The following is a 144,179-nucleotide window of genomic DNA, read 5'->3' as shown; positions in this document are numbered from 1 at the left end:
ACAAATTCGATTTTCGGATACTATTAATCGAATATCAGGGTTAAATTTCCAAAACATTCGCCAAGGATGACACTATATATTCATTAAAAATGTTGATTTCACGTCAAAAGTTAATATTTTGTAACTATTGTATGCAAGGCGCTCTCTGGGATGACATCTTTATTAGAAAGTATGCGAGAAAGTTTTAAGGAGAGCGGTCCCACTGGTTTTGTTTGATCACCATTTGTTTCTACTTGATTTTAATGACTAGCTCGAAGATACGACTGATCTTCTTTCAGCATCATATTTATTTAGCATTTGACATTGCATTCCCGCAGAAACACTGATTTCAGAATTTTCGGAATTGAATTTTATCATTCTTGTGATCGATTCACTTTCTTTTATCTAATAATTCTACGATATTTTTGATATCTCAAGCATTTTTTTGCATAAATTTATTTATTTTATTGTTCATTTAATCCTATTTTAATTCTCAGTGTTTACGTAAACAAAAATTGGTATGAAGTTCAGCTTTTTATTTATTGCACACTTATAATGTCATATCTAATTACTCTCTATTAATGGATCACTATGTAGTGAATAGCTTATAAGCCAGTTAACAGCTACACTGCCCGAGCAATTGGTTTTGTATCGTGGTAATGTTACTGGGCTGCGAATCACAAGGTCCTAGGTTCTATCCTCGCTCATCACAATCTTCCACAACTATTTTTTGCTAACTAATTTTATTAATCAGATTTGCTTTGCGTGTTTGGAAACATGTTGGACAGAGAAGATCTCATTATAAGGAAACAAAACTTTTAATGCTACAATACGTTTACATCTAAACTGCAGTACTGCAGTAAAATAATAACTGTTTTTTTTTTTTTGTTTTTTTTCTTAAGCCCTCGGCGAATGTGCATGGAATTTTCTACTTCAATTTCCGTTGTTTAATCTGTGACAATCATAGATGTGATATTTTTTAATATAATCATAGATGTGATTTATTTAATCATAGGTGTGATTTTAGCATAACAGTTCGTTTACACAGACACATCTTTTAATTAATACAAAGAAGAATATGTGTCTCTCTCCGTGTGCAGAGCTATCAAATTCGGCACAAATAAACTTTGAATGATAGGAATGTGCACCTCGGAGTGATTTTTTTAAAATATTTAAATGGAAGTTGTATAAATTGGAAATCAAGCGAGATTAAGAAAAAGAATTTAAGAAACGAGGTGTTTTCCACCAAAACTTTTGAAAATATTATTACACAAAAATTATATTTTATTGATGTCATTTAAATATCACTCACTCTTTTTTTCATGAATTTTCACAATTTTTTAAAATTATTTTCTGTGTATATTTTCAACTATTTATTTCATTTTTGCAATAAAATTCCCCACTCTTTCATTGATTCAACAAATATTTAATCAAATGATTTCCCCCTTCCCCCACTGTTTAAGCGAAGAAGAAAGAGTTTATTTATTGTCTGCAGTTTAAGATTCAGAACATGGAGTCCTGATAGTCCATTGAAAAAGGAATGCCCATGGAAAAAGGAATTACTAGAAAGTTGCATTTTTTACCGAATTAGACTTCACCAGAAAGGTTTATGCACACTTCAAATAGAGCAAGAGTAAGACTATTAAAATGATGTGGCTTTAATGTCTACGACGATTTGATTTGTACTTAATCAAAAAAGCATTAAAATATTTCTTACTTTCGAAAGAGATTTAAACATATTAGATGTTAATTGCAATGCTTGTTTTAAATTTTTATTACATTTATTGCACATTTGTATTTGAAGTGTTGTGTACTGCCCGTTTACAACAACTGCTTATTTATTTATTTAAATTATTAGGTTAGAAATTATTAATTTTTAAAAAAACATTATTTACTAGTTCTTCATTTATTAGAATTATTACCGATTATTTATTTAGTGTATACTATTCGCATTTGGTAATCAGCTATTTCAAGTGATATTGTATATATTTAAAGTTAATTAAATCATTTAGGTACAACTTTAAAATATGATTCTGCCGAATTGTTCAGCATTAAAGTGTAATTTTAATTGTCTTGCTTAAAAGGTATGTCACTAAATTCGGGATGAATTTTTTGAAAAAGTTATATTTTTGAATATTTGTATTAAAAAGATTGAAAAAAATATCTATAAAAATCAAAATATATCAGTTAATCGACAATTTTTTTTATTTTTTTTTATTGAGAAAAAGAACTTTATTTAGGCTAGAAAGAGGTATACAGCAAAAATCTTCTAGTGTAGAGATTTTTCAAATGATTTGCTTAAAATTATCTAGACAGCTTAAGAAATATATATTATATGTTTCGTGAACAAAAAATAAGTTGTATTTCTATTCTTTATAAAAATATTAAGTTTCAACTGATAAATTACATTTTTTTTTTTTTTTTTTTTGCACATCATGAAGCACTAAAACAATTATAAAATATTTCAAAATGAAGAGATTGCTTATTCTCTTGTTCAGGAACTGCAGAATATATCAAGAAATTATTATACCAAATCTAAAACATATTTAAAAAAAATATTATTAGATTTTAATTTATGAGGTTTTTAGTAAAAAAATAAATCTATCAAAGATTAGAATTTGAGAAAATAGTATCTAAAAATTTAAAACAGCATTAAAACCTATGTAAATGCTATATAAAAATCTCCCCCCCCCCAAAAAAAAAAACAACAACTAGAATTAGAATCAAATTTCTAACGGTTTTATAAAGAAAAGATTGTTCAAGCATTAAGAATATTAAATTTCATAATTTCGCAAAATACCGACTTTTCAATTAGTCACCTACCTTTTACCATTTGTTTGTTGTATAAATGAATCTTTCTAATGTCGATCAGTCCTATATCATCATATTTCTATTAAAAATGTAAATATCTGATTCTTCTATCTTCTGAATTTCGAGATACTATAACATCATTTTTTTTTCACCTGGCATGTAAATTACGCAGATATAAAACAAAATCCTTCTTTAGCCTTCAACAATGAAGGAAAATCATGAATTAAATAATGGATGAAACAATGAAAATTATTTGAATTTCAAAACAATAATGCAATCGATTGTAGAAAATTAGGCAAAAAAAAAAAAAAAAAAAAAAAAAAAACTGCTAAAAGTCTGCAATTTCCATTATTTTGCAAGACGATTTTTTTTAAATTTCGAAAAATAATGCGGACTTTATTTTTGAGCTGTAATATTTTTGACATCGAGAAAAAAGATAAAATTCGGCTTCGTTTTTAATAAATTAAAGTTCTGTGGGAAGCGCTGACAGATCCCGTATCCTGTATGGCGCCATGCTGGCGATTCACGTAATGCTTTCCCGCCATTATTGGCTGACGAGAGTTGGGCAGTGAGACTGCAAGACGTGCAGCTCACGCTCATGTATCTTTTATGTTCTATGTAGTAATGTTTTGTCCTTAGTACTTTAATCTTAATAAATATATTTCACATATTAATGCTGGTCGTTGCCTTTTCCCACATTTTTGGGGGCTCGGCCTTTCTCGTGAATACCCCTAGCAAATCCCGCCAAATTGTTGAAAAAGCTGTGGACGTTAGTACAATTTAAGACGTTAAATTGATGCTAAAATTTTTGATAAGAGTGGATTTTTGCCGTGGATATTTTAATGGACGTTAGTGCACGTTTTGGATGGATATGATTCAAGTGAAAACGTTAAAGGTTCAATTACTTCGTGTTCTTGTGCAACTGTGCTGACATATACTGGCTGCTTTAAAAAAAAAGGAACTTTTAAGAGTGAATAATTCGACTGCTCCCAACCAGGTAGGCGCAATTTTTTCCCAGGTTTGTAATTTATAGTACGTTACTTTATTCCATTCTCCCTTTAAATTTTAATCCCGAGTGAATGTGCATTAGTTCTGTTTTAATTCATTACAATGTCTTTAAAACTAGGCGATATTCAATTAATCGCTAACTCCCTTAAATATGCAAAAACTAATTCAGTAAAATTGCTTAACTCTGTGTTAGGTTACAGTAATTTTGACCATTCTTCTCGAAAAAGAATGAGAAATTTTGAAAGATTTGAAAATTTAGATGTAGAAAAACATAAACAAGAATTGCTGAAAATTTTTTCTTTATCTGACTTTATCTCCGTTTCTAATTTATTACACTTAGAAGTAACTGAGACCGACAAAGATGCTTTGTGTGAAAATATTTTTAAAGCCCTAACAAATTTAAATGAATTTCAGAACTCGCTAGATATTAGTTTTTTATCGGAAACAGAAGAAAAACCTTTGTCTCCTCAAAAGGTTTCTCAAACCGAAACTTCATCTAGTAATAACAGCTCTATGAGTAATACGGGTAATAATTCTTCCTTCCCCATCCCCGTAACTTCAGACGAAACATTAATAAATAACAGTCAGGCATTAATTACTGGCGTCAAAAGGGAATCACTCGAAAATGATCCCTCGAATAACCAAACGATGAATGAAATAAACCTTCAGTTTTGTTTTTTACTACGCGATCTCTGTGGTAGTTGTAGAAACTTCACAGGAAATGATTCCTATTCGATTAAAAGTTTTTTTTTTTGCGATGTTGAAGAGAATTTTTCGCTTTTTCCTTCTTTAAGCGAACAACAAAAATTAATCTTTGCAAAGAGGTTAGTTTCCGGTACTGCTAAATTTTTTTTATTCTCCCAAAGAAATCTAAATTCCTATCATGCTTTTAAAAGTGCATTAATTAATGAATTTTCCGATAAAGTAACTTCTATTGAAATACATAAACAACTAGAAAGACGTAAAATGCGCTCGAATGAAACTTTTAGGCAATATTTTATTGCCATGCTTGAAATTGCGAATCAGTCTGAAACCCTTATTGATGAATGTTCTGTTATTCAATACGCAATAAATGGGATACAGGGTTCCCCTTCTGATAAAATTATTCTTTATGGTGCAAAATGTTATTCTGAGTTTAAAGAAAAATTACGAATTTTCGAAACTATCGTAAGTGCAATGAACGCAAATAATTCAAAGATGTCGTATTCTAGATATGCTAATGACGGCCAAAAACGTGATACAATACATAAAATCCCTGTCCAACAAAGAGAATCAAAATCGAATTTTAGTAATCCGACTAACAGTAACATGCGTTGTTTTAATTGTAACGATTTTGGACATATCTCAAAGTCTTGCCCTAATCGTAATCGTGGTCCTAAATGTCTTTCTTGTAATCTTTTCGGACATAAATCTTCCGATTGTCACCGTACTACTCGGAATGACTGTTCTACCCCACGTGATAATGTCAACACTTTACATTTATTGCATTCTCCGTCGAATATGCATAAAGAGGTTGTTATTCTTAATAATACACTTTCCGGATTAGTCGATACTGGTAGTTTTTCGACACTTCTCAAACATTCTGCATGGATTAAACTAGGATCGCCGCCGTTGACGAATAACAAGATAACACTAACTGGATTCGGTTTTTGTTGTTACACCAGTTTCGTCACAAATACAGGTCAATTTCAATTCCGTTATATGCCATTCGGTTTAAGTTCATGTCCTCCTGTCTTTATGCGATACATAAAGGCCGTTTTTCGTGATCTTATTGCAAAAGGCATTGTCCTCCCGTATATGGATGACATCGTCATTCCCGCAAATAATGAATCTGAGGCTCTCGAACGCCTTAATACTGTTTTAAAAGTAGCTCGCGATTATGGACTAGATATAAACTTTAAAAAATGTCAATTTTTGTATAGTCAGATTGAATTTTTGGGTCACGTAGTAGAACACGGCAAATTGCTCCCTTCACCCTCCGTTCTTAATTATCCTGAGTTAAAAAATGCAAAAGATGTACAACGTTTTCTAGGTCTTACGGGATACTTTAGAAAATTTATTCCCTCATACTCTACTATAGCAAAACCACTTAGTGATCTTCTTCGTATGGACAGCCCCTTTCTATTTCAAGCTCAGCAAAAAACTGAGTTTTTACGCTTAAAACAGTTACTTTCTGATAAACCCGTTTTAACTATTTTTAATCAAGGCAGTCCCATTGAAATTCATACAGACGCGTCAATTGATGGCTTGGGGGCAGTCCTACTACAAAAATCCAAAGATGATAACAAATTCCATCCAGTGTATTATATGTCCAAGAAAACGTCTGACAGCGAAAGAAAATACACCAGCTATGAACTGGAGGTACTCGCCATTGTAGAAGCTCTTAAAAAATTCCGAATTTACATCCTCGGATCACACTTTAAAATTATCACTGACTGTAATGCATTCGTCAAAACGTTAAATAAAAAAGAAATGAATTCCCGTATTTCGCGATGGGCATTATACCTTCAGGATTTTGACTACGAAATAGAGCATCGAACCGGTTCAAAGATGACTCATGTCGACGCTCTTAGCCGAAGCCCATGCTGTATGATCATTCAAGACTGTGTCAATCTTCAAATTTTCAAAGCTCAACAGACAGATGAGCATATTACAGCTATAAAAGCATTACTTCAAAATGCATCTTACGAGAACTACATAGTCAAGAACCACATTTTATATAAGAACTTAGACGGAATCGATTTATTTGTCGTACCTGATGATATGCAGGCCAACATTATTAAATCCTGTCATGAACGAGGCCATTTTGCAGTAAAACGCACGCAGGAAATGATAAACAAAGAATTCTTTATTCCGAACTTGAAAGAGAAAATTGAACGATGCATACGCAACTGTGTAACATGCATTCTAAATAACAGAAAACGTGGCAAATTAGATGGCACTTTGCATCCACTTGACAAAGACGATACTCTCTTTCATACATACCATATTGATCATTTGGGTCCTCTTCCCAGCACTTCTAAGAAATATAAGCATATTCTGGCAATCATCGATTCCTTTACGAAGTTTGTGTGGCTTTACCCGACCAAGTCCACCGACACCGCTGAAGTTCTCAATAAGCTCGAATGCCAAAGATCAGTTTTCGGTAATCCTTCAAGGATTATTACGGACAGAGGTACCTCTTTCACATCTACGTCATTCAAAGAATATTGTGAACATCAGCATATCACCCATATTGCTATTACAGCTGGACTTCCTAGATCAAACGGTCAGGTAGAAAGACTTAATTCTACTATCATATCTGTACTCACCAAGCTATCCATAGAAAACCCTGAGAAATGGTATAGCCATGTTGCTTCCGTTCAGCAAATTATTAATTCTACATTTCAACGAAGTATCAATTCTACTCCATTCGAAATTCTGTTTGGAACTAAAATAAAATCTGAGCATGATATAAAAATCCTCGAAATCGTCAACGAAGAGATCCAGTCTGCATTTCTCCAACAGCGTGATGAATTCCGTAAAGATGCAAAACAACAAATCCTCAAAATCCAAGAAGATAATCGCCGTACCTACAATCTGCGTAGGAAACATGCTCAAAAATTTCAATTGAATGATCTCGTCGCAATCAAGCGCACTCAATTTGGCCCTGGTCTGAAATTGAAACAAAAATTTCTCGGACCGTATAAAGTGATCAAAATTAAAGCAAACGACACATACGATGTTGAAAAGTGTGATTTCTTCGATGGACCATCAAAAACTTCAACTTGTGCAGAATATATGAAACCATGGTCCAGCAATATAGAACATATCACTTGAATTGTGTTTCAAAAGAAAACACTGAACATTACTTAAAGAAAAAGAGAACTATTTGCCTTCTTTTTGTGTGTGTATATTTGGACGATATAGACTTTGATTTTTTTTTCTCTGTTTATTTTGTGTTATTATATTTTTATATGTTCAACACTAATATTATTTTTATTTTTAGTTAGTTATTCGATATTTCCAGTGCACGCTATTGTATTGCTATATACTTATGCTGTCACGGATGGTATGACTATTTTATTTGTTTTATCTTGTGAATATTTCAATTTTACATATTATTATTTTCCTGTATTTGCTGTTTGTTTTATATATTTACTTCATTGTACTGTATACCATAAGGCGAGGTCGCCTATCCTGTCATGATGGCCGATGTGGGAAGCGCTGACAGATCCCGTATCCTGTATGGCGCCATGCTGGCCATGTTGCGTCACGTCATTAATCACGTAATGCTTTCCCGCCATTATTGGCAGACGAGAGTTGGGCAGTGAGACTGCAAGACGTGCAGCTCACGCTCATGTATCTTTTATGTTCTATGTAGTAATGTTTTGTCCTTAGTACTTTAATCTTAATAAATATATTTCACATATTAATGCTAGTCGTTGCCTTTTCCCACAGTTCTGATTAAATTTTTTTTAAAAATCGCTCCGAGGTGCACTTTCTCACTCTCAAAAGAATACATGCACCAGATTTTATAGCTATAGTTCAAACGTTCTGGCCTGTAAAGCCCCTATATACACATACATACATTCGTCTTCATTATCAGTAGAAGTTATTTATAAAAAACGGTTAAATATTAAAAATAAATTTTCACTGCCATTTTAGATCAAAAATTTCTTTTAGTTTTCTTATTTTTAAATTTCTTTCTCTTATTGTTCTCATCTTTTGTCCTTTCTGAAATTGAGTTTTTATTGTGATTCTCTCTCTGAGTTTTTATTGTGAATTTCCGATGTATATTCCGTATTCCTTTTCAATCAATTTCTATTCGAAATATGTTTATTATTCATCAAAAAATTTCTTTAAATACGGAACTATCAATGCATCAAATGTCGTTGATTTCAATCCCCATTCATAGTTTATTAATATTCCATTGAAACATTAGAAAATCAAAGCATTAAAGCAGATCCATGTTAAGAATGTCTTTAACCCCTTAATAATACAGTTAGTTGAAACATGGTTTGTGCAAAGGATTATCGTCATTTCAAACTCATAATCTAAAATTGAATCATTCAAAGATGTTATAATTCGATACAAAAATGACATCATTTATAAATATTTCAAGTGTCCCAAGGACACGTTCAACCAAAATGACCAAACATTTCCAGAATAAAGAGTCTTACGTAATTAAACAGTAGAGAAAATAATACAGGTAAGGGGTTCATTTTGGTCTCCATTCATGGTTTATTAATGGTTTCGAGGAATTTGATTCAAACATGGGGCAATTAAAGTATTAAGTGTATAAAAGTTGCCCTTAATTTTGGTCTCCATTCGTGGTTTATTTGTAATTTAGAAGAATTTCAATGAAATATAAGAATATCAAAATTTTAAAGCTAATTTTTGTCACTATTCGTGGTTTATGAGTAGTTTAGAAGACTTAATAAAAGACTATCAAAATAAAGGGTGTCCCAAAATTAACGCAAGATTTGAATTTGTCACCATTCTTGCAGTAAAGTATTGGCAACCCTATTAAAAAAACCGTTTGAAAGCTGATAGTTTAGGGTTAGTAAAAATGGAGCTTTACACGATAGAACAACGTGTTAACGCAAGATTTGAATTACATAAAAAACACATTTTTTTTTCTAATCTAAATTGTTATATTTTTATTGAAACGTAAAATATACATGGTTACACAGGGCCACCACATCTTTGCTGTTGGATACGCACTCTTTTGTCGAAATTTTCCATGACCATTTTGCATAAATATGGCTGATTTTCCTCCTTCAATTCACACATGCTTGTGAGCGTGTTGGCATAGACCTTTGACTTCAAGCAACCCCCTAAAAAGAAATCTAATGGTGTTAAATCCCACGATCTAGGGGGTCATTTCTCAAATTGTCGAACTGTGGCCGCCAAACTTTAACTATTTTTGAAATATTGTTCAACAATGGAAACACACTGTTCTGTCGCGTAACGCTTCATTTTTACTAACACTAAACTATCAGCTTCTAATGGTTTCCACCACTTTACTGCACAAATGGTGACAAATTCAAATTTTGCATTAATGTTAGGACATACTTTATTATAGCCTAAAAAATACCTTTTATTTCAGTCTCCACTCATTGTTTATTAATAGTGAAGAAGAATTCCATTGAAAAATAAAACTTACAATATTAAAGGTCCCAAAATGTCCTTAATGTTGGCCTCCATTCATTGTTTATTAATAGTGTAAAAGAATTTCATTGAAACAGGGAAGTTTTAAAATATTAAAGGTCCAAAAATATCTTTGATTTTTGTTCCCATTTATGGTTTATGAAAAGTTTAGAAGACTTCCACTAAAATATAAGACAATCAAAATATTATGGCCTAAAAATATTCTTTATCTCGGTCTCCACTTATGGTTTACTATCAGTGTAAAAATATAGGACTATTAAAGTATTAAAAGTTCAGAAATATCCTTTTTGTTGGTCCCTATTCATGATTTATTAACAGTTCAGAAGAATTTCTGTAACACAAGAGACTATCAAAACATTAAAAGGGATTTTAAATTTCTTTAATTTTTGTCACTATTCGTGGTTTATGAATAGTTTAGAAGAGTTTCACTGAAATATAAGACAATCAAAATATTATGGCCTAAAAATATTCTTTATCTCGGTCTCCACTTATGGTTTACTATCAGTGTAAAAATATAGGACTATTAAAGTATTAAAAGTTCAGAAATATCCTTTTTGTTGGTCCCTATTCATGATTTATTAACAGTTCAGAAGAATTTCTGTAACACAAGAGACTATCAAAACATTAAAAGGGATTTTAAATTTCTTTAATTTTTGTCACTATTCGTGGTTTATGAATAGTTTAGAAGAGTTTCACTGAAATATAAGACAATCAAAATATTATGGCCTAAAAATATTCTTTATCTCGGTCTCCACTTATGGTTTACTATCAGTGTAAAAATATAGGACTATTAAAGTATTAAAAGTTCAGAAATATCCTTTTTGTTGGTCCCTATTCATGATTTATTAACAGTTCAGAAGAATTTCTGTAACACAAGAGACTATCAAAACATTAAAAGGGATTTTAAATTTCTTTAATTTTTGTCACTATTCGTGGTTTATGAATAGTTTAGAAGAGTTTCACTGAAATATAAGACAATCAAAATATTATGGCCTAAAAATATTCTTTATCTCGGTCTCCACTTATGGTTTACTATCAGTGTAAAAATATAGGACTATTAAAGTATTAAAAGTTCAGAAATATCCTTTTTGTTGGTCCCTATTCATGATTTATTAACAGTTCAGAAGAATTTCTGTAACACAAGAGACTATCAAAACATTAAAAGGGATTTTAAATTTCTTTAATTTTTGTCACTATTCGTGGTTTATGAATAGTTTAGAAGAGTTTCACTGAAATATAAGACAATCAAAATATTATGGCCTAAAAATATTCTTTATCTCGGTCTCCACTTATGGTTTACTATCAGTGTAAAAATATAGGACTATTAAAGTATTAAAAGTTCAGAAATATCCTTTTTGTTGGTCCCTATTCATGATTTATTAACAGTTCAGAAGAATTTCTGTAACACAAGAGACTATCAAAACATTAAAAGGGATTTTAAATTTCTTTAATTTTTGTCACTATTCGTGGTTTATGAATAGTTTAGAAGAGTTTCACTGAAATATAAGACAATCAAAATATTATGGCCTAAAAATATTCTTTATCTCGGTCTCCACTTATGGTTTACTATCAGTGTAAAAATATAGGACTATTAAAGTATTAAAAGTTCAGAAATATCCTTTTTGTTGGTCCCTATTCATGATTTATTAACAGTTCAGAAGAATTTCTGTAACACAAGAGACTATCAAAACATTAAAAGGGATTTTAAATTTCTTTAATTTTTGTCACTATTCGTGGTTTATGAATAGTTTAGAAGAGTTTCACTGAAATATAAGACAATCAAAATATTATGGCCTAAAAATATTCTTTATCTCGGTCTCCACTTATGGTTTACTATCAGTGTAAAAATATAGGACTATTAAAGTATTAAAAGTTCAGAAATATCCTTTTTGTTGGTCCCTATTCATGATTTATTAACAGTTCAGAAGAATTTCTGTAACACAAGAGACTATCAAAACATTAAAAGGGATTTTAAATTTCTTTAATTTTTGTCACTATTCGTGGTTTATGAATAGTTTAGAAGAGTTTCACTGAAATATAAGACAATCAAAATATTATGGCCTAAAAATATTCTTTATCTCGGTCTCCACTTATGGTTTACTATCAGTGTAAAAATATAGGACTATTAAAGTATTAAAAGTTCAGAAATATCCTTTTTGTTGGTCCCTATTCATGATTTATTAACAGTTCAGAAGAATTTCTGTAACACAAGAGACTATCAAAACATTAAAAGGGATTTTAAATTTCTTTAATTTTTGTCACTATTCGTGGTTTATGAATAGTTTAGAAGAGTTTCACTGAAATATAAGACAATCAAAATATTATGGCCTAAAAATATTCTTTATCTCGGTCTCCACTTATGGTTTACTATCAGTGTAAAAATATAGGACTATTAAAGTATTAAAAGTTCAGAAATATCCTTTTTGTTGGTCCCTATTCATGATTTATTAACAGTTCAGAAGAATTTCTGTAACACAAGAGACTATCAAAACATTAAAAGGGATTTTAAATTTCTTTAATTTTTGTCACTATTCGTGGTTTATGAATAGTTTAGAAGAGTTTCACTGAAATATAAGACAATCAAAATATTATGGCCTAAAAATATTCTTTATCTCGGTCTCCACTTATGGTTTACTATCAGTGTAAAAATATAGGACTATTAAAGTATTAAAAGTTCAGAAATATCCTTTTTGTTGGTCCCTATTCATGATTTATTAACAGTTCAGAAGAATTTCTGTAACACAAGAGACTATCAAAACATTAAAAGGGATTTTAAATTTCTTTAATTTTTGTCACTATTCGTGGTTTATGAATAGTTTAGAAGAGTTTCACTGAAATATAAGACTATCAAAATATTATGGCTTAAAAATATTCTTTATCTCGGTCTCCACTTATGGTTTACTATCAGTGTAAAAATATAGGACTATTAAAGTATTAAAAGTTCAGAAATATCCTTTTTGTTGGTCCCTATTCATGATTTATTAACAGTTCAGAAGAATTTCTGTAACACAAGAGACTATCAAAACATTAAAAGGGATTTTAAATTTCTTTAATTTTTGTCACTATTCGTGGTTTATGAATAGTTTAGAAGAGTTTCACTGAAATATAAGACTATCAAAATATTATGGCTTAAAAATATTCTTTATCTCGGTCTCCACTTATGGTTTACTATCAGTGTAAAAATATAGGACTATTAAAGTATTAAAAGTTCAGAAATATCCTTTTTGTTGGTCCCTATTCATGATTTATTAACAGTTCAGAAGAATTTCTGTAACACAAGAGACTATCAAAACATTAAAAGGGATTTTAAATTTCTTTAATTTTTGTCACTATTCGTGGTTTATGAATAGTTTAGAAGAGTTTCACTGAAATATAAGACTATCAAAATATTATGGCTTAAAAATATTCTTTATCTCGGTCTCCACTTATGGTTTACTATCAGTGTAAAAATATAGGACTATTAAAGTATTAAAAGTTCAGAAATATCCTTTTTGTTGGTCCCTATTCATGATTTATTAACAGTTCAGAAGAATTTCTGTAACACAAGAGACTATCAAAACATTAAAAGGGATTTTAAATTTCTTTAATTTTTGTCACTATTCGTGGTTTATGAATAGTTTAGAAGAGTTTCACTGAAATATAAGACTATCAAAATATTATGGCTTAAAAATATTCTTTATCTCGGTCTCCACTTATGGTTTACTATCAGTGTAAAAATATAGGACTATTAAAGTATTAAAAGTTCAGAAATATCCTTTTTGTTGGTCCCTATTCATGATTTATTAACAGTTCAGAAGAATTTCTGTAACACAAGAGACTATCAAAACATTAAAAGGGATTTTAAATTTCTTTAATTTTTGTCACTATTCGTGGTTTATGAATAGTTTAGAAGAGTTTCACTGAAATATAAGACTATCAAAATATTATGGCTTAAAAATATTCTTTATCTCGGTCTCCACTTATGGTTTACTATCAGTGTAAAAATATAGGACTATTAAAGTATTAAAAGTTCAGAAATATCCTTTTTGTTGGTCCCTATTCATGATTTATTAACAGTTCAGAAGAATTTCTGTAACACAAGAGACTATCAAAACATTAAAAGGGATTTTAAATTTCTTTAATTTTTGTCACTATTCGTGGTTTATGAATAGTTTAGAAGAGTTTCACTGAAATATAAGACAATCAAAATATTATGGCTTAAAAATATTCTTTATCTCGGTCTCCACTTATGGTTTACTATCAGTGTAAAAATATAGGACTATTAAAGTATTAAAAGTTCAGAAATATCCTTTTTGTTGGTCCCTATTCATGATTTATTAACAGTTCAGAAGAATTTCTGTAACACAAGAGACTATCAAAACATTAAAAGGGATTTTAAATTTCTTTAATTTTTGTCACTATTCGTGGTTTATGAATAGTTTAGAAGAGTTTCACTGAAATATAAGACTATCATAATATTCTAGCCTAAAAATATCCTTTATTTCGGTCTCCATTCAAGATTTATTAATAATGTACAAGAATTTCATTGAAACATAATGCTTTTAGAGTATTAAAGGTCCAAAAATGTCTCTCATTTCGACCTCCATTCATGGTTTGAAAAGCCCTGTTTTGGATCGAAAAACTGCCGACAGAAAAAAAATTAGAATAAACAAATAACTTTTTTGGTATAAAGTAGATGAAGGGGGGGATGAACCAAGAAAAAAACGAATGACAAGCGGTCACTTAAAACGCGGTTGAAGTGATCTCGCCGGCCTGCAATGATTGCCGGTTGTTTGTAAAAACAAAACGAGACGTCCGTGTAAGTGCTTTCTAACTAACACAGAGCCATCTGGTCTGTTTAACAAAGAGATTTATTTAGGACTGGAGTTGTGTCTAGCACTGATTCCGCTTGCTCTACAGCGTGAGTGGTGGTAGCAGCGGAATAGTGAAAACTCTCTTGTCTTGTTTTCATAGAAAGATAAAGAACTCCGAGGCCTGTTGCGGGAAATTTCGAGACCAAAAGGAGTGCCGCGCAGTTCGACTCGGAGGATTTGAATAATTCATTTGAATATCTTATCATCCGATGTGTTTGAATGGTGTTGTCTAATTTGTGTCATTTTTTTTTTTTATAAATGACGACGCGGTTATTATTTCAAGCAGTTGAAGTATCAGGCCATGCGTGTTGTGTAGTGTTTAATTTTTCTTTTCATATACTATGTAAATAAAGTGAAAAAATTATCGTCAAAGCATTCGACCTCGACATTTTGATGTATCTTCTCCACTTTTCGGATATCATTGAGATTGAAAAAAACTTTTTATGAAATTATATCCGTCCTCCTATGTGTTTGTTTATCTGTGAATGAGATACTAAAAAACAGAACACTAGAGAAAGATAATATGTGGTCTTTCTTATAGGTTTTTGATATGTTAAACCAAAAGTTGGGATTTTTTCGAAATTTTCCCCTTACTCTCTAATAAAGGTGTCATCTTTCTCTCATCCAATGGCATTGTGGACTCGAGATAAAGCCGTGAACGCCATAAGGGCTCATATTTTTATTTGAAGAGTCGTGTGCATGAGATTTTACACATTGAAGCACAGTAAGTGTGTATTAACCGCATGCCACTGGCGAAAAATAGTCGCAGGAAAATTTATTAGGGCGCTCTTTGACGATTAATCGCTAGCATATGTTTAATATGCAAGTAAAAAAAACCGAATATGTAATTTAGTCTCTTTTTTTTTAGTCATTTGAAACCAAAATGTGGCATAGAAATATAACTATAGTCACAAGATCATCATTCATTTAAGTCATTGCGTTTACATGCTTTCAAAAGTACATACCGACAGAAAGTGAACCTCTGAACGGATTTGGTTCTAAGTTTAATGGGTACAAATTCTACATTTTAAATATTTAATCTGAGTACGAAAACGTACGTTATCCACCTAGCTTTCTTCGTTTTGCAGCTATTATGTTAACTTATATCCGGGCAGCCCGACTTCCTTTGAATGAATTTCATTCAAAATCTGATAGAAATCAACAAATTTGGTGAAAGAATTGTTTATCGAATTCCCTTGGCCTGTTTGGGTTGTCTAATGTTTGGATAACTTTTTTTTTTTTAATTATCTTTGTTATAAGCTAACATTATTACAAAAATGTGTTTTTCAGATTCAGGGAGATCTAAAATATGCAGATTCATCAAAATCATCAAAATTTTTGATGATTACAATACTTCGCGTATAAAAAAGTAAAAAATGGAATAAACACTCTAAAAATTTTGTTATTGCAACGCTCTCCAAAATTGACACTAGATACATTCATATCTTTTTTGTCCTCCATCGATGCATCACCATACATACATGCACCTTAGTCAGGGAAACCTTGCCCTTGAGACTGTGCAACAGTGACAAGGAACTACAGGCAGGACTTGGCAGGGGCGGTTGGCACCGAGAGAACAAAACATTAGTGTGTTTATAGCAATTTTTAAAGGAACATACCATGAAAGGGCAAAAAATAATGCCATGACTCGGGCGTCACATACTTTCTCTACGCCACTGAAATATTACCTGAGCATAGCATATATTTTTGCGACAGCTCTCCCTTATTTGATTTGAATCTACTGAGTATATAAAATAAACTCAAAAAATTGATTTCAAATATAGTGGCCCTAGACATCTATATATCTCTATCCACCCTAGAATGACCCCAAGACATCTAAATACCACTAACTTATACATCGATACACTACAACCAATAACTGAAGTTATAAAAATGATACTCAATTCTTGATTCTTAAAAGGTAATGTTGATTCTTAAGTCATGAAAAGGAAGTCACAGCTAATTCACAATCCTCCTGATGAGCAAACCTCAATTACCACAGTAAGAAATAACCAGTTTCCCGAAACTCTATTCTCTAATATTTGTATATTATTACCCATATGTCATAGGAACAATAGTTAGAAAGAATCTAGTGGAATGCAATCTTTGGCAATTAATCGCTATGTGCAGTGAACCTAGTGTATATTTTGAGCACGCTTTTCCCTACCAATTAAAAACAAAATTTGACGCGGAGCTACTATTGTAATCACAGAGAAAATTTCTTAAATTTAAGCTATTGCATTTATGAATGATCACGTTTAACTGCTTGTGAAAATACAGATCGAAAGGCGATCAACCTTTAAGCAGAAATGGTTTCAAATTTGATATTTATTTAGATTTTAGATGTAGATAAATATCAAATTTTAGCCATCTAACTTACTTTTTACAATAATCGGTAGTTCATATTAAACCGACAGACTACCTTTGAATGGATTTCCTTCAAAATTTGATGGAAATCTACAGATTTGGAGCAGAGACCACATGCAAATTTTCATCTGTCTAGCTCAAAGTAATTTTTTTAGTTTTTCTGTTCACAAACGGATATAATTCTAAAAAATTATTTTGAGGACTCAGTAAGATCTAAAATGTGGAGAATTGTCAAAGTCTCGATTTCGAATTTCTTTATAATTCCAATATTTTTTCTTTACGTACTTCATAACAAATGAGTAATAAAAGAATCACTACCAAAGCCCATCACTCTAGGATGACTCTGAGACATCTATACCTCTTGCCGATTCCTCGCTACGCTACTGCTAGTAACTGAATTTACGGAAGTGGCATCAAGTTTTCTATTTTTAAAGGACAAAGATGGCTTAAAAACAAAGTCGGAGTGAACTCCAATCCTCTTTATAATAGAACTCAATTGTTATCACTAGAAATAACAAGCGAATCGCTACTAAATCATTATCAGATTTAAATCCGCCCTTTAACAGCTTTTTCTGGGAAAGTAAATCACAGAAAATAGATATTGTTCTTAAATTGTGTTGCCCTTGGACCAGAAGGAGCTTTTCTTAGAAACAGACGACAACTAATAATTCCTCGTTTTACTTGAGTCGATCTTTATTGGTGCAAATTGGCCATCGCTCGATGGGGGTGAGGATCCAAAAGTGGTTGGAGACGATGGCCTTCGCGCAATTTTCATCAAAGAGAACAACGCAAGCCGCAAGCTTGGAAGTTGTCAAGACGCATTTTCTTGAGATGTTCCAATTGGCAACATCCGCAAATCAGACCCCTGGGATGGACGACCTCGCCTCAGCTCAACGGCTTGGAGCGCTTCTTCTGCCAGATTGATGATGGAATTAAATGGGAGGGGGGAAATGTAGGGCTTCATTCGAATACTCGTGGACAACAAATTTGTTTCTCGGTACGCAGAAATCTCTTACTTCCGTTCTGGCGAAAGGAGTGTTCATAACAGGGAATCAATTCTTAAAGCGGCTTATTAAACTTGATGACTGATCTCACACTGCTTGAAGATTTATAAGCTGGAACGGTTCAGCTTTTCAGTTAAAGTAGATTTGGACTTTTAAGTTTTTACACCCCTGATCTCTTTTAGGATGAAGAAATGATTCACATTTTCGCATAAAGACAAGTAAATGAAAATATTTATCGGCCTAAAGAGTAAATTTATTTTTGAACGTAATATTGTCTATGAGAAATTTTTTTAAAAAATTATTTACAAAATCGATACAAAAAATTTAAAAGAGATTTGAACTTCTTGTTTGAAATATCACAGCATCAGGATCAAGTTAGGCCTTCTAAAGTCTCTTATGCGATGTATTTTTGCCTTCCCCCGTCTTAATTTTTAAGTTCCTATACTTGATACTTTCTTATTGATCTTAATTATTTGTGAAGGCAGTTGTACACTGCAAAACTTTTAATTACAGGGGTTTTTTTTGAGATAACTTGTTTAAATATTTCTATTTAAAAAAAATCAAGATTTAAATTTAAAAACATTTTTAACAAAATTAAAAAAAAAAAATCTTTTGAGCTCAGTTTGAAAATTGTTTAGTTAAAAATCAATCACTCATTTTTTTTATAAATTTAAAAGAAAATATATTTAAAAAAGTTTTAAACAGCATAACATAAAGCCTATAAAATATAATTAGTTAAAGTTATTAGAATGAAGTTGTATCATTTAACCCATACTGAATTTCAATTTGAATTAGTTCAAATAAATGGTCCTTGTAAATTAAATATAAACATAAAATTAATAGAATTAAAAAAATTCGCGATAAATATAGCGAATTTAGGCTCCCCCCCCTCTCCTGAGGCAATCGTCTATGTTCCCTATTTGATAATCCGACTCTTCGTAAGATGATAATGTTTTAGACTTGATTCGTCCATCTTTATTTTTTTAATTATTTAAAATTATATAGTAATGATAATATGCACGCATACACAAATGTTTATATGCTTAATATCGTGCTAACATACAAGAGTATAATTCAGTAACCAAGCAATGAAAATCGTTGCAGTCAAATATACTTAAAATATGTTTAAAACTTTATAGAAATTAGAGGGAAAAAATGACAGAAATAAAATTAGTACCAGTAAAAAGAGATTTTTGTTGTGAAAAATGGCTTTTGTGAATTAATATATTCCAAATTTACTGAGTAAAAGAATAAAAAATTTCTATTCTGTTTTCATTAACAACCGAATTAAAATCTTAAAAAAGCCTGTCTCAGATAACATCAGTTGCTGCTCAAATAATACCTGGTTTCCAGATTTGGTAACTCTTAAGATCTAAGTTAAATAGTTTGAACAATTTCTTTTTTCTATCATGTAGGTCACATTACATATAGTATGAGAATCTATAAACTATATTTAAAAACGTATGTTTTAACATTCAAACATGAAAATAATAGTAAGTAACGCCCATTTAAACTAAAACGCTCGATTATATTTAACCACTTTTAAATTCCTCGAGGTTTCTAAACGGAAAATTTTACACAATGTTGCCAATAAGTTTTAAGTAGCTTTAAAATATCGGTTTCGTGCTTGGTATTCTTTGGATAATATAATTGGGCCGAAAGACGTCTCCTCTAGCATCTCACACATATTTTATAAGATTTAAGTCAGGGGAGCATGCTGGTCCAGCCATTATAGATATATCCTTAATTTCTGAAGCGCCATTCTCATGAACCGTGTGTGACTCGTGTCCGACGCATTTTGCCCTCTTTCCCCTCATTTGTGGTTATCCGGGGCTCTTTGATGTCTGTTCCTTTTACCAACAGATTGCTGGAAGATACTGACTGACGTCCACAGGCGTAATAACAGGCGAGAGTGGTTCTACAATGGATAAAATGACAGATGTAAGACCATATCTGTGTGGCAATGGCAAAATCCCCAATAGGTCTATCGGGGGTTGTGGCAATGGACCATGAGAATGAGGCTTAAGCGGTACTAAACAGCACGTGTATACATGGCCTCACGGTTTTGACCATACATAAATTTGAGATCTCCGATAACAGTACCTCCATTAAAAATTTTAACCTCAGGCAGACCTTTTATCATAATACTTTCTCAAATGCTCAAGAACTATTATATTGTTGCAGAGGGGTGAGACTCTTTATAATTTTATTATGAGGTAGATGAAAATAATTGGTGAGATTCAGGAACAATTAATTAATTATTTTCTAAGTTCCGCATTTCACAAGACAAAAACAAACTCTATCACGAAAATACATGACACTCCCTTGAATACCATCTCATAATGATCCCCAAGAAGAATCATGGGAAATATATCTTGATGTTAATAAGGTGAGACCATCTGTTGTATCAAAAGAGAAGGTAGTAGAGTTATGTAACTGCTACATCCTGGGGATCATTATTAGATGTTATTCTAATAAGTGTCCTGTATTTCTGTGTTCGTGTTTGTCTTGTCTTGTGAAATGTGGAATTTAGAAAATAATTAAATAACTGTTCCTGAAAATCGTCTATTATTCTCATCCACCTTGTAGTGAATAGCATATAAGCCAGTTAACAACTACGCTACACGAGCATATGCTTTTGTATACTGGTTATGTGACTGGACTGCGAACCACAAGGTCCCAGGTTCTATCCTCGCGCATATCAAACCGTTGCATTGGTGACCTCGGACGATGAACCTTCAATCTTCATACAGCTGTTGTGGCGCCATCTACCTGCAACCAAAGCTGTCAGACTCAATTGACGCAGCAACCCAAAATCGTCACACCGTTGCCGTCAAGAGATAGCATATAAGCCGTTAACAATTACACTACACTACGCGAGCTTATGCCTTTGTATAATAGTTATGATACTGGACGGCGAACCACAAGGTCGCAGGTTCTATCCCCGCGCATCTGAATACCCTAAAACCTCATAATGAAGTTATAAAGAGTTTCGTCCCTCTACGCTGTTCATTTTGGTGTTCTAAAACTCTCCGCGCTTTGGCACATGCGCCAAGATGTGTTTATTTAGTCAAAATAAGGGTGAGAGGGAAAATGAAAGGAGGAGATGTTTACATGTAGCAATTAGATGAACTCGAATTATATGCAGCTATATTTTTTTTTCTTGATGTTAATGAGATAAAATCATGTTTTTATATCTTTTACTGTCAATCAAAATTGAGAATTCCTTTGAGACAATAGAACGATTTGCATTTGTAAAGAGAACGTAGCAAGCGATGAAATATCTAGCTTATGGTGTTTATTACATCAGTCTAAACGGCACCACCTTTGGGAGGCGAATATTTAAAGCACTGCAATGGACAAAAATGTCATCAGGATAAAAGCGTTTAGTCATTGTAAACTGCTATATCTTTCGTACTGTTATCGCACTTATTACTGCTGAGCAATGTCGCCCGCTAACTAATTTCCATCTCTTTTTACCTGTAGTACGATATAATGATTCATCGGCTACATTTTTGGTGGGTTTGGATGGCCACCATTAAACTTTCTTAGAGTTGTAGGAAGGATTTTCAAACTCATAAATCGACACTTTTGTTGACTTCAGATTGTTGAGCTTGTGGTGAAAGCTTATAAGCCAGTTAACAGTTACGCTGCACGAGCAATTGCTTCTGTATCGTGGTCATGTTCCTGGGCTGCGAACCACAAGGTCCCAGGTTCTATCCTTGCGTATATCAATCCGTCACAAGCTACATCATCACTCTAATCTCCTCAGGTCTCATTCAAGATGATCATTTTACTACTCGCAAGGATGATTACGTCCTCATGAGAATTAAGAGTTATCTCTGCCATTTCTTAGCTTCCCTAAGTCAAATATTTTTTATCAGTTTTAATTCTTTATATAAACAGTTTTATGTAGCAAATATTGATAAGCTGACATTTAATTACAGGACCCTTTCCAGAGAACTGGCGTTAGTTTTTTTTTCTTTATTGTAGAAAAACTGAAATTCAAGAACATTTTATGCATAATATTTAGTTTTAAAAAGTTTTTAGCTCAATTTAAATATTATTTAACCATAGAAGCGGATTTTTTTAATTATAAAACTTTTCAATGGTTCACTTGTACTCTAATAGTCAGATAGACAGGCTTAAAGTAAATGGATTTCGTTCCAAATTTGGTAAATATCTATATTTAAAACCTTAAGCCAAATTCTATGTATCTAGTTCTTTTCATTTTGTAATTATTGAGTTTACTTTTACTCAAATAGTCAGACAGACAGGCTTCCAGTAAATGGATTTTATTCAAAATTCTATAGATTTGTCTATGATTCTGTAGATTTAGAGATCTATACTCCTCTATAGATTTGGACATAATTCATTGTACCAAATTTCATCCGTCTAGCTCAAAGCGTTTTTGAGTTATTTTTTTTCACATGCAGACATAATACCAAAAATGTGTTTTCCAGACCCAGGCAGGTCCCAAATGTCAAGATTCCTCAAAATCATGAGCACGAATTTTTTTACGATTACATTATAATTCGATATTTCGTATAAATGTAAGTGAAAAATTCATTGCCTTACTAAAATCTTTTCTAGGCATTTGAAATGACCCCAAAATTATCAAAGAAAAATTATAAATGAGAGGGAAAAAGTAAGAAGCACTCGTCTAAATGATTTCAATAATAATTTATTTATCGCATCTAAATAAACTTGCACTGAAAAAAAAAAGGTTAAAGTAACCTTGATCTATATTTCCTGACCAATGCCAAGCTAAAATTTATTTTATATGCTTTATACTCCCCCCCCCCTCTCCCCCCTCATTTTCATGTAGACTGGTAAACAAGATTTTTGCACAGACATCCATCAAAACTTTTGGCACCGATCCTACCCTCGTGCGTGCACGAATTGCGTTGCCAGCGAGATTTCTCGAAAAGATGATGGATGGTGCTTCAGGCACCACTCCCTCATCGACTCGCAGTTTAAATTCGAGAGTAAATTTATTTCCAAATCAGAATTTTTAATCGGAGCATTGCAAAACAGAAAATGGTTTGTCCGTATCGAATGGATAAAAATGAATAATTTACTGGCATGTTAAACTATAAATTTCAATTTTGGACCACCAAAGGCGATAAGCTGTCTAAGAATATCCTACATCAAGGTTTCTTAAACTACGGTACATGACATTAATTTTAAGGATTTTGAATTCTCAAATACGAAGTGTATAAATAGAAAATTTTTGTAATCGTCAAAAAATTTGAACTCAAGAAAAATTGGAACTCAAGACGAATCTCCACGCTTTAGACCACCCAGAGTCCGAAAAACACGTCTCTGGAATTATGTCTGCCTATCTTAGACCAGGATAATTAAAAAATGCTTTGAAATAAGAAAATAAATTTGGTTATTTTTAATACCAAATTTGCAGATTTCTTTCAAATTTGGATGAAATTAAGAAAACGGAAGTCTGTCTGACTGCCCGTATACAATGTGAACACGATACTCAAAAGCAGAATTTCTACATGGATGAAAACTGGCAAGTTGGTTTATCAGATGAATTATAGATAGGCATTAAATTTTATTTCTAACTGTCAAGGGGTATTTGTTGCTATTTTATTTTCGCTTGAATGTAAATATGAGACTTAAAAACGCAACGACTCAGTTAGATGTAGCTTTGTAGCCAAAATCGTAGGTTTGTATCAAATTTCGGATCTACTCGTCGTAAAAAAAAAAAAAAAACGTCCAAAATGCGTACTCGGTTTTTTTTTTTTTTTTTTTTTTTTTTTTTTAATTTTTAATACAAAGTACAAAACACGTCAAAACTTGGTCTTGGTGAAATCGGGGAGAGGGAAGGGCAAGACAAGGTACCCGCACTTGCAAACAGTTCAGACCTTCGAGTTTTGCTACCTCCATTTCTATATCATTCAAAACCCAGTTATATATTTATGGCATGCAAAAAAAAAAAAAAGAAGAAAAAAAAAAAAGAAGAAGGAAAAGAAAAAGTAAGATTGGGTGATATTGTATCATTTGACACTTTGTATCAGGTTCATAAACTGATACAGACTAAGAATATCAGATACGTAGAATCAGTTTTGAGATTCAGTTGGGATTTAACGTCAATGTTTCAACAACTGATTATAGTGTTCCGAGGAAATTCAAATTGTTTTCATTGTTTCGTCAAATCTCTACCAATAATAAAACCGAAAATGTGTGTATGTGCATAGGTCTGTGTATGTTGACGCTCTACTGATAAAATCGTTTTGCTTAATTACCTAAGAGTTATCAAATATATAATTTGGCACATGTATAATTTGGAAGGTGGAAATGTGCAGGTCGAAGCGATTTTTTAAAAAAAATAAATTAGGAAGTAAGCAAACTTTTAATGTTTTTCTGCGATAACTTTTGCAAATATTACATCACAAAAATGATTTTTTTTGAAAATATGATAATTTTTTATTATTTCTTTTACTAATAAAGACGAAGTGTGTGTGTGTGCGTATGTGTCAGTGCTCTGTAGACCAGACTGTTTGATATATATTTACCAAACTTGCACACACTTGCTTTGGAGGGTGCACCTCGGAACAATTTTTCTTTTGTTTTTGAAACTTTAATTACAATTTACATTAATTAAAAATAAAGCAAAATTTTCATTCTCTTAGTAATAATTTTTAGTCATTTTTGCAGCATCTTAAAATTAAAAAAAAAAAAAATTCAATGAAACCAATTTGTTTCTATGTAAAATAATATTTTAAGAGTATTTTACAATAAAGTTTTTCATTGCTGAAATGAAAATTTAAAAAATTTAGTTGTTGTTAATGTTATTTCATTCTAGTTTTTCTTTTCATTGCTGATGATTAAGATATGAAGATTCAGTTTATTTATTTGCCTCGAGTAGGTTTTAATCTATACTTTTTCACACTTTTCATAAAATATTTGAAATTTTGTTGTACTTCCAATTAATCAAGCAAAGGAGAAATTTTTTCAAAGTACCTCCGATTTTAAACATTGCTGCTTTTTCCTGCGATGTAAATGGATTTATAAAATTTTCCTCATAAAATCTCACAATGGAAATGTAAAACTTAAAGAAAGAGTGCAAGGGTTTTAAAATAACATAAGTTATATGTCTATCGAAGAAAAAAAATTTGTTGAGGAAGCCATTAAGACACAGTTACATAAAAGATATAATTGAAATTTTTAGCAACTATTAATCATAGCCAATCTGGTCGAATTTGCGAACTAGCAGTTCATGAGTGATTTGTGAACCGTTCAGCACATTATGTGTCTTTTTGCGTGTAAGATGCAAACTTTCTGTTAATCCATTACATACGAGTTCTCTTGCTCGTGCTGCCATCTGGGAAATAAATATTAATTTACAATTTCTATTTCATCATCGAAGAAACACCTACTCAGCTGCGAGTAAACAATACTTTTACGTTTTCCGAATATTTGGATAATCGCATTTTAGACTTTATTTTGCTTTTTTTTTAATTATGCATTATATATATTATTATTTTTCGATAAAATATAATAAAATGGATATAATATTTTTTATAAATAACTTAATATTTATTTTTAATGTGAAAAAAAAATCCTAACTTCAAAAAAAATTTCGCAAAATATATTTTTGGATGTGAAGCTGATGAATTACTACATTACTGATATATTATTTTTATCATGTGAGAGCATGATGTTGTTTTGATTAGGGGATTTGAAGCTCAAAATTGCGTAGGCAATAAATAAGTATAAATGGCAATTTTCATCATCATCTTTTAATCGTATATTTTTTTACCTACTTTTACCAGTATTGCATTATTATTAAGTATGCTTCTTTGAAAGCAGATGCGTTTTCAAAAGGTTGACCTGCTTTTACCAGTATTGCTTTATTATTATGTATGCTTCTTTATGACAGCAGATGCGTTTTTAAAAGGTTGACGTAGACCTATGACATCATAGCTGTTTATTTCATCTCAAAATCGGTCCAGCTCCAAAACTTTGTTTGCCAGCTAGAAAAGCCATTTCTTTCTAAAAACCCCCAAAATTAGCATCAGTTGAACAAAGCAATTTTTTGTATACCAAACCCCACCTTCAAATTAAAAAAAAAAGGAATAGAACTGTTGTTGATTTAGGAAGGACATAAAAAAATTCTTTTATATTTAAATGAGCAATAAAGCATTTTGAATTTCTAAAACCTCAGATTCCAAGAAATCAAAGCTTAGTTCAATTATATTAAATCCCATTTCGAAACAATATGAAGATTATTTTAAAGCAGACCCCACAATTTTGAGCCTAGTCAGATGACAAGGACAGCACTTAAGTTGGCAGGTTCACTTTCCAAACTTCAACATCATATCAATAGAAGGACGTTTGAGCCACGGCATCAGACTTAATGTGCACTTGGCCCTCACACACGACTTATCTTCAGTGCAATCAGATTTTGAACTTTGAATTGTCAGCCTGGTGGTAAGGTCTCAGTTTCGAGACCTATCTTTAGGAATCAAAGGATAAATGGTACGGTTATGAATTCAAAATTACAGATTTTAAAAAAGACTCTGAATCCTCTCTTCCTACGAATCCTTGCTATTTAACATTTCCCTTGTATCTGTGGCAAACTGTATGCATGTAGAGAAGAATCAAGGTCAGAGGGATACATGATGCTCAACAATCAAATAGCAAGCTTTTTAAATTATTATGGTAGAAACAATTGCTAACAATTTTTCATTAATGTTTCAGAAGTGTTTTCATGTTCAAATTAGAGTTCCATTTTATGCATCTTTGAAGATATGTGATTAAATAAATGTTTATTTTTGTCCAATTTAGATACAAATATTTTACACACATCTTTGTGGTAATTTAAAGAAATAGTCTCGATTTTCACATCATACTAAACTCTCTCCTAACCCCGCCCCCTCGTTTTGATATTTTCAAAGTAGATTCAGACACCCGCACCATATCGCAAAATTCAAACAACGTAAACTAGAAATATATTGCTTGAAATTATTAAATAAACAATGAAATTTTTGTATAAAAATATTTATTTAAATTACAAACCAGAATAAAACTAACATTTCAAAAATATTTCTTTCATAGACAAATTCCACACAAACATTACTAAACTCTCTCCTAACCACTTTAGATATTTTAAAAGTAGATTTAGACATTGGCATCACATAGCAAAATTCAAACACAACATAAAAAAGAAATATATTGCTTGAGGTTATTAAATAAACAGTGAAATTTTTGTATAAAAATATTTATTTAAATTACAAACCAGAATAAAACTAACATTTCAAAAATATTACTTTCATAGACAAATTCCACACAAACATTAAACCATGTAAAGTAATTAAATAATTACTTGGCATTTAATAACAAATTTATAATAAATTATTAATCCACTAACTATACAACCAATCAGGAGAGAAAATCAGCAAAACACAAAATCAAATCTCATGGATTTCATTAAATATTAGATGAATCCATTCAAAATATCCTTAAAAAAAAAGTTTCATCTAGTCTGACAATGAAAAAAATTACGCAGTTAAAGGGTTAAAAAATAATAATAAATAGAGCTCATAGCGAGGAAAAACAGAGTAAAAAGTGGAGCAGTATGCTACAACAACAAAATGAAAGCAGAGCAAATTTAAGTCGTTATGTTTAAATTCATGTTCTGGAGTACAGTTTAATGGAATTAAAAATTTTATGTATGCAGCACAAACATAAATAATCAATATTGATGATGAACTGCTTTTTCCCTTCTTAAATGAAAAAAAAAAAGCAAATGGAAATAAGTATCGATTAAAAAAAATCAACCAATTTTCATTATTAAAAAAAAAAAAAAAAAAGGAAGAATGCATGTGGAGTGAAATATTGCAGCTAAGATTACATTTAAAAAATGCTTTTATTTTTAGTATCAGTGGAATTGCTCAAATAAAAACTAAAAGTTCATAACACATAGTTTTATATATATATATATATATATATATATATATATATATATATATATATATATATATATATATATATATATATATTTCAGAAAAAGTTCATAAAATCTGAACCTGTCAGACAGAATGGTAAATAAAATTTAAATATTTTCATACTAATGCCTTGATGACAGACTATAAGTTATATTGCACATTTTCTGGTCATAATAGATTTTTTTAGCTGACAAATTAGTAATGCATTTATATAAACATACATATAAAACAAACATATAATTCATTTCAAATCAGAATTTTTTTTTTTTAAAGTTTGCTTACAAAAATTTACTTTTCTTTATTTTGAGGACAGTTTTTGTCAAAATATAATAATTACAAAGTTTTCACATTCATTTTCAAAAAATGTTTATGACAGTAACATTAATATAATGATACTTCAGAATGGACAGACTAAATGTGAAAAGTTAATAATAGAAGATTTACAAGAAAAAAAATTTCCTTTATAATTAAATTAGATAAAAATTGTAGTAAAAGGTAATCACAAAGTAATGTGAAATTCAAAGAGTTGACAAAGGCTTGATGTAGTTTATGGGTAAAGTATATATTTAAAGGAAACAGAACCTGAGTTTTATTGCACTTCAATTTCAAAAACTTAAAAAAAAAAAAAAAAATGACAAAAAATATCAAATTTCTTTAAGCATGATAGTTCATTTGATAAAAATTTTGATGTTTGATGGAGTTTATTTGACGGTTGTGAATCTCCTTATTTCAGATGATCTTATTAGTTCTTAAAAGATTTTAATTAAATGGGATTTTTTTTTTAAACATACAAACATCTAAAAAAAATCTATTCATTAACCCTAACACATAAAATTTTCAAATCACTTTCATTTCTCAAAATGGCTTGAATCAAATATTCTTTGAAATTCAAATCAAAACAATACTTAAAAAGAAGGATCCAAACTAATGTGAAAATAATTGTATACATTTTTTATTATTATTTTGCTTTAAACTCATGAAAGTTAGTACATTTGGGAGAAAAAAAAAGAATAACAAAACAAAATTAATTGTGACAGTAATAACAATGAAAGCTTGTATAAAAGTACAGTATTGATCATAATTAAAATCCAAAAAATACAGAAAAAGAATTTGATTAATCATTTAGAATTCAAGTAAATGTACAAGATAAATAATTTTAATATAAAGATTCCTTTTTACTAAGGTTTAAATGAAAGAAATCTTTTAAAAATAAAAAAAAATATTATAGTTTTTATCTTTTACAATTTTTATAATATCAACAATGGCATGAATGAATATATTAAATTGATCAACAGTATTTGTTGCCAATAGCTTTACTTTCCTATTTATCTTAAAAATTATCACAGACCTTATGATTTAATTCAAAATAATTCTTTCAGTGACTGATGTAGTTATTTAAAACAAAATCTATATTTATCATCAAAAATAAACCTAATGTACCAAACCTTTTCATAATATCCTATCAGTTTTATATTATATCCAGTGATATAAAATAAATTTTTCAAATAATACAATACTGGAAAGACAGATGTTATATAATTGAGACGATATCAGACAAAAATTATCAAATCATAGCTGTTAAATAGAACAGATATATTAACATGAATTTTGCTTCTATTATTGCATTCAGGGCTTTAAATATTTGTACAACATGTAAGGCCCCACTCCAATTACACCAACAGTAATCAACACAGAACCTAAAAATATGAAACGGTATTTCCAATGAGTTTTCAAATTCTTCAACTGCTTCACTAAAGTTTCAACTTGCTCTCTTGTATTTTCTCTATCCCCTGTATTTGAAATGACAAAATCTGCTCTTTTCGCTTTCTCAGCCAATGACATTTGAGCATTGATGCGAGCCAGCGCATCAGTTTCTGATAGATTGTCTCTAGCCATGAGTCTTTCTAATTGCTGAGCAGGTTCACTACAAACAATAAAATAATATTAATAAATAAATTAATTAACTATACAAAAAAAGTTAATCAATAGTTTGCATGCTTTTAAATTTTTTTGCAAATTTTACTTACAAATATTATGAAGTATAAAGATATTGTGGCAATCAATTAAATAGTTGATTACAAACCATTTTTCCAGATCAGATAAGGTTGTATACTTTAGATGCTAAATTTCTGTGTCAAATTTTTGCAGCTCTTTCACTTTTGTAGTTATTCAATTTCACTTGTACTCAGACAGAAAGACTTTTCCAGAATGGATTTTGTTCAAAATTTGACAGAAATCAACAAATTTGGTTTTGTCCATATGACAAATTTCACTTGTCTAGTTCTAAGCATTTGTGAATTATCATGTTTAAAAGCAGACAGACATAATGTGAAAATGCTTTTCGAACTTGAGAGAAGATTCGTCAAAATCTCAAGTTCGAACTTTTCAGTGATTAAAATACTTTCAGTTTCATGTATGAATATGTCTTTGTATGTGAAATAGTAAAAACTGTTAAGTAAAAATAGATTTACAAACATACTTTTATTCAGGTATAAAAAGTAGAATATTTTAAAATTCATCTTCCTTCTATTCTTTAGAGTTTATAATTTGTTGTTATATATTTAGTGGATGATTGAACATTTATTTTTTCAACTTTGTTATCAGGTTGTACCATTCATATGTAATCATAATTTAACTAAATCAATGCGATAATTAAATTATAATAACATGAATATAGTTTACAATCATCAAATACTTATCAATTTTAAGAAAATTATAGCAATTGAATAATGGAAAGACAATGAAAAATTGGTTATAAAATTTAAAATTTGCAAACATGATAAAAAGGAAAAACACTGGAATTCACAATAACTAATAATTTGTTAAATAATGAATAGTTTTATTTTCTTTAGCACCAACTAAATAAATTAAAATTTTTGAACAAAAATGTACATCAAGGAAATTTTGAAAGAAAATGAAAATTCAAATGTGAGATAAACTAGAGAATTAAAAAGAAAGAAAACTTACCATGTCACTACAACAGTTTTATGAACATATTTATATAAGTTTCCACTTTCATATAAAAGAGGGACATCAAGAACAGCAAACTGATGACCTATCAATTCAAAAATTATATTAATACTGGCAATTTATAGAAAGAATAAGGAAAGCATAACTCACTAGCAGATTGTAGACCAATATAGTTTAAAAAGTCCAGAAAATAGAATTCCAATAAAGTAATCAAATCAAATTATATTTTAAGAAGGATTGTATGGAATATGAATACATGGAAGCTGTTTACAAACCAAAAGGTAGTTCAGAATTATTCTAAACAAAGAAAAGAAATTAGTGCAAAATATCTATACAATCTATGTGTAAAATGTATGATTTTAATATAATGATGGCAAAATTTCATATTTCATAAAATAATAATAATAATAATAAAAAAAAAAAGGAAATCAGTCAAAAAGTCAGATTAGAAAGATGTACATTATGTTATGATAATAACACAAGAAAAAGTTTTAGGAAGTTGCCAGTAAACTTGAAGGAAATACTAGCAATTATTATGAAATTTGCGTGAATTGAATAAGAGTTCATCCTAAAATTGAAAAATTCATCTCAATGTATATATTCTTAAAAAATTTACTCTCATGAAATTGCTTTACTCAAAAAACATGATAATACAGAACACATTTTTCAATTTCCGGATAAAGCTTTTTTTTTCAAATAATGGAAAATTTATAATTTTAATTCCAAACATCTCTGCCAATTTTACAGCTAACTTCCTGAAACTTTTTCCTACATTTTCATTGTGATATAAAGTATATCTTTCTAACAGGATTTTGTTGGACGATCTCCTTTGATTTTTTTAGTTATTTTTCGTAGCTTTCTTATTTTCCTGCTAGGGCTGTTGTTAATTTGTCTCAATAAATTTAGCATAGGTACTTTACGTTCGTGGCTATATGTTATGTGGTGTAATGAGAAAGTAAAGTAATGAGATCACCAAGATGGTTGCAGGAAGTTGTATATGATGATCTTGATATAATCTGCAAGTTGTCAAGTAAACCGTAATTAAGTACCTTTAAGTAAAGAAGCATTCTCAGAATGAATTTTGGAATTTCAATAACTGTATTCTACAGTTCCCAAGGCACTGAAACGAATCCTTAGTGTATAATTATGCATACATAATTTTCCCAAATGCGACAAATGAATTTGAATCAATTCAAAATAAAAAATAAAAAAAATCAGTTATAAGAAAATTAAAAGTATTTTCGAAAATAAAATATCTTCAATGTTTCAATTTTATATTTTTATAAAATTCATTAATATCAAAATTATATCGTTTTAAAATGAAGTTGAAAAATGATAATAATAATCAGAGATGATAAATAATACATCATATAAAAATTAGAAAAATTTACTGTACCACAGAAAAATAACTTGGCAGCTTTAAAGAACATAGATTTGAAAACTTCAGGATGTGTAATAGAGTTGAGAACTTTGCGCTTTTCTGGCTGTGAAAAGACAACTTGTCCTAAAGCTGGACGGTTCAGTGTTCCATCACTGTGAAATACACCTTCGCCAAATTCTTCACGAATTCTTCGCCAAGCTCTTTTACCAGGTTCAACAACTGGAATATAGTTTAAGAAATTATCATATTGAAGGATTTTTAAAAAAATTGTCATGAAAATATAAGTTTTCATAATTTTTATTATTATTATTATTTTTGAAATGAAAAATCTGGGATTTTTTGCTGTAAAGGTAGTCATCCCCTCAGGCCAGAGAGTCAGAGTTAATAAATATATATATATAAAAAAAAAACTTCAGTGGACGAAGAAAAATTGAAGAAAGAGCAGTTCAATTCGGTTGTAACGGCTGGCTACTAAAAAGCATCAGGAAAAAAATTTAGCCTTATTATTTATTATGAAAAACTTTGAGCATGCGAATCACTTGCTATATAATTTGACGATTGAAATCTCAAATTGGCGAACTTTTTTTCAAGGCGCTTTTTGGTAGCCGTTACAACCGACAAGTATCGAAAGCGTTTATGAAAAATAGTTTCTTGGATCAGAATTTTAAGAGATGAAATTTCTTGGTGGTTGAAAGTGAGCTTATTCCAAATGTTTGGTCTATGAATTGAATACTTCAAACAGTACACCAGAATACGTTTACTGCCAATCTCTAAGTTACAGAAGAAACAGCCAAGGCTTCAAATTTATTATTACAAAGCTTCAAATTTATTCAGTAAACACGGGACGATGATAATCCAGGTAATTAGACGTGCTGTTATTACATCTTCTATTTTCTGGTAAGTGAAATAATGAATAGAATATTTCCTACAGCTTTTTGGTATTCGCTATTTTGATAAACTTGGTGCATATTCTGAAGTTAGGATTATTGAAAATAAGAGATTAAATCTTCAGTATTATTCATTTTTGTTATATTATTTTGATAGTTTTGTTGAAAGGACGAGATTTGGGTCTGATGCTTATCCAGCCTTTTAATATTTGCATGTTTTAATTACTTTTAATTATTGTGTATATTTGCTAATGAATTTGAAATGATTTTATTTAATTTTTACCCTCCATTAATGATCAATGTAGTTTACAAAGTATCAAATCCTTTTTCATCCTATATACTCATTTCAAGACTTATTCGAGGGGAACAGGATCATTGTGGACCATAAAAAAATTAAATCATTAATGCAACCTGGATATTAATTTTTTTCATCATTAAAAGAATTTGGTGAGTTTTTTTTATGGGGGTGGGGAAGAATCATTGCTAGATGTTATGAAATTTTTTTTTTCGATATAGAACATTTCCTTTCTGTTAGCACCTATAAATGTATAAACAAATGTGCCCAAATATAGCATATTACCCCATAACGTTAGAGAGAAATTGCAAATTATGCACAAAAATGTACCAATAACTTTTAGATATTTGTCGCGCACTAGTTTAATTTAAACAAATTTTGCATAAAAGATATGCAAGAATTACAGATTCTTGTAAAAACGCAAACGATAATTTAAGGAATTTCTTCCCGAACTCTTTTCTTATAAATATTAGTTTTATTAAAATTCGTTTCTTACAACTGTGAGCGTTATTTTGCCATGCAAGCAAATTTGCCTAGCTCCATATCAATTTTACGGATTAAAAGAATCTGATATTACAGCATTTTGGCAATTAGAGAAGTTTTATTTATAATATTTTGTTGATACTAAATGCTGATGCAACAATATTTAAGTCATGATTAATGAATACGATTTAAGAAAAAAATTAATTAGAACAGAAAGTTTAATCTTTAGAATATAGCATTGGAAATTAGACTAAAGGCCAACTGCTACTGCCACCAAATTTCAGTGAGTAAAAATAATAAGTTTTCAAAATGTGGAATTGGATTTAACACTGTTAAAACTTGATTATTGGTGGCTATCTTAATTGAGATTGGGGAAATAAGTATTATACATTGACGAAAAAATATCTCGATTTTGGTGAAGAGAGAATAATATTTTCTTACGTTTACCCAAAATGGATTCACGCGAAAAGCAAAATTATTCAAATAAATAATATTTCAGTTCCAATTTCACATTAATATTTCTATGAAGTTTGTAGCACATTTAAGAGAGATGTGCCACCCAATTCTATTCATTAGTTTTCTTTAGCTCGGCAGAGTTGCAATATAATAAAGGTTGATTTAAGCTTTTAATTGTAAAATGAAGCTCAACATGTTGTTAAGAGTTAGATTTTATCATGCATTATCATTTGTTCATGCAAGTAAACTTGATTTAATAATTTGTATACAGAATAAATAGGTTTGGACTCATAATGAATGAATCCCAGACTTCGATACCAAACACGTCTTACGAACTACAAATCAATAGAAAAAAAGATGAAGGTTTGACTTCGTCATCCCTTTAGAAAAGCAACACAGGCGGAATTAAAGCCGTGGACATTCAATTTCGCGGGTTTTGCTCTGTAAAGTACAAAGCAATTTTTGAACTCAGCATGTCGATTCGATTATTCAATCTGTATCTACTATCCGAAGCAACCTCTATCATCTGATAAGTAATTCCAAACCTTGATTCAAATCTAAAAACGGGAAAACTTCTAAGCTGAGAAAAATTTAGCGATAGCCGACAAAGTGAAATTTTGGGAATCATGCGTCGGCATTCGAAATCCAATAAGGTGCAAGATAAAAATGGTAGAATTATTAGAGGAGCAGCAGCTCCGAGTGTAAGCAAATTTCCGACACAATCAAACCATTGCCTTCAAGAAGACAGCGGACAGAATTCTGAAGTGATCCAACAAAGCATAAGATAAAATGATGTTAAAATTATTCATTTTATTCAGTTAAAAATTAAGGGATTACAATTCACCTTTAATTTCATCCTTCCATTGGTTTGTTGAGAGGTCTTTAATAATCATTTTCAGTTGTCCATCTTAAGGAGTTTCGAAAAGAATAAATTCTTTTTCAGACTTTCCAGTAGATCGATTATCTTAGTTCTACTTTGGGCATTCGCGTGTTTTATTCCGATGAATTCCTTAGTAAAAATATTTTCGGTCCTAGGAAAGGACTCATGGATATCTTGGAGGGTAATATAATCCTCTAGAACTTCAAGGTTGATTTTTTTTTTTTCAGCAGGAATTTCATCTGATCCTTCTTCCCAAAATGTGAAATCTATTTTGTAGAAGTATACTGTTATCTCATGCCCTTTTTTGTTTTGTTTTTCAATTTACTTTATTTCAATGAAAGGATTATACATTTCTATACTGGGATCCATTAGCAATTCTGTATGGTGAGTTAGGAAAGAGGTGTATGGGATGGACCAAATTCTGCTTTTTCAATAACAACTTTCTGTTTTCGTTCAATCACTTCGATTGTCCACTTTATACAACTGTTTTTTGCTTCAATATTATCATCTTAAAGTTTTCGAAATATTGCAATAGGTAGTTCTTTAATCTTTGTTTGGTCTTCTTCTATACAAATCATATTGTTAATTCTTCACATGTTCTATGCACGCTTCTGTTAACTACTGTATTACCATTCAGTGTCGGTGTTTCTGATCTTTTATCACATAGACCTCATTAAAGTTAATCATCAAATTCTGATATACCTCGATAATGTCTACAAGAGTGCCATATATACCTACTAATTAGTTGAGAGCACTCGCAGTTTGGCATCTGTATGTACCTTTTAGTGCTTCATCGGCAGAGTTATTTGTGGCCTCACTATGCTTTCTTTGACGACATTCCTGTAATTTCTCAAACTCCAGAAGAGTAAATTGAGTATCTGAGAATTCTTTAAAATTATACATTCAAATTAAAATGATCTAAATGTGTATTCGGAGTTACAACAATTGAATTTTTACACTCCGAAGTTTTAGAGTCTGAAATCGAACAATTACCAGATCGCGTAGAATGCATTTAAAAATTTCTAAGACTAAATATGTAACTCAATTAAAATTATAACTTGATCTAGAAGATTAAATAGGTAATTCAATTAAGCTATAATTTGAACTTGGGGACTGGCTCATTAAGTAGCCTGAATATGTGTCCATTGCAGACATATCTTTAGAAATCCTCTGTCATGCCGTGTTTAATAGTTGGGTCTATCATTTTTCGATATCATTTCTATGAAACATCAGAATAAGTAATTCAAATGATCTTCCTCAAGAAAATGGACACAACTACTTGATGTAAGCCGAATAAGAACTGCTTTGGTTACAAGTAAATGTTATGGTTGAACATTTCTATTGTTACTCATATGCACTCTAAAGGCTGAGGAAAATCTTAAGTGGACAGGAACTTTTCCATTAATTATTTTGAAAGATCAAGCCGCCATAAAAACTGACATCAAAACATCCAGTGTTTATTTAATATCTGGCACTTCTTTGGGACTTTCAGTATACAAACACTTCAATCCTTTCCCGTTTATGATTGCATGCAACAAATGCAATAAAGACTACACAGACTACAGTGTTAAAACTCATCCGCCAACAATTCCAAACAATCAGAATATTTTCGTTCCAGCAGTATTAAAAAAATATTTGCTTATTTTCCTTCAAGATAGCAAAATTATCCCACCTCACACACAATCATATGATATGTTGAAATGATAATCATTATTGATGTGAATAGACAGAAGAAAATGTATTACTGAATAGAGTCAAAACAGTTTTTATATTATATTGAATTTCCGGTTCATCTTTATTTCCACGGTGATCGCTATTCAAACGATGCCGAGCTAGAATTGCTTGCATTTAGTTTGGCTACTTTTGGCTGTTTTTCTTAGATGATTTGGCGGTTTATCGCGGTCGCCTGGAAATCAAGTTCCACAGAATTTTCTAATTCCAAAGGTGGAGAGAAAATTTTGATGACGTGAGCAAACAGAGAGGCAATAAACCTACTAAAACTTATCTCACAAGAGCAAGAGCAGGCTGATATGTAAGGTTTAGTAGAAGATCCAATTGAGATGAGTTAATTCATACTTTGGTACTTATGTATTAAGTGCATGCCAGTGATTAGTTGCCCCCCTCACCCTGCCAGAATTGCTAAACATATCATGAAAGATATCATGTTAGTTCATTGAATGTGCTCACTAATAACTTGCAATTAAAAAAAAGTTTTTTAAATGTGAACTTTTGCCAGTCGAATCAAAAGTTTACTAACAGCATGCAGTTAATGGACAAGTACACATATTTCTTTATCTTAAAATATAATGCATTAAACATATTTTCTACTTATTCAAGGAAAATTTAATATTATTTTATGATGTTATGATTTTGTATTTCAGAATAAATTATTGAAGTTATTATATATTATATATATAATATATATATATATATATATATATTGTTACAAAATTTTTTCTTCTACAACAAATACCACTAATCAATTGCAATAGCGCAGCACATTTAATTGCTATAGTTCAGCAGCTTTCTTGCTGTCTAATCCTCCAAGACCTCTACGTGTCGGCGACTCCGACTCTCACCACACACCGCCTCTTTTTACGATCCACACGACTTCTTCCGATACACACGACGACGACTTCGTAGCTTCTGAGTGCCCGTCTTTTATAGTTCCGGGAGGCGGGGCTAGAATCTTCTGACCAATCAGGGCGTATCTGTGTGTATCTCTGTTATTACTGGATGGATCACGAAACTTCTCGAACTTTCTGGTATTATCCATTTAGTCGCCAAACTTATCGCCAAGCCGCCAAGTCTGTCGCCAAGCTCTAAGTTCATTGATCTCAGCACGTACAGGACCGATCGTACAACGGTCTTTCTTACGATGACTCTATTCTTGCCGGGTAGCAATATTATAGGTTTGTAACAATATTATATATATAATAATCCTATATTATTTTTTTTCATGACACATCGGCATTACTTAAGTTCTAATCCTATATATACTTACTTAATGTAAGCATATCATTCTTATATAATTTCATCTTTACTTATAATAAAGATGAATATGTGTGTGTGTGTGTGTGTGTGTGTGTTGGCACTCTATAGACCGGACAGTTTGAATTAGAGCTACTAAATTTGACACATATATACTTTGGAGGGTGGAAATGTGCACATCAGGGCAATTTTTTTGAAATTTTAAGTAGAATTTTCATTAATGAAAATTTAAGAGAAATTTTGGCATCGTTCCATGATAATTTCAGAAAATATTACAGCACAAAAATGGTTTTTACGTTATCTTAAAGTTCAAAAAATTATCTCTTCAATGGTACCAATGTTTTAGCCTACAGATTAAGTTTCTACTTTTAATGAATTTTTAAAAAAATATTCTAATGATATTTTCCAATAATTTATTTTGCAAAAAATAAAAATAAAATTTTGCTTGCAAGAGCACATTAAATGTTACTTTTATCAACGGGTTGCCATCACATTAACAAAAACTCAAATTAAAAAATAAAGTAACTATTACTGAAAATGAAATCTAGAAAAGCGTAATTTTCAATACAAGTCTGTATGAAATAAATATGAAATACAATATTTCGCAAAAAATAAAAGCAAGAAAACTTTTCTATGATCCTTTACAGTACCATTATTAATAATTTAATAAATCAGTTTTAATTAAGGGAAACATAGTTTAATATAAACAGAACATCTAATATAATCAGGGCCCACCGGTTAATTTTTAAAATTTCATTAATTGGCATATATATCTAATAACAATGGATTAAATGAAATAAATAAGTATATTTTATGTAGTTTGAATCAATAAATATTCTGGTGAATTATGCATTTAAAATTTTCTTCTGGCCACTGCGAGTCATATTTAACAAAATAATCCTGAGACACTAATATTTCGTATAAAAATGTACCACTCTTTTGCAATTAAAACTAACTGAGTTATGAAAATTTGAAAGTCTCTAATCTATTAAAACAAGTGATTTTAGGCCTCTCCATTGACATCTTGAAGAAAATATACCAATCAGCGGTTGGACTTTCCCCAAGATTTATTGTCTAAAATAATGAAGTTGTTAATTGTTTTAATATAATAATAATTAAAGCAATAACTATAACTATATATATATATATACCTTAACCAGGCTTGATTCGCAAAAGACTGAAACACAAGATTGTAGGTATAATTTTACTAGATATGATTTACAGGATCAAAGGACTATATAAAATTGTTTACAATTGTTTTCAGAAGTACATTTATTAATTGAAATAAAATATTATTTACCACATTTATATTTTTGAACATAAAAATGAACTTTATGAAGAATCAGAAATTTATTTTATTGAATAATTCTTTGCATAAATATATCAAAGAATTACAAAAATATTCTATGGTACACATAAGATTACAATGCTGAAGGATTTGATTTTCTAAAGTCATAAATATATATCTTAATATTGTTACAAATTTTTTTCTTCTACAACAAATATCGTTAATCAATTGTAATAGCGCAGCACATTTAATTGCTATAGTTCCACAGCTCTCTTGCTGTCTAATTCTCCAAGACCTCTACGTGTCGGCGACTCCGACTCTCACCACACACCGCCTCTTTTTACGATCCACACGACGACAACCGATACACACGACACGACTTCTTACTATCCACACAACAACAACTTCGTAGCTTCTGAGTGCCCGTCTTTTATAGTTCCGGGAGGCGGGGCTAGAATCTTCTGACCAATCAGGGCGTACTTGGCTGCATCTCGGTTGTTAGTGGATGGATCTTGAAAGTTCTCGAACTTTCCGGTACTATCCATTTAGTCACCAAACTCGCCAAATTTATCGCCAAGCCGCCAAATGCTCGCCAAGCTCTAAGTTCATTGATCTCAGCACGTACAGGACCGATCGTACAACGGTCTTTCTTGCGATGACTCTATTCGTGCCGGGTAGCAATATTATAGGTTCGTAACATTGCTCCCCTCTTTAAAGACTGACGTCCCGGCAGTCCACTTCAATCCAGCAGCTGGCGTAGGCTTCCGAACGATGTGATGATGTTGATGCATTTGGCGACTTCTGCACTTTCGAAGATGACATCATTCGCTAATTTGGCGGCGACTAACGATCCATCCGAACCTTCTCAATGCTTTTGACACGGACCTCTTCGTCGTTTCGGATTGTACACCCAGACTTTATCCCGCTCCTTAAAATGCAGGATGTCCCATGGAGCCAAACATGGTGTCGCATCAGGACTCTCTGAAACGAAGTCAAGCCTGGCTGGTCGGTTGGTCACACTGATCTTCCTCCATCGAGTCAACCGAATATCAGAATTGTTTAACAGTGCCATCCGGAGTCCACTTGAAAGCCAGGGATTCAAATTTGTCTGCAGATCTTTCACAGGAGTATTTCCAACTATTCCCGGCTTATTCTCGATATTCGAGGATTGTCCGCAGCTCTCCACACAAGATCTTTTGAAGAGGACATCTGCCTTTGGGGGAAGGGTCCTTTTGCGACGACGTAGCTTGACCAGATACACAGGCGATTCTTCGGCTTCTATTTGCATCACACCACTTTGCAAATCCACAGCAAAGCCGAATTCTTGAAGGAAATTGGGGCCAAGACTGCAGAGATCAGCGATTCGAGCCACGTAGTCTTCTTCGGTATCACTATGCAAAGAGATACTAAGAAGCTTGCAAAGAGGTTGCCCAGTCAACCTCCGGGATGAATCCAGTCCAAACAGGGTCTCTTTAACATCTGCATTCATAGGCATCGAGCACGGGTCGCCACTAACAGACCCGTCCAAACAGAGTTCATCTTCTCCATCCCCAAGTGTTTGCACCTTCGATTCCACTTCAGGGGACTCGTTCGGAGAAGCCTGTTCCAGCCCTGCAGATATTTGACAGTCTCCATGTTCGTGCATCTCCTCATTGAACTTTGGTTCATCCTCCGGATGGCTAAGCTCCATTTCGGTGACACTGGTCTCCATTCGATCTTCAGTCTTTTCTTCCACTTGGCTCTCGCTGTTTCCTTCAATTTCTTCTGTGATATCATGGACGTCTTCGGTTTTGTTACTTTTATTTTCTAAAATTTCTATCTTGAATTCATTCATCAATTCCTCTTGTCCTTTCTTTATCTCTGCCCTCATGGCAAATAACAATGCGAATTTTTCATCCATTTTTCTGGTTCAAGGCATACACAGGAAAGTCCAACTAACCCCACTTCTGACACCAACTGTTACAATTTTTTTTCTTCTACAACAAATATCGCTAATCAATTGTAATAGCGCAGCACATTTAATTGCTATAGTTCCACAGCTCTCTTGCTGTCTAATTCTCCAAGACCTCTACGTGTCGGCGACTCCGACTCTCACCACACACCGCCTCTTTTTACGATCCACACGACGACAACCGATACATACGACACGACTTCTTACTATCCACACAACAACTTCGTAGCTTGATGGTTGGGTTGACGGGGAGCCTAGCCCCGGCAGGGGCTTATCCCCGGTAAGGAGAGACTTCACAGTGCTTTGCTGTCTATACTTTGCCGTGGCCGTCTTCGACGAAATTTGGAGATGACGAGTGTCAGGACTCATTGTGATTGTCTGATATTAGGGTGAGGGGGGTACGCTGCCGTTGGGCTTAGTAAGTTTTTACTGCTTGTGAGCTAGAATTGGCTATTGAGATACTGTTTAATTTGAGTTTGAAAAAATAAAGGTTATGAAGAAAAACTAAGGGGCTGAGATAAATTAAAGTAGTATATTACGGGGTCTTCTAGAGTTTGTAGATGGTTTATATTTAGGGATTTTAGCTATTGCTTCATTTTCATTCTTATCCATGTTTTTAAAGAAGTTAGTGGCTAGATTTTTAATGAATTTTTTAAGAGGGGGATAGTCTAGGCATAAGTACATATTTGTATTGGGCATCGTAGTATTTCATATTGCAGAAATTTCTAATCAAGTTATTTTGCTGGCGTTCAATAAGTCTAAGATCAGTCTTGGCAGCACATCCCCACACAGGGCAGGCATAAGTTAATACTGGACGCAAGTAGGCAGAGTAAATAAGCATTTTATTTTGTCTACTCATTTTGGAGTTTCGAGAAATTAAGGGATAAAATTTACGAGTTAGGTCTCGAAACTTTTTAGCTGTGTAAATAAAGTGGGGTTTCCAAGTTAATTTACTATCTAGAATAACGCCTAAATATTTGCATTCCTTAGACCACGGGACAGTTTGATTTTTAATTTTAACTGAGGAGAAATTCTTTTTACAGTTATTTTTATTAAAAACTATAGCTTCAGTTTTACTAGCATTTATTTCAATTTTCCATTCGACGAACCAGTCCTCAAGAGATTTAATATGTCGGTTTAAAGCTATGGTAATGAAATTTTGATTTTCGTTTCTAGCTAGTATTGCAGTGTCATCAGCGTACATGCACAACATAGTGTTAAATTGCTTGGGGATATCATTAATAAACAAGGAAAATAAAATTGGCCCTAGTTTAGATCCTTGAGGTACACCTGCAAGAATAGGTTTTACTTCCGAAAATTCATTGTTTATCTTGATTTTAAAGGATCTGTAACTGAGGTAAGAAATTATAATTTTGATAAGATGTGGGGGTATGTTGTAATTAATTAGCTTGTATATAAGACCATCTTGCCAAAAGCTTTCTGAATGTCAAGGAAAACCGCTGCAGTTTTTTGTTTATTTTCAAAACCTTCCTCAATGAATTCTACTGCTCTAATTAATTGGTGGGTTGTAGATAGGTTACGGCGAAATCCAAATTGTTCAGGTGTTAGTATATTATGTTCTTCTAGGTAATTATTTAATCTATTGAGAATTATCTGTTCAGCAATTTTGCTGACAGAGGAGAGTAGGGATATGGGTCTATAACTGCAGGGATCAGTTGGGTCTTTTCCTGGTTTTAATATGGGGATAACTGCAGCTGTTTTCCATGACATGGGAAAATATCCTAATTTGAGAATGCTATGAATTATATTAATTAAAAATTTTAGGTAATTGTCCGGAAGTGTTTTCAGCATTTTGTTGTTAATACTGTCAAGGCCAGGGGCTTTTTTGATATTAAGTTTTTTAATATGATCCTTTAATTCATCAGTTGAGGGAGGGGGAATATCAATAAAATTTTGTGGCAATGAGTCGAGAAAGCCTTTAACTGTATTATTTACATTATGTTCTGTGGTGAAATTGCTCAATTCATTAAGTTGAAATTGTTTCTCAAGGCTAGCCGCCAGGCAGTTTGCTTTTTCTTTATCAGTTATTGCAATACTAGCAGGGCCTTTAAGGGCCGGAATTTTTTGTTTTTTACTTTTAAGAGTTTTGACAAGTTTCCAGATTGATCCGTCTTCTGTGTTAACACTAATTAATTTGTGTATAAATTCATTGCTTTGGATTTTATTGTTAAGTTTTTCAATTTCCTTATTAATTTGGTTCATTAGTCTCTTGAAGACTGGGTCTCTGGTTTTTTGAAAATTTTTCCTGGCAAAGTTCCTGTCCCTGATTAGGTTTCTAATTTTAGGGTCAATAAAATTTTGACTATTTATAATGGGGGCGGAGGCTAGATTTTTTGCATTAATAATTTGCGATTCGAAGATGTTTACAAAATGGTCAAGTTTATCTGGGTTTGTAAATTCATCAATGTTTGGGGTTTCTGATTGACTGAGGGTTAATTTAAAATTATTCCAGTTTGTTTTAAATTTATTAAGATTATTGGGCAGGGAATATTTAAAGAAAAAATTTAATAAGATGGGATTATGGTCAGAGCTAAGTTCAGGTAAGGAGTGAATTTCATATGGGTACAGGAAGTCTTAATTAAGGTGAGGTCTATTGTATTGGCTGACTGAGGCCCAAATCTAGTGGGGGTGGACGGTGCTATAATGTCTAATCCGGCCTGAAGGGCGAATGATTTTAGGGAATTACCTTTTGGGCAGTTACGCTTACAATCCCAGCTAACGTGGTGAGCGTTAAAGTCTCCGCAAATTATTTGATTAGGTCCTGTTTGCATCAGGTTTTCGATGTCGAAAATAAAATTGGAATTATCTGCACTAGGGGGGATATAAATAGAGATTAAGGTTATTGGATCTTGATTTTTAAAATTTAATTTTACCACGCTAGCTTCTACATGTTGTAGTAAAGGTTGGGGGACCTCACTGTGAGGTAAACCATTTTTAATTAAAATTGCAGTACCGCCGCCAGCCTGGTTAGCTCTGTAACTGTAATATGAGAAATAGTTTGCCAGGAAAATTTTTCTTTGTGGTCTAAGGTGAGTTTCTTGCAGTAGGATTACATCGGGGTTATACTTATTTACAAAATTACGAAGGTCAATTATTTTATTGTTAATGCCATTTGCGTTCCAATAGACTATGCGAAGGCTATTGCAGGAGAAAACTAGTTAATGACAGGTTGACTTGGGTTATCGAATGCCTTCATGAGTATATCCAGTTTTTCCATAACAGTGTTTGCAGTTTTTAGTTTTTTAAGCTGTGAAAAGAGTAAAGGGTACTCGGTCGTTAGCTTTTTCAGTTCTTTCATTGCTTCTATAATGTCAGCGAAATCATTGCCTTCTAAAACGGTGTTGTTGGCTTGTTTGTGACCATAGGTTTGTGGCGCCAGCTCTGGTGGGCTTGTGTGGTAAAAGTGTAATGGAGGCGCTATCTCATGATGGCTTGTGTTTTTAAAAAGACCTGCAAAACTGACATTTGGCCTGATCAGAGATTAGTTTTTGTGAAAATAGTTGTCCCTATTTTTTCTCGCAGACTGAATTTTTGGGAAGGCCTCGCAGAAGCGGTAAGATGCTATGTGCCCTTGTTTGCCGCAATTGATGCAAGTTGGCGTTTCAATTTTTTCCTTTATCACGCAAGCATTAGTTTCGTGGCTTTCGCCACACTTCAGACATCTGGGCTTTATGTTGCAGTTATTCGCTGCGTGGTGAAAAAAGTTGCAACGATAACATTGCGAGACTAGGTTGCGACCTCTGTAGGGCTCTACTGTGATACTAAGGTAATCCAGATGTTCTATTTTAAAGATTTCCTCGGCTTTTTCAGTTTTATTAAGTTCAACCATATAAAATGGAAGAGGTCTCTTAGTTCTTAGCTGGGTAAGTTGAACAACCCTAGTCACTGGGAAACCACTATCAACTAGGTTTTGAGCTATTATTTTTGTGTCGTATTCATGGGGGAGCCCTTTGATGACTGCTTTTAATGGTCTTTTGTTTTGGGGGGATATGATATAATAATCATAACCCTGCTGCCTGCAGAAATTTTGAATGGCTTTGTGTTGATCAGCCGATTCTGGGAATATTTTTATGAACCCTTTATTCAGTTTGTTGACAGTTTTGCCGCAGGTTTTGGCAATTTGGGATAAAATTTCATTAAAGTTATCTGCATATTTCAACATTATTGGTGGTATTTTATGTTCTGCAGTGTTGGGAGTTTCATTTTCAACTGGAATATTATTGAGGACTTGAAATTTATTGCTTATGTTAATTACATTTTTAGGGGGTTCCGGTTTATTTCTGGCAAGTTTCCTCTTTGTTGGAGAGACGAAATTATCATTACTCAGGTTCAGGGAGGGTTCCTTAGAGTGTTCACATTTCGAGTCCTGACAAGAACTAACAAGGTTCATCTTACCCAGAAGGGTCTCCAACTCCAGAATCGCTTGTTTTCTTCTAGACTCCATGGCTGCAAGATGCGGGTGAGCATAATCAATCTGCTCCCTCTTGGCATGCCTTGTGGCTTGGTTGATACCTTCAATTTCAAGTCTTAGGACTTTTACCGCATCGCGGATCATCAATCTTTCCTTGCAATGGATGCAAGTGTATTTCTCTTTAGTTTGAGGCATATCACTATGATTGCCATCAATGATCATTTCTTCATTCGTCTCCGCGCATCTGCGCTTTCCACCTTCTTCGCAAACGCTACCGTTCATGACGGAAGCTAACACGAGAATGACTTCAAACAAAATCAAGTGAAAATCACAGCTTGCTTTTATGCACACAAGTGAATACACAGCAAATTGAACTGACAACAACTCACGACTTCGTAGCTTCTGAGTGCCCGTCTTTTATAGTTCCGGGAGGCGGGGCTAGAATCTTCTGACCAATCAGGGCGTACCTGGCTGCATCTCGGTTGTTAGTGGATGGATCTTGAAAGTTCTCGAACTTTCCGGTACTATCCATTTAGTCGCCAAACTCGCCAAATTTATCACCAAGCCGCCAAATGCTCGCCAAGCTCTAAGTTCATTGATCTCAGCACGTACAGGACCGATCGTACAACGGTCTTTCTTGCGATGACTCTATTCGTGCCGGGTAGCAATATTATAGGTTCGTAACAATATATATAAATTACGTGTCACGTTGTTTGCCCGCGATGGACTCCTAAACTACTTAACCGCTTTTAATCAAATTTGCACACCGTGTGCAGTTTGATCTAACTTAAAAGATAGGATAGCCCTTTTTTTTAATTTTTAATTAGAATTTTAATTATTAATTAAAAACTAACTTTCCCGCCAAAAAAAAATCTTTTCATTTTTCCCATCGCCAAATGAGTACGGCTTCAGTTTTTTCCCCCAACAGTCATGAAGCTAGGCTTAAGATTTTTCGGCTGATTATTTGAAACGATTCTATTTATTTTCTTAATGTTTGATGCATTTAAAATTAAACATTGTTAGTTAATCGATCTTTCAGAATCATTCTTAAGTACTTTTTAATCAAAATAAAACAGAATAAAGGAAATTAAAAATTTCTTATTTGCATAGCGTTACCCCAACTGGCGTAGAAAACCCCACGCATTTGCGTTACGTTTCGAATCCGAATGTTCGAATTATTTATGATCCTATCCGAAAACGTTTCTCAGGAATAAGATATCACTTTCCACAATTATTTTTTAATGCATACAATAAATTTGATACGTTGCAAAGGATAAAGTATCACGATCTTATGTTTGAATTTTGTATTACTGTGCACGGTGGCAATTCTCAGAAATAAGATATTTGATTTGAAAATGATTAATTACAAACGTTTTAACGGATCACTGATTAATATAACATACTAAAATTCTGCTTTTTTTAATTATAAAGAAGTTTGGAAAAATACTTGGAGGTGCACACGGATAATTATTATTTTTCGTTTTGAATGAATTCCGATTCTTTATCTGACTGTTTACTAAGAAAAATGTTGTACGGCAATAACATTTTGTTACCTTCATTGAATTTTCAATTAAATGATTTTATTTCTTTTGTTAATGATATCGTAAAAAAGGTAAGTGAACGAGCCAATAATAAGTTCCTCTAATCGGATAATAAAAAAATATTAACTCATTTGTATACTAAATGAAATTTAATCTTTTTTTATATAAATTATTGAAGATATGATAATAAAAAATGGTTACAATAATCGTTTCAGTTTTTCATTTCTTTACTAATAAACTGCATGTACGTATCAAGTTATGTCAGCTATCATCAACTCAGCTATCATTCACTTCAGCTACAATGCTTATCATTATTTAATAAATGCTTTTAAAACTGATTTCATTTTGTAAATGAATTTTGAATTATTGCAACAGACAAATGTATCAATGACAGAATAAATCTCATGGCAACTTCATGTGTGGAATATATAACTTTTTTTTTAAAAAAAAAATCTTTCCTTTAAGCTGAGGAAGCCAGAATCTGTATCACTGAAGTTAGAGGATTTATTATACATCATAAAGGGTTTATACTAAGAAGGAAGGTATTAAGAAGGAACAAATTATTTGTTCATTATTTGACAGTCACAATTATCTGTTAGCTCCAAGCGATTCTAACAGATGGCGAGATATCTGTTGACTGGATTGAGTAAGTATTCTAACAGATGGCGCTGTGTTAAAAGTACCAACATTTCACATAAGCTACAATTTAATGGCATAACCACCATGTGTTGCTGAGGCTAAAGTATAAGTTAAATTTATTTCGTAGTAAACACAATACAATGAAATTCAATTGTTCTTACTTTTTCAATTTTTGGTATTAGCATAGCCGACCACGTGTTATTTAGACTGAAGTATAAATTGAATTCATATTATAGTAAAAGTAATACAGTGGAATTCTTCCTGCTTTTTAATTATTAGTGCTTCATTGTTCAACAATCTTTAATTAAAATGCATGTTTAAAACAATCATTCTTATGGCGAAGTGTTGAAACACTTCGATTGGCCATAAACATGTGCGTACAATTGCAAAATGATCCATCAGCACAAATATTTTCTGAACAATTACTAGATATTGGGAACGGTAAAATAGAACTGCAACCAAATACGCAATGCATTAAACTGCCAGACAATTTCTGCACTGTTCTTCAGGGAAAACATTAATTGATTCAGAGTATTTTTCCGGATATACAGAATAATTACTTGAATCATAACTGGCTCAGTGATCGGGCTATTTTGGCAGCCAAAAATGTTGATGTTGACGTAATTAACTTCCAAATACAACAGTTGTTACCAGGCGATCTGATGTCATTTAAATTAATCGATACTGTTGTTGATGAAAATGATAGTGTAAATTTTCCAATTGAATTTTTAAATTCACTAGATATACCTGGAATGCCACCACATAACCTTCGATTAAAGATTGGTTCAACTATTATTCTCCTGTGTAATTTGAATCCACCACGATTATGCAACAGTACGCGTTTGGTCATCAAAAAGATCACCGGAAATATACTTGAAGCTACCATTTTAACTGGAAAGTTTAAAGGAGAAGTGGTCCTGTTGCCATGTATTCCGATGATACCATCAGAATCTACGATACCCTTCAAAAGGTTACAGTTTCCAATTCGTTTAGCTTTTGCCATGTCTATAATTAAATCTCCAGGCCAAACAATGTCCATTTGTGATTTAGATTTGGAAAATCCATGTTTTTCTCATGGACAACTATTAAATGTTGCATGTTCACGTGTAGGAAAACCGTCAAATCTATTTGTGTTAGCTAAAGACAGGTTAACCAAAAATATTGTGCATCGATTAGTGCTAAATTAAATTGAAATTAAAAGTATTTATAATTCAAAATAACAAACATTATTGTCAAAGATTTAAAACTATCTGCCCTACCTACCTCATTTATAAGTTTAAGTGTTACATGTTTTTTACTAAAAACTTTGTAATGTACTCATTTGTTACAAACTTGAATACAAAAAATAAAGAAATTTAAATTAATTTTTTTTTGTATTGATTTTTGCTCAATATCAACAGTACTAGAAAATTAATCATGGAGGTCCCCATGTTTTTTTACAAATGGCATCTGTGTAAAAAAGCATGGTGGTCCCCATGACCGTGTTCTCCTACTGTTTCCCTTGAATAGTTTACTACTATGTAATATAAAAAAGACCTTAGCCACAGCAACGAGTGGCCAGGTCTGCTAGTATATATATAGTTTCAGCAAAAAGTTTTTATATTTATTGAAGTTTAATCTGTTCCATTTCAAATTTAAATCTTATGGCAGTTGACAGCAAATTAAAGAGATCTATAGTACAATGAACAAAATGTTGTAAGGGTTCTATAATAATATAAATTATGAGACTATCAAAATCTGAAGCTTAAAAATATTTTGTTGAAGAAGTATTAAAAAATCAAGGTACATAAATATTTATTTAAATTAAAATTTTAGAGAGCATTACCCCTTGCAAACCAGCTGGTTGCTAGAGGCAACTAGCAAATAATATTATCTGTTAAAAATTATTTATTTTTAATTTAAATATTTAATTTGTGCTTTAATCAATATGGAAGCAACAAATTGATGAAAATTAGTTTTTATCATGCATATTGTAATATATTGTGCAGATACATTTTATTTTGATTTTATAACAGGAATATAGAGGGGAAAAAAAAGAAAACAGTTTTGACTAATGAATGGACGAATCTCTGAAAACATGCAATTTTACAACTAAGCACATAAAAAAGTAGCGGCATGAAAAAATGCAGATAACATGCTCCAATTCTGCAAGTACTGGCTGTACCATTGATTAAAGTCATACAACCACCATTAAAATATTATTATACAAGTAAACGAAACTTAAAATATATTTTAATTACAAATGCTCAACACATTACCTTCTCGAGCTATGACATCTGCATCAATAATTTCAATACCCATATTACGGAGAAATGTTGACACTGAGCTTTTACCAGAGGCAATACCTCCAGTAAGCCCAACAAGAAACATTGTCAAAGAGGATCTTTTAGAAACTGAAAAATCAGAATGAAAATATTTTAGATAAATAGAACATTAATTAATAGTAATAACTGTTACGCATATAAATCAAGTCAAAAGAAAAATATACATGAAGGAAAATAAATAAGTATATGAAAGTAATATATATATATCATAAGTACAAAAATAATAATATGAAATCAAAAATAAATAAATAAGCAAAAAAAAAAAAAGACTAAATATGCATGTTTAAAAATCAAGTAGTATCATTTTGAATTGTTGGATAAATATTAATTTATTACCTTTATTTGTAATAAAGATGAATGAGTATTTATGTTTGCAGGTGTGTATGTTACACTTTACAGGTCAGACCGTTTAATATAAAGATACCAAACTTAGTACATACATACTTTGAAGAGAATTAATGTGCACTTTCAAATGAACATTTTAAAATTTTAATTAATAAGAAATTAAGCAAAATTTTGCCATTTTTTTTCACTATACTTTCAAAAATATTACAGCACAAAAATTATTTTTCTATCACATGAAAGGTAAAAAATTATCTTTTCAGTAACTCCAATGTTTAAAAGGTTTCTGTATTAGTGTGTTATATACTTTTATTCTAGTAAGTTACATGACTATCCAAATTTAAAGCTAAGAAACATTTTGTTGAAGAAACTATCAAGGAACCAAATGACACACACAAAAAAATTTAATTGCAAATTTTAATGTGCATTAATTTTGGCGAATCAATTGGTCAGCAAAGGTAGCTAATCAGGAATAGATATATAAATTTAAATTTTAAAATCAATATTATCATTTGATAGTTGAAAACTCAGGAGGGAATCTAAAATCATAATTATTTAAAAGTTTTGACTAATTTTCTAAATATGAAACTTTTTGATTTAAAAATTAGTAGCTTATTTTACAATTCTTTAATTAAAATATTTTTCTTTTAATTATTATAATTATATTTTTTAAAGTTCATTGATCTTCCAATTTTTATATGATAGATATATTTTAATAATTTTAAAGCTTTAAAAATCAATTGTCTTTTTATAGTATTCTATTCCAAGAAATAAAAGTAGAGAGTATTGCATTAAAATATTTAAAAGATAACAAATTTATATTTCCTAAATGCTGAATTTAAATATATAAATAAGTTAATTAAACCTTAAATAAGCTAAATGAATTCTCCATACTGTTACAGAACAATTTAGCAAAAAAAAAAAAAAAAAAAAAAAAAAAAGGCATTTTGGAACATTTATTCAAATATTTGAATTAATTTATTAAAGAATATATTCAAGATAAAAACAAATGAAATAGAAAAAAAATGTAATTCGTCATGAGATATCTATATGACAAATTTACCCACTTTAGTTTTTAGTCTTTAAAAACTTACTGTGTTAAAAAAATACTTAATAAGATTCAAAAATAATGAATCTTAAAATATTTTTAATCATGTTATTAATTATTAAAATATAACACTATCGTATGTTCACCATTATATATTTAATATACTAAATTGCAGCATTTTTAAAAAAGTTTTCGTCTTATGCTGTATTAATCATAATAAAGATTGTCAGTATATTATTTATATGGAGTTATGATTAATAAAAACATTAGTATCTTACACACAAGAAGAAAAAATAGAAATGTCCTTTGAAAGAATGTTTTTATAGTAACAAAAATGCATACTAACTTTCAAAAGTAACACGGGAGGTCAAAACATATGAATATTTAACCGAAAGGAAACTGCTGAGTACATTTCATTTATTTCCTTATAAAACTGTAGCATTTTTTCCTTTAGAACTGAAAGGAAATATTACAACATCGTGATTAAGGCACAACACAAATTGTTTCTTACCACATAGTGCATTATTGGTTTGGATACAGGAAGTATTTGTAAACAAAACCGAAGATATAATCAGTCAGAGTTACAGTTTAGATAATGAAATATCAGATATTTTTTTTTTTTTTTTTGTATGAATGTATCTTAGACTATATTATTTTTAGGTGTTCAAAAAGCCTACAAAGGTTATTAGAAACTGCTACAAATTAATAAAACTAAGGAAAAAAACACCCATCCTGATAATGTGAATTCAAAGTGCATATTTCAAGAGAAAATGGCATCACTTTTGGGTAAGAACTATAACGCTCGGATTGTTTTGTTATAATTCATTGTGCCACCAAGCAACGCATATATGAGAGAAATCTTTGAATTAAAAAAGATAATAGCATTTCTATTTTATTTTACTTATCTAGTTGTTTGCTAACGAAATTGCAATGATGTTTCACTGTTTACAATAGTGTTTTGGTGAGTGATCTTTTTCTTATTATAGTTCGGTTTTGATTCTTTTTATCTTCAGTTAGTAGTATGAATAACTGTTTTAGTTTTAAATTTGCTTGTATTTATTCAACATGTGGTTGAAAGACACCAACAGTAGCTGGAACTATTCACATATATTTTAATTTAATTAATGTAAGTGCTCTTGTATTCATATTTTAATTCGCCCGCCATTTTCTTGAAATGAGTATTGTTTGGATGTATCAATATGCTTGTTGATTAATTTATTTGACCATTATTTGGGTGATTGATTACAATTTTTTTTAAAAAAAAGCATCAGTGTTATTTTGTTTTATGATCAATATATATGTTTTTATATGCCGTATTAAAATAACTTTGTTAAAAGCATCTTTCTCATATAAAATTGAATATTGAGAATTATTTTGATTTTTTTTGTTGTTTTTATTTTTGTATTTAAAGATAGTTTTTGAAAGTCACTTGAAAAGTGATGTAAGGTTTTTGAACTTTATTTTGAAATTTTTGGGGAATATTTGAAGGAATTTGTAAGATTGAAATCTGTCTGAACTCTAGAATCCTTTTCAATGGCAGTTAAAAAATTTACTATTTTAATATTAATTTAATTTATAACTTTGATGATGGAAATCAAATTTCTTTTTCTAATTTTTGCTCATGTTGTCATTACTTCTGTTTCATTTGTGAAACCTTATTTAATGAATGTCATCTTTCTAACTATGTTGGCAAATTCATATATGTAATGTCAGTCGAATGTTGCAGCTTTGCTAGAAAATTTTAATTAATGAATTTTTACTTTTATCAATTCTAATAGAATAGATTTAGTATTATGGGTTAAAATAAAATTAAAAATGCCTTCCTTGGGATGGATTTAAAAAAACAATCAAGTGAACTATCACATAATTCATTTAAAATTAAGTTGATACATCATGAAAATAATAAAAATCAAAATTAAAATTGGAAGTTTATGTATCTGGTTTATTTCATACAAGTTCAACATACTCTATAAATCTTACCATCTCGGATTTTCAGAAAACATGGCACAAATGTACTATTCATAGAAATTTGAAAAAAATACTTGGTTTCATAGGGATATGACAATTTGTTTTTAATTGCAACCATGTAATAAAGTTTCAGAATTTTGTGAAAAGATAGTGAATGGAATTTTTTTGAATTACTCTAGCTGCTTTTCTAATTCTAACATGAGAGAGCTTTCATTTTACAACATTTTTGTGATCTTTCTTGTGGTATATAACATTAGTAGAAAATGTTTTGTCAAAATTTTAAATAAAAATTGTAATTATATTTTTTAAAAATTGGATATTTTCAAATTTATTCTGTGAGTAATTAGTAATTATTGTAAATCACCTTGCAAAATATAATTTTAGGATGATAATGGGATGATTTGTTAAAAAAAAAAAAATGTAAAACTGAATTTTGAATTTTTTCCTGAATACCACATATTTAGCTGAATGACACAAAATGGATAATTTTTATATGTCCGTAAAGATAAAGAAGACATATTATAATAAATAGACTAAAGTAGTATTTTTTTATTTAGTAGTAAGATCATTGATACTTAAAAAGGCCATATTTGTTAGGCATACAGCACTTTAATATGTAATGCAATTTCTTCCTGTGGGAATCATAGGATTTACTTTTGTCAGAACATCAGTTATTGAAACTCACAAAGCTATAGTAGCTAAGTTTTATGGATATAAGAATGATGTACAAAGCCCAGAGGGTGAAGAAAAATAAATTTCACGAATTTCATAATTTTTCTATAAAACAAAACCCTAATCATCAATTTCTGTCATAAATGGCTGCAACATTATAAGAAATACCTTCTAGTTTCATCTTATCTGAATATTTTAACACTTCCTTTTCCTATTCTGCAAATAATCTGAAAAGTATTTATCAATAATTTTAATATAGTTTGGAGAATCAATGCATAGCGTTGCTATATTCTTGGATAGTGAATGTTTGCAAGGCTGATCATGTTGCAAAATTCTTTCAAGAACAACTTTGATTTGATATATTTCTCTTGGATTAAATAGGCAAAGTTTACATTTATGTTTTCAATTGCCTTTTTAAGTTGTTTTAGTAGGGTTTGAATTTCATATGGCTCCCTATCAATTGCAAGGTCCTTTTCTATCTGCTGTAGTTGAAAATCTTTTTCTTTAAAATCTCCCTTCTTAAGGTAAAAACTTAAAAAAATAATAAAGAAAGAAATAATTGTATTTAGCCACTGCTTTATGATATTTTTTAAAAAATACATTTATTTCTGACTTGGCTCTATTGCTACCGACTGGTTCTCTGAAGATATCAAATTTCTAATAAAAGTGTAGTTTAGTGTGCCCCTTGCTGCAACAAGTCACCAATAAAAATGGTGGACAAAATAAACAAACACTTCTGCAAAACAGTTGCAGTTGCAACTTTTTGCATTAAAATTATCATCTCTACTGATAAATATTGTTTTATTTGAGATTTTTTTTTTAAACCTTTGGGATCATTATCGCTGCTTAACTTAATTTGAAATATAGAAGTTTTTGAAATTTCAAGAAGTTTTAACATAAATTGTTTAAATAAAAAAGTTTTTAACAATTTTGAAATTAAGAAGATTTTTAAACTGGCTGCGCCAATCTATTGTGTAGAGAGTAAAATTTAGATCATGCGATGCCTTCAGCATCTAACGAAGGCACCGGGCAAAATTTTTTAACTTTAAAAAAAAATAATAAATCCTTCTGCCTTGTTAGCAGCGGGAGCGGGAACCTAGTAACTTCGCTAACACATTGAACATAAAGACTGTGTGGATAACAGGAACAGTACATAATCAAAATAAAGAAAGAAGTAATCAAACCATTCTCCATACAAAATTTCAAACAAGCATCCTTTTCCCAACTTCATCAACTTGTAAAAAATATATATATTCCACTCACTCTTCATCTATTCTGCAGGTTCAAAATATTTCCTGCTATCCCATTCACCACACATCTGTTCTTGAACAATTAGTGACATAACAACTTATCAAGGAAACCGTCAGATCGGAAAAAGAATTATGAAAAGTGCAAGGAATTCCATTGCAAATGATTTTTTAAATTGATAATTCAGGTGATTTCTAAAACACATATCGACAGTTAAGTATTGCAAAAGAATAAATATTTTCTGTTCGTATTCACATTAAAAATAACATTCAGTGTCTTTTTTGCTTGTCCAATTATATTGCAGGAAAAAGCAGCAATATTAAACTGGAGGCACTTTAAAATTTTCTTTTGCTCGATTCTGAATTTAAATCTTAATTTTAAATACAACAAAATGTCAAAAAAAATTATTAAAAGCATACCTCACACTGAAGCTTACTAAGTATAGAAAAGTAAGCCAATTCTTCATATTTTCATCACAACAATACAAACAGTTTGAGTTTCACTCATCCATGAGATGTATTGCTGCAAAATATCCTTAAAATATTTTTAAAAATTAATTATAAAAAAAAATCTTTTTACGAATCATTTGGTATCATTAAAAAGATAATTATTTTGAAAAGTTGTAAAAATTATTTTTCCCTTCTAATACTTTTAGAAATTATTAAAAGAGCTTTACAATGTTGCTTTATTTTTAATTAATTACTTTTAAAAAAATCTTACCAAATTACACATTTTCATCCTCCAAAGTTATATCTGTGCCATGTTTGGTAGCTCTTAAGTCAAATGGTCTTGTCTGCCAGCCCCAGGTGTACAAACACACACTTTCATCTTTATTATTAGCAGAGATATTTTGGTAATTGCTAAAGTATTCATAATATTATTTTATTGTATTTTATGAAAAAATAAAAGTTAAAAATACAACCAGTTTATAATGTAGTAATATTTCATTTAATAATAAGTTCTTCTGCATTCCATTTTTGTTGACACGAATGCAACAAACTAATGAATATTAATTAGCCTTCATGATTAAATTGTACTCATTACTGTATTTTTTTTCAGGTTAGATTTCATAATTATTTTTATGGATATGTCCCATATTTATATTTTGCCAGCTGATTTACTTTATCAACTATTTGTGGAATAATTTTAAAATATATACTTTTTTTGTGAGGTGGGATGCAAGTGGTTAATATAAAGCTAAATAAAATTTTTATTTAAATGCTGATTTTTTTTTTAGTACATTAGTCAATATTGCAAGCAAGTACGTGAAAAATGCAGTAGAATAGATATATCCTATCTATCACCTCTCCTACCTCTATAATTTAATTAGAAAAACTTAGAGAGCATTAAATAAAATCAATTTACCATTTTTGAACAAAATTTGAAATTTCACATAGTTATAATTCAAAACTGAGTAACATGTTATGTTAACCTTCATGGAATTTTGTATTTTCCCAAGTTTATGTAAATAGTACATGTGTATGTTCCAAATTTTTTGAAGATCTCAATTGGTGAAATAAATTTTGTATGAAAATTGGGCTGTATAATGACCTGGAACAACCCGCTGCATGTAATTATGCAGTTAGAAACCATTTTTTCTTCTTTTTTGTTTGTTTATTATTTTAAACTTATCTATGAATGAATAGTTTGTTATACTGAACTGAACTAAATTCTCAAATTGTATAGCTCGAATTTATAATGCAGTAAGCATTTTTGCAACAATGTGATAGTTATTTTTAGCACTTTTTCTTTAGTAAACCTTCTTAACTGTAATGATAATTGTACACATTATTAGCATTGTTTTTATTCATTTACACACTCATTGTAATGTTTAATGAATATTGGTTTCTCAAAATATATGCATAGGGCTTAGTTCCTGATTATGTCCAAATGATAAAAAATCTTTCCCAGGAAAAAAATTCTTAATAAAATGATTTTTAAGAACAGCTTTTTAGTATATAGTTGGAAAAATGAATTTATAAGAATTACTCTAAAACTTGCAATAGTAAGATAGTTCTTAAGTGCAGCTAAATTTGTCATTTTGTTCTCATTTTAAAGCACTTCATCATAGAAATTTTAATTAATGAGATTATTAAAATAGTTTTTAAAATTCTATATTTTTAAATGAATATTTGTATTACAATATCAAATGAACCACATTCATTTGCCTTGTTACTACAATATTTTTTTTAAAATCAGGTATATTTTCTTTTACTATTCATTGTACCTCATTAAAATAATTTTTAAAATTAATTATACATTTTTTTAATGAATATTTTGTATTACAGTATCAAAAGAATCACATTCATTTGCTTTGTTACCACAGTATTTTTTAAAAATGAGTTAAATTTCTTTTAGTGCTCCTCATAGCAAAATATTTTCCTAAGCATTGTAAGAATAATTTTATTTTTACCATGGTTTTCTTCTTGTTCTAACTCAGTACTTTTAAGAAAAATTCTTACCCACATAAAATTATGTTAGTTTCATCTTCCTCTTCACAAGAAAGGCATGATAATAATTTTTAACTATTCCTCAGAAATGCCTTTTTTTTTTTTTTTCTTCTTCTTTTTTTTTTACGTGTTCAATAGCAGATTTGGGGCATATAGATGAATTTTCAATAATCAGCAATAAAATGGCATACTGTTCTGTTATTTAAAGAATAAACAAGATCAGAACTAGAAACAAAGACTTCTTAAAATCTGTATATCTATTGGAACTCATATTTTGGAATCTATTGGAATTCAATATTTTTACGGCACACCATTGCTTTATGTTTGAGAATCCTAAAGAAGTTATATCAAATTTAGATATACAGTTACTTTTACAAATTAGTAAATGGATGAATGGACCACATGTAAAACGTGTCAACGAAGAACTTCCCTGGGAAAATGATTGTAAAATTTTAGACCTAAGTACTTGTAGACTACACATAATCCATGCAATGTTTCAATGCAGACATAAATTTTCTGGGTTGAAAGTAAATGTTATTCTTAATTAGAGCAATGTATAGAATATTTAAAGATAGTCCAGCTATGTGCTGATTTCCTGAAAGTTACTGGCTCTTATTGGCGAATTTTTATTGAAACTTTGTACTTTACACTGGATAGAAAATATCAATGTTTGCGAAAGTACTCTAAAGGTTTTTGACAACAGTGTTGTGGCATAAATTATAAATATTTCATTTAAAAGTAACTCACAAATAATTTAATAATTATAACTATTATTTTGTAAATAGTTGTTAATTCAGATTGGCAGCAGTGATAAATTTTGGAATTTTTGAGTTTGTTGTAAAAAAAGATACTAGAATTTGAATGAAAATAAGTTGATGTTGATTTGGTAATATTATTTATAAAGTAGTAAGATTTTGGGGTGAATCGGAGTTTAACCCCCATCTTCGCCAAGTTGCGATAACGCGCCAAAGCCGGTAACCTCCGTTTTCTCTAGATTGACAAATTTATTATCTTTCGCTTTATTATGCGCTGTGATTGGACATCTGCTCACTCGCTTTTGAACATTTCGCAAAACACGGCGCAAGACCGTTGTTGAGGAGTTGGCGATTTTTGAAAATTGCGTCAAGCAGGGGGTTAAACTCCGGTCGTACCAGATTTTGTTTGCTATTAAGTTTGTCTGCACTCCATTTTTGTTGACACACGAACATAACATAAAAAAATACATAGATTTTAATTTTAAAAAAAACTTTTCCTAGATTTGCCATGGATGATAAAGTAAAAATTCTTGTTAGAATAAATAGATTCTGATTAAAATTAGCTTTTCTTATATTGCTAATATTCTTCAGCCATTTCTTAAAAAAAATTCAGATATCGGAATGAATGACTCCTTTCTTATATGAAAATCTTTTCATTTTTGTTAAACATTTAATGAAAAACATTCTCAAAAGTAGTATAATCGAAGGGACAAAAACATTAGACACTTATTTGTATTTTTGATAGAGCTTAATGTTTCTAAAAACCTGAGCCTGAGAAAAAATACCAGTACTAGAATAATGACTCCAAGTTACTTGATTACTAGTGGAGCTACTGAAACTGAAAAAGAGAGGCCTTTTAGCAGAGCATTTTATATTTGTGAAGAATGCTATAAAAATATTTAAATGTTTATCCAAAAATTTTACTGTTTTAAAAACTGCATCGAGTTTAAATCCATATTTATTAAAGAACCTTGCTTTTTCGACTCACTGAAACTATGGAGTAATTATTCCATTATAACTAGCATATGAGTGTTGTTTACACATTTGCTCTTATATTGCATATACGTACAGGGAAAATATAGGGAATATTTTTTTCAGATTTGAGTAGCAACCCTGTTAAGAAAATGAAGCTAGTATTTTCCTGCAACTAGACCACCATTATGATCACAGACCATATAAATTATGTACATTTCAAAAGTTCCTTGTTACTCATTCTATTGGAAAGCCAAATTTCACTCACTCAATTGGAAGCAAAATTCTTTTTCTGTTTCAATATTCCATTACTTCTCTGAGATATCTTAAACGTTCAGCTTTTAAAATTTTAATATAATGGATGTTTATATAAAAATTGGAATAAATATTTCCATCCAAATTTGTTTACTCCTCGAAATTTTAAAATAAAAATATCTCAGCAAGTTTTATTAATTGAAGAATGAAATTTTGTGTTTGCATAAATGAACATTTTCACATTATGGGGGACTATTTATTTATTTGATCTTTTCATTTTCATTCTTCTCAGAAGAATCTTATCCACTTTATTTAATGAATTTTTGTATTAGAAAATCTATCTTTTCTCGCAATATTTAAGGAAATAAATGCTTATTTCACTTTTTTTTTTTTTTTTCTTTTTTGGTACACAGACACAATATCAGGGTTGGTACACCACCGGGAGAACATGGAAAACCAGAAAGAAAACAACAGGGAATTTAAAAATCGATTTAAAAAACCGGGAAAGGGCAGGAAAATTTCTATAAAAACCGGGAAAATACTGGGTTTGATTTGATTTAGTGGAGTTTTATGGCGCAAAAACCATTTTTGATTATGCTGCGCCAAACGTATGGTATTGATTAAAACATTGTTTATAAACTGAAATATAATCATAAGCTAATCATAATAATAATATATAATCATAAATTACTTAGTATTTTCCATAATTTGTCAATGTTTATGTAAAAAAAAAAAAAAAAAAAAAAAAAAACTTATAATTGAAGCATTTGTAATTAGATCAAATGGTAAAAACCGATCATTTTTAAGAAAGTGAAAAGATTTGGATGATTCATTTTGTGAAGAATGTCTTACAAAATGATAGAGGAAGACTGAAAGCAACGGGTGCGTTGTGAAATGAATTGTGGGCAATCAGTTAGAATATGTTGGACTGACAATTGGCATTGGCATTCTGTACACTGAGGGGCGGGTTCTCCCAGCAACAAATGCTTGTGCGTGAGTAGAGTGTGACTAGGGATTGCAATACCGGACAAAGATTTCAATACCGGTATTCGGTATTTTTTAGATCTTAATACCGGGATACCGGTTTTAATACCGGTATTAGAAATTTTAGAAAAAAAAAGGAAGCACAGGTGTTTTTTCGTTTTATTTACCAGTTTTATAAGAGAGTGTAAATATCACAAAAAATAATATGTAACGTATAAATTATAACACTATATAAAGAATCACAAAAAAGTAAAGGAACAACTTATTCATTTAAATCACAATAAAAGTGTAAATATCACTATTCAGTCTGTGGTACTATTACAAATTTTTGAAATGTGATCTTAAAAAACATAATGTATCCATTGTACTGTCATTAAGCCTGAAAAGTAATTTTGTGTAAGAATTACCAGCTGTCGAAAACGCTCGTTCGACATCTACGCTAGTTCGTGATAGTGTTAGCAATGCGTATATATTTTTTCCAAGTATTCACCTCTAAATCCCTCATCTTCAAATAAATCAATTTCTGGTCGGATGGTTTTGGATATAGCTGATTTCTGTATTGCGTTTTGGTTCGTTGAATTTTTTATTTTTATTTATAGCTAATTCTAATTTTTGTTCAAGAGACAATTCCTTTTCACTATCGACATTAGTGTCATCATAATCTTCGATACCTGAACCGAATTCTTCTGAATGTGGATAGGTTTGTGGGTAAAAAAATTTAAGAAAATTTACTATAAACTTAATCAGATTTGAATTGATTCTTTTCTTTTCTTTTTCATTTTTAAAATCATTATAATTATGTAAATACCATAAGACATTCAGGGGTGTTTGTGCTCCGGGGATTTTGAACTTCGATACCCGGAAATTCCGGGAATCGTCGTTCAAAAGGAAGTAGGAATAATAATGAATTATTTATTTTGATCTGGGTAATTTTGTTTGCTTTGAAAGCAGAAAACGCAAGGTCAGTGTGTGTGGTGAAAACTTTTCCTTTCTTTCTCCAAAGGCAGTGATAATGCGTGAAAAGGGGGAAAAAACTTCTTTTTTGTTCTTTCCTTATTGCGAGTTATGACTCATTCCCCCGGTTCTCGGACATTCTCTTCTGGATTCTTTTCGGCAAGTAGGCGCGGCAGAAAAAAAAGGGAGAGACTTCGTTCGACCAGATGTGCGATCACGTGACCTGGGTTCAAAGGTCTTAATTTTGCAAAAAAAGTAATTCATTGAACTTTTATAATTAGGTCATTCAATACTTCATAATTGTAATTTTTCATTTCTCCCCCCCCCCCTTCTCGAAACTCCAAAATGTCGGTAGTAAGTCCGTAAAAGTTTCAGGGGATTTTTTGGGGTCCCACAAACACCCCTGGACATTTTCTATTTCGGTATGCCTTTCTTCTGTGCGATTTTTCTATATAATTCTTCAAATAGTGATGTGTGCTGTTCTTTCATGACTGCAACATGAAATTTATTGTTGCATTAGCTGTTAATAAATTAAAATCTCTCCGACATAATGCCTCTATAGTCAGTTTTATTGGATGTAGAGTTGATATAGTTCTGGATATTAAGTCGAATTCACTATCTGAAAAATTAATTTATAGGTTTAAGTCGATTATTGCTTTTTCGATTGGATTTCTAAATTTCAAAAATTGTTCCATCATTAGGAGTAAACTGTTCCAACGTGTCTTAGAATCTATTATTAACATATATTCTGTATTATTTTCAGTTAGTATATATTTTTGTAAGATGGCATTTTTTGTAGGGGAACGTTTAATTATCTTAACAATTTCTCGAACTTTATAAATTATAGGAAACAATTCTTGGTGGGTTAATATTTCATCTTCATTAGCAATATCTTCTTCAACAATTACATTGTCAATATCACTCTCACTCTCTTCAAAGTCGGAATCTGAAGTTTCTATATCCGCAGTATTTGGATTCTTCTGTTCTTTATTTTTTTGGTATAATACATCTATTACTCCTAATTGAATTCCATGAGCATAGCACAATTGCTGATTTGCACCAATCAACTTTCCAACTTTTTTCATAACTGTTGCTTCATCAGTCGTTATGGATACAATATCTTCTTTCAGGGACAATCCATGTTTCGCTCATTTAGATTTAAGCAATTAATTAAGCCATTAATTAGCTAATTAATTTCGCCCGTTAAGGAGACAAAAACGTATTTTATTTTGTTATTTTGGCGATCCCTGAACATATAATGGAAACAATTTTAAAAATTTCTAATAAATACCGAAATACCGGTATTTAAACTTGTGAATACCGGTATTACAAAATTATACAAATGGCTCAAAATACCGGTATTCCGGTATACCGGTATTGCAATCCCTAAGTGTGACCTATTCTTAAACGAGTGAGAGTTGTATCATTCTTCCTGTTAGGTAGACTGGGCCAGTGATCAATAATGTGTTTAATTGAATGGAGTTTATTTGTATTTTTGAGGTCCCATCCACTTTGCCATTTTGAGTGGAGCTTGATTTTAACATATTTTTTTATATCATTGAAAGGGACAGGACAGTTTAAAATAGAAGTGGCAGATTTTGCTAAATTGTCAGCTTGTTCATTGCCAGCTATCCCGACATGAGAGGGAACCCAGCAAAGGAGAATAGAGAATCCTTGATATGTAAGATGTTCGTGCAGAAAATACTGGGAATTTTAAGTCTCTCTAGTTATTTTTTTCCCATCTAAAAATTGCCGATCTCATTTCATCAAGAATAAAAGGTCGTAGTCATTCATCGCTTCCAAAAACGAAACAATATCATTCGCGATTGTATAATGAGGAAACTCGCATCTTTTCTACTCTCTTCTCCTTTTTTCTGTGTAGATCAGTCTAATTTCAATTTGTGAGACAATTGTTCTTTTTCCAATTCCGAATTGCAATTAATGTGCATGAACAGCATTTCTGCAATTGTGTGAAAGATTAAAATATATTTATCTGGTGGGAATGGCGACATCCAATCTGCGGATGCAACGCAGTGAGAAATTGTGAGCTAATTCAGAGTAGATTAGAAAGTTTTTCTAGACAATAAGCTGCTCAAAATCCGTATTTAATACGAAATGGACGGATAAAAAAAAATCAATCCTGATTTTGGTGAAAGGCTTCGAAAAGCCCACAAAATCCGTTTGTTGCTTGCTTTGTACGAAAATAATAAGCCGAAATAGTATTTGAGAAACAGGCACTTATTAGTCATGCCAAAAAAAGGGAGACAAAATTGCGTGCCCGTTGAAAAAAAAAAAAAAAAAAAAAAAAAAAAAATCGCCAGTTACAGTGTAACTGGTGAAAAAACCATTTTTTTTTTTTTTTTTCGTCATTTAGACAGTATCTAAAGGAATGAAGGAGAAGGGATATATCGTCCGAAAATGTCAAATTTAATGTCCGAAAATAAACCGATATTTTTAGTTCAAGAGTTAGACTGAATTTTTGTAGGCATTAAGACTTGTTGCGTCATATTCGTACTTAAATACATTCAATGATATATTGGGAATATTTTCACATATGTTTATTAAAAATGAAATAGTTAAAAAATTGTACGGTAGAGCCTACAAAAATGTTGTACCTTATTTGTTAAGGATTAGCTCATCGAAACTGATAGCTGAAAAATCTGTTGAGATTGATGCCCAAATACATGAATTGGCAAAAATGAACAAATAAAAAAAAAATCTAATTTTGTTTTGTAATGTTTTTTTGTTAAATAATTGTTAAAGGATTTGTATTATGAAAACAAAAATGTTTTGTTTTTTATTTTCCCTCGAGTCCTTAATTTTGTGTGACTTACAATTAAAGAACATAAGAGGTAATTTATCTGTCTCTCTCTCTCTCTTCTCCCCAGAATACCCTGTGAGTGACAACCTAAATAACCCTAAATAAATAAATATAACAACACTTTGCAATTAAAAGCTTGAAATCTGAGCAACTGAATGAGAAAAACATTTCACACTTATCTATGCAATATTCACTTTTGACATGGAGAATAGACATTTCACACTTATCTATGCAATATTCACTTTTGACATGGAGAATAGACATTTCACACTTATCTATGCAATATTCACTTTTGACATGGAGAATAGGGGTCTATTGTGATTAAAACCTCTTGACTTATTTTCCCCCAAGTGTAGTAGTTTTAATGCAGAAATTTCTCTATTTTTGATTGTTTAAAAGCTGTGAATGCATCTGCACCTTTTTGTCTTGTGGTGAATAGCTTATAAGCCAGTTGACAACTACGCTACACAGGCAATTGTTTTTGTCTTGTGGTCTTGTTACTCGGCTGCAAACCACAAGGTCCCAAGTTCTGTCCTCGCTCATAACAATCCACCACAAGCTTTATCACAGAGAGCACTTTGACGGGGATTCTAGTCATAAATAAAATATGTCTTTAAAATTATTTAAAGAAGAAAGTTGCTTTGAAATTGCTAATAGGAATAATTAAAAAATATCTTTTAATATCTTCTGTCTTTAGACTGCATTTATATAAGTGCAACAAAAAAATATATATATCAGAGTTATTAATTCTTATCCAAATTTTAGTTAATTTTTTTATTACATACTCAAATATATTGGGTTTTTTTAGAGACAAAATTAGTATGTCTTTTTTCTTGCTTTAAAACTTATGCCAAAGTCTTTTAATGGGTTATTAAATTAAAGAAATTATAATAATCAAACTTAAAAGAAATTGATATTGATCTTTTATTTCTATGTTCCTTCTTGTATGTATTTAATTAATAGATAATATTGTTTCTTTACAATTTTATTGTCATTTTTATGTAGATATCAAATTGTACTGAACACTCTGCCATCAAATTAATGTTTCATGATACCATTTCTTTTGTTTCAGTAGTAAATTCAGTAGTAATCAGTAGTAAATTTGATAGTAAAAATGATCGTGATGATCTTTTTTTAAAATAAATGTCTTTCTTTTCTAGAAATTCCCCTGAAAGAAAATATCTTCTTAATCAAGCCTTCTCGGAGAGTCATCAATCTTGCAAATGGAGGGTTTAATACCTAAAAGTAATGAAAGATTATCTAATGTTATTAATAGGTTGAAAAGGCAACTTGGAGCTAGCGAGGATATTCTAGGAACTGAAGATGCTAGTGAACAGTTAGACTTGACAGATACTGAAAGTAGTAGTGAATGGAGTTCAGAGGAAGATAAATCCTTGAGCAAAAATTTTTTGATGTTTGAAAATAATTCGAATCTTTGCTGGCTGAATTCATCAGTGTCATTGTTAGCTCATAACAAGACGCTCCATAATTTTGCTAATGACATTTCTTCACAAGTTTCTAACATTATAATATGGTATAAAAATGCTATTTCTATTTATAATGATTATTCTATTGGAAGTGCTGTTGAAGTCAGACTGAAAAAAGCAAAAGACATGCTCGAAGAAATCCAGATGACTGCTCTTGAATATTTGAAACCAATTCTGAAGTGCACAGAAGGAGAGCCAGATTCAGCATTTTGCTCTCTTCTGAATTTAATTAATGAGAATGAACAAATAAAAAATTTGTTCCTTGTGGAATTTTCTTGGATTAGGAACTGTGCAAAGTGTGCCGTCTATCGAGCCAAGAACAACAAGAAAACAATTATCACATTGTCAAAAGTTAGGGCATTCAACCCAGTTTCTCCTGTGTCTCTGTATAAGTGTCCTTTTTGCAAATCTCTGGATCAAGAAATGGAAATCAAATATAAAACCTTGCCTCAATGTTTAATTTTTCATTTTGAAAATGGAGCTGGAGAAGGAGAGCTTGAATCACTTGATTTTGAATTAAATGATCGTAAATATAAGTTATCTGGCTTGATAACATTAGAAAAAGGCCGAGATTCAAATATTAATCACTTTGTGACTTGGATTAGAGATATTGTCTCTGACAGTTGGCTTGAACGCAACGATTTGAACAATGATATTTTGAGTTTTAGTGTGGTTCCACCAGTCATTAACCTTGAAGATCTTTACATCGCCATGTATGAAGCACTTGATAACAAAGGGACATTAGTCAATGCTTCTGTGGATATTGCTAATATCAATGGTATGGATTTAGATGATACAAGCTCATCATGTATTCCTGTCATTAATCTTTCGGATGAAGAAGAAGGGGTAGAATTTAACAAGGAGAATCAAACAAAAAAGGTGTCTAATTTGCCTTCCATGGGAGGCTTGTTCAAGCATGACAAAACTTCCCAAGATAATAGGGAAATGTCAAAACAACTAGATGAGCTTTTTTCAGACGATATTTCTGTTACAAAAAATTCTTTAGATATTGCTGTATCAAAAATAGAAAAATTATTGGCAAAAAATGAAAGTCTATTGCAAATGGATGTGTTTCCCAAACCAGTTGACACTAATTCACACCATGATGACAGAAATGGATTTAAAAACAGTACAGCTGAAAATATGAAACAATCTCTGCATAAAGATAGTATTGATATACTCAAGGAAGATGAAAATAAATCCTTGGATTTTTCTAATTCTGAAATAGCATCCTTTGACAAGCCAGTTTTGGAAAATAATATAAAAACTTCAAAAAAGAAATCTGGAAAGCCTTTGGTTAGAACAATTTCAAGTATTGAAAAATTAGAAATGCAGACAAACACAAAAGAGATTAGTTTTGGGAAAAAAGATATTCCATCTGTATTTGCAGAAAATTTACTAGGAAAAGATCATAACATTTCTTCAAGTAAGGATCTATCAATTCCTTTTGAAAATGAAGATAACAATAAGAAGGCAGATAGACCAAGAGAAAATCCTGTTGCATCTCAAAATAGTAATGTTTTGATGGAAGAATCAAACAATCTTAAGGTGAAGAAGCCTTTTAATGCAGTAAAAGAGTGTCTTCAAGATGTAGCTGAATCTTGTGCAAGAACATCAGGTTTGTCAACTTATCCTAAAAAATCGAGGAAAAAAACTGGATTTAAATATGATAAACTTGCTGGCAAGAAATGCAAACATATTAAGAATGAAAATTTTCCTGAAAATGCTGTTGCCGGCAATTTGGATAACACTCCGACAAGTCGTGTTGCTGAGAAATCAGCTGAAACTTCGACATTTCCAGATTTGGCTATTCATAATCCTTTCACTCAAAAACAGCTGCAGCAATCTGATATTCATTTATCAGCATTACCAGACAATAAGAAGCCATTTGCACCAATAGCAACAAGTAAGGATAGTGATAGTTGTGTTTTAGAAAGTAAATCTGTTGATAATTTAGAAAGTAAAACTCAGTGTGTTAATATATGTTCCCAAAACATTGGTAGAAAAGCTTCTTTTAGTGATGAATGCATCGAAGAAGCTGAATCTACAACCAGTAAGCAAATTTATATTTCAGATGACTTGCAGACTGTATTAAATTCACCAGATGAAAAGAGTTCTGTAATCTTTTTTGAAAGCACTGCTCATTCTAATTTAAGTAAAGATCTTTCAAAACATGCTAATAAATTTATTAGCGAAGTATTTTCAGAAGATGAGAAAAATTTGATTTCTAATTCAGATATCAAACACAGCAAAATTAATGCTAATTCATTAGAAGAGACTGCTCCCAAATTAACTGAAAATAAACATCTACCACTGCATCAAGTAACAGTTCTAAATAATAAAACTGCAACACAGCCCAAAGCAGTTCTTGCTTCTTCTTTAAAATCAAATGAACAGTTAAATGTGCAGTCTCTGGAACGTAATGAAACTACTGAGGAATGCATCAGAGAAATTGAAGAAAAGCTTGATGTGTTTCCACAGAATCAACTACGAGTGAATAATTCGCCTTCAAAAATGCCTTTTGTGCATCTTACAAAAATGAAAGATACTGAAATAGCAAATTACATCTCGGGAAAAATTAATTTTGCAAAGCCAATGCAAATTAAATCTTTAGAAGAATTAACAAAGACTATTGTTGTAAAAGTAGAAGAAACTTGTGCTAAATCAATTTTTAAACAGAAAGTTGAACAAACTGATTCTTTGAAAACAAAAGTTAGAAGAGTCAAGTCAATTTATAAAAGTCCCCGAATTGTGGCACAAGAAATGAAGATAGGTACAAATGTAGAAAAAGCTAAGGTTGAAGCTATTTCAAAGGAAGGCAAAAGTTCCCAAGAGCAACTTGAGGACGATATTTCTACAAAACGAAAGACAAGGAGGCGTGAAAATGTAGAAAAAGCTAAGGTAAAAACTACTTCAAAGAAAGGGGGAAATTCTCAAGAACAACTTGAAAACAATATTTCTACAGAACAAAAGACAACTAAAAGGAGGCGTGAAAATGTAGAAAAAGCTAAGGTAGAAATTGTGTCAAAGAAAAGGAGAAATTCTCAAAAACAACTTGAGAACGATATTTTTGCTAAACCAAACACAACTAAAAGCAGGCATACAAATGTAGAAACTGTTTCGACAGAAAGGAAAAATTCCCAAGAACAACTTGAGAACGATATTTCTACAAAACGAGAGACAAGTAAAAGGAGGCGTGGAAATGTAGAAAAAGCTAAGGTAGAAACTGTTTCAAAGAAAAGGAGAAATTCTCAAAAACAGCTTGAGAATGATATTTTTCCAAAACCAAATACAACTAAAAGCAGGCGTGCAAGTGTAGAAAAAACTAAGGTAGAAACTGCTTCAAAGAAAAGGAGAAATTTTCAAAAACAACTTCAGAACAATATTTTTGCAGAACCAAATACAACTAAAAGCAGGCGTGCAAATGTAGGGAAAACTAAGGTAGAAACTGTTTCAATTGAAAAGAAAAATTCCCAAGAACAATTTTTGAATGATATTTTTGCAAAACCAAATACAACTGAAAGCATTCTTGCAAATGTAGAAAAAGCTAAAGTTGAAACTGTTTCAATAGAAAAGAAAAATTCCCAAGAACAATTTTTGAATGATATTTTTGCAAAACCAACTACAACTAAAAGCATTCTTGCAAATGTAGAAAAAGCTAAAGTAGAAACTGTTTCAATAGAAAAGAAAAATTCCCTGGAACAACTGAAGAATGATATTTTTGAAAAACCAAATGTAATTAAAAGTGGGCATGAAAATGTAGAAAAAGCTAAAGTAATAACTGTTTCAATAGAAAAGAAAAATTCCCAAGAACAATTTTTGAATGATATTTTTACAAAACCAAATACAACTAAAAGCATTATTGCAAATGTAGAAAAAGCTAAATTAGAAACTGTTTCCATAGAAAAGAAGAATTCCCTGGAACAACTTGAGAACAATATTTTAGCAAAACCAAATGTAACTAAAAGCAGGCCTGAAAATATAGAAAAAGCTAAAGTAGAAACTGTTTCAGTAGAAAAGAAAAATTCCCAAGAACAACTTAAGAACGATATTTTTGCAAAACCAAATACAACCAAAAGCAGGTGTGAAATATTAGAAGTATTTCCTGAAGTTACCAAAAAGGCTTTGGAAACTCAAAATTTCCCCGAAAGGATTAACAGAACACTTTCAGTTACTGAAGTTCATTCAGACGTATCGAATATTGAATCACAAAAGACCACAAAAAAGGAACTTTCAGATGATATTAATGCAGATAATGGTGCAAAAGTAGGGAACTGTATTAGACAAATGTGTTTCCCCACTTCACTTATCAATTTAAGTCAAGTACCTCAAGCTGCGTCAAATGCTGTACTTAGAGACCTTGATCCTCAAAATGAATGCTCTTCTGGGTCAACAAATAAAAATAACCTTGATCCTGGTCATGATGCTGTTGAAAATACTGAAGATAAAATTCAACTTCATAGTGATTTATTTCAGTCAAGTAACATGCATGAACATCGGACAAGAAATGTTGGGGAGAACACTACAAAATGTGATGAAAATAAAAAGAGCACGTCTAAATGTGAACATAGTAATAATATGCGTATAAGTCAGAACATTGAGTGTAATGCTAATGCTTTCTTTGCTGTTATGTTACAATATTTATTGTTTCCTGCAGATGATGAGGTAGAAGAAGACTTAGAATGTTAGGTTTTTTGCATCTATTCATCTTTATTATATATAACATTTTTAAAACATCCAATCATCATCAATCTCTTATTATGTATTGTTAGAATGTATATATTATTAATATTTCTATTCATAATCATTGTATTAAAAATGCATTTTCTTAAATGTTGTATTGTGAATATATCATAATTCATCTTTTCGTTTAAAACGTACTCGCACCTCGGATGTTTAATATTTATTAATAAGTACTTGCCTATAAGATTGTAATATGCACTAATATGAAATATTTTGTGGTGTTTAATAATTTTTTAGATGGCTTTTTAAAAAGTTACATCAGAATATAATAAACATAATATTATCTAATTCAGTAGAATTCTGAGAATTAAATTGTACCAAAAATTATAAACTATATTTTCATTGATATCTATTAAAAGCATGTCAAAAGAAAATCATTTTTGTTGGCAGGTTTTGACACTATAATTTCTTTGTTTGCTTTACATATATATATATAATAGGTTATATATATAACTCATATTATAATATATATATATATATATGTATGTATGTATAATGGGTTATATATATATAGGTGTATACAAAATTGTATGTGCTTTTGAAAAACTATTTGCAAGACTAAAAAAAAAAAAAAAAAATAAGAAAGTACTTTACAAGGAATATATTTAATTATCAAAATTTGGCTACCTGTTAATTCAAAGTACTATAAATGAGGTGTGTGGTTCGTACTATGGATTTTTTTTTTTTTTTTTTTGTAATAACTTGAACTTAATTTTTTTTCAACAAAATGAAATAATTTTTTCACATTCTTCTGTTCACAAAATGGATAAAATTAGTAATATAATATCTGAGTGCGTGAAATAAACATTTTATTATTCTTATTTATATGGGGGATCATTTTCTCCAAACTCCAGTGTTTTATTTTTATTATTAAATATAATTAATTTGTACATAAATAATGACAATTTAAATTGACTGTTCTTAGAAAATTTTAAATGATTACTCTGGTGTTTAATGTATTTCTGAAGGTTTCCATGAAATCAAACAATTTTCATTTTTTTAAACTTAAAATTTCTTCATATTAATTTTAACTGTACTAACACAAGAACTATTTAGTTGCATATAAGGATACACATAATGCTTTTTTCCCATTATAAGTATGAGTTGTCACTCATGATAATAACATATTTTGAAAATTTCACTGCAGTTTAGAAAATTAATAAGGTTTTTGTGTTCAATTGTGGGAATGAATTTTCAATTCAAGTAATTGAAATCCATTAAAAAGTAAAAGGGAGAAGAAATTAAGGGTTTACACTCGGCCAGTAGGCAGCGCATGCGTAGAAAGGCTGAAATATGCTATTAGATCGATGGCAAGTCATTGTCTCGATGGGATAACAACTTATTGTATATCTTACTGCACATGAATTTGTAGAATTTGACGGATTTTTGGGGGTGAAAAGTAGATTACTTATCATAGATCAATTCCGACTTTTTTTTTCTCTGCATTTTTTTTAATTTTATTTCCCATTTTTTTTCTATAGTTTTCCAAATTTAGGTATGTTGAACTTTTCATTTTACCATACTTCTTTGTGTAAATATCCATAATTTTGATACGATAAGTAGTAAAAAAAAGAAAAAATTCAGGGAAGCCAAAATAGAAATTTATAGCCAAACATGGAATGTCTGAATCTAACATGAAATTGTGGCAAATATAAATCGATACCTTTCTGCGCATGCGCTGCCTATTGGCCGTCTTATAACTGTCCGAGTGTAAACCCGGCATTATATTACGAAGATACATAGCATGTAGAGTGCTCCAATGCTGCTGCATCGAAGACAAAAATTAAACTATCCGAACCAGAAATAATCAATAAACTTTAATTTCATAGTGCATTAAAATAAGAAACTTAAAAAAAAAAATGGATGTATCCAGCCTGAAGATTTGATCAAAAGCCACTTTCAAGCAGTGGTTGAAACTTTGTGTATGTGTGTAAGGGACTTGATTTTTATCCAAGAATTGATTCCTCATGACCTGAAAGTCCCAAGAAATTGAGGTTTTGGGAAGACAATAATTAGTATATACAATATAAAAACAGTAAATTCTACCATTAAGAAATTCCGATAAATGAAATTACAAATTTAGTGAAAACAAACTATTTAAAAAAATTCAAATCAATCGAAGCTAAATATAGCAATGGTAATATACCAATCTTTAGGAAATTTAAACAAGAAATAAACACCAAACCATAAAACTAATTAAAGTATAATTAAGCTTCAAATCAAAAACCAAACAAACAAATTTGTTCTAAAAAGATTTGTACAAATGGCGAAATTTGATTTACCCCCGGACACAGATGCAACTATCCATTTTGAATGTTTCAGACTTAATAAGCCTACAAAGCCTGATCAAAGTGAAATGGTATTACACAGTTTAATTTCAACCATTTTGGAACCATCTATCATCACTATTAGTTTAAATTCAATGATTGAATAATACTACACAAAAACTCAAATTTATATAACAAAGGTATACATTTCTTTTTTTGGCAGTTTTGTTATCTTTCAAAAATTACAGTTTTTGTGTAAAATATATTTAATAAATTATCTTTTTTTTTTTTGTTGATATTTAATCATTTGTCTTTTTTTTTTTTGCTTACCACTTAATTTCAACCTAACAAGGACGAGGAAAAAAAAAAAAATTCATTTTTTTAAGGGATGAAGGTGCATTTAATTATTTAAAGAAAACTTATTTTAAAAATGAAATCTGCTATTTCAAGTTATTTTGTGTGAACATAATTTTTTTTTAAGTCACGAAGTCCGACAGAAAAACATGTTCTCACGTGACTCAAATTTCGCAATCAACAACATTTAGAAAAGCTATGGTTTTTGACTATCTCAGAATCAATAGAGTTCTAAAAATCTTTTCTCGAGGCCAGGATTTTTTTTTTTTTTTTCGTGAAAAATCAGTTTAAACAAATTTTAAACAATCAAATGACTATCAGATTATGCATGTGTCAACTTTTAGAAAAGTGATGGGGTTTCTTTTTCAGTTCCAAAACATTTTTTTGCCAACTAGAAAACTGAAGATTAAAATATATATATATTATTATTATATATAACTTGCTATACCGTCACTCGCTGTTTCGCGTTCATTCCCATTTTCGTCTCTGTGCTTCTTCGGGCGATAACTTCTTGCGACCCTGCCCTTTATTGGCCGGACAGGAGAATCCGGTACATGGCAGACATTCGCGCCAATTTGTAACTTTGTTGGCGATAAGTCATCATATATGACGGTTTTATCATTTTTTTTAATAACCCTAATAACGAAACACTGATGTCGCAAAAGCGATAAATCGTCAATTTGCTGCCCGTGTATTTTGAGGTTTCAAAAACTCAAACCAAAACATCTTGTTCTCACATGATAAAATCACTTTCGTTTAGCAACGGCCTTTTTTACCAAAAATTCCATTTGAAACAATCAATGATAAATTATCATTTAGAGAATGGCTTATTAAATTATTCAACTCAATATCAATTCAAATGATATCTTATTTCAACATGTTGAAATAACAATTTAATTTTTCAAGTCTTTAAGAAATAATATATATCAAAAATGTTGACAAAGATTCATTGTTGAAGAATAATTAAATAATTTGGGGAATCCCAACAAATACAACATTTAGAAATAATAATATTGAATTGGTTAAAAATCTACTTCTAAACTATTATCAGTCAAATATTTCATATTAATTCCTAAATTTAACCCTTTCTAGGGTTTGATTACATTTGAACAGTTGCATTCAACGATATGTAACAAGGAAAGATTTCTGTGCTATGTACGTTAGCGTTTTGTATACAGTGGTAGAAAACATTGTGGAAACCTTTAGGGAAAAATCTTAATATATATATTTGAAGGTTCAGAACACTAAGTATTTAAAAAAGTAATACCATAACATTATATTTGGTGAAAATATAATTAGTCAAAATATTACTGGAATTATGAAGGAAATTTTATGACATAAGTTATAAAAAAGAAAAGTGAAACACATAGGAAAAAAAGGTGATATAGAAACAATCTGGCAATGCCACTTAATACTTAGTTGGTAGCCTTTATCTTCAATTAAGGCCTTACAATGCCTTCCCATGGAGTGAAATAAATTTTTAAGTTCATCAGCTGATATAATGTGAAACCAAGATTTATTATTTCGATTAATTGGTTTTTATTGCTGGTTTGTTGTCCACGCACAAGTTTCTCGAATATCTGGGCTATTTGGAGGCCCCTCCAGTCAGGGCTGCCCATCTTGGGGATAGTGGTGGCGGATGCTATGCACCGGGTCCCGCGATTGAGGGAACCCCAATATGACGAACTAAAATAATGTTCCAAACGTTAACAGCAAGATGGAAGGAAAAAATTTAGTTGGAACAATCGATAGGTTTTGAAATATTCAAAATTTACAGATATATTACAATTTAATGAAGTGTACAACATATAATAAACATAAAGTACGGTCATTTACCTCACATACTAAGTTGAATTCCATATATTACTTTGATAATTCATAGTATAAAATGTTTAATATTGTTGGATCTAATCATGTCAATGCTAAGGAAATATTCGTCTGGGTGTGAAGACTCAGTTTCAAAAAAGAAAATTAGCATAAAAGAAAAAAGAAGGAACGCTAAATTTCAAGAAGTCGCGAGTAGATTTGTTTCCTTGTCTACGAAGTAATTCTGGCAATGAAATTACTTCGACTTCAGAAGTTACAATTCAAGCTTCAATTGGCGAAGAAAGTTCCGCACAAATTATACAATCTTGCAATAAAAGTGTAGAAACTGTGAAAATCTTTGAAGAACCGTATGTTTATAAAATATCACTGAGTCAGAAGAAACGACGAAAATGATAATAACAAATGTTATCAAGTGCATATAAGTGATTCAGGTTTATGACCAAGCATTATAACTGACAGGTTTAAAATGTCTTGTTTTAAAAATAGACCTGTACAATGCAAAGGAGTTTTTGTTAAGAATGCTGAAGTTAGATCATTTTTCACTATTTACTACTTTTTCTAAAAAATTGCCAAATGGTGAAATGCATCTTCACAGCTGGTTAATTTATTCAAAAACGCACATTAATGTATATCGGCGGTACATTTTATCCCAGATGAAATGAAAAATCTACATGATTTATAGGTTAAGATCATGAGAAGGCTTCAATTTGGGCTCAACTATCTCATGTATGCATTTTTGGACATTTATATTTCCATTTATCACAAAAATACTACCTACCCTTTTTGATGTTATGCAACCCCATATTATGACACTGACTGGGTGTTTTACTATAGGTTAATACATTCAGGATTCATATCTTCGTCTTATGTATTTTAGGTAATCGCTACCAAATAGGGAGATTTTGGTCTCATCACTCGAAATAACTGTCCCATTGCTCCGTTATCCAATTAACAAGGCTTTTAGGTCAGTTTAATCTTTTCAATCTTTGCTTCAGAGATGAAAATGGCTTTTTTCAGGAATTCTAGCATTTAGACCAAATTCTTTCAGTCTGCGTCGAACAGACCTTGCACTAAGTTTTACATTACATTGTGCTATTTCTTCTTGTTTATTCACAGAAGAAATTTATTCAGATGGTTTTCTTCTGTCATGTAAGTTTAGTCTTTCAATTTTCCTGTCATCAATTGATGTAGTGCATCTTTTCCTTCCTTTACCAGTTTTGTTTTGTAGAAATTGAGTCTCCTTATATCGCTTCAAAAATTTAGAAATGCCATCTTTGGTTAAGTTTCCACCAATTTTCCTTCTAATTTCACCATCACTGTGATTACGTAAGTGCTATTTTACATCACTTTCTAGGAAACCAGTCAACTTTTTGTACCATTTCTATAATTTTATTACGTTTTGTGAGCTTACTGAATGAAAGAAAACAATAAAAATCAACCACTTAACACATTGACAAATGTTTTCGTTTGAACTCCCATAAATGATATCAAAAGTTTAAACCTACTGTAATCTGATTGATTCAATTTCTGATTGTCAAAACAAAACGATATCTGTTTGGATCTCTAAACACTCAAGCTCATTGGCTGCATTCAATTGAAGAATGCAATTCTTCAAGAGCTACTTATGTCCATTTAAGCAAGTTGTGCTTCTTTTCCCTTGTTATTTAGCTGTAACTTTTGATAGAATGCAGATAATTAAACAACCTTTATTGCATTGTGTTTATAATTAAATTAATTTTGCAATGATATATAATTTTATGTCAATACTCTAAATATATTATAGATGCGAGCCCTCAAATCACAAAAATGAACTTTTTTTAGAGGGTTTCCACACTTCTGGCCACCACTGTATATAGATTGTTGATAGATTGCTGCAAGAACTCATAAGATACAGATACCCTCCCATTTTTTTTTTGAAGGAATATTTTAAGTTGCATATTTATTTATCCACAATAATAATTTTGATCATTTTTTTTGCATCTATTTTTAATCTAACTATTTTAGAAACACATCTCTATTAAGTAAAAAAAAAAAAAAAAAAAAAAAAAAAAAAAACCAAGATAAAACTTAAAATAGTATATTTTCTATTAATTTTTTTTTTTTTTTTTTGCATATGTTATATATAATGCCAACACTTGAAGAAAAAAAAACTTGGGAAACTTAATATTTAGTAGAAATCTTTACTTTTCAAATAAAAAAAATGTACAAAAAAAAGAATATTTTTAATACATTTTTGAAAACAATTTTTGGTGAGGGGAGGAAAAAAAAAAAAAAAAAAAAGGAAGCAGGGATTTTTTGTTGAATATTTTGTGATTGGAAGTATTTAAACATATAAGTATGCCTTAAGAAATATTTTCACAATTAACACTGAATACACACTATTTTTTATCATATAGTTCTGAAATTGTTACAAAGTGTTTGATATCTCAATAAAGAAATGCCCCTCCCCTTAAGTAATCTATAAGTAAAGTATATAAAAACACTTTAACATTATTAATAAAATTTATTATTTCCAGTCAGCCACATAAATCAATATATTAGTAAAATAATGTACAGTATTTATCATTTAAAACAAATAAGCAGTTCCAATGCATATACATTCTCGATACATCAATAGTATTTAAAAACAATTCTCATGAATTTATCAAAATGGAGAACTGACAAACATACATTTAAAAATTATAAAAACATAAAGTACAGATATTTTATGCTGGATTTGTATAGTTAACAAGAAAATTTTATAGACTAATGAAGTAGGAGGTGGGGAGGGGATTTCAATTTTTCTTTTTGGTATTAACTTTTCAATACATCTGAATCATCTAATTTTTTTAGTTAATTTAATTCTAAAATTTAATTTGATTAGTTATATTATTTGAAAAAGGGATCAAAAGAAACAACTGATTAAATTATATGTTACTGCATTTTTATAAATAAATATAATTTTTGTTTTATAATTTTACACTATGGCAATTTTTATGAAAAAAATAAAACAAATATGTTAACTTTAATAACAAATAAAAACAAATGAAAAAATATGCCATTATATTTCCAGATTCATGATATAGCAAATATTAATACATTTTAATGCATCCCAAATACAGTACATACAAACTATGTACCCACAGATTCTGTCTCCTTATTCTTGATAGTAAGATATATATAAACTTTTAAATTACCAGGAAGGAAGATTTTAAGATTAGAATTTAGCTATTTAAAATTATTATTTAATTATTTATGTCCTTTAACAAGTTAAATTCTAGATTTTCCTTTATTGAGGTGCATTTTAAGCAACTTTTAATTATAAGCACATTTCAAATTACTCTCTAAGAAATAAACTTTAACAAAGATTAAACTAGTTTAAAGATTCATAAAATATAAGGAAGCCAAGAATTTTATAACTTAAAATATTGATGTCTGAAAAAAAAATTAACATGGACATTTGAAAATCTGTAGAGAAATAAGTTTATATAAGGACAATGCATTGTAACAATATATATTTTTTTAATGTGAAACCCATAGTATATGCACTGGTTCTGCCTAAAATCCAACACCTTTGTTATCACAATGATTAAATTTAATATTAGATTATTAAGCAGTGTAAATTTACACAGGAACTAGGCAACAATATAACTGCTTTCACACATGCACACACATATACACCAGCAACTGGGACCACACAAGCTATGTTCAACAAAGAAAAAAAAAATTCATTAACAGACTCGGAAATTATACAATATATAAATGCTTACATTCCTATGTACATACACAGTTGATAAACATATCAATACTTTCAAAATAAAATCTGGAGTAATCCTTTCACACTAAAGATTGACCTATATTCTTCTTCAGACAGATTTATAAATAGAATATTCAAATTTATAAATAGAATGCATTTATCCAGCTAAATAGAGTTCTCGAGAAAAACATTAACAGCATTTTAATTAGTATAATATTTCTTATTGTGATTATCATTAAAATCAACCAGCTTAATGAAACTCAAATTATACTTGTATACAGATGAAATCTTATGTAACCTAGTCTAATTTGTTCTGTTCTTTTCAAGAATGGAAGGGATAAAAACACATACACACACACAAAAAAGAAAAATCTAAGCATAAATTAATGTTTCAGAATTTCATTTAAATTCTCAATATAAAAAAATAATATTTCTTGGAAAGATTTCACAATTTTTAATTTGTATTTTAACTGAATTACAACTAGATTACTTAATTCATTATTTTATTAAAGGAATCTGTTACACAGTTAATCAAAAACACACTAAAAACATCAATGCAAATAATAGAATTTTGCTTTTATTCCTAAAATAAGATATTTTATTTGGGGATGCATTTTCTAATATTAAAATGAATGCTTCTTTAAAAGATAACCAGTTATAAAAACATCTGTTCATAAAAATTACAACAAATGATTGTTTCCTGAGACAGAATTTTTTTCTGATGCTTCTGAAGATAAATGCACTACTTAAGTCAGAAACTGCATTTCAAATTCAAAACATTACACCCTGAAATGTCTTAACACTCTTAAAAGATATTTGAAAGTTGTTAGTATAAGCAATTTTGAATGAACCTGTCAAATAAGACTTCAATAAATTTTTGACCAACCACAATTTTTATAATTTTAAATAAGTGGTTTAAAATATAAATAAAACATATCAAAGTAATATTAGAATAGATACAGTGTAAATTTCCACTTTACAGAATGTAAAGAAAAACAATTGTAAAACTTACCAATTTTTAAAAAACTAAAAACATTTTTTCAGTACAAAAAATAACTTTTTGTAATTAAAAAAAAAATTTACTGAAGAATTATTTAAGTTAACAATAAAATTATCTATATTTTTAAGTCACTTATAGATATACTGACATTTAATAAAAAAGTGTAACAATAAAATAACTATTAACAACTGTATTAAAGCGCATCATGTATTCTACCAATAATTTTGCAAATCTATTCATTGTTCTTAAAGTCCTAACACATGAATTTATAATCAAAAGCACTGAATTTGAAATTAAGGTGATATAATTCATATACAAAGAGACATTACACTTGTGTAATAAAAGCTTCCCAAGAAGCTCATTAGAAGATAAAACTACGAAATTACAAATCAATTTTATTAAATATTATTAGCAAGAAAAAGTTGAAGAAAATTAAGAATAGATGCAAAACTACAGTATTTCTTAAATATGAATAAAATGAAGTAAAATTAAGTATGATTTTGAGTAAAACAAATACAGCTCATAGATTTCTATGAATTGTGAGGATAGAGAAATCCTTCATTAGTTGAATTGAAGAATAAAATACACATTGAAACTTAGACATCAATTAGTAAAAGAAATAAAGGGAACTGAAATATTAATATTAGTGTGTTCTTTCTTCGTTATTGTTTTGAGTTTAAAAGAGGAAGAATATATTTTATGCATTTCTAAATTCAAGATATATTTTATAAAAAATTTGTTAAAAAGAAGGTTATTCTACCTTAGTTATAAACTCTCTTTGCTTATATCAATTAAAAAAATTGTAAATAGTTTTATAAAACTGATTTTTCTTAATGTTACTATAAATATAAACAAGGATGATTAAAATCCTGAATAATAAAAATAAATAATATTGCATTAATTAAGTTACATTCTTACATTATACACATATTCACCAGATATTTATTACATTAAACAATTGGATAGCAACCAAATTACATTACAGATTTTATATTCAAATTCAGCAAAAAAATTGCGCTTTTGTAACCGAATACAGCTAAAATAGTAATTATAATTGATGAAAAAACAATTTACTTCCTTCTATTATGGCCCCTCTATCAAATCTTGCATACTAGAATATATACAATGTTTACAAATTGAAATTCTGTACAGACAATAAACTTCTTTATTTACAGTAACAAAATATTTTTTTGATAAAAATTTTTGTAACAAATTACAAGAGGGAGAATAGAATTGTTTTGTAGTGCACCATGCAAATGTCTAACTAGTGATTATTAAAGCTTGTTAGAATCAGCAAAAGATCTATTTATTATATAATGATATATATTTGTCATCTTAATTTAACAAAAGAACAAAATTTTCAGGTAACAGCATGAAATCCATTTACTTTTTATGATGTTCTTATCTAAGCAGATATTAGCCCTTTAGAATTTGATTTATAAGCTTTCAGGGCTAACAAAAACAGCTGTTAAAATAAATAAATGAATGAAATAATTTTTTTTTTGTATTCAATTAAAATTCTGAAGCTTGCAGGATATTTTAAGAAAATATACATCTAAGCACGAATTATTAGCATTTGAATCAATATGGAAAAGTGCCAGTCTAGCAGCTAGTAGGTTTAACCAAAATTACATTTAACTTTTAGCTTTCTTTAGGGACTCTAATAATTTAAGCTTTGTATTCAATTTTTCATCCTAATATTTTAAAAATGAATTTTTATTCTTTATATGATATACAACACACCTTATAATCAAAAAAATATTGATGCCTCGGCATAAGAATCTGTTTAATGATTACTAATGTTTGATAGTTAAATAATTATAATATTCTCCTACTAGATTTTTGTAATCTAGTATTACTTAATTTTTTTTTAAACAAATATAAACTGACAGACCTAAAGATTTTCTTTTTAAGTACACAATATTAAAAAAGAGTGATCCCATATTCTTTACAATTTAAGATTATATTGACAATTTGATTTTTTTTCAAAAAATAAAAGCCACAATATATATATTTAGCCAATCGCATAATGCAGAGATTTCAATTCTGAAATGAACACAATTTTTGTTTTTATTAAACATTTATATAAGTAAAACCATTATTAGAAATTCGTAAAAATAACTAAGAGAGGGATTAAGTTTAAAATACTAGAAATGAATGCATATGAACTAAAAATACACATGTTTGAAAATAAATAAATTAAAGATACTGACTTAAAAAATATCCATACGAAACTAGTTCTCAATAGAAAAGACCTATAAATGTAATCACTGATATCATTCCATCAAAAGAAAGAAAGAAAAAAAAAAGTAATGTTTGTATCAATTACAGAATCAATAGATATAATTTTAAATACAAGCAATTTCAACGAACAAGAGACAGAAAGAAAAACAAAAACATAAACAGTTAAAAACTCCAGAAAATCTAGTTGTAATTCATAGAATGTTTGTTCTCCACTTTGAAAATGAAATTTTTCTTGGGTATTACTAGAAAAGATGCAGCAATAACACTTTAACATATTATGAATAGTGATGCAAATGAAAAGCTTGAAATGTAATAAAAGTACACACTGGGGAAAGGAACTCTTCCACAGGAGATGAAAATATGCAAGCCAGATAAAGCAGGTCCTGTAACCAGAAGCACTTATTTGGGTTAAGAAAATTGTTTCAGATGCTCTAATTGAATTTCAAGAGCTATCCTCTCTTCCATAATTTCTGATAGTTCCTGATTCAGTTCATTATTAAGCAAGGTCAGCATCATATTCCTCACACGATGTGCTTTAATGGCCGCTTGAAGCTCTCTTTTATCGCGAGGTACACTTCTGCAAAGAAGGATAATAAAAATATCACTAAGGAGCATTGATATTTTAAAAACATACAAAACAAAAACTACAAAAATAAGCATATAATTTTTTTTTTTTTCAAGCTTTGACAAAGTATTGATTCTTAAAACATCAAGCTTATTTCCTGATATTTTAAAAACATACAAAACAAAAACTACAAAAAAAAGCAGATAATTTTTTTTTGTCAAGCTTCGACAAAGTATTGATTCTTAAAACATCAAGCTTGTTTCCTGATATTTTAAATATCAATAACTTTTAAATCTTGATAAAATAAAGCACTCAAGAAGCAACTTGAAACTCAAGCTTATTTCAGTCACTAGATCAAGTTTAATTTAGTTATATTAACATCCCATTTTAAAGCAAAACTAGGGCTAATTTGGGATGGACCTCATAATTTTGAACCGCAATCAGATGACAAGCACAAAACCTGAGCTACCACCCCCTCTACAAACTTCCACACCACACCAGCAAGAGGATGTTTGGCCCCGACGGATTTAATGTTCACCAGACCCGCTTATATGATGGTTTTTTCAGTGGAATTGGTTCTTGAACTTGAAGCCCTCCGGTTCTGAAGCCAAGAACTTACAACCAAGCTACTGCGTTCCGTCACTAGATCAAAAATGATTAACAAAATAATTTTTAGTTAAGAAAAATTTTCATTTGAAAGTTTACTTTACAGTTGAAAGGTGATTTTCTCTGCCAAATTATTATCATTCCAGCAATTATTATCATTATTTTAATCATTCACTCTAATATATATTTTAATTCCCATAAGCTGTAAAAGATAATAATTTCTAAAGGCAAAAAATAACGTGTATTACCAAAAATAGCAATTTTCCAAAAATTTATAATATTTCTTCTCCATGACACATTACTTGATATTTTTCAAAGGCAAAGCTACATATTTTTCAATACCCAAACGTTAAAGTTCTGCATTTTCCAATGCCAAAATATCAAAGTTCTACATTCTTCGATGCCTATTATAGCTAAGAAATCATTTTTTCTTTTCCTTTCAATTCTAGTGTATCACAGCTAAACTTGCTCCACAAAGTAGTCCTCTAACTTTGAAATTTTGTACCACATAATTATAAATTAAAATATATGCATTATTATAAAAGCATGGATCTTCAGAGTTTCTACAATGAGAGATAACATTCATATTAGTTATTGAATTATATTTACAAATACAACTTTTGTATTATAATAAATTACAAATATACTACATTCTAGCAAATACAGTATACTCATGAGTATCCGGCTTCAGTACAATCCAGCCTATTTTTCTTTTGTTATAATTAAACGAGGAAGGCAAGCCTTGCACTGACAACATTATCAAAGCATTGGAAGAGGGCACCTGCTATGATCCTCTTACGTGTCATGTGCAAAATACAGGTTGTGACAGGAAAAGAGCAGCGTTCTACTCGCTGTTCACTGTTTTATCAACGCATAACAAACCTCAATTGTTGCCGCTATTCCTCACTATAACTGCATAGTTTTTGTAAGTTGTTTTTGGGGCATGCTTAATGTTTTTTTAAGTGTACCACAGGGAAGATTTCAAAATGTGCAATAACTGAAAAAAAGTTATAGTGACTATGGAGGAGAAGTTACTCGCTATACAGGAACTAGATTCTGACGCAAAGCAAAGACTGGCAAATGCTTCTATGATTCACTGGGCCGCGTTCACATTCTACTTGGCTTATGATAAATGGAGGGTTTAGAACCCAATAAGAAGAAAATACATATTATAACAGTGAGTTTTGGTATAGAAATTTTGCCTTTTGGTATTGGTGGGCAAAGAAATGAATGCATAGAACTCTGGCCTATCTAACTTTTTTGTTATTCAGCGAACATTTACGCCACATTAGGCCGGATACTTTGGAGTGTACTGTAGTAAGTAATGATACAACATAATAAACATTCAGATTTATTATAACAGCCATCCTCATCAGACTGATTTGTCGCACTGAATTCCAATATACAGTCAAACCTTATTTAATAAGCATCTCACATAATGAACAAAACAAAATGTTAAAAAAAGTTGCTTGCTTAAAGAGTGATATTTTGCAGAATAAGTGATGAGAAAATACTGTGGTCACACGCTGGATTGGTCTATATCAGTCCATTTTGAGCACTTGTTTGAAGAGAATCCTTATATCTACATGGAAAAATTTTGGGCCAGATAATATTCTGAACAATTCTGAAAGGTTTGAGCAAGTTCATGTGGACCTTTAATTGACAAGATTTTAAGATTAGATGCAGATAGCAATGACATCTAAAAGCGGGTGGAAGACCAAAGAATTTATGGACTTGCATTCTGTATCACAACAAATAACTCTGAAGATTTGGTCAGGAGGAGAAAAGGGAAACCGGTGAAATAAGGAAAATGCTGTGAGCATGGGAACATACGTTGAGAAGCATCACCCTGATAAGGCAATAGCTACGAGTGCTACAAACTCATTTAACAATAATGCTATGTCACATTTTTGCCAAATTTTGAAGCACAGCCAAAGGCAAAAGTCTTTAAGGCAATTTTCTTGTAAAAAAAGCAAGTATTATAAAAATTAAATTTCATATTTAAAAAAAAAACAATGCATTGTTCTATTTTACATGGATTTCTATAGAAATAATTAACAAGTGTTTTTATTAGTAAGATTCAAGTATGAATTATATTTTTTAGGTGAGCTTTCATTCATTTCAAACAAAAGTCAGATTCAAGTAAAAAACGCTAGCAAAATTTATTTTTAATTAATACAGACTGAAAATGTATCTAGTTTGCAAAGGCGTTAATTTCAATGTTTATATTTTAAGGAGGACTAATATAGCATAAGCAATATATTATTAAAATTTCCTTATCAATTCCTTTTACGATTTTCAGAATAAAAGATAAACATACTTTCAATCTCTTAAACATTGCTGACTAATCAATATTATCAAACCATTTTAATTATATGGAACGACGAAACTTTTAATTTCAAAAGTATGATAATTTAAAATTTTTCCCTTTTCTTGATAAGATTAAAAAATATGAATTAACATGACATTTTAATAGATAAACTTCTATCCAAAAATAAGCGAAAATTTAATAGGAAATTAATGCAATTGAAGTGTCAATGAATTAAAAATGTTAACTATACCTTAAACAGTAAGGGGTAAAAAAGATTTTTTCAATCAAAAAATAATTGGTTGATGTGATTAAATAATTTGAAGAACTAATGCACATTTAGATTTCATAATATTAGGGGGAAAGTAGTGCTGAAAAGCAAGAAAAACTATTTTTAAATATTTGTTAAAATTAGGGAGGAAGGGGGGGGGTGCCTTTAAAAGATAAAGCTTTAAAGTTAAATTAAACATAAAAATCATTTTTCTGAAATAACACTTTCAGAAATTCTTGAGGTAATAAAATGTGAAAAAAGAAATTGTCTAGTATTTAATTAAGTAAAGTCAGATTTAAAATTCAAAAATAACTCCAAGTTGCATATCTCCATTTTTCAAAATATATACAGACACGCATTTACTTTTAATATTATTAGAGATTTTATACTTTTCAAAAGCATATGTAAAATAATGTATTAACTTCTATCTTTAGTGATAATTTCATTTACAAAAAATATTTAATTTGTTGGAAAGATGCTTTAAATAATGCCGTGGGGGGTGGGGTCAATATAAAATCTTTTCTGAAAATTAAATTAAAAAAAGAAAAAGATATCATGGGCTTTTTTTCTCTTGGCATTTATTATTATTATTATTTATTATTATCTATATGTTTGTGCACAAATTTCTCATTAATACAAAAGGCCTTTTCCATTTCTTCCAGAAGCACAGTTGTATAATATAAAAAAATGGTTTAATATCATAAATATTAAAAAAGGATAAGGCAAATGATTAAATTAAAGTGATTATTTTAAATGTCTCTAAATAGTACCTAAATTTAATATATTCAAATTAATATTACTCATTGTTTGTTAAATATTTTACAATTTAATAACTATGTAAATATAGGAATCAAATGTATTTTTGTGCTTTGATATAAATAATGAGTTATTGTAAAAAGTCTTTTTATTAAAATATTTAGATGTATTTCACATTATTTACTGCCAATGTTTATAGTTCATATTTTGAATATTCATAAGTATATTTTTTCAGTAATTATTAATATTTTTATTATTTTATAGCAAATATCTGCTTTTGATATGTTAATTGTTTTTATATTTTTAATTTACCATTTTCTATCTTATTACTTTGTTATTATTTTACAATAATTCATAATTATGTATAAGAGTTTATACAAATTGTAAGTTTGATTATTTATTATAGTCAAGGTATTTAATGAAGTACATACTTTGACTGGGATATATGCAATTTCATTATCTGCAAAATAGCAATAGTCAGAATCAGATTTCGTTGCATGCAAGTATGATTTGAAAAATGTGCCATTTTTTGTCACTTCCCACACTATAATTTTTTTCTTCTTGTTTTAAATTTACATTAAGGTTGTATGAAGGGTGGGTCAAATTGTTAAATGTTACATTATTCTGGATCAATCTATTAAATTTTTTAAAAGATATCAATTATTTTGTTCATAACAGATTCTCTCCTATTTCAAAGAAATTATCATAAAATAAAAAAAATTGTTCTACAGTTGGCAGTTTTAGTGGTGTTAAAAAAAAAAAAAAAAATGTTACTTACGTAATATTAGCAGCAGTCAAAGCTAAAGGAGGTTCTGAAGGATGCCTTTGCCTTTCACCAATGGCTTCCTCATCTTGATGACTGATATCTACCAACAGAGCTGTACTATCATCAATAGCAGCAGAAAGTGTAGACTAAATAAACCAAAATATAACAACATTTGAAACTATATATTACTTTTACAGCATTTCAGACAAAAGTCTTACATTTTAAATATGATTGATTTTTAATTAATATTTAAGAGCAATACTTATAAGATGAGCAAGTATATACAAGAGTAAAAGAGAATATTAGAGAAAAAAAATCATATTATAAAAACAGCACAATATTGAAAAATTACTACAGTAAAAGAAAAACGTGATTTTGCATTACAAATATGTATTTTTGAGATCCATTATTCAAGAAGAATTTAACCCATTAAGTCATACTTGATCAAATATGTAGAAATAAGCTATTAAAATCAATAAAATTTATCTTCTTTTTGATGTATAATCAAAGCTTGAAACTCTTAAAAACTTTTTTAGCTATGGAATTTTTTAAAAATAAATTATTTGCTTTTTAATAAATATGAAAAATAAAAAAAAGTTGATGATTCCCTAAGATGTTAAACAGCATATATTTTATCATTTAGACTCTTTATACAATAGAACTAAACAAAAATTAATTTATTCATAGCATAGTTTTTAAATAATTTTTTCAGACTCAAAATAAATGTTGTGAAGAGAATATTAATATAAAACAAATATCACAAGAAAAATTTTCACTCTTAAGTCATTCCTCTTCACAATATGTGCATATATTTTTAAACACTAGTATGTGTAGAGTCAGTTTAATCCCAATATTCAAATGTGATTTAAAAAAAAAAACTAAAGTATTTAATATCTTATTTGAAATGGAATTTGATATTTTGAAAGAATTTCAAGAAAATATAAACAAAAGAAAATAAATGAGATGAAAAATACAAGTGCTTAAGGATTAAATAGCTAAATTTGTTGCAATCATATTAATCTATTACTATCCAACAACCTATTTATAGAATAGTTGCATTTTATATCCTTGGCTAAATTTGATACATACCACAGTATCTTTTTTCTTCTTCTTTGCTTAATAAGACAATTTGCATTCTCAAACTTCTAAACAATATTCAGTATGCATATGCCAAATGTTAACAAGATTTCAAAGAATTGTTGTTAACATTTTTTATCTTTTTATTTATTTTTGAGATATTAAAAAAAAAAAAAAAAAAAAAAAAATTGAAAGTAATGTTTTTTTTTAAATATTTTATCACATTTTAAAACCTTTATATCTATAAATAATTTTTCTAAAAAGCAAAAATAATATATATGTGTAAATAATGTGTGTGCAAAAAATAATATGTGTGTATAATTTGTACTTATGTATATATTTATAATTTAATTTTACTCCACAATTTTTTAAATCTTAGTGTTTTCCCTTAATTTAAAATAATTAAAATTGATGCTTCAAATTAAATTGTATATTAATGAACTAGTAAACAAATTATAACATATGATAAGAATTTTTTTATTTTATTCATTCTGTTCATTTTTAATACAATTCATACAAAATTAAGTAAATATATTAAAAAAAAAACACATTAATTCACTAACCTGTTCCAACAAATATGTTTCAGACCCAGCTGAAGAGTTGTCTTGCAATCCTTTAAAAATGCAAAAAATATTTCATTTAGTTTCAAATAACAGATTTCATCATAAAAAGGAATTTATTTAGAATTAGACAACTTTAGGACTAGTTTTTCATCTAGATTGATTTTCTAGGCTGTAAATGAATAAAAATATAAATATATTTAAGAAAATATTTTTATTTGTTATATACAACTTAAAAACATGAATTCAATTGAATCAGTTTACTACAAATTAAAAAGTATATAAATTGCAAAATAAAAGAGGATGTGGAAATCATACTATAGAGTTAATATTTGGAAAAGTTTACAATTAGATGGACAAGTTTGAACTCCATCATAGCTTTTAGCTGTCACAAATAACATATTAAAAGCATAATTGTTTGGAAAAATATAAACACTAATTTTCGAAAAGGCAAATCATAACGATTATCCACTTGGCAACGGTTAAGTCTCTTTTTGCACTCGATCTAATTTTCTGCTTGAAACTTTCTTTAATTTCTTAATATGTTTTATATTTTCTTTCTTTCTTTTTTTCTTCTTTTTATTCTGAATTTTTTTTTTTTTTTTTTTTTTTTTGCGAACTGTTAAATAATTTCCAGAACATTTTTAATAATATTTTTTTAATATTTAAGTTCTTTAATTAACTTAAGCAAAACATTGAATTCAATGCAACTGTGAAATTTGCATGAGGATTTGTTTATATCTGAACTGTTATCATTCAACAATAAGTTTTAAGAAAAATTTCTAAATTTATTAGGAATCATATTTAAATGAAATAATAATTAGAAAGAAAAATCTTACTTTCTTGGGCTGTTAGAGGTTTCTTATAAACTTCAAAAGCTCCAGACTATAAAAAAAATGAATTAAAATGTATGTAATTCAGAAATTTATTAATTTTCATACATGAAAATATGATCAATCAATATTAGATTATTACAAATTGAATTGTATTTGCACACTTTACCCAAGCTAAATCTAGCAAATAAAACAGTTTTTTTTAAAGTCACATTAATTAATTAATTCTCACTAAAACTTTCTTTATATTTCACAATATTAAAAAACAAAAACTATAAAAAAATCAATGAATGGTTTAAATTTAAATTCATAAATTATACAGAATATTGAACTTTTTTCTTCTTTAAAGAAAAAAGTATCTATTGGAGGATTGACTCTGAACCTATATAGTTGATAACAAGTGCCTTAACCATCAAGCCAGGATGACTTCTCAACGGTAAGCATTTTTATTTTTTGTTCCACACCAAATTTATAATTCCATTCCATGAACTATAAATTACTTTTGCATTTCACTTTCATTTATATAGATGCTTCATGGCATATTTGGGTAAAATTTAAAGAAAATCTATTCAGAATTTGAAACTTTTATAGAGGACGAACTATTTATTGCATTTCATTTTAATTACTTGTGATTCTACATGTACCCATAGAACAGCTTGTACTGCACATATGCAGTATGAAATGATAACTTTCCATAATTAAAATTAATCAATTGCCCAAAAACTTTCCTTAAATTTTGTAGTAATTGCAAAAAAAAAAAAAAAAAAAAAATCTATACAATAGTTTAGATTTCTTTTGAATTGGCATGTATTATAAGTTTCAGAATTTGAAATAGAAAGAATTTTTAGAACAGATGAAATAATTAAAATATTTAAAATACTAAATAAATAATGGCATCTTAGATTGCATTGTGGAAAAACAATTCATTTTACTAACAATTCATATTAAAGAATGAAAAATTAAAAAACATACCTTCAACTGTAAATTTGCCACCTCATTGTCATCAAAATTAGTGAAATCTGCAAAATCTATAGATTCACTTTGATTATGTTCATCAGAATGTGCACTAGACTTATGAGGTGTAGCCTATCAAATAAAATAGAAACAAATCATTTCTAATTAATCTACATCCTAAATATTTTTTTTAATAAGTTGAATTCTGATTTCACAATAACTTTAGTTTCTGAATTGTGCAGACTACAATTTTTCAACAAAATAAAAATTCTGCATCAATAAATTCCTTTCTAAACTTGTTTAAATACAAAATACTTTCTCGCCCCTGTCCTCCATGCTTGAATAAAGAAATCTTGGAAAAGGATAAAAGTGATCCTATTTCCTTAAAATTATGAAGAATGAAAATAAAAAAGAAAGTACCTCTTTTCTTCAAAGAATAGTGGGCAGGATTATTTCTGTTTCATGAAAGGGGGGGGAGGGACTTCAGAATGTGAACAACATCGACCATGCTCACCAATCTTTTTCCAACATACTATGTTTTGGAATATTCGATCTTTTATCAGCAACTTCATTAAGTTATAAATTGTTTTTGACACTTTCTGTATGCAGATATCCTTTATTTCATTGTTTAAAGCTATTACGACACCCTCGTCCCACTTTTGCATTTATTAGCATTATTCATAAAAAATGTTTTTTTCAGCAGTTTCAACAGAGTAATAAATATATGCTTAGAAAATATGTTTAAATAATTTTAAAGACCTAATTGATCATTAGTTATGGTTTCAAACAATTATTCAATATACAAAAAATAAGTGACAAGAAGAAACAATCTAACAATAGAAACAGATTTCTATAAAATGTTGATTTAAAAAAATAATGATAATTGCATGATAAAATGAAGTATTATTTAAAATGTTATTTTGAGCACTCATATCAGAGAGGAGGGGAAAAACACATGTATGCTTGAGATCAAATTGGTAGTAAATTTTTTCTTAACAATTCTTAGCTTAAAAAATATTTTTGGCACTTGCAAAAACAAACGAAGAGCAAATAAGAAATAAAATACTTATCAAAACATATAAATAAAAAAATATCAAAAAAGAGAAAAATACTTTTTGATACAAATGTTTGGTGTCAATGGCATCACGAATAATCATAGTAAAACATCAGTAAAAAAGTGTCTTTACTCTTGAAGAATAGAAAATGTCCATAAAAGGGACATAGGCATTACACTTTGTCTTGTCCATAAATTTTTATACTTATTGAAATTTCAATCAAATTTTAAATGCTTAGACAACTGTAACTTTACTATTAAAACCATATTCATTAAGGAGAACAATATATTTTGACAGCAATTATGGATAGAAATAAGAGTGTTGAAAAATGCTTGTTCATAATATTAATAAACAACACAAGAGTAAGATGAAAATGACAAGTTCCAAAACTAAAAACAAAGATTAATAAATATGAAAAACCATAAGTTAGCATTTTGCATACTCACACTACTTGGTGAAACTCTTGGTGGAACAGCTGGGGGTGCACCAAGGAAATGAGGTACAGTTTTACCTAAAAATAGTGAAATATGCTGATTTACATGACATTAATCGATTTTCAACCTATTTGTTAAAAAAAATTGCTAGTAAATATTAAAAGTATAATTATTAGCATTTAAATTACACCTTCCACTTTAAATTTTCATATCTCATATTAACTTGATAGCAATTTTTAATTTTTGCATCATTTGATAAAAATGATGCAGAATACAATTAGGAGAGAGGAAAATTTTTTTATTCTTAGCTTCATCTGCAAGACATTGCTTAATTATATGAACTACGATCCTTAAGAAGGCTTTCAAGAAAAAACGATAATATTATGAATCTATTAATTTAATTATAATTTAAATATTATTGGAGAAAATAGAATTAATTCTAGCCTCCACATACATTCACAAACTACTCACATTAGTCACCTCTGGTGACCAGCTTGTTCACTAAGAATATTGGTTAATAATTTACCAACCAGAATATATATTACCTTATTATTTAATAAATACTAAAAGTATGATTAAAATGGAACTAGTCTAATATTACAGCCTGGACAAATTAATATGAGTATATATCACCATTAAATATATGTTATGTATGGATATGCTTACGAAAAATATATGATTCAGAAATATCCTGAAATAAATTATATTGTATAAAATAATGGACTTCAATAAAATAATTACTTGCCTGGCACTGGTAAAATCTGTTCCTCTTAGTATTTTTAATAATATTTTGTAGCTCAATAAATTAGGTAAATGAAGCATTGAATTAAATGGTGCTATAAAAGCATGCAATAAAATAGGTTTGTTTACATTTGATTGTTACAATTTAACATTAAATAATAAGACCTATTTCTGGCCACATACTTTAATGTATTACGTATAAAGATTCCCAATTTTAATATGTCTATATTTTCTTTGTAATTAGACATTTATATATGAGAAAATGTGTTATATTATAGATATTATGAATCCTCAAAGCAAATACAAACTGAACGTTAACATGATAACCTAAGCTTTGCTTCTCTTAAATCAGGAACTAGAAAATTATTATATTTTCTCAATCAACACAGATCTGGTTAATTTTTTCTCCTCTTTGTATGTTAGTTAAAAAAAATACACAAGCAACTTATAAATAAAACACTAAGGAAATTTTATGTTACTGGTTTGAAAAGGCTAAACAATATGACTAATGATAATAATAATTAAGTATGATGTAATCTTATCAAACTCTAGTATTTTAAAAACTACAATATATACATCATTAACATTTCTCTTTACACCAAGCTGGTACATGAAGCTATAGCAGTTGCGGTTTAACACGGACTTCTGAGAGCAACCCCAACTTGGTCTTTTAAAAGAATTTCTTTTAACTATAGATATGAGATGCCCTGTGGCCCTTGGTCTTTCCCCTTCAATCCAGGTTAGTACATTTCCTATATTATCATTGACAACATTTAAAACATGACCAATCCCTATCCATGCCATTTTTTTTATTTTGTAGATATTAAACAATTTGACATCTAAAATTTTATTTGGCCAAGATATTTCACAATCTTTTTGAGACAATTGGAAGGAATTTCATTTCTGTTCTTATGATTTCGCAAATTTTTAAGTTTTACAACCGTCGAGCACTTCTAATACTGATACATTAAACACATTAAATTTGAGTTCATTGCTTATATTTGAGGCTATCCAAAATATATGTATTCTCGTTAATAAATGGTGGGCATTTATTATCCCCCCCCCTGAATTCATGAAAGCATGTAATGTTTTCTGTCAGAGATTTTAAACATATCTAAAAAGGAAAATTCCATAAAATATATGTCATGATGCTACTTACCTAATTTATTTAAATCTAATGAGGAACTTCTGATATGGTTATGTTTAGGTCTAGGGGGAGGAGGTGGGGGAGGTTCCTTTTTAGGACCCTGAGGAAGGCTGGCACCTACTTGAGAGGCTATATTGCCACTTTTTGATGCATCACTTGTTCCAGAAAAAGAGCTAGGAAAGAGAGGACAAAAGAATTTTTAAAAAAGGGCTAAACATTTGAAAGGTTGCTTTAAATCAATGATATTGATCTGCCTTTTCCAATACAATGAATGGATATTTTCACATTTTCATCTCTGATAAAATAGACGATAACTTTCAGTGATGACACAAATGATAAGCACATTTTATTGTGGCATACCAAAATAAACATAAAAAATTGTGGTTACTTAACTTCATAATTCTATCCATAAAAATTTTCTAGGCAGATCCAATAAATTATGCTCAGAAAAAAAGCCCTACTATTTATTCAAAGATAAAGAAGGTGATAAATTTCCATACAAGAAAACAACAAATGCTACAGATCAAAAATAAACATCTACAGATATTACAAATAATCTTTATAAAAATCATTTATTTAAGTATTTCTCTAAACACTAATTAGAAAACCAAAAACACAAAGAACAGAATATGAAATTTTTAAACTGCTACGTATATTGTTAGAACGGTATAAAATTCTCACCTTCTTCTCATTTCCCTGAGAGAGCATCATGTAAAAATTTAAAACAAAATTTTATCCTTACAATAAACTACACTCATGATTTACAAGCAATAAAATAGCATGATATGAAGAACAAAATAATATATATAAGCATGCATTCTTTTAAAAACTGTTTTGAGATATCAAAAATTCAATCCTGTTTTTAACCTTTTCTTATTTGATTAAATAAAAATACATAAATAAAATTAATATTTATTATTCTATTTAAACAAAACAGGAAAATTAGAATAATTATGCAAGAATTATCACATAAATGAAGTAAAATAAATTTTCAAAGGACAAATCCTTATTACAAAGATTCTAAAATTATAAATGAATAAAAAATGACAATATAATTCTAAAATTTCTAGAAATATAAGACAGATAATTACTAAACAATGCAAAACAAGCTCAATTCTAGAAAGGAGTGAAAAATTAACATCCTCGTAATATAAAAATGCTAGTAAAACACTGCATCATTTAGCAATAATCAAACACAAGGAAACTTTCATTATTTACCTAGAATGTACACGGACATTAACAGCTTCAGAATTTGTTTCAACTGATTGGGACATAAGAGTACTACTTAAGGCAGCAGCTGAAAAAGACAAAGCAAAAAATGGATGAAGAAATTAGTGTGAAACAAAATTTTGACATTTAATTCATGCATGAACTTGGGGAAAAAAAGGGGGAGGGGATTCAAAGTTTAGCATACAAAAGGAGAATATCTGAAAGAATTTATTTCAGTTGTTAACTTACTGGCTTGCTCTTTTTCAGAAGCAATAGAATATGCCTGTCTTTCAGGAGATAAACGAAGAGCAACTGGGTGCAGGATTTTTGGATCCTATAAAAATGATATAAATTTATATTCATTTGACATAATATGCTTGACATAAGATTCACAAGAAAACAGTGGAAGTAGGGAAAAGGTTGAATTATGCTTTTAATTTTAGTAAGGCATTACAATACATCCATAAAAACATTGGAAAATTTTCAAAAATGTACAATTAAAAGTAAATTTTTAAGAAATTATTTCTTAAAACCTTTTGGGGAATTTAAAAAAAAGTGATTAATTTCATACTTAAATTCAGATACAACTGCTTAATCTTTTGACACTGTAATAATGCTCAAAAAATAATTTCTAAAGTTTAATTTGAAACAAAATCTAGGCAGATCCAATAAATGGGCAGATAGTAAAAACCTTATTATTTTTAATATTACTAAATACATACCTGTTTTTGAATGTTCTGAAAAAATAATTCTTGAATTTAATATCATATTTTACAAATTCAAACAGAAATAGAAATATCGATTTACTTTCAAAATTAGGGCATATTATTTAAAAATCTAACTATCCTAAATTCCATGAAAAATGTATAGTTTGCTATCTTAAAATGTATATACATACTTGTTCGACAGAAGCAGCTGAAAAATCGAAATTTACTGGCTTCATTCCAGGAGAAGATAAGGAACTGGTTGGAGAATCATTAAACTTTGTCCACTACAAAATAAATAAATAATAAAATAATAATTAAAAAAAGAATTGATTAAACCACTATTAACTTACATCTGCAACATAGATCATAAAACCTTTCTGTATCCACATGAAAAATTTTGGCTTTAAATTAATTCAATTTTTTTTTTCATACTAAATTTTAATAATGCATACTAATTTGCAAAAAAAGAAATATACATTACTTTATTAAGAATCAATAAATGGAAATCCGAATTATGCTCCAGAACACTTTATAAATTTTAACAACTAACAAGATCATCATTAAAGTAATGAAGTTGATAGATGAAACAAATTACACAAAATTAAAAAAAAAAAAATCATTTAAAAATAAATTTGGTATTTGGAAGGGGGGGGGGGAAAGCATGTACCTCTTACATTTTCTAAGTCAAAAATTTTTTTCCCTAAAAATTCTCTTAACAACAAATAGAAGTTTTAGTTACTGGGTTAAAAAATTCAATATAAAATAGAAGATAAAAACTCACTTCTTTACTTTGTGGTGAAACAAGCTCTGATGGAGATGTTTGTTTAGGACTGCTAACATGGCTCTGAGTTGGTACAGTTTGTGCTTGATTAGGAATATTTACATCAGCTATGAAATTTTTTAAAAAAAATGTTCTTTTTAATTATCTTATATATCACAAAATTAAAAAATGTTAATGCTCTAATTAAATTATAATAAAATCTTAATATTCAGCATCAAAACATCTTTTGCAAAGTATTTTTTATATTAAATGTAATAATAAAGTGAATATTACAAATCAATACATTCTAAGTAAAAACAGAAAATTACAAAAGAAATATATATATAAAAATGCTTAAAAAATTGTTATTTTCTTCTTTCAACATAATCACAATTCTTGATTTCCAATTTTGAACAACTATGAAAACATAAACTGCTCATAAATAACTACTTATTCACTCAGCGAAATAAGATAAAATCACAAGTATTCATATCAGATAAGTGAAATGTTTAGGGCAGGTTTTCTATTTTTATCTACTCAATTTTTCTTTCATTGTTTTAGCTCAAAGATAAAAAATTTTATCCAGATAAGAAAAATTCCATATTTTTTCATTCAATCTTATCACATTTCTAAAATTCAATTTGAGGATGTCAGACATATTGAATGAGTAAGATTATTTTTTTCATTTATTTATTGAAAATATTTTCCTTAAAGTAATCAATTTGTTTTCATAAATTTAGCAATAGCAAATAAATTTATTTACAACAATATGGAAAGAATATAAAAAGTATTCAAAAAGTATTTCTCAAATGTAATTTTTGCAAAGAATTTCTAAATCATGTACAAGATAAATAAAACTTATAACACTAATTTTTTTTAAAAAATTTCACACAAATAATTTTTTTTTCAAAATTAACAGAAATACTAACCTTCAGTAGTTTTCTGAAATACTTTGGGAACTAATGAGGGAGGTAAGACATCAGGTAAATCTATGTTATTCCGCCTCAAAACAACTAAATGCATGGCCGTGCAGAATTCTTCAATAGAGAGTGCACCATCTTTATCAACATCAGATAACTGCCTGAAAAAGGAAAAAGCAACAATTAGATATTCTCAATGGGAAATATTAAAGAAAATTCAAAACAAATTAATAATTCTCTTGATGAAGGGGAAGAAATCCAAGGGCCAATATCATAAAATATTTATTGCATTCACAGGTTTTTTTTTTTTTTTTTGCCCATATCCAGTTGATGCATAAGATTTTATGGTTAAAAATAAGATAAAATTGAATTTATGACTCTTGCTTAAAAATTATTGTCCCTCCTCTCCTTTAAATTCTTTAATAATCTTGTTGATAAATATAATGCTCTTTAACCTTTAATAAATTTAAATAAAATGGAAAAAATTCTAACACGCATTTTCCAAAAATAAATTTCAGCAATAAAGAAAACTAAATACTATAAAAAAATTAAAAAACTTTAAAAATGCAAAAAAAACTTATAAATTATTATAGAAACACTTTAAAACATGATTCAAAGTGAAAATGTAATGAAGAATTTCATCAAAATCTTATATAAAACAATGAATTAATAATATAGCTTTTATGAACATTATTTCAGAGATTATAGAAAAAGTTAATAAAATTGTAAATGAAGTGTAAATGTGTGTAAAAGTGTAACAAAGCTTCAGTCAAACATAATAGAAGCTAATATATTTATATGTATAATCAACACATTTTATAAAATAATGTATAGTTATTACGTAAAGTTTCAAATCGACTAAAAATCCTGAAAAAATAAATAATGAAATTTGAATTTTAGAAATTCAGTGGAATAATAAGAATTCAGAGCTTTAGATCATCATTTAGTACTTTTCTGAATACAATTTATTTATTTATAAATGTTTAACAAAGGAAAATTTATTTATAGATGTTTAAAGAAGTAAAAGTAAATAATAGTTGCATACCATATTTTTGATAATTCAATAACAGGTAATTTTGATTTTTCAAAAAATTCTTTTGCAGTTGCACCTGAAATAAAAGCATTCAGAATTCACATGAAGAAAGAATCAATATTCAATAATTCAACAAAGCTATAAAAATTTAGTCTACAATGGAAACTACAAAAAAACAATGCATAAAATATTATTTTTAATATAATTGAAATAGGAAAATCTTATCTTTGTAGATTAAAATGAAATAGTAAAAAATTCACAATTTTTAAATAATAACTAAAATAAATTTGTTTTCTTTTTTATTACCACCAAAATTATTTTAGCAGATTTTTGCATATTTCCCATATTTGAAAAAAATTCAGTCACATTCAAAATTAATTAGAATGTCATGAAATTCTTTTTTATTTGTATTAAAAGAAAATGGTTTCTAAAAAAACATTTGCTGTAATAGAAATCTAAGATTCAATGAATATATTCAACACAAATTTACACATCAAAAAATGCAATTTCTTTACCAATTATTGAAATTGAAAAAAGTGAGATAAATTTGTCTCAATGCACCTCAAAAGTTTATCAGAAGCTATTAGAAGCTAGCATATAACTTTCTGAATCAGTTGCTTTTAGTTTTCATCAATCATTATTATTAATTTAGATTTTATTCATATAACTTTTAATCTTTTGAATCACAATCTATTTTCAGTCAGCACTTCTCAAGCAGATAATTTAATTCTCTAGGTTTAAGAGGAGAGATTTGCATAAAAACAATCTTTCCCATAAACAAAACTTTTCATAAAAAGCCTCAATAATTTCTGGCAAGTACAGCTCATCATAGTCAGTTTGCCCTAAAACATGTATGATGAGCTAGATCATCATTTCAGTGAAAGTGGTTAATGGATTTTCTATAAATTGCCTTTAACTAGTACTTTAAAATAATGCATATACAATAAAATTATATATAAGCACAATAAAATACAAATATTTCACAAAAATTAATTCTTTAAAAGTGCAGATGGATTCATAAAAAAAGAAGAAAAAATCACAAACCTGAATTTATTTAAACAGATAAAAATAAATACAATCTTTTTTCTTTTCTTTATTACATTTCAAAGCTTCTGCACAATGTTAGTTTCCCATTTTTTGTTTCTGAACAAAATTTATTTGATTTTCTCAAAATATCAGAATGCCTTTTCTTTGCCATTTCCTGTTGCTTTTGAAAACTTACCTATATTTCCTATTGTATACTAGATTACATATAGTATAGATGAGGGGCTAAATATACTCAAGGAAAGTCCGAATAGCCTTTCTTTTTCAATCATTACTATATACAACTATTTCAATAAAAATAAATTCGGAGCTAATAATTCTACATAAAGCATTTTCTAACTCGCTAAATTTCATATCATTATGTTCCACATAAAATTTTCAAAATACTGGTATTCAAATATTTTCACTTATTAATATTACGTAACATTCTTTAACATGCATTTATCAAACAGATAAATATAATTCAATTTACATCAGAAAAAGTAATATGTTCCAAAATCAATTCCAAAATGAAAAGCATTTTTTACACAACAATTGAATCAAAATCTCATTATTGGTTTATTTAATCATTTAAGACAAAAAAAAAAAAAAAAATTACAAACTGAATTTATAAAATACATTGCAGCATATGAAATCAGTCAATTTTGACTAATAAATTTCATAATAATAATCTATCATAATATAAATCAAAATAGACAATTGGTAACATTTAAAATTTTACCAATAAAAAAAATACTACATGGAGGGGCTTTAAATTTTGCAGTAAAACATGCTTTCTGAAAATTTTAGTCTTTTAATTCATTTTGATAAACAATAAAGGAATTCTTATTAACCTGTTATTTTCTTTTTTAGATCTGGCTGCATTGATTTGAACTGATTGACATAATACTCTCGTTGTTCATCAGTAATGGACCAAATGTCAAAATCATCATCACTGGAGTGACGCTCACTATTTTCTTCATCATTACCCAGAAGTTGATGATGCTCTTCAAAATTTGTCCAGCTGGTAGAACCTTCTTTATAAAGAAAAGAGAGAAATAAAAGATTAACAAATTTCTCATCATAGAATATACATTAATTTATGAACTAAAGTTTTATCACTTGTTGCATACAATACAATGCTATCATATTTAAATAATTATATTAATCAATTCAAAAATTAATAAAATTTCTTTCTAATTATGAAATCAATTTTTAAAGTTAATACACCAGTAAGCAGAATTGACACAAAAACAAATTCTTTTAGGAGATTTGAACTTTTAGTCTAAAAACACTGTATCATGATAATATTTTATGTTTTAATTTTATTTTTTAAATTTGCTCTTAATAATAATTACAGCAATGATGAGCATGCAAAACAGTGTGTTTAATATTATAACAATTTGCGTGAGTAAAAATTCAATAATAAACTCACGGAAAGACATTTTAGGGAAAAAATGCTTTAAAACATTTTCAAAAATTTAAAATTGAACAGATATAAAATTGGTATTACTAAATTGCTTATAATTTTTAAAAAATTTTACAGTGGAGTAAGTGGATTTGTGCAATAACATACAATATAATTAAACAGCTAAGTAAAAATTAAAAAATATATTATCCAGTTTTAAAAAAATTACGTAAAATTTGGGTGAAAAAAAGCTTTTTTATTTAACACTTACAAATCAAAACGGAACTAATTCCCAAACTTGATAGTTCAATGTCCAGCCCTACCCAGTAGAATGCCTTGAATGATTTTTATCATACTGCATCATGATAATGAAATTTACAGATAATATGCCAAGCTATAAATACTGTTAACATAGTAAAATCTTTGCAAGTTTTATAACTAAAAATGGTAAATATTAATATTGGTGAAAGAAAAATCGCATATTATTCCGCTGAAGGTACAAATGCCTTCGACAAAAACTTAGCATTTGTATGTTGCAGCAAGAGGCAAACAAAATGAAACAAATATATCTTAAATATACAGATTAACACTTAGCAAATATTTCCTAAGAACTGTATCTAAATAATTCTTTTTGTGTACTTGATTGGTAAGCAACTGCTCTTTTTGAAGACTTGATTTCAATTATGTACATTAACAGTCACAAGGTGTTAATCATAATGAGTTGATTACTTGATGATCTTTAAATAATTAATATTTACAAAATCATCAAAATAGTATTAAAAGAGAGATTAAGCTCCATTTAATACTTATATTTCATTCAAATAAATTACATTATATAGTTAATACCTGTAAAAATGCCTATATACCCTAAACAACAGGCAAATACGAAAAGCAATCAACATTTAATACAATATTTAAAATTTAAATCTGCCACAAACAAATGCTTTATTAATTTTACTACCTTTATTGAAAAATGACCAACTCCTCTCAGTTGACAGAGAACTTCTAGGAGATGCAGCAGTGTCTGTGGGTGAAGAACAAGGAGAATCACTTTTTTTTACTGGAGGCACAATGACATGAGGTGCTACCTGAAGAGCAATGACAAAGAACAATAAATTAATATTAGTATCTATAAAAAGTAATTTCTTTCTTTCTTTTACTATGTCTTTTATCAATAATTTCAAATATGAATAGATGGAAAAAATATGTATTTTGTAAAGATATTTATTTACTTATGTAATTTCTTATAAATTATTTTAAAAATAAATATTTGAATGAAATAAAATTCAGATAAAAAATGAATCATGATAAGGTTAAATATCTTATTCTCTTAGTTCTTAAAATGTAAATAACAGATTTTTGTAAATCTTTCAGGAAAGCATTTGATTTGATGATACAAATTCTGAAAATATGCAGAACAATGTAAGCAGTGATTTTATAATTTTCTATCTAGGGTTGCCACTCAAATCTAGAAAAAAAATTCCCTATGTTTCCATGTACATATATTTGGGATACAAGAAAATTCACAAATAGCACTCATGTGCTAGTTACAATGAAATATGGTTTTAAGGAGTGGAAAAAGCAAAGAAAGGAAGCAAAAATTTAATATTGTTTAAAATAACAGCATATTAAAAGAAAGTTTATATTTACATACAAAAAAATCCCAAATTTCTCTTTGTTTATTATCAAGAATTCAGCAAGACAAAATTTATATATTAAGGGATGGAGAGATATATTAACTTTTATGCTCTTTAATTGTAAGCATACAAAATTAAGAACTCGGGTAAAATAAAACACAAAAAATTTTCGTTATCATGACACAAATCATTTAGATTACTTATCAAAAAAATATTACAAAGCAAGATTACTTTTTGTTATTTACTCATTTTTGCTAATTCATGTATTTAAGCATCAATTTCTGCAGATTTTTCAGTCATCAGTTTCATGGAACTAATTCTTAACAAAAAGATACGACAATTTTGTATGGCCTAATGTACATTTATATTTAGCTATTTCACTTTCATTCAATATAATGTGAAAATATTTCCAATATATCATTGAATACATTTAAGAATGAATGTCTTGCACCAAATTTTAATATCCATAAAAATTCAACTTTAAATTATTATTCTTTAACTAAAAAGTTCGAAATCGATTTATTTTCGGACATTAATTTGATGTTTTTAGATTTTACATTGTATCTAAAAGGAATACAGAAAAAGATGACAAGTTCAACATGACTGATGACTCTTGTGAATTGGCAGGCAGTCTTATAGGTTTCCTCTTTTCACATGCCTGTTTTCTCATATTACATAGCCTTATTATCTTTTTACAAAGCAAACAGTATGCAACAAATGAATTTTTCGGAATTCCTCAAACCCATTCAGCAAAATCAGGATTGATTTTTTTTATCCATCCAATTCATATTAAATACAAATTTTGAGCAGCTCATTGTTTAAAAAACATTTGCCAATCTACTTTGAATAAGTTAACAGTTTCTGAAATAATAAATAAACCATTCAACAAACTGAAGTATGGTAGACTAAATTCTACCGAGCTACTTTCAGCAGATTCACGCTTGAGCTGGAATAGGAGAATATCATGGAAAAAGAAAAGAACAACTGTCTGGCAAATCAAAACTAGACTGATATGTACAAAAAAGGCGGAGAGAGTAGAAAAAGGGTGAGTTTTTTCACTGCACAATCGTGAATAGTATTGTTTTGTTCTTGGAAGCTAGGACTACGATCATATATTCTTACAATCTTCAGAAATCGGCATTTTTTAAATGGCGGAAAAAAATAACTAAGAAACATAAAATTCTTTGTATTTTTCTATCGATTCTTAAACTCCCTGTCTTTTCCTGGTGGCGTGGTATTAATGCGACAGCGTGAAAAATTTAGAAAGAATATTAATTTTAATAATAATAATGATTGCTAAATGTTCGTTCAAATATTCACAAATCTTCAAATAACCTTTTAGAAGTAACACAGTTTATAAACTGACTTACTTGTATAGGTGGCTGATGACTAGGAGATATTTCATTTTCTATTGCTAAGCTGCTTTGTTTACTTCCCGCACTCAGGGATCCTCTATGGCTTTTAGTTGGAGGAGGAGGAAGAACTGTGATAATGTGGGAAGCATTGGCAACATTTCGGTTCTCCAACATATTTGAACAAGCTGAAACCACAATGTTTGCCATCAACCATTTGCAAGCAATTAACATAAAATTAGCAACACTTTTGATATTTCATCAAAAGATTCGGAAATAATAATAAAGCTGTTTAACATTAAACATAATGAATTTCCATAGGTACAAAGAATAAATAAATGAGCATTTGATTAGTTAAGATACTTCAACAATATAAAGGTACTTAATGTTCTGAATCCGAATGATGAATACATACAAAACATTCATATGCTGAATATTAACGGCATTTACACTGGAATAATTGTTGGTTGTAATAAGTTCACTTTAGTCCAACAAAATTCTACAATTCATTGGCACTCACATGTTAATAAGTACAGAAGAAAAGAATACGATCGCAAATTTCAAGTTATTATGTGAGAACATTATTATTTTTTTAAGTCATTATTTGTCTTAATTAAGTCATTAACCATGTTAAACTGGTTTGAAACAATCATAAGACTTCTCTATCAACTATCTTCTCAGTCTCTATCCCCCCTCTCTCTCTATATATATAAATATATATATAATGATAATTTTTTTAAACTTTCATTTTCAATTTTTCTAGTTGGCAAACAAAGTTTTGGAGCTTGACCGATTTTGAGATGAAATAACAGCTATGATGTCATAGTTCGACGTCAACCTTTTAAAAACGCATCTGCTGTCAAAGAAGCATACATAATAATAATGCAATATTGGTAAAAGCAGGTAAAAAATAAATGCAATTAAAAGATGGTGATGAAAATTGCCATTTATGCTTTATTCATTGCCTGCGCGATTTCGAGCTTCAATATTCATTACCAATGGGATTTCGAGCTTCAAAACGCCCTAACCAAAGCAACATCATGTTCTTGCATGTTAGAAATAATAACATCAGCCAATGTCTAACCCACACTCTGTAGCTCAAAAATCTGTAGATACATGTGTTCCCAATATTAAGTAATTCACTAGCAATTAAAATATAGTTGGGATCACTTAGCTACCTAAAATGGTCAGTGATTGCCTCAATGTAAAGACCTTCTTAATGTTAATATATTGTCATTAATTGTATGGTAAATGAATTTTAATGATCCAAGTGACTTATTATTCCAAGCATAACTTCTTTAAAATTTCTTCTTTAATTTTTCATGCAGGATAGTGTTTGGAAAGGAAACAAAAATTTTTATATCCCTCTAAATCTGTAGGAGATCCAATTACACTAAGGAGTGCCCATGTTACTGATTACTTGTTCTGCTCTTTCCCCTGCTCGCCAAATTTATTAATTAACAATTAAACTCTCTGATCTCAATTTGTTTTTTGAATACTTACTGCATCATAGAGGAAAAAGGTAAAAAATATTTTTCATTAGCAGTTTTAATTTTTCAAGCAAAAACTTTCTTTTTTTCTATCATTAACCCTACACTGCATGATTTTTTATTTTTCCTTGAAAAAAATATATATGTAATAGAGTGTAATGATAAAACATGAAAAAATATTTAAAAAAAATTAAGTCTAAATTTTCATTATTTTTTAATTAAATGTTAGTTTGTTGCCAAGTGGCAACATCATGCAGTTAAGCATAAAAAATAAAAAAACAAACTGTGCCAAATGGCTACACCATGCATTCCAGAGAGAAAAATTACTGTAAATGATAGTCTCTAAAACAGTTCTTCTCTTTATAAAAACATAGAGGAATTGAGCATTTCATGCACTGTACTCTTGTAAATCCTTTACAATTCAACATTTTACATCGTTGTTTATTTGTAGAATGCTCTGGCCAGTGATCAATTCTGTCAAATCTAATATCTTTTGGAGGCTCTTTTCGACAAGCTTTTTTTGATTGTTTTCCAACTGTTTCCTCTGCACTTGATGGTCTCCCTCTTTTTAGTGATTTTACTTGTCCATGTAAGCACAAAGTTTCTGCTAACTGCAATCTAAAAGTAACAAGTTTCATAGGCTTTTCACTGTTACGCTTTTGTTTGTGCACTCTCTTATACAGCAACCAAGCATTGATAATCGTCAGGTCTAATAAATGATAAAACAACCGAAAATACCACTTTTTGCTTCGCATTATTATTTTATACCTTCCAATCAAACTGTCAAGTAAGTCCACACCTCCCATGTGCTTGTTGTAAGTTTTTATAACGTAAGGGCAATTTACTTTTACATGACATTTTTGTTTCCTGTCAAAGCGCTGTACTTCACTTACCGGGTTTGTACCAGCAAATGTAGAGAGCATTGTGACAGTTTTATTGTCTTTCCATGATACATTTGACAGTTCACAGCCATCATATTCAGCCACAAATTCAGTGATGGATCCACGAACTTGTAACTTCAGCTCCCTTTCAGTTGGAAGTTTGCAGTCTGGAATTCTATTTCTTCTAATAGTTCCAAGAGATAAAATTCCCTTTTTCTTCAAATATACTTGCAGAGGAATAGAAGTGTAATAATTGTCAAAGTAAAGTTTGTGATTAACATTTTCTTGAACAGGACGAGTTAATCTAATAACTACATTACTACTAGCTCCTAAATCAGGCTCTTGAAGTATATTAGCAACATCAAGTTCTTTGCCACCATAAATCTCGAAATTGTATGCAAATCCGGATACTCCACTCAAAATGAAGAGTTTGTAACCGTATTTATGGGGCTTGTCAGGCATATACTGTTTTAAATGGTGTCTAGCTTTAGTAGCACACATTTGTTCATCGACACATAAACATTCTTCCATAGGAATGGAAAGGAAAGATTTTTGAAGTTCATCAATCAAAGGTCTCAGTTTGAAAAACTTATCCTGGCCTCCTTGCAAATCAGTTGAAAATGCATTATTGTCATTGAAATGAAGATATCTTCTTATTTTTTCAAATTCGTTAACGGGCATAGAATTTTGAATGAGAGATATTCCAACAGCAGGATTCCAGTACAATCTAAAATCTTTAACACTTGATACAGAACTCAATATACAAATTCCCAAATATTTTCTTATATCAGATGATGTTACATTCAGAGGTTTCTCAGGTGTCTGTTGTACACTATATAGAATAGTTTGTTCAGAAATAAAAGTTATGAGATCCGGATGAAAAAAATATGAAAAAAACTCATAAGGTGTTTCCAAATTCAAAATATTTTGAGGTAACTGTGTATCTCCACTGAAAGTTATGATTTCAGGATTTACTTGCAAAGACTTTTTCTTCCATACAAGTTTAATTTTTTCCTTTTTAACTTTCTTACTTTTTTCCTCTAATGTCTTGTTACCTGAAGTCGAACTTTCGTTTTGAATATTCACTTCATTTTCAGATGATTCAGAATCATTGTTATTGTCAGAAATATCTTCTGAATTTCTATTGAAGAGAACATTAGGATTAAATGTAGGATCTTCATCGCTATCATCAAAATCATCATCGCTTCCACTCGAAAGAGCATTCCATATTTCATCTGTCAATAATTTCTTTTTACCATCTGTATCAACAAAGTAAACAGACCTATGCTCTTCCATTATTCTAGCTTATAGAATTTCAAAGAAAAAATAAATTGCTTCTAATTATATCACAAAACTCATAATTAAAACTGCAAAGACAAAAAAGAAAGACAAAATGTAACATAAGTAGTATAAACAAAGCACATGCTTTCTGAACTACAGTGTTGAGTTGAATTGTTCATCGCATCCTTCCTGCATGATGTTGCCAAATGGCTACAGATACATATTGTGGCTTAAATTTTTTTTAAATATTCGCTTTATCATAAAAAGCCTAATAAACGAATTTTAATAGTTCATTTTATGCATATGATTTTTTTAATGGACCTAGGAAAACATTTAATAGTAAATAAAAATTTCAAAATATGGCCATTTATGTGATTGCAAAAGTCTACTGCTATGTCTCCATTTACTGTTATCCACGGACACCTACCGCCATCTATTGAGAATAAATGGTGATAACTGAATCAAAGAAGTCCAAACTTACTTTTAATGCACAGTGTTGCCTCATGGCTACATTTTTCTGGTCATGAAGATGACAAATCGCCAGTGTAGCCAAATGGCAACATGATGCAGTGTAGGGTTAAACTATTACACGTGACTTTTTATTTGAACAATTTTGTACAAAAAACCCAAAATAACAAATTTTCTCTTCTTGAAAGCATTCCATAGAATATACTAATAAAAATAAATAAATTCAATGATGCAAATCCATCAAAATTATGCTACAAATTCGTGCTCTTTCAGCAATGTTTAGTAGTAATGTACAGCAAATAACTTTTAATACAAATTCATTTTAAATATATAATTCCCAATATAGTCAAATTTTTCAAAAAACAATGTAGATACCGATCTGCAACTTTTACTAGCTATTCTTTTCTACATAACTACATACTTAATTGGAATTTCAACAAATTCTTTTGAATTAAAAAAATATATATATATTTTTCTTTTCTCAATTTCCAATTATTTGAGATTTTCTTCTAATTAAGCTATCCTTGCATTTTATATATCATTTGATCAGACTTAATAATATTTACAACTTTTTAGTTAATATTTTTCTTTCAACTTAATGGTGATTTTTCAAGTTTAAAAAAAAACTTGAAAAATTGATTTTATCTTTATTCAGTGATAATTCCTGTATACAATAATTAAGCTAATAAAATGGCTATTTATGTATACAAGGAACAACTAACAATTAATAAATAATGGTTAATTTCACTACTTTGAAAGAAACAATACTGAACATAAATGCCACACAGTAAAAAAATAATATAAATTGCTGAAAACATTATATATCATAAATTAGCATTATGTTACAATTGATTTTGACTGATATGTTCAGGCAGTGATATTTTTTATAAAATATGTAAGAATAGAAATTAAAAAAAAAAAAAAAAAATGTTTCTTGGATGATCAAATTAATGCAGTATAAAAAACTTTCATTATTCTGTAAAAATAACTTCCCCTTTCCCTTTGTCAACCATCTCAACATTCAATTGCCAGGATTGGGTCTGATCCCAACTAATCTGAATGTGCAACTGCAATTTCTAAGAACGTACCAATAATTTTCCTAAATCAATCTAGGTTCAGTATATCTTAAATATACAGTACTATGGTAAAAACTTTCATTTCAATAAGAAATTCTCAAAAATAATCTACTCTTCAGCAAAATATATAAAACTTAATATCTGTTTGCTTGAACATACTACAATTCTACATCTTAAGATAGAATCAAACAAAATTTTGCACATATGTTCCTTAGCACATAGATAAATCAACAGCACTATTTAAAATTTTTTGCAATTTCCTAAAATGAGAGAAATGTAGGTTGAATGCTTTTACATTTTTCAGCCATATCTTAGGATTATATCATTGCATAAAATTTTTTATACCATTTTAAAGTTTAAAAAATTAGCTTTTCCATGACATAAATCACATTCCCATAAAACTATTCTACTAATTTTATTTGGTTTTCAAAATTTTTGTGCAATGATATTATTTAAAAAAGGGTTGAGAGTTCTAAAAGACTTTACCAGACTGAATTTAAAAATTCAAAAATTGTATGACATAAAATTATATGCATCATATTTTTTCTTATATAACCAGTAAATACAGGTAGGGCCATAAGTACAGTCATTATTGAAACATAACACAGCATTTTTCTAAATAAGAAAAAATTTAAAAAAAGGATATTAACTTATTTCAGATTATAAAAAAGGACATCAAAATCAAAGAGAAATGTGAATGATAATGAAATAAAAAAAAGCAGTCTGAGAATATGAACATTCATAAACTCATTAATTATTTAAAACATTAAAAAAAAATGGAGATGAAATATATTTTTAAAGTGAGGAAAACAAGCACTGTTAGTTTCAGTACCCCAAGACTATCACTTATCGACGATTCTACCTCGTGAAGGATAAACGTATTTTCGGAGTTCTTCATTCTAAAATCTTGTACATGTCATATCATTTCTGATTATACTACATTGCTGTAACCCAAAATCACACACTGATTGCTTTTATGGATAGTTCAAGTAGCAAAAAACTTACAGAGCTGGCAAATATATATATATATATATATATATATTATATAATATCACTAAATGTAACATAGAATATCTACCCTTTTTAACTTCAAAATATTTTTAAAAATTCAATATCAAATAAAAAAGAAACATTTTAACAGAAAATATTATTTTGTAAAAAAGTGAATTGCCAGATTTTAAGAACAAAATCTTCCATTTATTCATCATAATTTAATGTTTAGATCCTACACAGTATATAATAATTGTTTTAAAATATTTTCATGTGAATTTTCTAATAAAAAATATGAATTTTCTAAAATATGTTAATGTATCTTTTTCTGTCAATATTATGAGTTAACTGTAATTTTTAAGTTTCCATAGCATATAATCCTTCATATGAAATAAGAGTTCCTTTTATTGTTCAATGTAAACATCTTCTCTTTTTCGTTCCTCTCATCTCCATTTTGACTAAATAAGTACATCCTAATACATGAACACAAATGCAGAGAGTTTTAGAATCCGAGAATGAACATATATTAAAATATGCAACATGATAAAATAAAAATATATATTTCCTTATTAGTTCAATTTAAAATATTGAAACACAATATCAAACATTTTTACATTTAAACATTTCATTTGCCCCTAAAGAAATGAAATTGAAAATGTAAGGGTAGTCTCACTTACAGATATCATTCATTTTTCAGTCAGTGGATATTAAAGGGCAGTACAGAATCGAGAATCTAAAAAAAGACAAAAAAATAAAACAATAAATATGAAATATCAAGAATAAATAGAATATAGTAACTGTATTTTTATTCTTACCTGCAAAAAAAAGAATGCAATATAATAGATTGATGCAAAGATAAATCAGTTTTTTTCTTATGAACTACAACACTGACCCTCAAACAAACTTTTATTAATGATATACATTCCATTTTTTTAAATAATAGTTTGCCCTTTTTTTTAACAGCTTTATCCTATAACATTATTAAAACAACTGACCCTCATCAACAAAAAGAACTGAACTAATTGCGGTTTTGCTGTATCATTCTTATTGTGACATTAACTTTCAAAGAAATAATAATTTTATGACATAAAGTCTGTTCTTCATGATGAATGCAATAAGCTCCAATAATGACTCATCACAAATTCTCTTTTAACTGATGCAGAGGCAAATAAATTTTCATCAATATCTATCTTCATTTAAAAATGGAATACTTTTATTATGCTCTTGGACATAGTCTGCAAGTTTGGCACATTGCGTTGATAGAATTTTTTTTTAGTAAATCTGGAACAAAATAAAAAATCTTCCAGGTTTTTAAAAGAGATCAATTAGTAAAATATGAACATGGAATTTCCTCTAATATCATAAAATATACTGTTCTTGAGCAATCAAGACAATCATTTGGCCACCACCAATTTGAATTGATCACCTTTTATAATAAAAATTAAATGAAATTTGATAAAGTAGTTAGAAATTCAATAATTAAAAAAAAATGAATTATATTAATCATCACTATAAACTAAAAGTATCTCTAAGTGATAATTAACATCTTTTTGAAAATAATGTAAAATACAAAATTCTTTTTTTTCATTTCAAGGTAAAATCAAAATCATACAAAAGATTTTAAATAAAATTATGCACAACACGCATCAAAAATAAGATTAAAACTGGCAGATAACACACCAAGTGAAATAAACTGTGTGATTAAACAGCAGTTACCCAAATCGAAAAATAGATAATTACACTATTTATTTATGAAATCCATTATAATTTTTGTATTAACTTAATAAAAAAAAATCATGAACTTTATATTACACTAAAAACTGGTCAGAGATATTTTCAAATTTTATTTTCTTGTGAATAAAAACAGACAAACAAAATTTGTGTTTTAATTTAATTAATTTTTAGTCTGCCAGATATTCCTCGTAAATAAGTTTTCCACTGTAAGCAAATAAATTTAATATTTTATAATCGTTGATAACACATTCTTGGTATAAAGAATCAAAGAGAATTAAAAAGGTAGATAATCTATCCACAATTAAATATTGTATTTCAACTATTGTAATTATAAAGTAGCATTTATCATACATACCTTCTTTATGAAAAGATAGATCAGACTTATATTTTTGCCACAATCATTAATATTCAGCTGAATAACTATCTGCAAGGAAATATACATGCTGCTTGAACTTAAAAGTCTAACTATTATGAATTCTATCTTTGACGCTTAAATTTTTATCATATAAATATGAATTTAACACAAAAATTTTAAAGACAGTACAGTAACTTTTGACATATTTCAATAAGATTTTATGACACACAACATTCAAAAATAAATAAAAGTTGTAAACATTTAAACTGTAACAAAATAAACTAATTAAAACATATTAATATTGATAAAAACTTCACCAATAATGAAATATTCAAAATTTTTATAATTATTACATAATAGCATCTTTTTAAAAGAAATGGAAGATATTATGAAATAACTTGTAACAAAGTATCAAAATTAAGAATTTTAAATGTGAATGCAAACGTAAAATGCGATAGATAAATTGAATGTTAAAGAAAAATATGCTCATTGTCATTACTTTGGAATAATTCAAGTAGATTGCTTTTTTTTTTTTTTTTTTACCTAAAAGAACACAATATAATAAGATGTAAGAAAACAAATAATTTACACAATGCATATTTCAACATTTTATCAAAAAGTGTGGGAAAGGTGTAAATTTCATAGTAAAATAATTACCACATTAAAACTTTTATTAATTTATATCAACTACCTTGAAAAACACATATACATATTTCAGTATGTTACAACTTATGTTTATGTTTGAATGTAGATGTTCTGTTAATTAATATTAGTGTAAGGACAACAATTTTTACAATGCAATAAGATTAATAATAGCAAGTTTTCTGGTTTCTTTTAAGGTAAGCTATGAAAAAGCAATATGACTTACAGGAATGCACTACAAATAATAAGAGGTCAATAGTTAAAAGGAAACAATTTTTATCTGATTTAGCAATAAATGATAAGAAAAAGAATGAAATGATAGCTTTGATTAATTATAAAGTATGATCTTTTTTTATTTTTTTTGGTGGCATAAAAATGAATATCATTCCTATCCAGAATCACAAAAACAGAGCACAAACATTTTGTATTATTTAGAGATTAATTTCAAAGCAAAGCAATAGTAAAACTTACTCTTATAACAACTTGGTTATTAAAACAGAATCAAACAAATTATGAATTAAAAAAAATCATCGATACAATTTCAAGAAAATAAATACTAGAATTTGTGTAATCAATACCTAAATAAAGCATATGATGTATTTTACAGTAAAAAAAGAAGAAGAAATAACAATCTGCGCTTTTGAAATGTATTCTAAGGAACAACACAAGTGACAGGTAATTAGAATAGCAGAAGAAGCACTGCTTTTTTTTCTTTTCTCCCAATAAAAATGGATACAGGAAAGTCCAATGTTTATTAAATACATGAAATCACGGCTACATTTAACGAAAAAACGTAACATAAAAGTAAAACATTGAATAAAGTAAATGCATCAAGAAGACGATTTGAACAAAAAGAGATGTGGCATAATAATGATTTGAAAAAAATTGAAAAATCCAAGACTCACAATATTCTGTTTTAAAATTGTAATATGTACCAATTAAAAATATTTAAATCAATTAAGGTGTAATTTACAATTAAAAACATGCATATTATTTCAGTACTATTTTTGTAGCATTTTAAATTAAAAATGATTATTTGAAAAGTACGATTTACTTTACGAAAGTAACATGAGATAATTTGCTGACAGTAGTTGAAATTGTATGTAATTATAGTAGAAATTTTTGAGTCACGGGACAATCCAAAACATACTTTTCACATTAAATTAAAATCTGCCATGTTTAATATTATGACGTCACCAAACGTCATCTTGATATCTTTCGTAGATAATTTTATGTTTCATCGAAACTATATTTCATACTTAAAAATAATCTTTACCCCTTTTTATCATATTTTGAATTTAGTGGAATTTTAATCTGGACATTATGTAAATTTTTAAAACTATTTCTTAATTATCGTTAAAAAATATAATCTCATTTTTAGCGCCATCTACAATAGCGCCAAAGTTGTATTAGCGGTTCTTGACGTTCGTGCTTCCGCGTTAAAACACACTAAATTTTACTACGAAAATGGCTGATAAAGACGCCGGTAAGTAATTGATAATGTTTTTACTGTGAACTTAGGCTCTGTTTACTTTTGAAATCGTTTCGGTTTAGTTATAAATTAGTTCAAATTACTTTTTTATTTGTAAGATTTAGTCCTATTCATTGTTTATTTGCCAACTTCATAAGAAAGTTATTGTGTTCGAGTAAATATTGCATTTCGCATAATTTCCCTGATTTTTATGACATTTTTCATCTTGACGTTGTTTTTTAATGTAAAATAAACATTTCTGATATATGTTGATTGAATCTTGATAATTGTTTATGTATTGTATCATTCTCCAAAGCAATTTCTTGGAGTCGAAATAATTCATTTGTTAGTTTCATTAGGTGTGATAGATTTGTTTGCAGACATAAGATTGCCTTGCATGCCTTAGTCATTTACGAATATAAAAAAGTTGTGTCTGTAAAATTAAAAAAAATTTTTTATGGATTCGCATATTTTTTTTTTTTCAGTGTTCTAAAATTAGTTTACCATGTTACTACAATGTCTGTTTCATTCGTCAGGATGTTGCCTATTTCTATTTCGGTGATAGAAATTAATTCTAACACTCTTATCATGTGTAAATTGTAACTTAGATACATCTGTTTATTTAGGTTTATAAAATTTTGAGCATTATGTTTATATTTTTGCGCCTTTTTGTGTACTTTTTTTTGTTTAAAAAGAACAAATTTTAGATAGACTGTTGGGATTTGTCTTAAAAGTATTTACTAATCATAATTAAGATTTTTTTTTGTGTGTGTATATCTTTGTTACTAAGCATGCTTTATCATAGTACATATTAAAACTCCAAAGAATAGCCAAGCATATCACAAAATAACCTAAATACTGAATTCAAGACTTTCAATAGCATCTTAATTATATATATATATATAATCTTGTTTGGCAATAATGCTTGAAAAAAATCGTTTATTTTAAATATCCCTTTTAAAAAATCTAACTAAATATGTTATTACTAGAGAGGAATTGTATTCTGTTACCTAATTTATTTTTTTTACCAAGTTTCATGTTAACAGAATGAAAGATGAAATAGATAAAATTATTAAATCAGAACTAGCAGGTGTTTAGATTTAGAATAAGCAGAGCCTGACTAAGGCAGGGGCATACGGGGCAGTTGCCGTGGGCTCCCACATCAGAGGGGACTCCCCTAATCGATGTTTTTCTTTATTTATTGTTATTATTTTGAGAAAATAGTAAATCTTGATTAAAACTGAGTTAGTTATGAACATGTTAGAATTTTGTAGATTTAAAAATAAGTATAATCATTCGAGGTCAATAAAAATTTTATTATTCTAAGTTTTTCTTGCGTAGTAGTAATGCAGCCTAGCATAATATTATGTAATAACTTTAAAAGAAAACATTATTTAGTGTTATGATATGAAAAAATGATCAAAAGTACAAATACATATTTACACAGATGACACTTTTTAGTCTCATTTTTCCTACAATGTTCTGTAACAGTAAAGAATGCTTTATTTCGATATATCTATGAAATAAGATGCAGAAATGTTTTAGTTGTTTTGAAAAAATAACTTTTTATTGTACTTTACTGAAGGCTACAATATTAGCATATTGTTTTGTTTTTTAATTTTAAAAGAAAATTATTTTCTTCTAAAATTAAAAAATCTTTTTGTTTTATGCATCTATGCTATATCCTTTTAATGATGGATATAGAATTGTCAGAAAATCAATAAAATGGACAGAACGATATTTCGTCTGACTATTGGAGAGGGGACTTTATAGGTATATACTTTTCTTGTTATATATCTGTAATGAGGTGAAAAATTTAAATTCCTCCATAAAGTGCAGTTCTTCATTACTAAAGTAGTAAAGCAGTGTGTTGGGGGGGGCAAAGAAGTTTTTCTCCGGGCTCCAATTGGGCTGAGTCAAGCCCTGATGATAATTTTTGTTCTAAGAAGCATTCTTGAGCAATGTATTGAGTTAAGCTTAGCTTTATACTTGAATTTTAAAGATTTTGAGAAAGTATTTAACAATATTGTTGTGGATTACTTGTGCAAAACCTAAAGTTTCTATACAATTCCTGAAATACCAATCAATATTATTAGAAATATGTATTATAGAAGCAGAGCATTAGTTATTATGAATGGCATACTGTCAGAGATATTTCATATCGAAACTGGATTAAAGTAGTGATACATCCTCTCTAGAATACTTTTCATATTCTAATAGACTTGATGATGAGACACATCAAAATTTGACACTGGAAGACTTGGGGTTTGCTGATATTGTTTTACTGGCTTCAAATTTTATCAACATGAAGAAAAAGACAAATTTGAGAGTATTCCAAACAGGTGGATTTGAAAATAAATAATAAAAGTAATAATTCATTTTTAATTAAAATTGAAAAAAACTAGCTATTTTTCATATTTTGATGTTACAATAAATAAGCTGAGACGCACAGATGAAGAGATAAAGACTGGAGTAAGAAAGGCTCGTCATTCATTCATCAGAATGCATAAATTCTGGAAAACCCTCAAGTATAAGCAGCAGGTTCAAATTTTATGTGTTTAATGCAACAGTATTAAAAGTGGCTCAGCTCCAGTATACGGCTACCAAATTGGCGAGAAATTTGTTGATAAATGGTAATTTCTGGCTGCCATTATCGGGATCCATACTCTTCTTTATGTTAACCGTTTGAAGCCTAACATGGGCTCAAAAGTTCTGTTTAAGAATCGCGCTATACTAAACAAACACGCATTATTGGCGACACAAAAATGGCGCCAATCTGCCGTATACGGATTTCAAGTCATTTTATAAAACTTCTGCCAATCGAGAGAGAGAGAGAGAGAGAGAAAAAAAATAATAATAAATGCCATTGGATATGCATTTAGAATGTCAGTAAATAATACTAAAATTGCACTGGCATGGGCACCAAATGTGTAAAAAAACACAGCGATCGCATATCATATGACTATAGTGGAAAGAAATTGTTTTGTATTCCATATTTGGGGATGTCTTAGAGAGTTTAAGTTGTGTTCAGTTGTTGTGGCCTCATACAACAGTTTAGTGTAGAAAGAAATGATAATGTATTACTGTGTAAAATTAACTCATTGATCATAGTGTTAAATTTAAGAATAAATTCTATACACTCTTTATCTATATCAATTATTCATTTAAATCTACAATTTTATTTTAAATTTGCAAATATAAGTTTCTTTTTAGGCGAGAAGAATATCATTTATTAAAAGGAAAAGACAGTTTTTTTTAAAAAAACATAATTAGCTATAATGTTTTTGGTGCCTCAATGATTGGTCCTTTTTATTGATAGCAATAATTTGTAAAAAGGATAAAAACTTGTACTTTAAAATAGTTATTTTATTTTAATTATTTTAACTTAAAGCCAATGTAACAAAATATTTTCTCTGATAATATTGAAAAATAGACCATTATTTTTTGAAAGAAAAAAAGTTTAAATTAATCAGTATTGTGATTCAAGTGAAGCATTATGAAAGGTGTGCTTATATAAAGTGTACCAGTTTCAAAGTATTCTATAATGTACCTTCTTTAGAACTTTCTAACTTTTAATAATTGTAGTGACATGCGATAAAATCTTGCACTGGAGATTTTTGTTTATTTATGCTTGATGCTCATTGAATTCAATATTGTGAATCAAGTGTCTTCTTATAAGTGTGTTGTTGAAGTTTAGAGGGGTGTTATTAATCTTGTCATCTGGCTGTGTTTCAATATTAGAGACCTGCCCTCCAAAAGTCCTTGTATTGCTTCAAAATAAGATATTAATAAAACTATTTGACTTTCAATTTGTGAAATGAACTATTTTCAGACCTTAATACTTAGAATTTTCGAAGACTTTATTTAGGACTTGTGCTTGATCTTCCCATTACTACACTATACTTTTTTTCTGTTACTGATTAAAATATCTCCAGAAAGAAATTACTTTTGAAAGCAATATAGTTATTTCAATTTTTAATTTAAAATGCTTGTTTTCAATTTTTATGTAATAGATCTTAAATTATTGGAATATTTCAAAAAATAAGGTTATTCAGAAAAAATGATTTTTAAAAAAAATAAAAATAACAAATTTATTTAATGGCTGCTACCTATAAAATAAATTTTTTAATCCAATTCTTCCCTAATGCATTTCAAAAGGATCATCAAATATAATTATTACTAGAATAAACATTAAATAGAATATTTAAGACTATTTAAAAATTTATTTTCTATTAAAATAAGCATGAAAACAAAATATTTTACCAATAGATGAAGTGCAACACTTAATGCTTGCTGATCTTAAATTAAAAATTTATTCATTCTAATGCATAAATTTTTTATTACCCTTATATTTTTTAAACAATATGATCAGGGAACAGTTTCTTGAAATAAGACAAAATGTAACTATAGGATTGTATTATATAATGGAATTTTTTAATTAGCTGTAATTTATTAGTAGTAAATTATTAGCTGTAATTTATTAGTAGTAATTTTAATTAGTAGTAAATTATGTTTTTAATTTACAGTTGAGGAGCGGGTGATTAATGAAGAATATAAAATATGGAAGAAGAATACTCCCTTCTTGTATGATTTGGTGATGACACATGCCTTGGAATGGCCAAGTTTGACAGCTCAGTGGTTACCGGATGTAACAAAGTAAAAATTTTAATTTATTAATTATTTGCTTTAACAAAAAAATTTTCTGGCAAAAATGTAAAAGATTAATTACCCCTTGCTTTTTTAGACCAGAAGGAAAAGATTACTCAATTCATCGGCTGATTTTAGGAACACACACGTAAGTTTGATCTTATTTTATCATTGAAAATATAAAGGTTAATTAAATGTATCTGGTAAATAAAGTTTCGTCTCTATAATTTTTCTTATTTCCTGTGCTTCTGTCTATTTATTTCTTGTGTGTTGTGAATTTTATTTCCAGATTGTTTTATTAATACTATCATCTGATATCATTAAATATTTATTTAATTCTTATTAAATAATGGGTTAAAAAACAGTATTGTTTAAGATTGTCAAATGTGGTAATTTTTTGAAAATTCAATACGTACTACTACATATTAAAATTCTATACATATGCATGTATATATATTAATCTAAATTTTGAAAAAATAGTGAGTTCTTCCCAGTTTACCTATTAATCTACTTAGCTTTAATTTATTTAAAAATTTGGATACGTTGTTTTATAGGATTAGTCATTCAATAAACGTAAGTTTGTTTTAACTGTGGACTTATTAATTTATTTATTAATGCAATTATTTTGAATTTTTTTAAGCAAAGAGTATAATTGTATAAGTCAAATCAATTAAATTTAGAAAAGTAGTTACTAGTAAATAATAGGTCAGATATTAAAATTTTTTCATCAGCGAGAGGGGATGCTAATGTTTGTATTTTCATTTTAGATCAGATGAACAGAATCATTTATTGATTGCAAGTGTGCAACTTCCAAGTGAAGATGCACAATTTGATGCTTCTCACTATGATAGTGAAAAAGGAGGTATATTTTTTCACTTAATTTCATGTTTATTTTGACTTTACAATTGCATGTCCATCATTTCCAAATGTGTTTTATGATTTTTGAATGACTTTACTATCTTTTTTGCTAATTTATATAATAAATAATATTCTATTTATTATTATTTTTTTCAGAATTTGGAGGTTTTGGTTCAGTTAGTGGAAAAATTGAAATTGAAATCAAAATAAATCATGAAGGTGAAGTTAATCGAGCCCGATTTATGCCTCAGAATCCATGCATCATTGCCACAAAAACTCCATCTAGTGATGTTTTAATTTTTGATTACACCAAACATCCATCAAAACCAGGTAAATTATAATAAGAATTTATTTAATTTCTTGAGTCCCCCCCCCAAAAAAAAAATTATTTATTTTTTAGTGATTTTTATAAATGAGTTAAATTGCCTGTATCTTTCATATAAAGTAGGGAAAAAATATTTTTCTGATTATCTCTTTATTATACACTAACCAACTGATTTGCTGGGGATATTGGCCATATTTAATTCCTGATAAATTACTCAGACATGATTTCTGCAGTCCTGTTAACAAATTATTTTTAAGCATCAAACTGTGATGGTTAGTAAAGTCGTCTTATTGTAATAGTCTTGCATGTCCTTTCTTAATTGCTTACATAAGCATTTCTAATAGAAATCCTTCTCATGATACCATGGTGCTATTAAAAATTGTAATTGTTCAGGTCATCTGTTATCTAACTTTAACAGTACTATAACATTTCTATTCAACATTGAAGCTAAATAATATTAAACAGTATCCCTCTTTCGTAGCTTTCAGTTATGTAAGAAAATATTAAATATTTTAAGAAACAATAAAATTTGTTAGAATTACAAAGCAACAATATAATCTGTTGTTAAGAATTGTGAAAAAAGGTCAAAATTTAGAAGAGAAAAAAATTGCATTTAAATTGATGTCCTTGAAAAGATAATTTTTTGAATTTTACAATGTAAAAATCATTCCTCTGCTACGATTTTGGAAATTATTGTGGAAAAATGCCAAAATTTTGCATAATTTTTTATTAAAAAAAACAGGTATTTGTCTTTTCCTCCTATATATATATATATATATATATATATATATATATATATATATATATATATATATATATATATATATATATATATATATATATATATATATATATATATATATATATACATACATACAAGTTTGGTAGCCTTAACTCAAATGGTGTATCTATAGAAAGCATCAATATATACAATCATTCAATTTTATTAGTAATGGATATTCTTGATTATTTAGTCATTGGTAATGAAATTTTTTATTGGTTTTGATCAATAAGCATGGCTTGCTCATTAGTAATTTACTGTAAAAAAATTTATTCCAGATCCTAGTGGTGAATGCAATCCAGATCTCAGACTTCGTGGTCATCAGAAAGAAGGGTAAATTTTTTTAAAGTTTAAAATTATGTTCTTGTATATTCATTTAAGATAATATTTGTTATGCTTGATTGGAGCTAATATAAAAGAGCTTTGAGGCTTGGTATGGTTATTGCACTTCATATTAATATCTAGAAATGTTTATTTTATGTTGAATATTATAAAGTTAATAAATGTTTTATGTTTATTTTATGTTGAATATTATAAAGTTAATCAATGTTTTATATTTAATAAATATTTAATTTAAATAAGTAATGATACCATATTTATAACCTTGATTAATATGAATTTAAAAGATTTATTTATTTCATTAGATAAATTTGGTTAATTTGTTTGATTCCTCTTCATTATTTAGTGACACACATTTTTTTTAGTTCAATTTATTTCGGCATGAAATTAAATTCAAATTTTATTTTTATGGAATTTAAGTTTGAAAAACTTAAATGTAATTTTTTCTAATTAATCTTTTCTAATCCAAAATTTCATTTGACAGTTTCTGAACTATATAGTAAAAAAGTTATTTTAAATTGTTCATGCTAAAAATCTTGGTATTTAAATATGCCTCATATCATTGTGTCCTATTAGTGCACATTTAATACTATCTGTTAAGAAAAATCTATTTAATTTTTAAAATTATTTTAATGAAATTTTTTTTTACAGCTATGGATTGTCATGGAATCCCAATTTGAATGGGCACTTACTCAGTGCTTCTGATGATCACGTAAGTAAAATTTCAAAATCTTACTCTCTTTGAAAATGTTTGTGAATTGAAATATTTGCGGCTTTTAAAGGCACAAAATCTAGTTAATTTTGCAATTACAGTGGAATATTAGTAATCTATATCCTAAGAATCTGGAATTTTATACAATTTAAATATGTTTTATCCTTATTTTCTGGGGAGGGGGGGAATATATAAAAAGCTAATTATAAATAAGAAACATAGCTAATTTTTATCTCTAAGAATAATTTGAAGTGGTATTTAAAAATGTATAAGCAAGAGTCGTTATTTCCTCTTGGCAAAAGAAAACTTGCTCAATATTTTAAGGTTGCACTATTTAAGTATCTTAACAGGCAAAGAAATGTCATCATTGGATTCCATCTATTTAGTGTTGGTTTAAGTGGCAGCATCTATATAATTTGAATAGTTTTTAGTTATTTCACAGATTACTCAAAATCAATATTCTACTGTTTTATATGTAAAAAATATTTTACCAAATTTCCCCTTTAATTGAGAAAGAAATCGGGGCCATTTCATTTGGATGCTCAAGGTTCCATTACATATTGCTTCTCTCATGTTTGATTGTATTTATAAAGGTAAAACTTGAATTATTAACAGAGTACGACTTTTTTTTTTTTTTAAACAGCTCAGAAATAACTTACATGACAGATATTTTTAATAATGATAAAATAGAACTATTTGTGTATTTTTGTTACCAATGAAGAAATTAAATTATTGGAACATGTATCAATAAAGTATATAAATATACAAAATGCATATTGATAGGTAATATATTTATAAATAATCTGAATTTTAATGAAACTTTGTTATGTGAAAAATAATTTTTTAGAGACACTGATCTGCATTTTTAATCTTTTTCTATATATAGACTATTTGTCTGTGGGATATCAATTCTACTCCTAGAGATAATAAAATTGTGGATGCAAAAACTATTTTCACTGGTCACACTGCTGTTGTGGAGGTTTGTGTGTTTATATCTATCTACTTATTTATGATTTTTCATCTGTTATACTGAAGTTGTTCAGAATCGTGTATATATTAATAAAAATCTTAACCTGCAGTTATCATAATATTTAATTATATTTTTAAGTTTTAATTTACTCTCAATTGCATTATAAATTTGTCATAATTTTATTAACATTTTTTTAAAAATCTTTTGTTTTAACTGTGAAAACAAATCAATAAAAAATATTTTACACTAATCTTAATTATAAATTATGTTCCTGTACAAATTTTGAACTTAACGCTTTAAAAATAATTGTATAAAAAATTACAAGCATGCATGTGAAAGGCATGTAAAAAAATACATTAAAAATAATATAATATGCATCATTACTCCTTGAATAATTTCCATTTTGTTTCATCAGCATCCAACATATTTACGAAATATGAATCTTCTTATCTATCATATCTCTTTATCTTCATATTGCAAATTCTTATCAAATGCTGTAAAAAGTTTCACTGATGAATTTTAAACTGTGTGGTTTAGTGTAAATGTAAAACGAATGGACATTATCCCAAACTTCTTTCTTTAGGATTTGAATTTAATGGAGACTGTATTATTAATTTTAGTAAATTTAAAATGAATGTTTGCTATGGTCTTTAATTATAGGTATTCCTCAAATGTTCTAGTGATTTTTTTTTTTTTTTTGATAATTTTATTATGAACTTTTAAATGTGGAAACATTTAAATATTATGAAAATAAATATTTTATTTCATAGATGTTTTCCTTTTAGATTCAACAGTTTTATTTATAAAAGATAATTATTTGAAGGTTTTTTTTTATTTGTTTGATTGTTTTTATTATTAATATTTTAGCAAAATCAAAATTTTGCTAAAATAAACTGCAAAATTTTAAATTGCATCCTTTTCCACTATTTGAATAATTGAGAGAGATTTTGATATTTTCAATTCTAAATTCTATTTATATAATTGTTATCAGATGTAATATTTTAATTCTATATAAAAATTAGGCTTCTCATTTTTCTTAGTATATAATCATTTATCTAAATTCATTTTTATGTAAGTGAATATTGAGTTTTAGTTAAAAAGAAAAAATTAGTGAATATATTTTAATCAAGGGTTGTGATATTTCATTTTAATGAAACTTCAGAAATCAGTTTATAATAAGATTAAAGTAACAGGAGAGATTTAGAATTGCTGAGTCAACAATTTATAATTTAGCTTATGTGTTTACATCTGGTATTGCATTATGCTTGGTATATTTGTGTCTGCAGATTTATCATTGCCTTATTTGGGAAGGGATTCAAACTAAGCTGTTTATATATTTTGAAAATTTTGTGGTTTATTTTCTTAAAAACCTTCAGCTTGCTTATTTATTTAGATTAATTCAGTTGTTTTAATACATGATTTGTTTCATTTAAAAATTATTTGTTCTATGTAAGTTCAAGTTTGAAGAACATTTATTTATTCTAAAATTTCTGCTTTTTGTAATTTATGTGTAGGATGTTGCTTGGCATCTCCTTCATGAGAGTTTATTTGGATCTGTTGCTGATGACCAAAAGTTAATGATGTGAGTATTAAATGCAGGAATGCATTTCTTAATGCATTCCATTAAATGCATTTCTTTTTAGGAATTATGAGGGTTTGATTTTCAGTACTGTAGTTGCTTTCAGTATTGTGTTCAGCAATAAGCAAGAATGGAAATATATTGCATAAAAATGCATCCAAACTATTTACTTGATTTTTCTCCAGCTATAATACAACACACTTATCAGACATGACATATATCTATAAAAATGGAAATTTCAGCTTTCTTTAAAGTCAAATTTTATCCTTACGTTCATTTAATTTTCTTTTATTAAAAATATTGCAGAATTATTACATGTTTCAAGCACCTATTATATAAATTTATTCATTTTATTATTCGATGAATCATACTTATTTCACATCATTGTATTTAGTAATTTCATTATTTTATGAAAATAAGCTTACTTTGTTTCAAGCCTGTGTTATATCTGACTTGTATATGACCCATGTGAAAGAAAAAAATAAAAAATCTGAAGTACTGCATGGAGTTTTTGGCCTTATCCAAGATCCACAATTTCCATACAGAATGAATTGGGATGATATCTTTATTATTGAGTATACAAGATAATTCATGAAAACTTCTGTTTGTTCATATATTTTCATTGCATTTGAGAAGTTGGTTGTAGATGGCTAAATAAATAAAAGAGGGCGGATAGTCACAGAATTTGCTGTGTGAAATGTTCAGACATTTTACATGGTGTTTAATGTATACATGACATAATCTTGTGTAAATTTTTATGGCTTGTTCATCATTTACTACATATTACAAATGTATATTTAATGGAACACAAATAATGTGTTAATATTTTTTTTTCTAGCTGGGATACCCGTTCTAACAATACAAGCAAACCCAGTCATACAGTTGATGCTCACACAGCAGAAGTAAATTGTCTGTCATTTAATCCTTACAGTGAATTTATATTAGCTACAGGCTCTGCTGATAAGGTGAATTAATTTATATTGCATTCCTTTTGTATACATCAAAATTTTTAAACATCTTGTATGGTTGTTATGCATGCTTGAAATGTTTGGATTATGATTAACTAATTTATTTACTTATATTCTTAATTCACATTTTAAAATGTTTTTAAATTTTTAATTGTTGTATAATATGATTATTGTTTATTCAACTAGCTGTATAATTTCGATAATGTGTAACTCTGTCCTGCCTCCTGGAATTATGTTGATTTATAATAGGAATGACAAATATTACAGAATGTGTTGACTTATTTGACAAGAACCTTAAAACAAAAATAATATTTGTTGATAAAAGCTAAATTGTAGCATCTGTTAATTTTGAGTTTAAAATCATTAAATTTTAGATAACACATATATATTCTACTTCCTAATAAAACAGATTCTTCCTATATTGTAGCATGATAGCACTAAAAATCTGTGCAGTATTTTCAAAACAGTGTCAAAAATTTTGAACTTGCTTTTTGATTATAAATAGAGCTTCTTTAAAAACTGAAAACTTATAGTATTTTAATGCAAAACAATCATTTTTAAAATGCAAATTTGGATTTTCCAAATTATCAAATTTCTTGCTCCGTTCCTTCTAAACTTTCTTATTCCCTTTCTTAATATTAGTTTGTATGAACATCATCTCGGCTGAAAATATAAAGCCATGCATATAAGTTTCACATCGTATATTTAAATGTAACAATTTTGCTTATATTTCTGATATTTTTTTATGTAACTATAGTCATTGCATGATTTAATTTTTATTTTTATTTACAGTTATCTTTTATCTTGCATGAAAACATTAAAATATTCAATTAGCTAATATGGTTGTATTTATTCATTAGACTGTAGCTCTTTGGGATTTACGTAACTTGAAATTGAAGCTTCATTCCTTTGAATCGCATAAGGATGAGATTTTCCAGGTTCAATGGTCTCCACACAATGAGACCATTTTAGCATCTAGTGGCACTGACAGGAGGTTGCATGTCTGGGATCTTAGCAAGATAGGTGAGGAACAATCACCTGAAGATGCGGAAGATGGACCTCCTGAATTACTGGTAACTATTTTGCATAATTTTTCATGCGAGTTATTAAGCATAAATTTGAATTTTCCATAAGTATTTTGAAGATTGTGTCACAATTTCATTTTGACACACTCATCTTTTTATTAAAAGGAAGACCAAAAGAGAACATAAAAATTTTTAATTGATAATTGAGTTCTCAAAATGATTCAAATTCCAATCGGCTTTAAATCGTTCAGATTCCCTTTGAATGAATTTCTCCTTTTCAAAAGGTGTTTTGAATTTCATTGATTTATGAATGGTGGATAAAAAAGAGAAAAATATTGATTGCTACATTTTGCTTAATAATAATGTCTTACATGCGTAACTGATGCCATGTCTCGGAATTAGGAAGTGCTATAATTATTAGATATTAATTCATCATATATATCTCAGCAATGTAATTAAATATGTCATTGTGAAACATATCCTGTATTGGTAGTTGAAGTTTAAATGGATCTCTTATTTGTTTTGCTTATTTTTAAATTCAGCTTAAGAAGTATAGTAAAATAAATTTTTTCATACCTAAATCATTTACATGAATAAAAAAATTCTGATTTTTCCAGTTGAATAAATGTCTAATTATATCTCAAAACTTTTCATTTGTGAATTAATTAAAAAATACAATTACCCCAATTGTAAACATTATCTTTTAAAGAAAATGATTACATTTTATAGTAACCAATCAATTAGTCTTATAAATGTGTGTCTTAAATCTAACATTTTTTTTCTTCGTCATTTTGTTTCAGTTTATCCATGGTGGTCACACCGCTAAAATTTCTGACTTTTCATGGAATCCTAATGAACCTTGGGTCATCTGCTCAGTCTCTGAAGATAACATTATGCAAGTGTGGCAGATGGTTAGTTCTCTATTAATTGTTCTAACTGAAATTCATCACTCTTCATCTTCTAAAACTTTTTTTTTAATTGTGTAATTTATTTAATTAAAATATCAAATCTTTTCTGTCTTGCTATAAACTTTTTAAAAAAATTATTATCTGTAGTTGTCTATACATTTTCTAATTATTTAATTTATTTATCAAATTAATAAGCTATTAACCATAAAATATGCTTTTATGACTATAATATAAATATTGAATATAAAATTTTCTTTGGTTGTATTAAAAAGCAAAAATGATAAGATAGCATTGTATAAAACTAATATATAAGGAATTTTACTCTAAAATCAAGAATTGCATATCAACAAAAATTGTATAAAGAGTTGTCTTTGTATTATACTGTATGTATTTCGCATTTATTTTTTAATATTGCAAATTACTGAAGTAAAAGAGGTTTGTATTTCGTTTCTGTATGCCACCATTAATTCAATAAAAAAATTTGTAATATCTTTATTATTCAGTAATTTCCTTAATAAGCAAGTTCTTTTACAATTTAGTTTAACTTTTTAACCATTGCCTTTAACGATACATTCAAGACATAATCTTTTCTTTTAAGAAATGCATTTCAAAATTATATATATATAATATAAATTGTTGCCATGATACTTGATATTTAGGTGTATGATGGGAGGAATAGTAGAATGACCTCAGTTATTTTTTTAGAAATTAACTTTTTGTTCAAATTTCTTAGTTACCCATTACTTTAAACTTGTTCTCGTACTTTTAGAATGATTTATTGAAATGTTGAAATAGTTTCATGGCTAAAAGGTTCACTGTATTGAAAACTGGTCTTCTGATTTGAAAATAGCAAATTCTTTGAGATTGAAAATAGCTCTTAAGTGCATATATGATATTCTTATCTGTTCTATTTTTGATTCACAAGCTATTAGTATATTAAATGAAACTTGAATGGAAAAGTTTTCAGTGGCAAAATCAAACTGGAGTTTTTTTCCCCATCTAGGCTGAAAATATCTACAATGATGAAGAGCCGGAAACTCTTGCCACAGATCTGGAGCCTGCAACAACCTGAGATGTATAAACTTTTCATTTACATTTTATTTATGCTTTTAATTCATTCTTTAAAAAAGGGATATTTTAAAAGTGTATATCAGCCTTATTCAAATTTATCTCTGATGTGTACACAACTTTGATAATAAACATTTTCATAATTAAGGTATATTTGTTTTTTTTTAATTCAATTTGTAATATTTGTTCTTTTTAATTCAAATATTTCAAAGATTTCCTTGACTGAGAACTGTAAGCAATACGAAAAAAAAGGTTAAAATAAATTTTCTTTTTTGAGAAATATTTAATTTATTTGTGAATAGATCATTGTTCAGAACTTATTATTGCTAAAGAATTTCTTAAATATCATGAGCCCTTATGCAGGTTAAAAAAATGCAGGCTGTTTGATTTTTTAAGTATGCAGGCTTTATTTTCATATTAGAGGTATTGTTTGACAACAGATTTTAAAACCCTCCGCGTTTTTGTGCGTGCGTTAGGATGGGTTTAATTCGTCAAAATAGGGGTGAGGAGAAAGATAAAATGGGGAAATATTTACATTTAACAATAAAATAAACTTGGATTACTTGCAGATTGAATTAAAATATGGTTAGAAACAATACAGTATTCACATACATTGGGGGGAAAAAATTGAACAAAAAAGAATCTAATAGGGTGAAAATCAAGGTTAAAAAATGACGACGAATTCCATGCTCATTCCTGTTTTTTAGATGTGTTTGTCCTTCCATATCTCTCCTCTTAATGAGATCTCCTCAGAATACTGAAACGAACAGTAGTTTGTATATTTGTTAGTCTTCTGTTGCATACTTAAAGCAAATTCAACTGATTTTACTTCGTAATGTAGCATGACATATCTAAATAATTGTGTAACATAATATGCATGAAGGTAGTAAAGCACTTTTAAGGTATGTGAATGTAATCAAGATGAATTTTTCGAAAATAGTTATATTTTTGAATATTTGCATAAAATAGATTGAGGTGGGAGAAGCGTCTATGAAACCAAAGTAAGCCATATAAATGGCAAATTTTTTTAAAAAAATTGGGGTGGTAGTGGCCAAAAATACCTATAAAGCAAAAATGTTTTAGTTTAGAGATTTATTAAATGATTTGCATAAAATTTTGCAAATAGCTTTAAAAATATATTATCTAGTTCCTGAACTAAAAAATACGTTTTTTCTATCTATTCTTTAAATATTGATTGATAAATAACATGAAATTTTAAACTTTTTTCATATTTTGAAGCACTAAACCAACAATAAAATATTTCTAAATGAATATATTACTTATTCTCTAGTTCAGGAATTGCAGAACATATTGAGAAGTTATTATACCAAATTTAAACAAAAAAAAAATTGAATTAGATTTTAATTTATCAGGTTTTTTATTAGAAAATTCTATCAAATATTAGAATTTGAGAAAATAGCACTTAATGATGTAAAATAACATTAAAATGTATGTAAATGCAAATAAAAGAATCAGTGTAACTTTTCCAATAAAAACAAAATTCTAAAATCTTTATAAAGACCCTTGTTCAAACATTAAGAATTTTGCAAAAGGAAAATAAAAAAAACGCTTTTCAGTATAGTTACCTACCAATACAGGGTGTTTCAGTGAACCGTTTCAGAACTTCTAAGAGGGGTAGGGTACATCCTGACGAACCAAAATCATATACCCATGAGCAGTCATAAATGCTTTCCTGACGCGGTAGATGGCGTTGTGCGAAAAGTTCGAGCTTTCGTGCAGGGAATCTTCATTTCGCACAAGAACGTCAAGTTAGTAGGATGGATGATGACACGATCGCAGAGTTAGCCGATATGCATTTGGTGTACGGGGCTGCAAATTGTAATGGGCCAGCCGCAAAGCGTTTGTACGCGGAACGATACCCGACGAGGCGTATTCCCAATCATAATTTCTTTGCAAGACTGCACCAGAGGTTAGCTGAGACGGGTTCATTAGAAAGAGCTCACAGGGACAGGGTAAGAACAACACGGACTGCAGACGCCGAACAGAATGTGCTGCAGCATGTACAGGGGAATCCATCAGACTGCGTTTGCTACACGAAGTGTAGCAAACGCAGTCGGGGTTTCCCATTGCAGAGTTTGGAGGATTCTCCGAGCAGAAGACATGCATCCGTTTCACGTGCAGCGTGTCCAGACACAGAAACCGGAGGATTATGTACTTCGTATTGCTTTCGCACAGTGGTACCTGGGAAAATGTGCTACAAATTCCCTTTTTCCTGCTGAAGTGTTGTTTTCCGATGAGGCATCCTTCACAAAGGAAGGATTTTTCAACACGCATAACGACCATATCTGGGCGGTCGAGAACCCGCATGCAATACGATGTCGTGCTGCTCAGAATCGATTTTCGGTTAATGTATGGGCCGGTATTGTGGGAAATCACCTCATCTGATCTTACCTGTTATCGGGTCGTCTAACCGGACCTACGTACTTGCTCTTTCTGTAGCAAGTATTGCCACAATTTTTGAGAGATGAACAGATTTCTGCATCGACGCAACAGACAATATGGTTCCAACACGATGGACCCGCTGCCCATTATAGCGGAGATGTTCGTAACTACCTAGGTGTCACATTTGGTCAACGGTGAATCGGACGTGGGGGTCCCGTGCGTTGGCCTGCTCGGTCACCCGACTTATCATATCTTGATTTTTATTTCTGGGGTCATATGAAATCGCTAGTTTATGACACTGCTGAGGAGCTGGTTGCAAGAATCGCAGTAGCTGCCGGAGAGATTCGAGATATGCCTGGAGTATTCCAAAATGTTCGGATGTCCATGCGTCGGAGATATGAGGCGTGCATTGTAGCCCGTGGAAGAAACTTCGAACACTTACTTTAATCCATGTACCTTTTGCTTCTTTTCATGTATTATTAAAACGATTTCTCATTTACGGTCTCTTTTCTTTATGGTGCTTCTGTGTACAACACCGCTTCAGGAAAGCATTTCCGACCCCACATTGCTCTATGATTTCGAGTTGTCAGGATGTACCCTACCCCTCTTAGAAGTTCTGAAACGGTTTACTGAAACACCCTGTATACATTTTTAATATAAAAGAACAATTCATCCTCCTACTACAATTAAATTTATTCAAGTAGTTTTGCATTATATTTCTTATGCTAGTCGCCTTTAAGCATTACAAAATTAGTATGCAAAATACATTCAGAATTTTTCTTTATAAGCTAGAAGACTATCCATAATTTTATATTGTTATTGCTAAAAGTAATTCAAGAAAGCTTTTTATTATCAAACTTCATTTTGTAAATATTTATATCAGCATTGACATGGCATCAGAAAAGGAATTTAAAACTACTAGGAAAAGTCATCTAAAAAACAGGGAAATTTGAAATTTTTTATAAAAACCGAGAAAGTACAGAGATTTAAGCATCTTTTTTTTTTTTTTTTTTTTTTTTTCTCCATCTAAAAAATGCCAGTTGCAAGAAAAAATCTTAGCCATATCTCCAAAAGTGAAACATCAATCATCATAGGGGACAGGGAAGCGGCTGCTTCAACACAATATGCATTGTCATCTGTGGTTGATTATAACTTGTTTACAGATAGGCATGGAACTGATGGTAATCAAAATTGTTGTCACATTCATCTTTTAATAAGTTCAGTGATATATAGGAAATATTTTCACATATGTTCACTGATGGTGTAAGAGCCAAAAAATGTAGTACATTATTTGTTATGGATGAATTCCATTTTTTCAACAATCTCAAGAAATCTAAACAATAAATAATTTGTAATATGCTTTGAACATGCATTCTCAAAAATATCAATGGATCTTATTGCAATTTATTAGTGTGAATCAACCAATAGCCTCTACAAGATATTAGAATTCAATGTTTTTAAGGCATATCACTGCTTGAGAATTTTAAAGTTATATAGATTTCAAAATATAGTTACTTTTACAAATTATTGTAGATGGACCAAATGTAAATTTTAAAATATGTCAAAGAAGAATTTACGTTTGAAAATGTCTGTAAAATTTTAATTGGTTGGTTGGTTTGATCTGGTGCAAGGACCAGATTTGTTCATTCTGCGCCAAACATTTGTTAAACATGGTTTTTGTGTTAAAATTTAAGGCATTCTAAGAAAAAAAAACACAATTAAATTTGTTGTAGAATTTGAATATCTTTTTAAAAGGTAAAAATATTTGAATGAGCGTTATCACCTAAAATGTCATTTAAGTTAAAAACAGTCGCTCCAAAATGAACTTCTCGCTGTTTACTAAAATCTTGGCATTCACATCGAATATGCTTAACTGTTAAAACACAATTCCATTTATTACAAAGCGGTGCATGATCCGAGTGCAAAAGATGTTTTTGGGTCAAATAGGTGTGCCCTATCCGAAGTCTCGTGATAATGCCATCTTTCTTTCTCGGCAGGGTTTTACTTTTGAATCCTTTGACAGTTGGCTGTATTTGAAATAGTTTATTCGTAAATAGTTTTTTCCACATATACTGCCAGATTATACTTTGAAATATTTTCATTGCTTGTAATGCATCGGGTAATGGTACAAAATTTTCTTTCAACAGGGATGAGCTTTTTTGCTGCCTTGTCAGCTTTTTCATTTCCCCAAATTCCGACATGCCTAGGAATCCAACAGAGTTTAATTGTGAAACTATCTTTGAGAGAATTATATATGTGCAAGCTATTTAGAACTAAAGGATAGCTTTTCAATGACACATTTTTAAGAGCTGCAATACTATTAGAATCAGTATCTATACTTATATAAAGCTCAATGCGTATGTGTGTTGGCGCTCTACAGGCCAGACCGTTTGACCTACAGCTACCAAATTTGGTACATGTATACCTTGGAGGTCGGGAATGTGCACCTGGGGTCCCTTTTTCTGAATTTTTAATTAGAATTTTAATTATTAATTAAAAACTAACTTTCCCGCCAAAAAAAATCTCCATTTCCCCACCACCAAATGAGTAAGGATTCAGATTTTTTTTCCCACACTGATGAGGATAGGCTGAACATTTTTCGACTGATTATTTCAAACGATTCTGTTTATTTTCTTAATGTTTGATGCATTTAAAATTAAACATTGTTAATCGGTCTTTCAGATTCATTCTGAAGTACTTTTGAATTAAAATAAAACAGAATAAAGGAAATTAAAAATTTCTGAGCTACATAGCGTTACCTCAACTGGCGTAGAAAAATTCACGCATTTGCGTTACCGTAACTGGCATTGAAAATTCACGCATGCGCATTGTGTTCTGATTGTTGACAACTATTTTCAACGGATATGGACTTGATTTAAATTATTTTTAGATTAGTTGTATATTTTTTGTATATGCTTATAGTTTCAAGTACATTGTTTTTTTTAAAACCTGTTTTTGACAGATTATTTTAAACGATTCTGTTTATTTTTTTAGTGTTTGTTGCATTTAAAATTAAACATTGTTAATGAATCGATCTGCTCATGGTGAATCTGAGAAAATTTTGTTGACAAATTCTTGAGACATTACATAAATTAAGAAAGATATTCTTTAGTGCCCATAAGGTTTAAATGCTCAGTGACTTTGTTTTCAGTAATCATATTATTAAAAAAATGCTTTGTTTCAGTAAAAAACAGTATTATATTAATTGTAGATTAATCATTTCCACTTTAATTTAATGCATAAATTCTACGGGAGCAAACAGAAAATAAGAGATACATATTACGTTATGACTGAAGGCCTTTATAATATTATGAGTGAATTATATGACTATCAAAATTTGAAGTTTTAAAATATTTTGATGAAGAAGCTATTAAAGTAGGAACTACATAAAATATTTAATTATTAAAATTTTAAGGAGCATTAAGATTGGCGAACCGGCTGGTCGCCAAAGGCGGCTAGTATATAATAAATTTAGAGGGGAATGAAGTTGCAATTTTTAGAGGGCTTAGATATATTGCATAAAGTTCGGATGTAAAGACAGAACATAAAGGGTGAGGTCTTTCGGATATTATTACATTTCGGAGAATTGCTGCTGAGCAGACATTACCACATTTCGAACCATCTGTATAAACAGGTTGAAAAGAGTGATACTGTTGTCTGTGTTCGTAAAAGAATTTCTTAAATATCACGTCTGATGTTGATGGTTTCAAAAAGGGGATACAATCGTCTATAAAATTAAAAAGGGCCTCTTGCCATGAAGGTGGACCATTAATATTTAAAACAATCGGGAAGACCTCAGTTTTGAATGATCATAAAATCTCTTCTATACAGAATCCAAAAGTTGGCTTAAAAGACAATTTTCTAGAGAAAAACGTCCCGTATATAGGATTGAGAACCCTGTTGTACAGTGGATGGTATTCGACACTTTTAATTTTATAAAAGTAGGATACGCAAAGTCGTTTTCGCCTGATTTCCAAGGAGAGCTCACCATATATTAGTACCCCGAAGTCAAGCTTTGAGCGTATCATGATTTGCATATCTTAATCAAAGAGGCTCTATATGCTCCCCATGAGGTATTTGACATGACTTTTATAATATTTAGTGTTTTCAGGCATTTTCTTTTCAAGTTTTGAATATGAGAGCGAAACGTTTGTTTGTTATCTAATATCACGCCCCAAATTGTAGGAATGACCGACTCATTCAGTCGAAGCTCTGGATCTGCATGAAATTCCACGTCGCTTGCAAAAGTGAACGCTAACGGTTTTCTGAGGAGAAAAAACAAATCCGTTTTTCAAAGCCCAGTTTGCCATATTGTTTATGGATGTTTGTAATTGTTTTTGAATGAACTCCAAACTTTCATTAGCACAATGTATCTGGATGTCATCGACATAAAGTGAAGTGTGTACAAATAGTGTGATATTCGAAACGATGCCATTTATTTTTAGATAAATAATAAAACACTTAGTACGCTACCTTGAGGTACACCTTCATGCTGAATGAAAGTATCTGATAAAATATCACCGAAACGAATTTGAAAGATCCTTGTTTGCAAAACGTTTTGTATGAAAATTGGTCGATTGCCTTTTAAGTCCAAGTTGAATAAATCTTTCAAAATCTGTCACGATAAGTTCGGTCGTAGGCTTTATCCATATCAAAGAAAATGGATACAAGATGTTTTCTGCTTACAAAAGCCTCTCTAATAGCAGTCTCCAGTTTTAGTAAATTATCCAACGTACTTTTCTTTTTGCGAAAGCCGCTTTGGAAAGGGTAAATCCAGTTTTTCTCTTCCAAGACACATTAGTCTGCGACTAACCATACGTTCCATTAGTTTATTGAGACAACTGATAAAGGCTATTGGTCTGTAGTTAGCGGGATCTTGCCGATCTTTCCCAGGTTTGAGAATAGGAATTATTATTGCTTTTTGCCAGCAAATTGGGAAGAACCTTTCTATCCAAATTCTGTTCAAGTTAAGAGTACCCGCATTGACGAATCGCCGAGATGTTTCAGCATATCGTAATGTATTCTATCAGGTCCCGGTGATGTAGAGTGAGATTTTTTAAATGCATTTTTAAATTCAGGAAATTTAAAATTCCTCCCCCATATGAAAGTAAAAAATCCAATGTTTGTTTATCTGTCTGTTTTTTTAAAAAGCAATAAAATCATCTGGATAAAATTCTTCACTCGATATGTCAGAAAGAGTTTGTCCAATTAGATTAGCAATTTCTTTTGCATTAGAAATTATTTGCCCGTTCAATTTTAAAAAGGATATTTTATCTGAATCTGATTAACAGCCAAAAATCTTTTTTATTTTGTCCCACATGATTTTAGAAGGTATTTGTTCTTGAATGGAGCTGGCATATGAATGAAAATATTGCTCCTGACTAATGTGTCGGATTCTACGAAATTCAGATTTTGTTTTTTAAAATTTAATTAGATTTTGGGTGGTAGAGTATCTCCTGAAGGTATTCCAAGCCTGTAAAATTTTAGATTTGGTATACTTGTAGACTACCTAGGTTCCATACCAAAATCCATGGAGCATTTCAGTATGACATAAATTTAATGAGTGGAAAGTGATGTTACTCTATGAGCAACAATAGAATATTTATAGATATTTAGCTAGATGTGCCAATTTCTTGGAAGTTACAGGTTCTTCTGGATTTTCATTGAAGCTTTGTATTTTCCACTGGATAGAAAATATCAATGTTTTGCAAAAGTACTCTTAATAGTTTTTCGCAGCATAAAGAAATACAGATTTCAGTTGAAAACTTTGCCTGGATCTGCCATGAATGATGATATTATAAATAATTATAATCAGGATAAATTGATTATGACTGAAATTAGCTTCTTTTATACTGATAACATGTTTCAACAATTCCTTAAAAAATTGCACTTTTAAACTAATGTTTTTCTTTTTTATATATAAAAATATTTTATTTGAACGTATTTTATATTTTTAATTCTTGTTAAGTAGTTAATGAAAAATATTGTCAGAAGAAACAAAAAGTGTAAACAGCTTATTTTTGATAGAGCCTGAATATCTTAAAAATCTTGACTGAGAAAAGATACCGATATTGGAGACATAGAGATTATATGTTACTTGGTTACTAGTGGAACTATTGAAATGAAGAAAGATACTTTTATATTACAGTGTTTTATATTTGTAAAGAGGGCCGGGATAGCCTGGTTGGTAGAGTGTTGGATTCGCGTCCCTTAGGCTGCGAGCTCGAACCCCGCGGGCCAAAGATTCCCCGCGTGCTTGGTGGCTGACGCGCGTTTAAATCTGTCGAGGTTGCAAAGGCCTCGAGAATAATACCACTGGGGGTACTGGATCAGAGGTGATCGTTCTCTGATTGAGGTCTAAATTACCATCTGTGGATGAGTGAATGAAATGCGAGAATGAAGTCCGCCTCACACAAAGGGTTGTTACGTGTGTGTAGTCAAGTCGTACTCTTGGCCCTAGATGGCTCTACGATAAAAACAAGAGGCGCTCCCCCTTAGGCTTAAATCGGCTGTCTTTGAACAACGGGCTTGTACGTGGCAAGTGCCATAAGTAACAACTACATATTTGAATGCATATCCAAAAGTTTTACTGTTTTAAAAGCTGTGTCTTGTTTAAATCCGTATTTATTGAAGAACAATACATCATTATGTAAAAAAATGCTTCTTTCTTCTGACTTCTTTATTCTAAAGTGCAAATTTCCCCATCATGTTCAGAATGTGTCATATCCAATTTGAACTTTTTCCAAAAAAAAATTAAGAAGAGAGTACAAAGAACAGTTTGATTCATTTAATGAAAATATTCATTTAGATTATTTCTATTCTAATATTTTTAAGTCAAAAGGATTTTTTGGGAAGTTATAAAAATTATTCTCATGTTGTCACATCGCAATGCAGCTGTCAAAAGTGGTTTTATTATCCATAAGGATATGCTTGTTGAAAATAAGAAAGAAAATCCGTTAATTAGTCTAAGAACTGTTTGATGTCAAACTTTCATAGAGATGTTTTAAATGTTCCATTTGAAAAGCTTTGCTTCCTATGCTAAATTAGCTCATACAAGGTATTATGAAGCTTTAGAAAAACAGAAAAAAGTTAAGGGAAAAGAAAAAGAATTCAACAAATGCAAAGCATCATTGTAAATAAAATTGTTGTAAAAGAAAAAAAATAAAAATAAATCAATAATTAAAAAATCTGCAGAAATTGATGCCCAAAGTTTACAAATTGGCAAAAGTAAAGTAATTTTGCTTCGTAAAGTTTTTGTTAAGAAATCGCTAAATTATTTGTATTACGATAGAAATGTTATTTTGCCTTTTATTTCTAAGCAATAAATAAAGAAAAACTGTTTGCTTATATTTACATACATAAAAAAAAAAAATACTCTTTTAATATATTGTTATTTAGAGTAATTTTAAATTGTTGCTACTATTCCTTGCTTTTTCCACTCATTAAAACTATGGAGTATTGTTATTCCAGTGTAACTAGCATATGAGTGCAGTTCGTGTATTTCCTGTTGCATGTACAGGAAAGATGGATGTTTTCCTCCCTAGATTTGAGTAGCAACCTTGTATGTGGTAGTATAATTCAGTGTTCCCCCCCTCCTTTTCTTTTTAAAAAATAAACTGTTTATATACCCCCCCCCCCCAAAAAAAAAAAAAAAAAAAATTGAAGTCTCAAGTTTGAATGTTCCTTTTTGTATTATATTACTTTGTTCTCATATTGTTCTCCAAAATATTACAATGTCAGTTTTAATTGAAGACAGAAATACACAATTGAGAACAGTTTCAATATTTTTGTCAGTAAAAATGAAATGAAATGTGTATAAAGGTAAGATTAACAAGAGGGAAATCTTTTTATTCCATTACAGAGCCTGCTACACTAACAGCCTTCCAAGATTTTATTTATTTATTTTTTAAAACCAATAAAATTTATTAACACCTTCAACACTACCGACTCCATGAAAAGACAAGTATCAATTCTTCCAGCTGTGGACATTTTTTTATACAAAAAATAAATGTAAAAAGTAAAGGTATTCTTCAGATATGTATTAGAAAGTTCAACTTATCTACACAGGCATAAGAGACAAATTTTAGCCCACAGAAACCTGTAATTGGAAGTATCAGAAAGACCAGATATCTTGTCAATAGAAAAATCTCAATTTTTTTTTTTTTTTTTTTTTTTTTTACCACAATAAAATATTATTTACAAACATTTGTATGGGTTAATTTTTTTTCTTGCCTGAGAAATTCAGAATCATTTATAGAACAATACTATGTAGTTCATCTATTAATTTGTGAATCTTAATGTGATTATTTTATGTACAATGAATGCTAGGATACAATCATTAATTGAATTATATTGCCGCATTGAAAAGAGACAATCGAATCTTCATGGACGAATGGTCATAGCACTGGTCTCGTAATCGAGTGACCGTGGTTTCGAATCCCGCGAGAGACTGTGCGATTCATAGTATGTGTAAATATTTAATTCCTTGATTTTATGTTTTCTTTTATTTCATGTGCCAGAAGATACTGGACATTTCTTTATTTTACCAGACAAGTGTTCTGAACTTTTCTTACTGTATCCAGAAAAGTATTCTGGAATTTTCTCTGCTAGTATAAAAGCAGAAGATTTGTCAGTCACTGTGTTCTCAGTTCTGAGTTGAGTTAATAAATTGTTTAGCTCTACGTCTTGTGCGTGTCATTGCGTTCCATACTAAAGTATCTACGTGACATTCTTTGGTGGAGGCGCCGGGCACGATTCCAGTCAGCGTGGAAATGGAATTACGAAGAAGCGATCGCCTTAAAGGCCTTGAACCAGAATTTGGACTTTATTATCCACCACCCAGAAAGACAAGGAAAATGCCTGTGGAACAGGAAACTAGACAGGTCATCCTGACACCAGTACAGCCACAAAACAGAAATCCATCTGTATTTAAAGGAGACGTGAGATAGGATCCAAACAAATGGCTTAAAGAATATGACAGAGTGTCGAAATTCAACAGATGGGATGACATGACTTGTCTCGCAAATGTGTTCTTTTTCCTGGACGGCACTATGGTTCGAAAACAATGAAGATAAATTGACTTCTTGGGATGTTTTCAAATTAATGCTAAAAGAGGCATTTGGATAAACACAGCACTATGTAAATAAGGCAGAAGATGAGCTAAAGAATAGAGCTCAAAAATCTGGCGAAAGCCTGCAGTCGTACATCCAAAACGTGTTGGGGTTATGTCAGAAGAAGAGAAAGTGTCTCATTTGATGAAAGGAGTCGCCGAAGATGTTTACCGGGCACTACTGACGACAGAAATAACCACTACAGAGGACTTTATTAAATGGTGTAGAAAGATCGAAGAGATGCAGCAAAAGAGGATTCGTGGTGAGAAATTTGAAAGGCTTCCAAATGTCGTACCAATGGCTGCAATTGACCAACAACTGGAACTGGTATCACTAGTACGTCAAATAGTGCGTGAGGAAGTCCAGCGCCTCATAACTCTAGTAGTCGAACCCGAACTCCAAGACAAAGGACTTGAGCCATTGTTCGAGAGGAAGTGGAAAATGCTTTGGCTCCTTTGTCACAGACAACACCAGAGTGGACAAAGTTCAAACCAACCTTCCTATGCTGACGTTGCCAGACGACCTACGCCCGTAGCATAGCAACCACAGAGGAAGACAGATGTTTAGCGCACCCCTAATAGAAGACCCGTCTGTTTCCATTGTGGCCGCCCTGGCCATGTAGTTCGATACTGCCGAGATCGCAAAGCTATTTTTGTGGCATATCGGGATAATAGGAGAGATTTCGGCCGTCAGACGTCGAATGAGGGACGCTATGCCGACGAATACAGCCGACCAGCAGCCCGAAGTTTGTCGCCCAGCCCATCACGAGGACGATTACCGACACGCCGCTATAGAAATCCGTAACCATATAGGAGATCCAATCAATCTCCTAACTGGAGAAATGAAGAAAACTAAGCGGTGCGACCTTTCTTGGGGGTGAGGCGGATAGTGACAAAAATTCTCCGATTGCCGCAAAGATTAGGGTTTAACGTTTTCAAACCCGGTTTTAAAAAACCGGTTTTTTAAGTAAATTTGTCACATTCGAAAACCGGTTATTAAGTTAAGAAAACCGGTTTTAAGAATTAATATTATTATGTAAAAATTAGTTTTGAACTTATTTGATTTGCTATTCATTCTATGCAACGGGCAGCAAACACATTTTTTCAAAGTTGCGTTGGTCAGTGCTTGTGCACTACACAGTTGCGCCTCGAATTCGTCAATTTATGTTTTTCATGAACGTCCCTTTTCACTTTTTTTTTTTCTGAGTGAAACAAAAGTTTGATAAAGTTCATCTCTTGCTTCTCGTCGGATATTTTGTCTATCGGTATGAAGTCGGTGCTAATAGAACCGTCATCAATTTGACTGGCTCGTTTCGAAGAACGTGTGAAAGGAATAAATAATTCCCCGTTTTCTGCTTCTTAATCACAGTATTTAATGACATCATTTAAAATTTTCTTCGTACCACCCCCCGAAAGCTTTTTCACACCAATTGAACTAGCCATATCAATACGAAATATTCAGTTAAAATAAAATTCTCTCAGAAATGACATAACACTCACATACACGTGAAGAAAAAAAAAAAAAAAAAAAAAAAAAAAAAGAACTAAAAAAGTATCTAATGCGAGAAATCCAAGGTCAAATGTGCTCATCGTACCGCGTCTCATCCCTTAATGAAATGGAATTCTCGAAATGTGGTCTCAGAATCCGATCCATCTCGAGTCACGACAGGTTTGCTTAATATTGTGAAAGTGAAAACTGGAAACAAAAATATAAAGTTGTTATATTTTGTAAAAATAACGTAAGTATTTAGTATGTTTAATTTTTATGTTTATATTTTCTATTTTAAAATTTAAATTTTATTATATAAATTTCTTCTATCAAAAATTAGTAAAGAGAAGTGTTAGAGTTAGAGTATAAGAAGTGTTTTTTTTCTCAAAATTCCTTGAAAATGTGTAGATTAGATTATTTTAAATTGCATTAATATTAATAGTTAAAGTAATAAAATTGTAAAATAAACGTCAAAAATATTTATTCAATAACTTTAATTTCATTTTTAGAAAACAATGAGTAAGTCGGAAGTTTGGGATGGTTTCAAAAAGTTCGGGATAGACAAGGCAGTTTGAAATCATTGAAATAAAATGTTGAGCTGCAAAGGATCATCTACGAGCACTCTACATAATCATTTGAAAGCAGCTCATAAAATAACTGTCGGAAATAATATAATTGTTTAGTTTCTTGAAGACCCTGAAGAAAAACTTACAAATCCAAAGACAGTGAAAGCTGAATTTTCATTATTTGAACAAACGAATAAAAGAACAAAAAACTTAGATTTGTAATTTGATGCCAAACTCAGTAACTAGTGAACGAGTATTTTCAATTTCAGGCAATATTGTGTCCAAAATAAGAAAGAAACTTAGCCACCGTTCAGTGGATATTTTTTGTTTTTTAAAATCCTATTTTCTTAGAAGAAATTAAAATTAGTGAAAATAATATAAATATTATTTGAAATTTTTGTTTGAGTTTTCATTATTTTGTGTAAGTAATATGTATATGTAATCTTTAATTTTGTTTTCTATATTTTGACTTTGATATTGATTTCGTTTTTTGTTATTTTATATAAATTAAAATAAATGTTAGCAAAAATAGGATGCTCGTTTCTTTCTATCCGAATGCGTGTTGATGATTCGAACCGTTCGAATCATTTTAATCAAATGAAGTGAAATGATGCTTGCAGTTGTTTATGCAAATGTTTTTCACTATAAGAGCGGAAGCACTCATACTTAGATGCATGGATCATGCTTAGACGAAGATTCAGATTTTATTTTTGTGTTCGTAGTCTGTGTCGATGTGATATTTTATAATGCAATAAATGTTTGTTTGTTTGTCTCAAGAAATATCGTCTGTCAATAAATAAAAAAAAAAAAAAAAATAGAATAGAAAATTATTTTATTTCTCCCTATTCATTTTTTTTTTTGACAAAAATTCGAAAACCGGCTAAAATCGGTTTTTTCGGAAATATCGAATTTGAAAACCGGTTTTTCGAAAAGTCGGTTTTTGTATAAACCCTAGCAAAGATGTCAAGAAACAACATTGAAGTAATCGTCGACAATGAGCCAGTACCTGCCCTTGTGGACTCCGGAGCCTCGTTTTCTGTTATCTCGGAGAAGTATCGTCGCCAACGGAAAAAAGTTATGTTTACAACAACTGGCAATGTTCTTTTAAAAGTCGCCGATGGAAATTATGTGAGA

The 144,179-nt window shown here is 29.3% G+C and overlaps 4 protein-coding genes across 6 annotated transcripts; 2 read left to right on the top strand and 2 right to left on the bottom strand.

Moving 5' to 3' along the window:
* Window positions 1-28,242: 28,242 nt before the first annotated feature.
* LOC129981223 (dephospho-CoA kinase domain-containing protein-like) lies at window positions 28,243-52,604 on the bottom strand. Of its 2 annotated transcripts, none has more exons than XM_056091974.1 (5): window positions 52,563-52,604; window positions 50,596-50,730; window positions 32,510-32,713; window positions 31,111-31,198; window positions 28,243-30,067 (listed from the first exon to the last, which is right to left on the bottom strand). In XM_056091974.1, the coding sequence occupies exons 2-5, from the start codon at window positions 50,705-50,707 to the stop codon at window positions 29,770-29,772; spliced, it is 702 nt and encodes a 233-aa protein (XP_055947949.1). In that variant the 5' UTR covers window positions 50,708-50,730; window positions 52,563-52,604; the 3' UTR covers window positions 28,243-29,769. The 2 variants fall into 2 exon arrangements, with proteins under 2 accessions (XP_055947949.1, XP_055947948.1); XM_056091973.1 differs by lacking the exon at window positions 52,563-52,604 and adding an exon at window positions 52,398-52,553.
* A 243-nt stretch (window positions 52,605-52,847) lies between these two features.
* LOC129981405 (uncharacterized) lies at window positions 52,848-71,748 on the top strand. The gene is made up of 2 exons (XM_056092237.1): window positions 52,848-53,012; window positions 66,291-71,748. The coding sequence occupies exon 2, from the start codon at window positions 66,354-66,356 to the stop codon at window positions 71,304-71,306; it is 4,953 nt and encodes a 1,650-aa protein (XP_055948212.1). The 5' UTR covers window positions 52,848-53,012; window positions 66,291-66,353; the 3' UTR covers window positions 71,307-71,748.
* Window positions 71,749-78,738: 6,990 nt separating this feature from the next.
* Window positions 78,739-115,011, bottom strand: LOC129980898 (ralBP1-associated Eps domain-containing protein 1-like). Of its 2 annotated transcripts, none has more exons than XM_056091359.1 (19): window positions 114,882-115,011; window positions 113,186-113,254; window positions 111,774-111,829; window positions 104,929-105,098; window positions 102,883-103,009; window positions 101,368-101,550; window positions 99,503-99,566; window positions 98,467-98,618; window positions 97,559-97,665; window positions 96,969-97,061; window positions 96,320-96,404; window positions 96,080-96,158; window positions 94,874-95,034; window positions 92,986-93,050; window positions 91,503-91,616; window positions 90,537-90,582; window positions 89,701-89,750; window positions 88,073-88,206; window positions 78,739-83,365 (listed from the first exon to the last, which is right to left on the bottom strand). In XM_056091359.1, the coding sequence occupies exons 3-19, from the start codon at window positions 111,784-111,786 to the stop codon at window positions 83,197-83,199; spliced, it is 1,812 nt and encodes a 603-aa protein (XP_055947334.1). In that variant the 5' UTR covers window positions 111,787-111,829; window positions 113,186-113,254; window positions 114,882-115,011; the 3' UTR covers window positions 78,739-83,196. The 2 variants fall into 2 exon arrangements, with proteins under 2 accessions (XP_055947334.1, XP_055947335.1); XM_056091360.1 differs by having other exon boundaries at window positions 114,978-114,996.
* A 161-nt stretch (window positions 115,012-115,172) lies between these two features.
* LOC129981069 (histone-binding protein RBBP4) lies at window positions 115,173-129,625 on the top strand. The gene is made up of 13 exons (XM_056091712.1): window positions 115,173-115,313; window positions 119,825-119,954; window positions 120,043-120,093; window positions 120,713-120,807; window positions 120,960-121,133; window positions 122,188-122,242; window positions 122,900-122,960; window positions 123,847-123,939; window positions 125,445-125,512; window positions 126,348-126,474; window positions 127,338-127,550; window positions 128,303-128,413; window positions 129,414-129,625. The coding sequence occupies exons 1-13, from the start codon at window positions 115,295-115,297 to the stop codon at window positions 129,480-129,482; spliced, it is 1,266 nt and encodes a 421-aa protein (XP_055947687.1). The 5' UTR covers window positions 115,173-115,294; the 3' UTR covers window positions 129,483-129,625.
* The last annotated feature ends 14,554 nt before the right edge of the window (window positions 129,626-144,179 follow it).

Source organism: Argiope bruennichi, chromosome 8, assembly GCF_947563725.1.
Source record: "Argiope bruennichi chromosome 8, qqArgBrue1.1, whole genome shotgun sequence".
Taxonomy (NCBI): domain Eukaryota; kingdom Metazoa; phylum Arthropoda; class Arachnida; order Araneae; family Araneidae; genus Argiope; species Argiope bruennichi.
This window is presented reverse-complemented; position numbering and strand designations above follow the sequence as displayed.

Coding starts and splice junctions, on each gene's coding strand:
- LOC129981223 (XM_056091974.1), bottom strand. CDS start 50,707: ATGTTTCTTGTTGGGCTTACTGGAGGTATTGCCTCTGGTAAAAGCTCA. Junction 31,199..32,509: donor TGCCAAGTTATTTTTCTGTG/GTACAGTAAATT, acceptor TTGAATTGATAG/GTCATCAGTTTGCTGTTCTT. Junction 30,068..31,110: donor AAAACTGTTGTAGTGACATG/GTAAGTTTTCTT, acceptor TATTGTTTGTAG/TGAACCTGCTCAGCAATTAG.
- LOC129981405 (XM_056092237.1), top strand. CDS start 66,354: ATGGAGGGTTTAATACCTAAAAGTAATGAAAGATTATCTAATGTTATT.
- LOC129980898 (XM_056091359.1), bottom strand. Junction 96,405..96,968: donor CAGCTGCTTCTGTCGAACAA/GTATGTATATAC, acceptor TCATTTTTATAG/GATCCAAAAATCCTGCACCC. Junction 91,617..92,985: donor CAAGAGTTTCACCAAGTAGT/GTGAGTATGCAA, acceptor TTTATTTGATAG/GCTACACCTCATAAGTCTAG.
- LOC129981069 (XM_056091712.1), top strand. Junction 120,808..120,959: donor CTATGATAGTGAAAAAGGAG/GTATATTTTTTC, acceptor TATTTTTTTCAG/AATTTGGAGGTTTTGGTTCA. Junction 121,134..122,187: donor CAAACATCCATCAAAACCAG/GTAAATTATAAT, acceptor AATTTATTCCAG/ATCCTAGTGGTGAATGCAAT.